At 45.5% G+C, this 127,252-nt stretch overlaps 1 protein-coding gene across 1 annotated transcript; it reads right to left on the bottom strand.

Annotated features, from left to right (window-relative positions):
* Window positions 1–24,509: 24,509 nt before the first annotated feature.
* On the bottom strand, window positions 24,510–67,330 carry LOC142311986 (gastrula zinc finger protein XlCGF66.1-like). The gene is made up of 7 exons (XM_075350862.1): window positions 67,257–67,330; window positions 38,280–38,424; window positions 37,971–38,150; window positions 37,765–37,888; window positions 37,569–37,681; window positions 35,908–35,998; window positions 24,510–26,773 (listed from the first exon to the last, which is right to left on the bottom strand). Exons 2-7 carry the CDS (start codon window positions 38,355–38,357, stop codon window positions 25,866–25,868), a joined length of 1,494 nt encoding a protein of 497 aa, XP_075206977.1. The 5' UTR covers window positions 38,358–38,424; window positions 67,257–67,330; the 3' UTR covers window positions 24,510–25,865.
* Window positions 67,331–127,252: the final 59,922 nt, after the last annotated feature.

The following is a 127,252-nucleotide window of genomic DNA, read 5'->3' as shown; positions in this document are numbered from 1 at the left end:
GTGTACGAGGTGTACGGAGCAGAGCCGTGTGTGTACGAGGTGTACGGAGAGGAGCCGTGAGTGTACGAGATGTACGGAGCGGAGCCGTGTGTGTATGAGGTGTACGGAGAGGAGCCGTGTGTGTACGAGGTGTACGGAGAGGAGCCGCGTGTGTACGAGGTGTACGGAGAAAAGCCGTGTGTGTTCAACAAGTACTGAGTAGAGCAGTGTGCGCATGAGGTGTATGGAGCGATGCTGTGTGTGTACGATGTCTGCGGAGCGGAGATGCATGTGCGAGGTGTACGGAACAAAGCTGTGTGCATACAATGTGTACGCAGCAGAGCTGTGTGTGTACAATGTGTGTGTAGTGGAGGCGCGTGTGTACGAGATGTATGGAGCCAAGGCACATGTGTACGATGTGTGCGGAGCCGTGTGTGTAACGTGTGCAGAAGAGAGGCGTGTGTGTACAAGTGCAGAGTGGAGCAGTGTGTGTACGACGTGTACAGAGCGTAGACGTGTGTGAACTATGTGTACGGAGCCTAGCAGTGTGTGTACAATTTGGATGGAGCGGAGACGTGTGTGTATGAGGTGTACGGAGCGGAGACGTGTATGTACAAAGTGTACAGATTGGAAATGTGTGTGTACGATGTGTATTGTGTCGCCAGGGGTTAAGGGGGTACCCAGGACTGGGCCAAGGGGTCGCTTCTGGAAAGGGGATCACGGTGTCGTGACCCGGTCTGTGCTCCCTGGTTCCACAATAAAAAGGGGGGTTATGTTCGTGACGCCACCCGTGGAATGTGATCAGAGATGACCACCGCTGCTGCAGAACCTCCGGGGGTGATGGAAGGCAGCTTGAGATTGGACGGCTCCCCACGGGTAGAGCCTTTTCCCCGGGGCAGTGTGATAGTCTATGGGGGGAGTGCAGGACACGAGCACAATAAACAGGCAGACTCACGGTTTTGCAGTTTCTTTGTCCTTTACTGATGATGATATGCAGCAGAGTACTGTCCACGGAGTCTGTGAGGGGTTCAGGGTTTCTCCCACCCAGCCGGGCCGTTTTGGCTTCCTTGCCTGCATTGTGTGTCTGTGGCCCTGCTGCTGTGTGAACTATGCAGCCGGCTCTGCTCTGCTTCTAGGTACCGACCTGACAGGCAACTCGAGTCCTAACTTGTATGTTCCTGAACTCTGCGTTTGTTGCTGTGTCTGTGGTACAGATAGAGAATGTGGAATCCTCACTTCTCTGGTGTTAACTGTACAGTATGTAACCTGCAGTCTCGGATCCAGCATCCATTCTGTGTGCTCCACTGGGGTGAGCTCTGCAATGCTCTGCCTCCCAGGAATGTTCCTCTGTGTAATCTGTCTCCTTTCCTCAGACCCTCATCTAGGCCTGGAATTGGTCAGTGGATCCTGAGGTGAGCTAAAGCCAGCTTCCAATCTGCAGATCCTTTCTCCTCAGTTCTCTGCACTGAACTGCACTCTCTGCACAAACAAACAAACTGAAACTACTGACCATTTCCCCTCCCCACCAGAATATACAGGGAAGCAGCTTGGTCTCCCCCTTCTGGCCAGGAGGTCTTGGTGTTGTGTGTGGGGAGTTAACCCTTTGTGTTGTCACTGTGACAACCCTGGGGTGCCACATTCCCCCTTAGTGAAGAACAGTACTCCGGGACTGTGAAAGAAACAAACAAGTTATCAACAACAAGTGTATATATAAATACAGAGTCTCAAAAGGAAAAAAATACAAAAACCTTAAAGTTCAAAAAGAGTCCAAAATGTTCAAGAATATGTAAGTGTTCATACAGGATAGTCTCTGTAGGTACTGGGCTAATGGGTCTTAACGTTGCAATTATATAAACATTTAAACAACCAAACGCTTCTTACAGGTGTCTCTACTCTGGTCGTAAGTGCAGTAGGCCTCACGGCCCTCGGGCCACCAACAATGTGATCAAGTTGTAACTCTCCCTGCTGCCACCTTACACCACTCTTCTCTCACCTTTTCTGTACACTAAACTGTTACGGTTTCTCATATAAACATTATAACATATGTACATTTTATATGCAATTCCACATTAGTCTTTATATCTTGCTGGTATCTGGCCCTGAGTACTACGCTGTGACTTGCGTACTGCTGGTGTACTGGGTGTACTTAGCATAATGGTGTGGGTGGAAGTGTACCTATTTGGTGTTTCTGGTACTTGTGAGAATGGGGGGCTGACTGTAAGACTGGCAAGCTCACTGGGACCAGGAATCTGTTCTTCCTCTACGGTTTCGACTTCCAGTTCTTCTTGTTTTGAGACTTCTTGTGGTACGAGTTCTGATGGTGGTTCCACCACTTGAGGGAAGGCGATCATTGGGACTACTACTGCTCCATAGTAATTTGCCCATGTTTTTGGGAAATCTCCTAAGACTGTATGGAATACATCTTCTTCTTCTTTGACAGGTTGCACCTGTATGGGTAAGGTGACTTTTGGTGTCTTCAGGGTTTCAGGACACGGTTTGAGTTGATCTCTTGACACGACAGCTGATGTCCTTCCTTCATCCTTACTGATTAGACACACTTTGGGATTATCCATACTTGATGGTAAGACTGTATATGGGGTGGCTTCCCACTGATTATCCAATTTGTTCGTCCGTCGCTTCCTCTTGAGAACTTGGTCACCAGGTTGCAGTGGGGTTGCTAGAGCATGCTGGTTAAAGGTTCTCTCCTGTCTTCCCCTAGCTTGTTGGAGACTTTTCTCTACGCACTCTTGTACTTGGCGATACTGTTGCTGACGTAGGGTATCCCAATTGGATTCTTGAACTTCTGCATCTGGCTTCAGAATTCCCATATCTAAATCAATTGGCAGTTTACCGGGCCTTGCACGCATGAGGTAAGCGGGGGTGTAGTTTGTAGAACTCACCGGGACATGATTGTACAAGTCCACCAAGTCTGGCAATTTCTCTGGCCATTGATTTCTTTCTGACTCTGGTAAGGTCTTCAACAGGTCAATCACAATATGGTTCATCTTCTCGCATAAGCCATATGTTTGGGGATGGTATGCTGTTGTGTGGATCTTTTTACAGCCATACATGTTGCAGAATTCTTGGAAGATCTGTGATTGAAAATCTGGACCTTGATCTGCAAGGACTTGTTCTGGGTAACCATGGGGTCTGCAAAAGTAAGTCTGGAATGCTTTAGCTGCTTTAGCTGCTGTTTTAGCTGTAAGGTCTTTCACGGGTACCACCACTAAGAAGCGTGAGTAATGGTCCACGATGGTTAAGGCATAGACATAGGGTTTCTTTCTGTAGGCCGGAGCTTCCTGCTTGCAAAGGCAATAACTTTCTCTTTGCCTTCCTGCTTTTGAGACAATACTGCTCCCAGTCCTATGTTGCTGGCATCCGTGTACAAAATGAAGGGTTGATGGTAATCTGGATATGCCAGGTTCTCTTCTCCTGTCAGCACCCACTTCAACTTCTTAAAGGACTCTTCCCTCTCATCACTCCACTGGAAAGGAGGATTCCGGGCTGCAGACTTCTTTGACTGTCCTACTAGGATGTCTTGTAGGGGTGCTGCTACCTTTGTGAACCCTTTTATGAATCTTCTATAGTAGCCCACCAGTCCCAGGAATTGCCTCACCTCTTTCACGCTGGTGGGTCTCGGCCAATCTCTGATCACGGTAACTTTTTCAGGATCTGGTGCTACCCCTTCTGAGCTCACGACATGTCCCAGGTATTGTACCCTTGGCTTTAGAAGGTGACACTTGGATGGCTTGATTTTCATGCCGTATCCGGATAAGGCTTCAAACACTTCTGCCAGGTTTTGTAGATGCTGTTCATAGGTCTTGGAGTAGACTATGATGTCATCCAGGTACAGGAGGACAGTTTCGAAGTTCTTATGTCCTAGGCAGCACTTCATCAGTCACTGGAAGGTACCAGGCGCGTTGCAGAGTCCAAACGGCATACAATTCAACTCACAGAGGCCCATCGGCGTGCTGAACGCTATCTTCTCCTTGTCAGCCTCTGCCACAGGAACTTCCCAATACCCACTAGTCAGATCTAGGGTGGAAAAGTAAGTAGCGGATTTTAATGCAGCCAATGACTCTTCTATCCTAGGTAATGGGTATGCATCCTTGTGTGTAATGCGGTTGATCTTTCGGTAGTCTACACACATCCTCATGGTCCCATCTTTTTTCTTAACTAGCACTAGTGGGGCTGCCCAGGGGCTACAACTGTCTCTTATTACCCCTGCTTCTTTCATTTCTTTGAGCATGTCTTTGGCGCATTGATAGTGAGCCGGTGGTACTGGTCTATACCTCTCCTTTATGGGTGGATGGTTACCTGTGGGTATAGTGTGCTCTACCCCTTTGATCTGCCCAAAGTCTAATGGGTGTTTGCTGAATATTTGTTCATATTCTTTCACTACCCTGTATACTCCATGCTTTTGATGGGAGGGTGTAGAATCGGTACCAACATGTAGCTTTTGGCACCAATCCTCCAGCTTTCCCTCTGAGCCATTGTCTTCCGCCTGACTTGACGGCTTCAAGGGCTCAACGGTGGTGATGGCGTTGTTATCAACCGTATATAGCTTAGCCATGGTAGCATACTTTGGTAGGGTGACCTAATCTTCCCCGCAATTTAGAAGGCGTATTGGCACTCTTCCCCGATGTACCTCAACTATTCCTCTGGCCATCAGTACAGTGGGCCTACTGTCTGAGTATACGGGTTCTACCAGGGCCTGATAGTCTCGCCCTCTGATGCCTATTGCAGCTCTACACCAGACCAACATTTCCGTTTTGGGAGGAATTACAATGGGTATTGGGTCACTTACCCTTGCACTGCCAATTTCACCTCCTGACATTTCTACCTGCTGCTTCAGCATCAAGGCTTTAATTTCCTTCTGCAGGAGTCTCTGTTGCCCAGGTTTGGCAGTCTCGGCGATCTGCTGCAAGACAGTAATTACCTCTGCAAAACAATTTTCAATTACATTCATTCCTAGCAGCATAGTTGGTTCATGTTCTCGCCGGTCAACATCAACAATGACAATACCCTGATTCTGCAATTCTACTCTCCCAATCTTAATGGTCATTTCTCTGAAACCAACCTGTGGTACTAATTCACCATTGCTAGTCCATATATTCAATGCAACATTAGATGGACCACTGCTAACGTCTGAATCAGCCCAGTACCTCTTATAAAGGACATGCGGAATTGTTGTTATTTGGGAACCAGTGTCCAGCAAGGCGTTGAGCGGAATGTCATCCAGCACGATGGGGATGACTGGACGTCCTCCCACATACTTGTCGTGCCAGGGTGAGGGACCTTGAGAGTTCATTCCTGAGGAGCGGCCCGCCTCCCCAGGGGATCCCCATTTAAAGCACATTCACGGGCAAAGTGACCTGGTTCCTTGCAATGGCGGCAAATGGGCTGTCCATCCGGCTGGTAGTGGTCGCTGGGTCGTCCTCTCGTCGCTTGGTATCTCCTAGGCCTCATCCACGGGACATCCTCCTTGCTGGTCGCCAGCTCAATCTTGGGTGCAGACTTGGATCCACGCAGCTCCTGGACGATTCTAGCCATGGAAGCAACTGTGTCTGTCAGGGCATCAAGCCTTTGATGGAGAGCCTCATTAGTGATCGGCTCCAGGTGGTTAGCAGCAGCCGCTGACATGGCCAATGTCACCGGCACTACTGGCTGCTGGGGTGCCACTGTAAGGTGTTGAACATAGTCTATATCCTGCGGCTCCTCCACCTGCTGGAGGCGGATGGCTCTATCCTTTAGCTGGGCAAATGTTAGTCCTGGATCCTGGATCACCATCATGCTCAGTTGTCCCCGGTGGGAAGGGGATGAGAGTCCATCCAGGAATTGGTCTATCAGCAGCTTATCTGCTCCAGGGGCTAAGGCAGGTTCTGCTAATTTAAGTGCTCTGAGCGCCTCCTGCAAGTTTAAGGCAAAGTCTCTTGCGCTCTCTCTAGGTTTTTGCTTGCATCCAAAGAACCTCATTTTAGCCCGACTGCCAGCAGTGGATTCAAAAGCTGCTTTTAGTCCAGCTATTATATGCTCTACAGTGTCCTTTGCATCGTCCGGCCAGGATGTAGCCTCCCGCTGGGCATTGCCAGTTAACTGTCCCATAAGCATACCAACACGCTGGGCTTCTGTCAGGGGGTACATGCTGTAGTAGATTTTTAGCTTTCCAATAAAGTCATTAAGTGTGTTGGGCTCACCTGAGTACTGCGGCAGCCACACTGCACCCGGGGTGTACAGCATCAGGAACGGCATGATAGGTGCCGCTGCACCGCCGGGTACAACAGGGTCTCCTTGCTGCGACATCTTTGCGCCCCCTTAGTTACTTTAACCAGTCTTCTTGACAGCAAACCTGGGACACTTTTCTGCGTTTTCGTTCGGGTCGCAGCACCGAGCGCACCTCCTCTGCAAGCGGTGGGCGGAGTCTTAGTTTAGGCGCGATGTTTTCCCGCGCGTAGCAGCTAATGGCGCGATTAAAGATGGCGCCTGGAAAATTTTACCAATGATGTTTTTGGATTTTTCCAGGTATCTTTGCAAAGTTTAAAGTCCGTTCTTTGTTGCAACAATTCACAGTGCAAGTCTTTTATGCGATGCAATAAGTCTTTACAGGCACACGTCACCTGGGTTGCAGCCGGGTCCAGTCCGTATCCTGTTCGTGACGCCAAAGTTGTGTCGCCAGGGGTTAAGGGGGTACCCAGAACTGGGCCAAGGGGTCGCTTCTGGAAAGGGGATCACGGTGTCGTGACCCCTGTCTGTGCTCCCTGGTTCCACAATAAAAAGGGGGGTTATGTTCGTGACGCCACCCATGGAATGTGATCAGAGATGACTACCGCTGCTGCAGAACCTCCGGGGGTGATGGAAGGCAGCTTGAGATGGGACGGCTCCCCACGGGTAGAGCCTTTTCCCCGGGGCAGTATGATAGTCTATGGGGGGAGTGCAGGACACGAGCACAATAAACAGGCAGACTCACGGTTTTGCAGTTTCTTTGTCCTTTACTGATTATAATATTCAGCAGAGTACTGTCCACGGAGTCTGTGAGGGGTTCAGGGTTTCTCCCACCCAGCCGGGCCGTTTTGGCTTCCTTGCCTGCACTGTGTGTCTGTGGCCCTGCTGCTGTGTGAACTATGCAGCCGGCTCTGCTCTGCTTCTAGGTACCGACCTGACAGGCAACTCGAGTCCTTCCTAGTATGTTCCTGAACTCTCCTATGTTGCTTGTGTCTGTGGTACAGATAGAGAATGTGGAATCCTCACTTCTCTGGTGTTAACTGTACAGTATGTAACCTGCAGTCTCGGATCCAGCATCCGTTCTGTGTGCTCCACTGGGGTGAGCTCTGCAATGCTCTGCCTCCCAGGAATGTTCCTCTGTGTAATCTGTCTCCTTTCCTCAGACCCTCATCTAGGCCTGGAATTGGTCAGTGGATCCTGAGGTGAGCTAAAGCCAGCTTCCAATCTGCAGATCCTTTCTCCTCAGTTCTCTGCACTGAACTGCACTCTCTGCACAAACAAACAAACTGAAACTACTGACCATTTCCCCTCCCCACCAGAATATACAGGGAAGCAGCTTGGTCTCCCCCTTCTGGCCAGGAGGTCTTGGTGTTGTGTGTGGGGAGTTAACCCTTTGTGTAATCACTGTGGCAACCCTGGGGTGCCACATTATGGAGTGAAGCTGCGTGTGTATTACGTGTGTGGAGCCAAGATGCCTGTGAACTATGTATACAAAACGGGCACTTGTGTACGATGTGTGCGGAGCAGAGACACTTGTGTACGAGAAGTACAGAGTAGTGGTGTGTGTGTACGAGGTGTACGGAGTGGGGCTGTGTGTGTGTATGGGGTGTGCAGAGTGGAGCTGTGTGTGTATGATGTGTTTTGAGCGTAGTTGTTTTTTGTGTCTATGGCCTCACTCCCACTTGCGTATGGCATCGGATGCGATATGCTAATGACCCTCGGCACAGCCTCTGCTGCGAGTGTGAGTGTCATGCAACTGTAATCCGATCCTGTGATCAAATCACAGGTGCGGAGAAGAGGGAGAGAGTAATCTCTCCATCTTCTCTCCTGCCTGTTTGCATATATCGCACTGCACTCAGATGACATCAGTGCAGTCTGATGTTTCACATGAACCCAATAGACTTCTCTGGGTGCCTGGGATGCGAGACTTGCTGCGAAACAGCATGATTCTTCTAAGTGAACATCTTTTGGCCCTTCAACGTGTGACAGAACGACTGGTGGTTACGAGCTCACTAATTGCATCACTACTAGACTCTGGAAGAAACGTGTTCTGTGCAGTGACAGATCGCACTCTTTTTTCTGGTATTTGATGGATGAGTTTGGGTTTGGTGATTCCAGGAGAATGTAACTCACCTGACTGCATTATGCCCACTGTATAGTTCGGTGTAGGAGGGATAACGCTTTGGGCTCATTTTTAAGGAGTAGACCTCGGCCTCTTCATTCCAGTGAAGGGAAATCATAATGCTTCAGCATACAAGACATTTCAGATTATTGCATGCTTTCAGTTTAGTAATGGATGCAAAGAAGTCTTGCAAGTCTACAGGATCAAAGTCGACTTTACTGTGTCTAATAGAGGATCCGATGGTACGATATCTTAGAAAGATATGTATTGGCTAGTTCATTAACTCATTGTAGTAAAAATCAGTTAGATGGATTCACAACTGGCTTAATGATCAGGCACAATCCTAAATGACTACACATTGAACTAGAGGAAAGTCAAAAGCTTGGGCCACAAGGCTCTGTCCTAGACCCAGTACTGTTTATATCTTTAGAAACCAGAGGAGAAAGGAGTAGTTTTCAAAAAAGGTAAAAACAGCTTTATTTATCATACTATTAAAATCAATGACAAAACAGTATACAAATATCCGACATGCAATAAAAGCTGCAAACATGAAATGACATGTGAGGAGAGGTGGAAAAGGCCTGTGCCAGTGCTGGCAATATACCAAGTGAAATGCACCCAAAATAACCTCCTGACAGTGGGGTCAGCCCAAAGGTGGACAATAAATCCCAGCAGGAAGAAGGGAGACAGACCAGGGGTCTGTGGTTACCAACTCCCCAAAGTGACCTCCTAAAAATCAGATCAGCCCAATGGCGAACAGTAAGTTCCAGCAGGAGGGAGGGAGAGAAACCAAGAGGTCTATAATTACCAGTCAGGGGTGGCACTGGAACAGGCAGGCGGTAGGCAAGGGAAACCCCCTAAGGCATCCGACGTACGTTTCGCTATCGTTATACTATATGCTTAATCATGGATGATCAAGCATATAGGAGGTTATTTTGGGTGCATTTCACTTGGTATATTGCCAGCACTGGCACAGGCCTTTTCCACCTCTCCTCACATGTCATTTCATGTTTGCAGCTTTTATTGCATGTCGGATATTTGTATACTGTTTTGTCATTGATTTTAATAGTATGATAAATAAAGCTGTTTTTACCTTTTTTGAAAACTACTCCTTTCTCCTCTGGTTTCTCAATTCAATGGAGTAAACAGTGAGCCTTTGCTCTCATGGTATTGCAGGGCCACTGTCACTTTGCATTATGTGCCATAAGTTTTTCGTTCTATTAACTGTTTATATCTTTATACATGATCTGGACAATGGCATTATTGGGGAAATAAAATTTGCAGATGATACTAAGATAGAAGTAGCCAACACTAGAGAGGAAAGAGAGCGTATTCAAAAGGATCTAGACACACTCGAACAATGGGCCTACATCTGGGTAAAAGAAATTTAAAAAGCATATATAGTATGGGAGGAATAGAACTAGATGATAGCACTTGGGAAAAAGACTTGGGCATAATAGTAGATCCCAGATTCAAGATGAGTCAACAGTGTGATGCTGCAGCTAAAAAGGCCAACACAATTCTGGGATGTATCAAGACAAGTGTCGCGGGGGGCGGAGGAGGGGACGCCGCGCTCTCCCTCTGCTCGGGTCCGGCTGCCGCTGCTGCTGCGGCCTGCTGATGCTCGGTGGCTCGAGCGATGGGCCGGATCCCGGGGACTCGAGCGGTGCTCCTCGCCCGTGAGTGAAAGGGGATTGGGATTTGGGATAGTTTATTGTCCGTGACGCCACCCACGGTTGTGGTGATTTGTTGACACCACCGCTGCTCTGTATGGGCATCCCGGGGACTGATGACAGGGAGCAGCAAAGTTGTTGGTTCTCCCCTCCGTGGGTAGGGGGTGGTTGTCCCGGGGCCCAGTGATGAGGTGGGTGATGCAGGGCTTGGTGGGGTGCAGGGACGCGGGGGCAGCGCTGTGCCTTGCGGCACTGTGGTACTCACTCAGCCTGAGACGATGACACCGTTCTCGGTAAAACACACGGCTGGAAAGACGGTTCCCACGGACGGCTGCACTTGCTTTCCCCAGTAGGTGACGGTGACGGTCCCTCTGTCCTGCACCTATGATGATAATGGTTACGATGGGTTCCCACTGGTAACCCGCTCCCCGGCTTGGATATGGGCCAGAGGAGCCCTACTTTGCCCGCAGGCGCTGGCCCTGAGAAACTGGTGCCCTGGCGGTGGCGGTGTCTCTCCGTTACGGTTGGACTGTTGCCTTCAATCGGGACTTGGTTGTTAGGAGACAGACGTCCCCTTCACTGACGGATTTGGCAAATTGTGGCGACTCCTAGCCTTGCCGGGATCCGAAAGGCCCCTGCCCTGGTGCTGACTGTTCTTCGTATACTGCTCCAGACCGCCGGGCCACTACCCGTCCGCGGTCCTTCCAGCAACCTCCGAGCAGTCCCCCTGCAGACTATCACCGCCGTCTGCTGACCTTGCTGTCACTGTCCGGGCACACAGCCGGACTCACTTCAGGCTTTACTACTCTCACTTTTCTGTTCCTTCAGCTTTTCTCTTGAGCTCCACTACCACTTCCTTCTACTTTCACCTCCTTAACTCATCTCTACTCCTCCACTCACTGCCTGGTTCTCCCGCCTCCAGGGCTGTGTACTCCTCGGTGGGCGGAGCCAACCACCTGGCCCACCCCCTGGTGTGAACATCAGCCCCTGGAGGAAGGCAACAAGGATTTTGGTAGCCTTGGTGTTCCTAACTGGGGTGTAGGGTGTGGTGGTGGTGTGACCTGTGACCCCTGGCTTGCCCAGGGCGGCACACAAGCACTGAATCTAGATCAAGAGAGGTACTTGTTCCCCTATACTCAGCCCTGGTCACACCCCACCTGGAATTCTGTGTACAGTTCTGGGCGCCTCAATTCAAGAAAGACATCGATATATTGGAGCAAGTGCAGAGAAAAGGTTTAGAATCTTAGAGACTTAATAGCCATCTACAAATATCTGAAAGGTAGTCACAGTGCAGAGGGAACCACACTATTCTCATTAGCACAAGGAACTACAAGAAGCAATGGGATGAAAACTAAAAGGAAGGAGATATAGATTAGACATTAGGTAAAACTTTCTGACAGTGAGGGCAATCAGAGTGGAACAGGCTACCACGGGAGATAGTGAGCTCTCCATCAATGGGAATCTTCAAGTGGAAACTGGATGAACATAGCTGGGATGATTTAGGATAACCTGCACTCGCAGGGGCTTGGACCCGATGGCACTTGAGGGTCGTTCCAACTCTACCATTCTAGGATTCTGAGATGATTCCAGTGGTTTCTGTGAAGCTCTAATGAACTCCATGCCCAAGAGAGTTAAGGCAGTGCTTGAAAATAATGGTGGCCACACAAAATATTGACACTTTGGGCACTATTTTACCATTTTTACTTAGGGGTGTGCTCACTTTTTGCCAGCAGTTTTGACGCTAGTAGCTTGATTTATTTAGAGGGAACACCAAATTTACACTGTTATACAACCTGTATACTGTCTACTTTATATTGCATCAAAATGTCTTATCTTCAGTGTTGTCCTATGAAAAAATATAATAAAATACTTACAAAAATGTGAGGGGTGTACTAACTTTTGTGATATACTGTAGCCATAAATATCCCATCTTCATACTGTGTTGCTTTATTAGTGCTCTCCACTTTGGCTTTTAGCACATTTTATTTAGCACATCCTTTCTGTTCCAACATTACTGTTCCCCAGTGCACAATGCAAGGTCTCTAACCCCTTCACGACCTTGGACGTACACGTACATCCAAGGTCGTGTCCCTCCCTTTGATGCGGATTGGCACGCTGAGCCCGAATCCTTCCTTGCACATGTCGGCTAATCTAATGATGTACCTGACACACCCGCACCAGGGCGTTAGGGTGCTCGGAACCGGGCCGGACTAGTCCGGGGATGTCAACGGTGGCGGAGGTCATGCTCCGTGACCCTGGCGGTGTCTTTATAATAAAGGGGGATGATAATTGGAGTTGTAGTTTTTATTAAATAAAGTACGTGACGCCACTTGCAGTGTGCGGCTATGAGAGGGAGCCGCCGCTGCGTAGTATCTAACGGCTGGGGCTGTTCGTATTGAGCAGCTCGAATGTTATGGCCCTCCGCAAGTAGAGCTAAGCCCCAGGGAAGAATGATGATGGTTGTAGTATAGTAAAAGTTAGTGATGCAGAGGTGCAGGAAGAATTCAGATGACGCAAGGGCTGTGGCTCAAGATGTCTTTACTCACAAATTGTTCTTTATGCCCTTGGGGTGCCGGTCTCCACCAAGATGGGCTCCAGACGATCCCAAACTCCTCGGATACCAGTGCCGGTGTTGTGACCTGGTGGCTTTTCCTCCATGAACCTTGATGTAATTGGTGGGTCCCCATAGCCTGAAGTGTCTTGGGGTCCCCTCCTGATCGCACAGTCCTGGCCTGTATGGCAGGAGCTTGAACCTCTTAATGGGTTGGACCTCTGTCCCAATTCCCAGGTTCCCTCTTTGCTGCTGTGCCCCGGACTCTAACTTGGTGAGGAACCTTGATGATCCCCTCATTTAGCAGATTTAACAGGGGAGCCTAAAGCGTCTTCCTGTACTAAAGCGGGCTTTACACGCTACGACATCGCTCAAGCGATCTCGTTGGGGGTCACGGAATTTGTGACGCACATCTGGTCGCTTTAGCGATGCCGTTGTGTGTGACACATATGAGCGATTTTGCATCGTCGCAAAAATTTGCAAAATCGCTCATCGGTGACATGGGGGTCCATTCTCAAATATTGTTACTGCAGCAGTAACGAAGTTGTTCCTCGTTCCTGCGGCAGCACACATCGCTCCGTGTGACACCGCAGGCACGAGGAAGCTCTCCTTACCTGCCTCCCGGCCACAATGCGGAAGGAAGGAGGTGGGCGGGATGTTCGTCCCACTCATCTCCGCCCCTCCGCTTCTATTGGTCGGCGGTTAAGTGAAGCTGCTGTGACGTCGCTGTGACGCTGAACGAACCGCCCCGTTAGAAAGGAGGCGGTTCGCCAGTCACAGCGACGTCGCAGGGCAGTTAAGTAGTGTGATGGGTCTGGGCGATGTTGTGCGACACGGGCAGCGATTTGCCCGTGTCGCACAACCGATGGGGGCGGGTACGCACGCTGGCGATATCAGTCATAATATCACAGCGTGTAAAGTGGCCTTAAGTCTCTTGGAGATGTGAATACCCCTTTAAGAAAACTGACATGAATAATGAATAGTTTAAAAACAAACAGCAACTTCTCCCTAAGATCCAGGGGCAATTTGACTATGGACAATGCTTTTCCAACGTAATGGAGACGATTTCCCAAGGCAAAAGAGATAACTACCGTAAATGATAACTAAATGGCTTAGTGAACAAAACACTGAAATTTTGGGTCCATTGCAAAGAAACTCCCTAGATCTCAAGCCCATTCAGAATCTGTGGTCAGTTCAAAATACAGAAATTGTGATAAATTCCAAGCACTGATTAGGCAAGAATAGGTTGCCATCAGTCAGCATTTCCCTCGGAAGCTGAAATCTAGCATTACAGTATGAATTCAGAAGTCTTTTTAAACTAAGGGACAACATTGTAAATATTGAGTCTTTGCATAAACTTGAAATATTAGTAAATTAAAGTTTAAAATTTGCCCAATACAATATGGTCCACAAATTATAGTTTTAACAAGACCCCTTCTCTTCATTCATATCTTCTGATTCCTTATGTGAAATTAAAACTATTGCAAATATGTAGCCACGTAATTCTTCACTATGTACAGTACTGTGCCAAGGTTTTAGGCAAATGTGATGAAAATCATATAAACTAAGAAGGTTTTCAAAAACAGCAGTGTCACCCCTTCACGACAGAGGACATACCCATACGTCCTAAATCATGAAGGGATAAGCACCGCCGTGAGCCTGTGGCGATCCCCGCATATGTCTGCTGATTTGTACAGCTGACATCTGTGCCTCGCAAGTGCAGATGATCCGCGAACCACCCGAGCCTGTTAAACCCTTAAATTGAGCTGTCAAAATGTGACAGTGCGATTTAAATGCCTGGAGCAGGTAACATGCACTTACCCGCTGCCATTGGAAGCCCCGTGAGCTGATGGTTGCCATGTTAGCACAGGGTTATGTGGTGACTCCTATGCTACTATGACTCCTTTCCTGTTACAGCTGGCAGAGAGCTGGCTGTTACAGGAGACGAGCATTTCTCCTGGTCTGAGCTGTGCAGCTCTGATCAAGAGAAATGAATAAGCAATCAGACTGCTGATTCTTATAATCCCCTAGGGGGACTAGTAAACTAAAAAAAAAAAAAAACTAAAAAAAAAGTAAAGAAAAAAAGTTCAGAAACACCCGATCTATCAAAATATAAAACATAGCATCTGTGCAAAAATGGTATCATTAAAAAAGTCCGCTCGATTAGCAAAAAAGCCATCACTGAGCCCCAGATCCCAAAAAATGAGAATGGTACAGGTCGCGGAAAATGTCGCAAAAAGTGCGCCACTTTTTTTTGGACAAACTTCTGAATTTGTTTTTAACTCCCTTAGATAAAAGCAAACCTATACGTTTGGTGTCTATGAACTCATACCGACCTGAGACATCACACCGACACATGAGTTGTACTATATAGTGAACACGGGGAATGAAATATCCCAAAAACAATCATGCAATCGCACTTTTTTGCAATTTTTCAACCAACAACAGATCTGCAGATTAATAGGATTTTTTCATATGACAGGTTCCCTTAGACTGCTTGTATTTCCCAGCACTGAAGACACTGCTAATCATGAATAAATCCCACAAAATCCAATTGATGAAATGCAGTCCCAAACTTATAAGGAACCTCCACCGCGTTTCATTGGTGCCTGCAAGCACTAATTATTTCACCATTCCACAAATCTTTGTCAACAAACTGCCTCCTGTTTCAGATGTTGCTTCATCAGTCCAAAATGCCTGCTGCTATTTTTCTTTACCCTAATTTCTGTTTCCGTTGATTCACTTGGTCTTTGCTTTTGGTCACAATTCTTCCATGGTGACCACTTCCAGCACATTTACTCCAAATAGTAGATGGGTGGAGCAGGGTCACTCTGTATGTGGTCAGCTCTTAGTTGATGGTGCAGAGCGCTGCCACACCCCAGGCCCTTGGGATACTCAGTTCCGGGTGGTGGATAATTGGGATCACCATCACAGGTGGCCGTGCCCGGTTCCGTTACCTGGGGGCGCTCGGTAACAGGGTTATTTTGTATGTCACTTGTGACGCCACTGGCGGGTTGCGGTAATAAGATGTGCCGCCGCTGCTGTGGTTTTAGGGACAGATGGTATAGCAGCAAGTGTGTTTGCACCCTCCGCCAGTAGGGGCTTAAGTCCCATGTAGGTGTGCTGCGCCTTGTGGTGCGCCAGTAATAAACACGACACAGTTCTTGCAGATTAACTGGTATTTACTCACTGATGTTGCAAGTGCAGTTTGGTACGGCTGGTCAACCGACTTTCCTTTGTCCCGCTGCTGACGTGAGTCCCAGTTGAGCCCTCCGTGCACATGCAGAGCTGATGGTCCCCTTGCCTGAAGCTGTCGGTGACCTGCGGTGCTCCACTCCTTTTCTTTCCGGGCCCAGTATGACAGGCCTCTCGGTCCCTTGTGGGGTAGGCTACTTCTCTGTGCCCTCTCCCGGGTCCTATATATGAGGCTGTGTCCCTGAGCCTATGGGTGGGTGGTGTGGTACCCTGGAAGTCACCACACACGGCTGGATCAGCAGACCGCTTGGAGCTGTTGTCTACTCTGAGGTCCAGTACCCCCTCGTGCGTAGTGCCTGGGATCTATCTACCCTCAGGCTACTACCTCCTAGTCGCCTTTTGGGGGGTCTCCTCACAATCCTCACACCCCTCTCACTCACTTGCTCCTTTCAACTGTCACTCCTTCAACTGTCGTTTTTCATCTCTGCCAACTCTGCCTAGCAGCACCTGTTGCTTCCCCCAAGCCACACCCCTTTCCCAGGCTAACAGCTAAGGGATTGGTTCTCACATATGACCACTGTTAACCCTCTACATGCTGCACCCAGGTCTCAGGGAATGTGCCCCTACCTGTGTGTGAGGTGTGGGTTGTCAGCATAGGGTGTTCCAGAAAGCCTTAGAATCCTGCAGATCACTGGGGTAGCATATCCCAGGGTGCTGCATTCCCCCTTGGTTAAGACCAGCAAGTCCGCGGGCTGCAAAACAAGAAAATCTGCAAAATATATATTATTTTTAAAACAGCAATGAATAACAAATATACATTTGTAACAGGTTAGTACTCTGTACACTTTTCTTCCCACCACCCACAGTCTCTGAGGCCACTATCCGGTGGACCTCTCCCAACGTCCTGGTGACTGTTCCCTGTGGGGACTGTCCTTGGGAGCACATCACCGGTTATGATGGTGATGGGGGTCTCACCCTGCTCCGCTGCAGACCCTCCCTACGACTTCCAGCTCTCCTTTTAGGGTGTTGGGAACAAAAGTTCAGTTCCTGGGTAATCCCAATGAAAAACACCACGTGTGCAACTATATACAAATATTTTTATGCCACGCCAGTCCTGTGGCTTAGGTCCATAAAAACAAAGGATGGGGAAAAACCTGGATTCTTTCCAAAGGGAGGCACAGTTTTTAAACAAACATTACGAACAGTTGTTAGTGACCCAAAAGTCCATACAGGTCAGTCTCTGTAGGGTCAACATGCTTAATATACATTATTTACATTTTACATACAGTTAATATGTATTTAATGACCATCTTTAGTAGTATTCCCACTCGCCTAGTCTGGATGGGGGATGACCAATGTTGCTTCTGTTTGACCTACGCAACTCTGGTGTGTCAATGTTGTCTGTGTTTTGTACTACTCTTGGTACGGTAGGTTGACTTGGTAAGTATCTACGTGTTCTTACCCTTACTGTAGGATTGACAAGGTCAATGTTTGCAGAACGTTCTGGTTCAACTTCCCCTGAGATTTCTTCTGGGTCTTGTACAGGTACAAGTTCTTCTTGTCGTGGTACAGGTTCTTCTGGTACTTCTGGAAAGGTGATACAAGGTATTACTATGGCTCCATTGTATTGCAGCCAATCTTTTGGGAAATCTCCTAATACAGTATGGATCATTTTCTTCTTTGGCTCAGGTTGAGGTAGATTTACAATTCTTTCTGTACTTTCTTTTGGTGCTAACTGTTCTGGGCATTTCTTTAAATGGTCTCTAGAAACAGCTGTTGATGTTTTTCCTTCATCTTTGCTAATAATACAGACTTTTTTGTTGTCAAAGTTAGATGTTTGGACAATGTAAGGTTCTTCTTCCCATTGATCAAGTTTGTGGAGTCTTCTTTTTCTTTTTAGTACCTTTTCTCCAGGTGTCAATGGTACAGCTTTTGCGTTTTTGTTGTAATCTCTTTCTTGTTTTTCCCTACTTTGATCTAAATTCCTTTCAACACATTCTTGAACCTTCTTGTATTGAGCTTGACGAGCTGTATTCCAATCACTTTGTGGATGGTCTTCAGGGTTTAGGACTCCCAGGTCTAAGTCGACAGGTAATCTTCCTGGTCTTGCTCGCATAAGATAAGCTGTGGTGAAGTTTGTAGACCCTACGGGGATGTTGTTATACATATCCACTAGGTCAGGCAATTTTTCTGGCCATTTGTTCCTATCTTCCAGTGGTAGGGTCTTTAACATATCAATGACGATCTGATTCATTTTCTCACACATTCCATTTCCTTGAGGGTGATAGGATGTTGTACGAATCTTTTTACAACCATACATATTACAGAACTCTTGAAAAACTTCTGCTTCAAACGCTGGTCCTTGATCTGCAATTACTTGCTCTGGATAACCATGAGGTCTGCAAAAGTAGGCTTGAAACGCTTTTGCTGCTGCTTGTGCTGTTAGGTCCTTGACTGGTACTACTACAAGGAATCTTGAATAGTGGTCTACAATGGTAAGGGCATAAGTATAACCTTTGGTACTCGGTGTTAACTTCACATGGTCTAAGGCGACTAGTTCTAGAGGTTGTTTGGTAACAATAGGTTGCAGTGGTGCTCTTTGACTATCTCTGTCTTTTCTTCTTAAAGCACATGGACCACAATTTCTACACCAGTTTTCGATAGAAGATCTCATTCCAACCCAGTAGAATCTTTCACGGAGTAATATCTCAAGTTTCTTCCAACCGAAGTGTCCGGCGTCATTGTGGTACGCTTCTAACACTATTGGGATGTCTCTTTTTGGTATTATCACTTGCCACCTTATCTCGTGAGTTTTTGGATTGATGAATCGTCTACAGAGTGTTCCCCGGTGGATAAACAACTTACTTCTGTTCTTCCACAGATGTTGGGCTTCTTGTGGAGCCTCTGGTGCAAGACGAGAATCTGTTTGGCTTACCAGTCTCTTGATTAAGCTGACAGCGGGATCACTGTCCTGTGTCTCTTTCCAACTAAAATGTGATAAGGGTTTCAAGGTTGCCTCTTTTGGTCTAGAACCAGTTTGTTGACATTGGCATGTTCTCTTGCGATGGAAGGCAGGTAACTCTATTTCTTCTAGCTCATCTATGTCTTCTCCCTCTTCTTGCAAATGGGGCATTCTTGACAGCGCATCTACATTTGCGTTCTTACGTCCAGCTCTGTATTTGATGGTAAAGTCATAGTTGGATAACCGAGCTGCCCAGCGTTGTTCTAATGCGCCCAACTTTGCTGTGTCTAGATGGGTAAGAGGATTATTGTCAGTGAAGACTGTAAACTTAGTGGCTGCTAGATAGTGCTTGAACCTCTCAGTGATAGCCCAGACCATGGCCAGCAACTCCAACTTGAAGGAGCTGTAATTTTCCGGATTTCTCTCAGTAGGCCGAAGCTTCCTGGTAGCGTAGGAAATTACTCGTTCTCTCCCATTCTGGACCTGTGACAACACTGCTCCTAATCCCACGTTGCTGGCATCTGTGTACAGCACAAAGGGTAAGTTGTAGTCTGGATAAGCAAGAATTTCTTCCCCCGTCAGAGCCCACTTCATTTGTTTGAAGGAACTTTCTTCTTTTTCACCCCATTCGAATGGAGGATCAGACTTCTTGCCTTTCTTGGGTTGACCAACCAGGAGGTCTTGCAAGGGGGCAGCCATCTTGGTGTAACCTTTGATGAATCTTCGGTAGTATCATATCAGGCCCAGGAACTGACGTACCTCTTTGATAGTAGTTGGTCTTGGCCAGCTCTTGATTACTGTTATCTTGTCTGGATCTGGTGCGACTCCCTCAGCACTGACTACGTGTCCCAGATACTGAACCTTGGGTTTAAGGAGATGGCACTTGGATGGTTTCAGCTTCATGCCGTACTTGGATAGTGCTTCAAACACCGCTGACAGATGTTCCAGATGGTCTTCGTAGGACTTGGAGAACACAATGACGTCATCTAAATAGAGTAGTACAGTTTCAAAGTTCAGATGCCCCAGACAACAGTCCATCAGGCGCTGGAAGGTTCCAGGTGCGTTACAGAGTCCAAACGGCATTCTATTGAACTCGCACAGACCCATCGGGGTGGCAAACGCAGTCTTCTCCCGGTCTTCCTCTGCTACAGAGACCTGCCAATACCCACTAGTAAGGTCTAAGGTGGAAAAGTAGTTAGCAGTCTTGAGTGCAGCTAGTGACTCTTCTATTTGGGGTAATGGGTAAGCATCCTTATGTGTAATGCGATTTATCTGCCTGTAATCTACACACATCCGCATGGTGCCATCTTTTTTTATCACTAAGACTAGTGGAGCTGCCCAAGGGCTACAACTATCTCGGATAACCCCAGCCTCCTTCATGTCATGTAGCATTTCTTTGGCCCTCTGATAGTGTTTTGGTGGTACAGGTCTGTATCGCTCTCTGATGGGAGGATGGTTCCCAGTGGGGATATGGTGTTGTACCCCTTTAATTCTCCCAAAATCCAATGGATGCTTACTGAAGACTGGTTCATATTCCTGCACAACCTGGTATACTCCTTGCTTCTGGTAAGAAGGCGTGGAGTCGGTACCAACATGGAGTTCCTGGCACCAGTTTGCTAATTGCTCATCTCCCAGGTCTGTTGGGGCAAGTGGTTCTGCTGCTTGAATGGCATTTTCAGTGACGGTAAACAATTTACCAATGGTAGCGTACCTGGGCAATTTGGCTTCCTCATCCCCACAATTTAATATACGTACAGGAACTCTCCCTTTGTGTACATTGACTACCCCCCTGGCTGTCAGGATTGTGGACCAGTCCCCTGAGTACACGGGCTCTACCACTGCCTGGTAATCTCGCCCTCTAGGACCTATGGATGCCCGACACCACACCATCATTTCACTTCTTGGAGGTAACACAATGGGGTTAGAATCCATTACCCGCACACTACCCAGTTCTCCACCTGACTGGTTTACCTGTTGTTTTAGCAAGAGGGCTTTAATCTCCTTCTGCAGAACCCTCTGCTGCCTGGCATCGGCAGTCTTGGCGATCTGTTGGAGCAAGAACAATACTTCTCCCAAACAATTTTCAATGACATTGGTACCTAGGATCACATGGGGATTTCTATCATTTGCATCACTTTTAACAACAATCAATCCCTGACCCCTAAGCTCCACCCTCCCCACCTTTATGGTTACTTCTTTAAATCCTATCTGCTCTACCGGTAACCCGTTTACAGCATATATAGTGAGGCTTGGATCAGGTCGGGTGAGTTCTTCATCACACCAGAATCGGCAGTACAGCTCATAGGGAATGGTGGTTACCTGTGAACCGGTGTCCAACAATGCAGAAGTGGGGATCCCGTCCAAGGTAATGGACAGAATCGGACGTCCTCCCACATACCGGGCACGCCATTCCATTGGGCCTTGTCGACTTACACCTGGGGATTGGCCCTTATCCCCAGGGGTTGCATATTTAAAGGACACCTTCTTGCAAGATGGCCTGTTTTACTGCAATGCCGGCAGATGGGTTGTCCTGAAGAACAATAGCGATCGGTGGGTCTTCCTCGCAGTGGGGGACTCCTCCGGTTCCTCATCCACGGGACGTCCTCAGGGCAGTCAGCAAGCAGGATACGGTCTGGTGGCTTGGGCTCTGGACCAAGCTGCATGGCTTTGAGGATCTTTGCTACGTCCTCGCTGAGTCGCTGCACTTGGTAACGCAGGTCCTCTGGTGCACTAGGGGTCGCAACCTGCCCATTGGCCTTTGCTAGAGTAGAGGAGGCAGGTTCCACTTCCAAGAAAGGGACACTGGCAGGTAGCACCGTCAGGGTAGAGTCTGAGGTTGCCAGGGGCTGCAACGCCTTGATAGCCCGATCTTTTAGAGTTGCAAAGTCCGCATCAGCATGTTCAAGGGACAACAGGCGCAGTTACTTGCGGTCCTCTGATGACAACAGGCCCTGTATGAACTGCTCCGTTAGCATCCGGTTTTCCTCTCTGGCACTGAGAGGATCGACATGTTTTAATGTCCTTATTGCTGCTTGGAGTCTCAGGGCATAGTCCCTGATGTTATCCTGCGGTTTCTGCCTGCAGTTGTAGAACTCCATCCGCAGTTCCACCTCAGTGCGGGTCTCAAATGCAAGTTTCATTTGTCAAAGATGGTGGTTACTGACTCGCGTTCAGCATCTGACCAAGTTTCTGCTTCTAGCTCCGCTGCCCCTTTAAGCTGACCCAGTATAATGGACGCCCTTTGCTTGCCGGTTAAGGGATATGTCCATTGAAGTAGTTATTTTCTTTTTGAATCCGGCTAAGGTATCCGATTTGCCATTGTACTGGGGCATCCAGGTCGCGCCTGGGAGGTAGGGTAGCATGAGCGGCATGATCGGTGCCACCGCCACAGCGTCTGCGCTCTGACTCGGTCCGGCAGCGTCTCCGTTCTCTTGTGCCTCCATTTTAGTCCCCCTTGGTTAATTTCAGCAACCTTCTCTATGGGGATCCCGAGCGGCTCAGGAGCTCCTGAAGTCAGGCTACTGCTCGGTGTTTGGCTTCACTGCAGATTCCCTGTGGGGGGGCGGAGCCAGGTTTTCCTGCGCACTTTTTCAAACTTTGCGCTCTTTTACAGCCAGAGTGATGGCGCAGTAGTTTTTACTGAGACAAAATGACGACAAAAGTCTATATACAATTTTAAACGGTTTAAGGCACACTGCACCCAGGGATGCTGGGCCTAGTTTGTATCCTGTTCGTGACGCCAATTTGCAGAGCGCTGCCACACCCCAGGCCCTTGGGATACTCGGTTCCGGGTGGTGGATAATGGGGATCACCGTCACAGGTGGCCGTGCCCGGTTCCGTTACCTGGGGGCGCTCGGTAACAGGGTTATTTTGTATGTTTCTTGTGACGCCACTGGCGGGTTGCGGTAATAAGATGTGCCACCGCTGCTGTGGTTTTAGGAACAGATGGTATAGCAGCAAGTGTGTTCGCACCCTCCCCCAGTAGGGGCTTAAGTCCCATGTAGGTGTGCTGCGCCTTGTGGTGCGCCAGTAATAAACATGACACAGTTCTTGCAGATTAACTGGTATTTACTCACTGATGTTGCAAGTGCAGTTTGGTACGGCTGGTCAACCGACTTTCCTTTGTCCCGCTGCTGACGTGAGTCCCAGTTGAGCCCTCCGTGCACATGCAGAGCTGATGGTCCCCTTGCCTGAAGCTGTCGGTGACCTGCGGTGCTCCGCTCCTTTTCTTTCCGGGCCCAGTATGACAGGCCTCGCGGTCCCTTGTGGGGTAGGCTACTTCTCTGTGCCCTCTCCCGGGTCCTATATATGAGGCTGTGTCCCTGAGCCTATGGGTGGTGTGGTACCCTGGAAGTCACCACACACGGCTGGATCAGCAGACCGCTTGGAGCTGTTGTCTACTCTGGGGTCCAGTACCCCCTCGTGCGTAGTGCCTGGGATCTATCTACCCTCAGGCTACTACCTCCTAGTCGCCTTTTGGGGGTCTCCTCACAATCCTCACACCCCTCTCACTCACTTGCTCCTTTCAACTGCAACTCCTTCAACTGTCGTTTTTCCTCTCTGCCAACTCTGCCTAGCAACACCTGTTGCTTCCCACAAGCCACACCCCTTTCCCAGGCTAACAGCTAAGGGATTGGTTCTCACATATGACCACTGTTAACCCTCTACATGCTGCGCCCAGGTCTCAGGGAATGTGCCTCTACCTGTGTGTGAAGTGTGGGTTGTCAGCATAGGGTGTTCCAGAAAGCCTTAGGATCCTGCAGATCACTGGGGTAGCATATCCCAGGGTGCTGCAATGGCACTACTGGACATCTTCCAATTTAAAAGGAAATATGCAAGATGTGTGTTTCATCTGCCGCACTAAATTTCCTTGACAAACCACTGTATCTACAGTCTTCAACATTGCCCATTTCTAGATGTCCTCACTGCTGAGAAATACAGGTGGATACTCAATCATGCAATAACATCCTGTAAGTGACATGGCCCCACAGAGCCCTGATCTCAACATCATCGAGTCTGTCAGGGATCACATGGACAAAAGGATTTGCCCAACCCTACATCCACGGGAGCTCTGCAGTTAGTTCTCCAACATGTCTGGAACAACTTCCTTTCTGAGTTTCTTTACAAATTGTGAGCAAATTTACCTTTGATGCCGTTTTGAAGACAAAGAAAAGTCACACCAAATATTGATATGATTTAGATTTCTGTTTTAATAATTCACTTTATTTTTATCAATTAACAAACTGCAAATGATTAACAATTCTAATTTTTAAAGCATTTCTTACTTTGCAGCAATTTTTTCATACCTGCCTAAAAAATGTTTGCACAGTACTATAAATACAAAAGTCCAGTTCTTCCCGAGCCTCTGAGGAAATGTCTTAGGGTACCGTCACACTTTAGCGACGCAGCAGCGATCCCACCAGCGATCTGACCTGGTCAGGATCGCTGCTGCGTCGCTGCATGGTCGCTGGTGAGCTGTCAAACAGGCAGATCTCACCAGCGACCAGCCCCCAGCCAGCAGTGACGTGCAAGCGATGCTGCGCTTGTACGGAGCCGGCGTATGGAAGCTGCGGACACTGGTAACTAAGGTAAACATCGGGTATGGTTACCCGATGTTTACCTTAGTTACCAGTGCACACCGCTTAACTTAGCGTGTGCAGGGAGCAGGAGCCGGCACTGGCAGCGTGAGAGCTGCGGAGGCTGGTAACGAAGGTAAATATCGGGTAACCACCTTGGTTACCCGATGTTTACCTTGGTTACAGCTTACCGCAGGCTGTCAGACGCCGGCTCCTGCTCCCTGCACATTCAGGATTGTTGCTCTCTCGCTGTCACACACAGCGATGTGTGCTTATCAGCGGGAGAGCAACAATAAAAAAACGAACCAGGGCTGTGTGTAACGAGCAGCGATCTCACAGCAGGGGCCAGATCGCTGCTCAGTGTCACACACAGCGAGATCGCTAATGAGGTCACTGCTGCGTCACAAAAAACGTGACTCAGCAGCGATCTCAGTAGCGATCTCGCTGTGTGTGCAGTACCCCTTAAAGAAATACAGACTAAACACAAGAGTAAACGTTTTAACAGCAAATAGTTTAACAATGACTGGTAACAAGTGTTAATGACATTGTCAGACCACCACTCCTGTTTGATCTGATATAAAGAGTGGATAAACAATGAAGTATGTGAGCAGGACACTTGCCGAAATGACCATCCGAGTTCCATGTGGTCTCATATAATTAATAGGATATCCTAATCATAAGATTAGACAAACTGGCCATTGGATGGTTGACTGGGCAACTGTTCTAATCAAGTATAGCCATGACAGATGTCTATGACAGATGTAATACTGAGTGGAAGAGAGCAGCAACGGACAATGCTTTTAAGACAGTTAAACTCCATAGAAAATGTAAAATATGTAGAGCTGAGCGGATCTGTTGAAGTTTGGTTTGGCAGGTTCAGCCAAACTTTAGATAAAGTTCTGTTCTGGACCCGAACTTGACCTGAATCTCATTGAAAGTCGATGATTGTGCAGGTCGGGTCTCTGTCAACATACAGTCAGTCATAAACAGAGCACTTCCGGAGGAGGGAAGTGAGATTTTTAATTTTTGTGGAACACACTACATCCGATAACGCTGATTTTACCTCCAGTGCAAGCCATTAAAACACTGCAAGTGGCTCGTACTGGGCTGAGCACTGCGATGCTCACTTGAATGGTTTGTATATGTAAAGCACCGAAACTACGACACTGATTTCTTTGAACATTCTGTGTTCGGTATGAATCCCCGAACTTTAAAGTTCAGGTTTGCTCATCTCTAAAAATATGTTAACATATGACTAATGTATGCGAGTTATTTAGATTGTTTGCTTTCCAATAACATATCTATTGGTAATTGCATAAGTTTCTAAACAATGAGTTGATGCTCTAAATTGAATTCCCTTTCTATTGTATACTATAAGTGCTGTATTTTTTTTTTCTTGTAGAACGTCAATAGCATGATTTAAAAAATAAAATAACTTCACCGCTGTATAATATGATCGTATTTTTATGCGACATGTAATTTTTAACAGGAGTATGGGTTTTCCAGTATGAGTTCTGTGTTGATTTTCAAAATGTGATTTATCTGTAAAAAATTTCCCACAATTTGAACATGAAAATGTTTTCTCCTATGTGTGACTTCTCTGATGTGTAACAAGACTTGATTCCTCTGTCAAACATTTTCCACATTCGGAACATGAAAATTGCTTTTCCTTTTTGTGCGTTCTCTGATGTGCTACAAGATATGCTTTTGCTGTAAAACATTTCCCACATTCTGGACATGAAAATGGCTTTTCTCCTGTGTGAGTTCTCTGATGTGTTGCAAGATGGAATTTCTCTGAAAAACGTTTCCCACACTCTGAACATGTAAATTTCTCCCCTGTGTGAGTCCTTTGATGTTTTGCAAGATTTGATTTCTTATTAAAAGATTTCCCACATTCTGAACATAAAAATGGCCTTTCCCCTGAGTGACTTTGTTGATGCATTACAAGACCTGATTTCCCTGCAAAACATTTTCCACAATCTAAGCACGAAAACGGCTTCTCCTTTGTGTGAGTTCTCTGATGTACAGCAAGGTTTGATTTATCTGTAAAACATTTTTCACATTTGGAACATGAAAACGGCTTCTCCCCTGTGTGAATTCTCATGTGTGTGACAAGATGGTATTTCTGTGTAAAACATTTCTCACATTCTGAACATGAAAATGGCTTTTCCCCTGTGTGGCTTCTCATGTGTGTAACAAGAGTTAATTTCCTTGAAAAGCATTTCCCACATTCTGAACATGAATATGGTTTCTTCACTGTGTGTGCTTTTGGATGTTTACTATCTTTTCTGTTATTTTTCCTTTGCTTAACGGTCTGAGATGAATCAGAAGATATGAGCTCTTGCAAAGAATCAGATGGTAGTTCTTCACTGTGAAGAGCTTGAAGTTTATCTGGAAAAATGTCATGGTCTTCATATGTATCTGGTGTGATACCATGATCATCTGTCAAATCGAAAGATATCAGATGTCCCTCTAAGCTCCTGCTACAGTCATCTGCCAAGAATAAAATTAAATATATAATTTTTCATCAACAAGGCCTTGTAATTATATCTATACAGATTATAACATTTCTATATAAGCATCTTTATGCAGATTGTAGTAAAAGTCAATTATCAACTGATAAAGACAGTAGTGGCAGCAGTAAACGTCAAAGAAGAGACTAATTGAAAATTATGTTAGGCCACTAGGTTCTGCTTTCTTTATTTTTACTTCACCATTGAAGACATGTCCTATCTAACCAAGATTCCTGCTGGTAGAGGCAGATGCCAACTGTATAACAAAGCAAGAAATTGCCATTTGTGGAACAGGCTCTGTTCCTGAGCAGCTTCACACACTCAATCTTCTCCATTATGCAGTTGCAGACACAGACAGAAGAGGGTCCCTGTGGAAGAACAGTATATGGGCCCTTTGCAGTGGAATAAAGACCCCCTTACCTCTTGCCGCCGCACAAGATGCACCAATGATATATCTGCCCTTGTCATAATGTATACATCCATCATGGAGCATGAAGTGGTTAAGGTCAAACAACAGTAGAGATGCATACAATGAAGGTGCAGAAATACAAATACTATGACTATACATAACACTCACAATAAATAACCAGGATATTAGCTGACGTAGATATGTACATATTAAATAGAGCAATCACATATAAAACTACATATAGGCTACACTGTCAAAATATAAAAATGGCGTGAAGATATATTGGATAGGGTAATTGTATGTACACATACACTGGGACATCAGCAGCCAGCTAAAAATGGGATATTGAAATATCCTTAAAAGCTCTATGATATAGTAGAACTTAGCAAAGAGACAAACATAATAGCAATTTGACAAGGATATGTTAGTACTATAGATATCTGGACTGTATTTTAATGCTAAGTCTCAGTAGTCTAGGTATTTAAACATACAGCCTTCATATCTTACACCAAAACATAGCTATAGAGAAGAGTAACAACATTCTCTACTTGAACTTCCCTGGCCCTGCAACTTCATCATTGTTTTATAGTGTGTGGGTATATTATCTCATGTTGGTTTAGCGCAGGGGTCTTCAACCAGTTGCTCGGGAGTCACATGTGGCTCGCAGGCCTGTGATGTGTGGCTCATGGCTGTCTGGCAGCTTGGTGCATAAGCACCTGGTCTGACAAACCAATGAAGATAGGCATAAATAAATCCAGTTTTTCATTTTCATGCAATATTATGCTAACTCCATTATACACCTTAGACTAAGAAATTGTGAGTACTTACACATATGTGGTACAAAAACACTTTATTGTTACAAAAATTTCACACAAAATCACAGATTATTGATTAAAAACACATAAAAGACGAAGTTCTACAGTGTACGATGCTCATAAAGGGAGTGAAGACACTATAAGTTATACATTTGCTATGGCTTGAATGTCATGGAATAGTTGCAGTAATTTTATATACTATCTCTATTCAAATGATTTTTATTAGGTTTTGTAGTTAACAAATCTTGAAATCATGCGTTACAAAATTTAAGGACATATAGATAATAAAGCAAGGTTAAGAAAATGCACATATTTTGACCCTCCAGTTTGTTAGTGTTGATACAGTAAGCAGTATATTTTGTTGGTCAAATCGATTGCTTATGAATTAACTTTTTGCAAAACATAACTAAACAACAAATAAAATTAACAACTTCCTGACACGGATTCCGTAGACAGTCCAGCAAATTTGCGAGATCAGAAACATATAATTCTAGTGAGTTTTGGATCAGGGACATTCAGGCTGACATTCAGGCTGACATATTAGGGTTTGTTCACATGGTATGCTATGACTGAACTTTGAGTAGCTGATCCATTTCCTTTGATTAAACCCAGCTCACTCAGGCTTTAAACTTATGCACGTAATATAAAATAGTTTTGTATGAGTGATAATTAAACGTGCTTATTTAATGTTTTTGCCCTGAGCTAGTTAGGGAATTTAAATACCTAGTGACAGATTTTTATGGCGCTGAATGTGAGCTTCTCCTGAATGATTACACAGAGTAGACATGTTTCAACTTTAGCATTCAGCAATTTTTGACAATTTGTGAGCATGTCGATATATACAAATAAAAAATCTTTTTTCCTTTGGAGGCATTGCTAATGTGGAATCCTTGATTATAGATCGATCTTTTTTCACATAAAGAGATAGTATGTAAAATTACTGCAACTATTCCATGACATTCAAGCCATAGCAAATGTATAACTTATAGTGTCTTCACTCCCTTTATGAGCATCGTACACTGTAGAACTTCGTCTTTTATGTGTTTTTAATCAATAATCTGTAATTTTGTGTGAAATTTTTTTAACAATAAAGTGTTTTTGTACCACATATGTGTAAGTACTCCCAATTTCTTAGTCTAAGGCAAACCAATGAAGAGCAGGTCTCCAGATGGTGACTTTTGTGAGAAGCTCCAAACAGAAGAGTAGATTTGGATGGGAGTAGGTTAGGATCTCCTGGAACTTGGTATATTACCTTAATGTGATTTCTGTGGAGAAGTTTTGGCTGTTATTTTAAAGGTAATGGGGGCTCTGGGTGTCACTAATGTGAGGGGGGTGGGAGCTGGATGTCGCTCGTAATCCTCTCTCAAAGCTGAATGTAGCTCACAAACCTCTCTCAGAGCGGAATTTGGCTCTCAAGGTCATAAAGGTTGGGGACCACTGGTCTAAGGAGAAGTGCTCAGTGCACTTGTCTGATGATGCTTCCCCTTCCTACAAACACAGCAGAGTTATTCTGGAAACATACAAACAAGTAGAGTGCCCTCCAAAAGCCAATTCATCAGGGAGTCAGTCCAACATCTCTATTAAGCTTCCTCCTTTTAAAATATTATAAAGTCAATACAAAATATATAGACTACTCAAAAAATAAAGGAAGACTCACATCAAAGTATGACCCCAATTCAGACAAGCTTCAGGGATATTAATAATTACAGTTAGGAAGCTGAGACGATTGTGAATCAATGTCACCAGCCAAAACGACAATAGGAGCACTGGAGAGGCAAAAGCAAGACAACTCGAAAAATGGAATGGTTTTGCAGGTGGCTGCTACAGACAATTAATCTTGCCTTATCCTTCCCTCCTTATACTTCTATAAAATTGCATTTTGCTATAGTTCTTGTTACCATGATTACCTGAGAATAAAACCTACCCTGAAAATAAGCCCTAGCAGAATTTTTTGGCCTTTTTGGAGTATGCTTCAAATATATGCCCTACTCCAAAAATATGCCCTAATTGCAGTTCATCGTACTAATAGTATCCTGAAATAGAGCTTGTGCAGCCCTTTTAGGATATGGATCTTTTATTGCTGTACGTTGCCCTGTTGTTTTACTGTAAGTCCCAGAAAATGTATAGTCAAGCACCCGCTGTTAATACAAAATTAATATTCACCCCTTCCTCCACCCACCCCTGCATCAGTGATTGGTGCAGTAAGACTGCTGTATTCACCTGCTGCTAATACAAAATTAATACTCACCCCTTCCTCTTCCCATCCTTCCATACCGGCATCAGTGAGTCAGTCAAACTGTTGTATTTCTTGCCTGATGATCAAATCACAATTTTCGGACTAGCCAGCGGCTCTTTTGACCTGAGAGTAACAGCATGTATTTCTATGCAGCTGTCACACTAAGATCAGGAGAGCCACTTGCTTGGCCGAGGATTGCGATGTGATTGTCTAGCAAGGAATACAATATTCTGACTGTCACAGGGTGGCAGGGGATAACAGGGGACTGGGGCTCCTAAACTAGCCCTCAGGCCACATCACATTTGAAGTCACTTTGAGAGGTCTAAGTGACAGAAAATGACCAAAAGTGACATTCTAAAAACTGCACCCCTCAAATTGCTGAAAATCACAATGTCGAAAGGAAAAAATGAAAATGTTACTTTTTCCTATAAAAATCTTACTTTAGCCCTAAATTTTGCATTTTCACAACGGTAACAAGAGAAAATGCACCATAAAATATCTTGTGCAATTTTTCCTGAGTATGCCAATACTCCATATGTGAGGGAAAACTACTATTTGGTTGCACGGCAAGGCTCAGAAGGGAAGGGAAGGGAGCGCTATTTGACCTTTGGAATGTAAAAATGGCTGGAATCTTTAGTGGATGCCATGTTGCGTTTTGAACTCCTTAGGTGCTGAAACAGTGGAGCTCCGCCATAAGTGACCGCATCTTGGAAACTAGACTTCTCAAGGGATTTATCTAGATGTGTGGTGAGCACCTTGAACCTCCAGGTGATTAACACAATTTTATAACATTGAGTCAAGTAAATGAAAAGTCATATTCTTCCGACAAAAAATTTGTTTAGCATTTTCACAATGGTAACAGGAGACAAAGCACCATATAATTTGTTGCACAATTTCTCCTGAGTATGAGTATGCCGATATCCCATATGTGGTGTAAAACTTTGGGCGCAAGGCAGAGTTTAGAAGGGAAGGAGCACTATTGGGATATTATAATTTTTCCCACTAAAATGTTGCTTTGGCTTAATGTTCAAAAAGGGTAAAGGCGTAAATGGAACATACAATTTGTTGCACTATTTTTTCCTGGTTCGCCAATACCCCATATATAATCTAAAACTACTTTTCATTGGAATGGTTTGGGGGTGCCATTTCATACTGGCAGAGCCCCTGATGTGCCAGAAAAGCAGAACCCCATAAGTGAGGTAATTTAACAAAAACAACCACAGTTACCTTGCAGAATTTCATACAATTGGGCAGTGAAGAATAATTACATCTTTTTCCCAAAAGTGTTGTTTTGGCCCCAAGTTTTTAATTATAATAAGGGCTAATAAAAGACTATGTACCATACAGTTTGTTGTGTAATTTTTAGTGAGTATGCCAATATCATAATTGCAAAGCCCATGAGGGTCCAGAACTGCAGAGATCCCCCACAAGTGACCCCGTTTTGCAAACTGCATCCCTCAGTGAATTCACCCAGAGGTGCAGTGAGCATATTGACTCTACAGGTGTGTCCCAAAATGTTCTACTATTGGGTGGTGAAGAAAACATAATTAAATGTTTACCACTAAAATGTTGTTTTAACCCGAGATTTCCAATTTTGAGAAGGGAATACATAAAGAAAAGGCCCCATAATGTGTCACACAGTTTCTCCTGAATGTGGCAATACCCGCAGGGCTCGGAAAGGAAGGAGCATCATTCCACTTTTGGAGCACAGATGTTTGCAGAATAGTTTGCAGAAACCCCCTCAAGTGACTACATTTTAGAAATTACACCCCATTTTGACTTATCTTGATGAAATTAATGCAAACTGATTCCACAAGTGAGACAAATTGGAATCCAGCTCTCAATTGGCTGAGGATTATAATTTCTATTCATCGTTGAAAAGTCATTTTGTTCTCAACTAATTAGTGAAATTATGTCAGTAAAGACTTGAATCTTCAATCCCCCTAATTTTTTTTTTCCCTTAGCTTTTCTGAGCAGTATCAATCCCAATCCTTATTATTATTATAGCATCCAATAAAACTCTGCAGAAATTGTAACACCAATTATCATCACTGTCACTATAGTTGAGGTTGTTAGGCCTCTATGTAGGATCAGACGATGAGAACTATACGAGTATAAACGCTACTAAAAGGACTTGTAAATGGCTTGTTTTTTGTACAAAAAAATGATAATTAAGAATCTCACATTTTTTCATATGTAGCATCAGTGGAGCTTATGTATTCATTAAATTCTATAAGTGCTGGCATTGTCCATATTTTGGGGAAAAGACAATGTAAAGTAATCCAAACATGTAATGACAAAGGAGAAAGAATAATAACACACACATTAAAACTTAATGACTTGGAAATTTTCTATAAATGGATTTTTAAAGGATTTTTTTTTCCTTCCCTGGCATGGTTTTCCGTGCTATTCCCCCTACTTTAATTTTCACTTAAGGGCACTTTACACACTGCGACATCGCTAGCGATCTCATTAGCTATGTGAAATTCTAGATCGCAAGTGCGATCGTTCGAGATCGCACATGCGTAAAATGACCTATGTGCGATCACGAAAGATCGCACTTGCGATCTAGAATTTCACATAGCTAATGAGATCGCTAGCGATGTCACAGCGTGTAAAGTACCCTTTACACTCTTATCTTGCAGACAAGAATGTTAAAACACATGCTGTATCCCTTTCTTTTGACTCTATCGACCAGGCTACGGACCCTCAGCTTGTCACCATCCCCAATCATATTTTATCATTGTCACATGGCCATTGGGATGTGAACCCTGTGACGTGACAAGCAGGGTGTAGTTTCATTAATGATGTTGTATATTCTCCCAGTCACATGACCTTTCGGTATGGATTTTAATTGGTAGGAAACTTTCACGGTGTAGGTGGAAAGCAGGAGACAGGGGCTCCTAGAATGGCTCTCAGGCTAGGGGAAGCCTGTCTGTGTAACCCAGAAGCACCAAATGAGGCATAGTGTGGTGTGTCAGATTGTGCAGTGTGGGCAGCATCAGATGCCGCCATGACACGTGTCGAGTTTATAAACACCATGTGACAGAGACTTGGATTTATATGGATCCATGCTGGGATGATGCCACCCACAGAAGAAGGCGTTGTGTTGAAATATACGTCGGGGATGCCATCATGCCAACAGGAGAGGACTAATGGATATATGTATACTAACACATTTGTTCATTACTACTGATTAGAATTTTCTTTGTTAACCCCATCACTGCCCTTGTAAATTACTTTATGATCAGTTTATGCTTCACTAAATGTCATCTCTGATTGCGTTGGATGCCTTTTATATTGCTGTATTCATATTTTTACCTAATAAAGTTTCATTTGTCATACCTTTTACTGTTATGTGTTCATACTATCTTTTCTTTCCATTTTATTGTTTGCCTTTTGGTTTGCCCTATATTTAGCCCCAAACTACTATACCCATAACTTATTAATTCCTGATTATCTCTCATACAGTCTACATAATTCTCCTCAGAATATTTTCTCCAGTGATTTTGATTGTTCAATCATATTTTACCAGAGGCTTTGCATATCTGTAAAATCCCTCCTAGAAAGGTCTTCATTTAACATAGCGAAAGAAGATTATATATTGAGGACATTTCTGCAAGTTGGCAATACAGAAGTGTGAGTTCTTCCCAAAATCCCACCTACTGTAAGGGGGGAATGTACTGATGGGCTAGGGGTTCCTAAACTGGCCCTAAAACCCAGGACCCTGTCCCTCTTCTCGGAGGTAAGCTTGATGATAGCCAGGTCCGAGTTCCCAACGTGACCCTGTCTCCTGTCCGAGCCATGATCTTACTCCCCCACCCAGGTAGCGGGCTGGAAACCCAGAAACAAAACCCCACAGAAAAGACACAGACAAGGAAGAATGAAACCTCGTACACAAAGAACCCAAACACAAAGGAGAGAAAATATGTGAAATAAAGAAAATGGTAGTAAGAAACTCACAACAGGGAATCATTTACATGGCGCAGGAAAGCAACTGTTGTTCACCATGAACTGACAACCACTGAGACTGGGATCGCTGATGTTATATTCGGCAGTGTTCCACTACAATCACCAGCCTTAAATAGGAATGGAGCAGCTGTGAATCATAATCAGCAACCTGGCTCTCAGAAGAGGTGCCCACTGCTCCAAAAAAGGATTAACTCCTGAATGGCTGGGAACAGTGAAACAACTCAGCCGACACCCAGGAGAGCTGAGCACTAAAGAGAGACCAGGTTGCCTATCGGACTCTGTAATGTGAACAGAGTTCGATGCAGTAGTAGTAATCCGTGTGTACAGATCTGGAAAGCGCACGACACTGACCTATTGATTCTTTTACCTTTTCCTAGTTTGCAATGGACCCATATAATTATATAATTGAGGACAAGTGATGGTCGGACTCTCAGATAACCAGATTCAGCTGGTGTAACCGGATTAAAACAAAAACCCAGCTATCTGGCGTACGCTGATCACCATACAAGTCTATGGGGGCCAGAATCCGGACCTTAAAAATGGTGATAGGAGGGATAGAGGCATTGAAGCAAGCGCATTATACTTACCAAGTCTCTTGCGTGGCTGTATGCTGCTTCCGGGGCCACTCATTATCGCTCATCCATATGCCCTGCTCTCTCCACATGAGGTTCCTTTTATTTTGATTCACAGCCAAGATAAGTGCATGGCTGGGGGCTGCACCCTGTAGCTGTATGCTTTATCTGTGCTGGGTGTTATAATATGAGGGGACCCTATGAATATTTTTATTACTTATTTAGTTTTACACCACGATAGGGACTCACAGACAGGGTCTGTGATTGCAAGGAGTCAGACATGCTGTCACACAGCGTGGGGGCGTGTCTGACTGCAACCAATCACAGACGCCAGGACTGCCTGTGAGTGGGGAAAGCAATGCATATGGATGCACAATAATGAGCAGCACCGGAAGTAGAGTGAGCGGCCCCGGAAGCAGTGAACAGCCACTCAGGAAATTCAGTAAGTATAACGAGCTTGCTTTATTCTTATTATCTTTATTTGTCCTTTATTTTTTTTTAATTTCCCAAGTTTCCAGATCATTACCCGGAGTTCCCTGAGAATTACAGGCCCAGGTGTGGCATTCGGGTACGTTTGAAACCACGGGGATCCGGACTTTTACTGTCTGGATCAACCCATCACTATTGAGGACTATACAACAGATTTACCCAGCTCATTTGACTGTACAGTTCCTTGGTGATTGTGAAGCAATTCCCCAAAATTATACACGTTTTTTTACGAGGTCTTCCTATATTTGCTTACTTTTCCTCGATCCCCATATGCTCTTATTTCAATGCTGCTCAACTCCTACACCAAATGACTTACATCCTCTTCTTATCAGATACATTTGTGACCTCTGCAGCCAGTCACTGATCTCAGAGTTTACCAATTAGTTTTTGCTGTGGCAAGTAGTTGGCTGCAGTAATCGTGTTTTTTACATTCTTCTGTGTAAAAAGTTCAATTTCAGCTTAATTCCAGTTTCGCTAATTAAAATTTTTCCATTTACACATCAAAATTTCCTGCCAGAAAAATTCACATAAAACTCCTCTCAAAAAAGTCACCATGAAACTTTAGCAGTTAGCAACTGAGTAGAATATATGACTTCTCTGCATTTAGTAGTTACTACTCACCTGTATAGTTATCTGTAGGAATCTCCTCTTTACACCAATCCTCATCCCTCACATATCTCCCTGTAGCATTAATATAGATCAGATCTTCACCCTGAAACGAATATTGGAAAAGTCACAGGGAGATGGAGAAGTCGTAATAAATTATTTTGAAAAACACAAAAGATGATAAATTAAAATGATGACAAAGTAAAAACCATGACAGCAGTAGATATCACAGAGCTGCTGGTCTAATCCAACCTTTCGGCTCCTAAATGTAATCAGCAGTCTCCATAACCAGAATATTATGAAGATTCAGACATCTAATGTCGATGATCAGCTTTATCCTGTCATCTCCACCAAGTATAAACTATACACTGAATGGCCACAGTATTAGAGACACCCATCTAGTAGCATGAAGAATATCCTTTAACCTTCAGAACATCAGAAATTTCTCGCGTCATACATTTCACAAAGATTTGAAGTAGTTTTGCAGGAATATTGGCCCATGCCAACATCTAATTTATGGCAACTTCTTCTTGCAGTTGCCAAAAATTAGATGTTCTGAACATGTCATTCTACCATTACACTATGCAATGAAATCGTTCCACAGAATGGGACAATTAGGTGAAGCATAAAAAACTCATTGTCACGTTTCAGGAATTAGTCCATGACAATAAGGCCCTTGAGCTGCCATGAGGTGATGGTCTTGTTTGCCTCCAATGCTTAGGTAAGCCCTTATGTCTAAACATCCATACACAGGTATAAAAGGACCCAGGATGTGCCAATAAAACATTCTTCACACCATTAGGCTATGTGCGCACGTTGACGTTTTTGCAATTCACAAAAACGCACCAGCGGTAAAAACGCACCGTGTTTTACCGCGTTTTGTGCGGTTTTGGCTGCGTTTTTGTTTACTGCGTTTTGCTGTGTTTTTCCAATGCATTGCATGGGTGGAAAAACGCAGAAAAATGGAGAAAAGAATTGACATGAGCATTTTTTTTTCCACCAGCCTGACATGTTGACACCTACAGGAAAGATATATGGATTCATGCTGCTTGTGCCGAATTCTGACCATCCCATCAGAATGGGTCAACAGAAATCTGGACTTATGTGACTGGACAATGTTTTTCCAGTGATCATTAATATAATTCTATAGTCTTTTGCCCAATAAAGTTTTTCCTTTTTGTTTCTCTTAGACATCAATGTTGCTAGAACTGGTTATTTGCTGTTATAGCCCATCTGTGCTAAGGAACGGCAAGTGTATTTGGACATGTTCGTTGGACACTAAGTTGCATGACTGCACCAAACATTCTTCAAAACAATTCTTGATATCTTCCTAGACAAGTTGTTTATGTCCACAGCATTCATTGTGTTTCATATAAAGACCTCATGAGTTAGGCAGATTCTAAAATATTGGCCCTAGCTAATCTACCACTGATGACCTTGTCACATTTGAAGTTATTAAAAGCACTACATTTTCCCATTTTAATGTGGCTTCACACTATAGCTGATCCATGGAAAACTGATCATGCTGATTACATGCTGCACTCTGCAGTCACAATTCCAATTTTCCATATGATGAAGCTCCAATCATAAAAGAGCTTATGTCTCCAATAATTTTGATAAAACAAGACTAAATATAAGACAGCCGTCTACACATCATAAAGGAGATCTCATGATACCTCATCTCCATTTACTGGATGATCCTGAGGAACATCGGGATTTTCTTCTGAACTGTCATGTGGAAGAAGAGGACGGGGACATCTCTCTGGTGTTGTCTTCTTACTGGATGGAACTGAAGTAAACACATACAGGGACTGAATTCATTCTTTACATACAGATAATTATCGGCCATGTGTATTTAGTCCTGTCTATTACCTGGTGATGTGAGGGGCTGGGGATCCTCCATCATGACTTCCTTGTACAAATCTTTGTGTCCTTCTAAATACTCCCACTCCTCCATGGACAAATAGACTGTGACGTCCTGACACCTTATAGGAACCTGACACATACAATGATACCATCATCCCCCGATCCCTTCATAGCGTTACTGTATAATGTCCCAGCATTACCAGCAGTGTCACCTCTCCAGTCAGCAGCTCAATCATCTTGTAGGTGAGTTCTAAGATCTTCTGGTCATTGATGTCCTCATGTATCGGGGGGTGAGGTGGAGGCCCCGTGATTGGGCTCAGGGGTCTTCCCCATTCCTCAGACACAGGGTCCTGACAGCGCTCACTAGAGGTCTTCTTCACTACTGTGTAATCCTGGTTATGGAGAGACACATTAATAAATCTCACTACAGACATTTCCAGAGTCCTCACCTCTCCAGTTCTGTCCATCTGTTATTCCCATAGATAAGAATGATGTAATGTGACGTCATCAGAATCTCTCACCTCTCCAGTAAGCCGGAAGAGGATCTCTAGGGTGAGGTGTAATATCCTCTCCGCAATCTTGTCCCGGTCCTTATCCATCCTTGAAGGGTCAATCAGGAAAATTCTCTTATATAGAAGATCTGAGAGGATCCGATATTTTAGGGACCTGAATGGGGAGAAGATGAGCCAATTTAACAGCTTAAGGATCCCATGTAAACATTACTGGTGATAATAAAGAAAAACATATGAAAAGATATAATGTATAAATGTCGCATCCTCCCTTCTCTGGAACTGCGTAGGCCATGTGCTTATGTCGCGGGCGGAGGAGGGGACGCTGCGCTCTCCCACTGCTCGGGTCCGGCTGCCGCTGCTGCTGCGGCCTGCTGCTGCTCGGTGGCTTGAGCGATGGGCCGGATCCCGGGGACTCGAGCGGCGCTCCTCGCCCGTGAGTGAAAGGGGTTTGGTTTTTGGGATAGTTTATTGTCCGTGACGCCACCCACGGTTGTGGTGATTGTATGGACACCACCGCTGCTCTGTATGGGGATCCCGGGAGCGGTGACAGGGAGCAGCAAAGTTGTTAGTTCTCCCCTCCGTGGGTAGGGGGTGGTTGTCCCGGGGCCCAGTGATGAGGTGGGGGATGCTGAATGGCAGGGCCGGTGCAGGGCTTGGTGGGGTGCAGGGACGCGGGGGCAGCGCTGTGCCTCACGGCACTGTGGTACTCACTCAGCCTGAGACGGTGACACAGTTCTCGGTAAAACACACGGCTGGAAAGACGGTTCCCACGGACGGCTGCTGTTGCTTTTCCCCAGTAGTTGACGGTGACGGTCTCTGTCCCTGCACCTAATGAAATGTTGGTAGCGATGGGTTCCCACCGGTAACCCGCTCCCCGGCTTGGATATGTGCCAGAGGAGCCCCTCTTTGTCCGCAGGCGCTGGCCCTGAGAAACTGGTGCCTTGGCGGTGGCGGTGTCTCTCTCTAACGGTTGGACTGTTGCCTTCAATCGGGACTTGGTTGTTGGGAGACCCAGAGGTCCCCTTCACTGACGGATTTGGCAAATTCACGGCGACTCCTAGCCTTGCCGGGATCCGAAAGGCCCCTGCCAATGGTGCTGGCTTCTCTTCGTATACCGCTCCGGTACCGCCGGGCCACCACCCGTCCACGGTCCTTACGGCAACCTCCGAGCAGCCTCTCCTGCAGACGGTCACCGCCGTCTGCTAACCTTGCTGTTCTCAGTCCGGGGCACACACCCGGACCAACTTCAGGCTTTCTCAACTGTCACTTTCTCTTCCACTTTTACTCCTCTCTCTTGCTCCTCTACCACTTCACTCTTTACTCTCACTCTCCCTAGACTGATCTGCCTGGTTTTCCCGCCTCCAGGGCTGTGAACTCCTCGGTGGGCGGAGCCAACCGCCTGGCCCACCCCCTGGTGTGGACATCAGCCCCTGGAGGAAGGCAACAAGGATTTTTGTGTAGCTTTGGTGTACCTATCCGGGGTGTAGGGTGTGATGGTGTTATGACTTGTGACCCCTGGCTTGCCCAGGGCGTCACATTCCCCCTTAGCAAAATGCAGACCGTCCGCGGGCTGCCCGTCCAACACCGGTTTTATTTTTCTGAAAAGATATAAAAATATGACATACAAGTAAAATAACTTCATCCCACATCGGGAGGTGCTTTGCTTAAACGTTACAAACGGTTTTAAACGGTTGCGGCTGCCGCTCTCTCCCACCCAAGTAACCTGGCCCTGATGCTGCCCCTAAAACCCAGGCAGCACCCCTTGACCCCAGTCCTGCACCAAGTTACCCGAGCGGGATCTGTCCTTCCCCTCCAGAGGGTAGCCACCAGTTCCTGTGGTGGCTGGGCCCCAGCCTGCTCCACTGCGGGCCCTCCCTCCAACCTGCCTCTCCGGAGGCGGTAACGGTGGCTGCAACAACAACATTTTTATTTACAAGCCACTAATGTTTGTGGTTGCCCTGCAAGTTCTCGGGCCTGTTCATAGAGAGTTCCCTATGCAACTTTTGAAGGGTCCCTACGGGGACAACAATGCCGGCAACGGCCGGTTCCAATCACGGTTGACAATCAGCTGAGGCTTCGGTTGCTTACTTTCATTTTATCTCAAAACTTTTCAAAACTTTCAACACACACAGACTTCCTCCCCCCTTTTAAAGGACGGTTTCCCTGTACCTAAGTGGGGGTCTACCTAGGTTGGGACGGGTGGACCTCCGGTGTCCAGTGTAAGTAGGGCTAGGCAGTGGGGCAGAGGGAACAATCAGTTCCTCCTCCCTGCTCTCGTGTGGGGCAGGCGGAGGCATAGGGGAGCTGGGTACAGGTTCATCCCTGGGCACTGGCACTGACTCACGGTTGACCGCCTCCATCACTTCTTCATCCATGGGTTGTGGGAACAGTATCACTGGAAGAATTACCGCGCCGTTCTGTGTAGGCCAGTCCGCTGGGAAGTCTCTCATCGCAGTGTGGATCACCTCTTTTGCCTTCCCTGCTGGTGGGGGAACCGGTACTTCAGCCGCCGCTCTTAAGGCTGGTGGGCACCTTTTCAGATGGTCCCGGGAAACCGTGGCCAAAGTGCCCCCTTGGTCACGACTGATTTGGTAGGCCTTCCCATCTTCCCATCCTGTGGGCTGTATGACGTACGGGGTTTGTTCCCATTGATCATCCAGCTTGTGGGTTCTCCTCTTCCGCTTCAGTACGACATCTCCGGGCTGAAAAGGGCCAGCAGACGCCTTTTGATTGAAGCGCTGCTCCTGCAGTTCCCGACTCCGACTCAAGTTCTTCTCAACATATTCTTGAATCTGCCGGTATAGTACCCTCCGCCGAGTTTCCCATTCAGCTGTCGAAGGGAGTGCTTCCGGGGCCTCCAATCCCATTTCCAGGTCCACCGGCAGTCGGCCGGGGCGAGCCCTCATCAGATATGCTGGGGTGCACTTCGTTGAGCTGGACGGGATGTTGTTGTACATATCGACCAAGTCGGGTAGCTTCTCTGGCCACAGGTTCCGCTCTTCCAGCGGTAACGTCTTGAGGAGTCCCAGTACCAAGTGGTTCATTTTCTCACACATGCCGTTGGTCTGGGCATGGTAAGGGGTGGTCCGGATCTTCTTGCAGCCGTACAACTGGCAGAACTCATGGAACACCTCTGCTTCAAAAGCCGGGCCTTGGTCAGTAAGCACTTTGTCTGGGTATCCATGTGGCCGGCAGAAATAAGCCTGGAACGCTCTAGCGGCAGTACGACCAGTTAGGTCCTTGACTGGGACAACCACCATGAACCTCGAATAGTGGTCTACTATGGTCAACGCGTATGCGTACCCACTTCGGCTGGGGGTGAGCTTGACATCGTCCAGGGCGACCAGCTCCAGCGGCTGATGTGTAATGATCGGGTGTAGGGGCGCCTTCTGGCTGGCCTCGTCCTTCCTCCTCAGTGTGCAAGGACCGCACTCTCGGCACCAGGCCTCTACAGACTCCCGCATTCCACTCCAATAGAACCGCTCTCTCAACAGCATCTCCAGCTTCTTCCATCCGAAGTGTCCGGCACCATCATGGTATGCCTGCAAAACAGTGGGCACATCAGCTTGGGGAATAACCAACTGGCGGATTTTCTCATGAGTCATCGGGTTGATCAGCTCACGGTACAGCTTCCCTTGATGTAGATACAGCCGGTTCCGTTCCTTCCACAAGCGTTGGGCTTCAGCTGGGGCGGCAGGGTCCATCCCAACAGCGCCTCGTTCCACTAGGGTCTTGACTAGGCGGACAGCGGGCGCCTGGTCTTGAGCTTCCTGCCACTCCTGACTGGGCAGTGGATCCAGGTTCACCCGTTGTTGGTGGACATGTACCTTCTCAGTTGGTGGCTGGTGAAATGCAGGCAACTCGATCTCTTCGAGGTCGTCATCCTCGCACCCTTCTTCTGACAAGTGGGGCATCCGAGAGAGTGCATCAGCATTAATGTTGACACGACCAGCCCTGTATTTGATTGTGAAGTCATAGTTGGCTAGCCTGGCCACCCACCGCTGCTCCAACGCGCCCAACTTGGCCGTGTCCAGGTCAGTCAACGGATTGTTATCCATGAAAGCGGTGAATTTTGCTGCGGCCAAGTAGTGGCGGAACCGCTCGGTGATAGCCCATACCAGTGCCAGGAGCTCGAGCTTGAAGGAGCTGTAGTTCTCAGGGTTCCTTTCCGTTGGCCGGGAGCTTTCGGCTAGCATAAGCAATCACTTTTTCCTTCCCGTCCTGGACCTGGGACAGGACTGCCCCCAATCCCACATTGCTGGCATCTGTGTAGAGGATGAATGGGCAGCCGTAGTCAGGGTACGCTAGGACCTCTTCTCCGGTCAAGGCCGCTTTCAGCTGGCGGAAGGATTCCTCATGCCTTTCTTCCCACACCAGTGGGGCTCCGATGGGTCTACCACCTTTGGTCTGCCCCACGAGATGTTGCATGGGGGCAGCCATCTTCGTGTACCCCTTGATAAAGCGTCGGTAGTACCCCACCAGACCCAGAAACTGCCTTACTTCCCTCATTGTGGTTGGTCTTGGCCAGCCTTGGATGGCAGTGATCTTCTCAGGGTCGGGGGCGACACCTTCTGCACTCACTACATGCCCCAGGTACTGCACTCTGGGTTTCAGCAGGTGACACTTAGAGGGCTTCAACTTCATCCCGTATTTGGCAAGGGACGTGAACACCTCGGCCAGGTGCTCCAGATGGGCTTCATACGTCTGAGAGTACACAATCACATCATCCAAGTATAACAGGACGGTCTCGAAGTTTAGATGTCCCAGACAGCACTCCATCAGCCGTTGGAAGGTTCCAGGGGCGTTGCACAGCCCGAACGGCATACTATTGAATTCACAGAGCCCCATTGGGGTGGTGAAGGCGGTTTTCTCCCGGTCCTCCGGTGCCACTGCCACTTGCCAGTATCCACTGGTGAGGTCAAGGGTAGAGAAGTAATTTGCAGTTCTCAGTGCGGCCAAAGACTCTTCGATACAGGGCAGTGGATAAGCATCTTTATGCGTTATCTGGTTAATCTTCCACGCACATCCGCATGGTGCCATCCTTCTTTGACCAGCACCAACGGGGCGGCCCAGGGACTACAGCTGTCCCGAATAACCCCTGCCTCTTTCCTGTTCCTCAACATATCTTTGGCGCATTGGTAATGCGCAGGGGGAATAGGCCTGTACCTCTCTTTGATAGGGGGGTGCTCACAGGTGGGGATGTGGTGTTGGACCCCTTTGATCTGCCCAACGTCTAATGGATGTTTGCTGAAGACTTGCTCATACTCCCGCACCACCCTGTACACCCCTTCTTTGTGATGTGTAGGGGTATCGTCAGTGCCCACGTGTAACTGTTGGTGCCACTCATTTAACTCCCCTTGGGGCGGGTGAGTGCTGGTAGTAGGTGGGGAGACTGGGGGAGCTGCCTCGTGGATAGTGTGGGGATCCAGGGTGAGCAGCTTGGCAAGGGTGGCATACCGGGAAAGCCTGACTTCTTCCTCCCCACAGTTCAGCACCCTCACGGGCACTCTCCCCTTCTTTACATCTACCACCCCTCGGGCGGCCATTACGGTGGGCCAGTGTTCGGAGGGCATGGGCTCTATCATGGCAGGGTAGTCACGCCCCTGAGGCCCTACTGCCGCTCTACACCAAATCATCATCTCGCTCCTAGGGGGTACAATCAACGGAGCAGCATCCATCACTCTCACTCCACCAATCTCTCCCCCTGTTGAGTTTACATGCTGGCAGTACATCAAGGCTCGGATCTCACGCTGCACAGCTCTCTGTCGGCTCCCCGCCGCCGTGGCGGCCAGCTGCTGCAGTAGGGCCAACACATCACCCATACAGTGCTCCATCACATTGGTTCCTAGCACTATCTTCGGGTTATGGTCACTGGGTTCATTCATGATCACAATCATACCCTGGTGTTGCAGTTCAGCTCGCCCCACTGTCATAGCCACTTGTTTATACCCCACTTGGGTCAATGGGAGTCCATCAGCAGCAATCAGTGTTATACTAGTATCTGGGGGTGCCAGCTCGTCTGTCCCCCAATACCGCTGGTATAATGTGTATGGTATGGTGGTTACCTGTGATCCAGTGTCCAAGAGAGCCATCACCGGTATGCCGTCCACAGCCACGGGGATGATGGGCCGGGCCCCGATATACCGGTCCCGCCAGTCTGGGGGGCCACGGGGTTCTACTCCTGAGGATTGGCCTGTGGCCCCAGGGGTTGCTCGTTTAACGGGCACTGTCGGAAGTAATGGCCAGGCTTGCTGCACTTGTAGCAGGTTGGAGGTCTGTTCCGTGAGTTGTTAGCACTTCTCCGCTGCATCCAGGGAACATCCTCAGGGCTGTCGGCGAGCTGTATTCTGGTCGGAGGCTGGGATCTGGTCAAAGGTTGGAGTGCAGCGAGAATCTTGGCGAGGTCTCCGTCCATGCGGCGGACCTGGGCTGCCAGATCTTCCATTGTGCTGCTGGGAGCTGTAGGCATTGGAGAGGCTGGCGGGGCAGGGGCCACCACGACGGGGGCCGTCTCAATTGGCCACGGGGCTGGCTCCGAGATTTCTGAAGCTGGGGGTTGCAGTGCTTTAATGGCCCGTTCCTTTAACACAGCAAAGTCCACATCAGGGTGTTCCAGGGCCCACAGCCGGAGCTGTTTGCGATCCTCAGAGGACCTCATCCCCTGCACAAATTGCTCTACTAACATCTTGTTGCTGTCCGCCTCATTGATAGTGTCTACCCGCTTTAGGGTGCGAAGGGCGGTTTGCAGACGTAAAGCGTAGTCCCGAATGCTATCCACAGACCGTTGCCGGCACTGGTAAAACTGCATCCTCAGCTCAGCTTCGGTACGGGTCTCAAAGGCAGTCTGTAGCTTCTCAAAGATGGTGGCTACAGAGAACCGGTCCCCCTCGGCCCAGGTCTCCGCTTCCTGCTCAGCCGCGCCGGTTAGCTGGCCCAGCACTACCGCTGCACGTTGCTTATCAGTTAGGGGGTACAATTCCAAAAGCGGATTAAGCTTTTGCCGGAAAACCTGTAAAGCATCAGGTTTCCCGTCATACTGCGGTAGCCAGGTAGCTCCGGGCACATAGGGCAAGGAAAACGGCATCACCTGAGCGAGAGTGGGGGCCGCGGCACCTCCCGCCAGCACGGCCGGGACCTGGGCAGGCCCATTCCCATCCACGGGTGCCACTGCGGCTGCGACCACCGCTCCTCCAGCGGCTCCGTCGGGCGCAGACATCTTGTTTCCGTCTCCCCTTGCCTCTTTCCGGCCCCTCCTCTGTCGGGGCGGGGTTTTGGTCTTTGCGCCTCTGCTACTCGAGAAGACGCTCGAGCGGGAACTCTTCGCGCCAAAGATGGCGGCTTCTGAAATTTTCCGGCCGGACACCTCCGGCGGTCACAAGGCGCACCTCTACCCAACGGCAGAGCGGTAAGATCCTGTTCGTGACGCCAAGTTGTCGCGGGCGGAGGAGGGGACGCTGCGCTCTCCCACTGCTCGGGTCCGGCTGCCGCTGCTGCTGCGGCCTGCTGCTGCTCGGTGGCTCGAGCGATGGGCCGGATCCCGGGGACTCGAGCGGCGCTCCTCGCCCGTGAGTGAAAGGGGTTTGGTTTTTGGGATAGTTTATTGTCCGTGACGCCACCCACGGTTGTGGTAATTGTATGGACACCACCGCTGCTCTGTATGGGGATCCCGGGAGCGGTGACAGGGAGCAGCAAAGTTGTTAGTTCTCCCCTCCGTGGTTAGGGGGTGGTTGTCCCGGGGCCCAGTGATGAGGTGGGGGATGCTGGATGGCAGGGCCGGTGCAGGGCTTGGTGGGGTGCAGGGACGCGGGGGCAGCGCTGTGCCTCACGGCACTGTGGTACTCACTCAGCCTGAGATGGTGACACAGTTCTCGGTAAAACACACGGCTGGAAAGACGGTTCCCACGGACGGCTGCTGTTGCTTTTCCCCGGTAGTTGACGGTGACGGTCTCTGTCCCTGCACCTAATGAAATGTTGGTAGCGATGGGTTCCCACCGGTAACCCGCTCCCCGGCTTGGATATGTGCCAGAGGAGCCCCTCTTTGCCCGCAGGCGCTGGCCCTGAGAAACTGGTGCCTTGGCGGTGGCGGTGTCTCTCTCTAACAGTTGGACTGTTGCCTTCAATCGGGACTTGGTTGTTGGGAGACCCAGAGGTCCCCTTCACTGACGGATTTGGCAAATTCACGGCGACTTCTAGCCTTGCCGGGATCCGAAAGGCCCCTGCCAATGGTGCTGGCTTCTCTTCGTATACCGCTCCGGTACCGCCGGGCCACCACCCGTCCACGGTCCTTTCGGCAACCTCCGAGCAGCCTCTCCTGCAGACGGTCACCGCCGTCTGCTAACCTTGCTGTTCTCAGTCCGGGGCACACACCCAGACCAACTTCAGGCTTTCTCAACTGTCACTTTCTCTTCCACTTTTACTCCTCTCTCTTGCTCCTCTACCACTTCACTCTTTACTCTCACTCTCCCTAGACTGATCTGCCTGGTTTTCCCGCCTCCAGGGCTGTGAACTCCTCGGTGGGCGGAGCCAACCGCCTGGCCCACCCCCTGGTGTGGACATCAGCCCCTGGAGGAAGGCAACAAGGATTTTTGTGTAGCTTTGGTGTACCTATCCGGGGTGTAGGGTGTGATGGTGTTATGACCTGTGACCCCTGGCTTGCCTAGGGCATCACACTTACATGTTCAAACAAGCCCAGGATCCAGAATCTGCAGCTAAATACATTTCTTATAGATTAATCTTTAAAAAAAAACAAAAACATTTACCAGTATGTCACTTACACTGAAGTGTCCATAAGAACCCATAATATTAAATGATCTTGTTATATATACTGCATAGTTAATGACATAAAAAAGTGAAATAATATATAAATTGACTTGTTTGTTCATTGTTCTTTAAAGGGGTATTCCTATCTCCATAATAATAATAAATATATTATAGAGCTCCTGTTATAGCCATGTCTCTTACCTCATGTGCAGGGCATTGCAGCGTAGGTATCCATGGTTATGATCACAACCAACTAACTAACTCACTCTATGACTGGATGTAACCATGGATACCTAAGCTGCAATGCTCTGCACATGAGGTAAGAGACATGGCTATATTAGGAGAACTGGATTACATTTCTAATATGAGGTATTTGTTAATATTAGTATTATTATTAAACCTACTACATATTGGGATAGGATCTTGGAGATGGGAATAACCCTTTAAGTCTCACTGTTGAGCTGCCAGAATATAGGAGACTGAACAGACAGGCTGAAAATTACATTCTCCAGCACAGAGCCTGGTTACCAGCAGACCGTATGTGACTGCTATCCTGTCAGAAACATTTAATGCAGGGAAAGATTCTTATATCTATACTGTAGGGGTGGGCAATTTATTTTTCCGAGGGGCAACCTAAGAGACTGTGACTGGTATGCAGGGCCGAAACAATAGACTGAAATTAATTCTACTCAATATTATTATTAACACCTTCCCGTCGTGGCCATTTTCTGTTTCTGTGCTTTCGTTTTTGCGCCCCCCCCTTCTTCCAAGAGCGTTAACTTTTTTGTCTTTTGGCAGCACGAGTTGTACTTTTGAATGACACCATTCATTCTGCCACATAGTAAATTAATAAACAGGGAAAAATTTCCAAGTAAAGTGAGATTGAGAAAAAGAAGTTCAATTTCACAATGTTTGTTTTTATTTATTAAAGGGAACCTGTCAGGTCAAAAAAGCATTCTGACCTACAAGCAGGAGCCTGTGTGAGTTGCTCACGCCTTCCTACCCATCCATGTGTTGTTATATTGTGTAATATGAAAGTAATAAAATAACATTTTATTACTTTCATATGTCCTATGTAAATGACAGGGTCTCTAGCCCCATGGGCGTCTATTGCCCCGTGGGCGTCTAAATGCTTTCCATGGTATCACGCCCCTGTGACCGTCGCTAATTCAGAATCTTGCGCATGCGCGCTTACAATTCTCGCCGCATCATCCTGATCTTTGTGTGTTGGAGTCTGACGCGCACTGCGCATGCTCAGAAGAAGCCTGCGGTTCTGGTCATGCGCAGTGCGCGTCAGAAGCCGAGAAGCAAGCGAAAGGATGAGAACGGGCCGATAATGGTAAGCGCTCGCACGCGAGATTCTGAAGCTGCAGAAATGACGTCGCTCATGTAAATCCATGGAATTACGCCCCTGTGGGCGTGATACAATGGATTTACATCAGCGACGTGACCGTCGCTAATTCAGAATCTTGAACGTGCGCACGCCTACCATTCTCGCCGCCTCATCCTGGTCTTTGCGTCTTGGTTTCCGACGCGCACTGCGCATGCTCAGAAGACGCCAGCGGTTCTGGTCATGCACAGTGCGCGTCAAAAGCCGAGAAGCAACCGCCAGGATGAGAACTGGACGAGAATAGTAAGTGCATGCACGCGAGATTCTGAAGCAGAAGAAGTGACGTTGCTCATGTAAATCCATGGTATCACATCCACAGGGGCAGGATACCATGGAAAGCATGTGGACGCCCACAGGGCGATGAGACGTCCATGGGGCTAGAGACCTATGCTATTTACATAGGACATATGAAAGTAATAAAACGTATTTTATTACTTTCATATTATACAATAGAACAACACAGGGATGGGTAGCAGCTCACGCAGGCTCCTGCTTGTGGGGGGAGAACGCTTTTTTGACCTGACAGGTTCCCTTTAATAGTAATTGTATCACTTAATAATGAGCAGACTTAAGTATGCTGATATATTCCCCTGTATACAGTATGAGCACAACCACAGTATTCCCTATGTAAAGTATAAGCCTCAACATAACCGTCTATATACAGTCTGAGCCCGCACACAGCACTTCTGTATACATTATGAGCCTCCACGTAGCCTTGTATATAAGCTATGAGCCCCCATAGCCTAAATACAGTATGAACCCCACATAGTCTCCTATATACAATATGAGACCTCACACAGCCTCCAACATACATGGAAAACTTCCCATAAACATGCAAAAAAAACCTCCACATACTTCCCCTACCGCTCTGCTCATGTCTCTGATGCACTGACCTACTGCAGATCACACGCGATGATGTGACGTCCACCAATGTGTTCATTGCTGTCTGCATCCTGAGGATGCAAATAACGGTGAAGAGGGCGGGGGCGGAGGAAACGGTTTGGCCTGTGGGCCAGTAATGTCAGCCCTTTGGCTTTCTTGGTCCGTGGGTCAGACTGGAACAGCCAGAGGGCTGGATGTGGCCTACGGGTGGCATGTTGCCAAAACCTGCCCTATTGTATATAATCCTGCATGAGGAAAGATCGACATCTCTCATCATTACCTGGGAGAGAGACAGGAACTGTGAGGAGCAAGAGAAGTGAGAAAAGAGAAAGCTGTATCCATGTCAGAAAGATAGACTCCTCTATACTATTCTGATGCAATGTCCTCTGTTTATCTGAGGAAGAGAGCAAGAACATACACCTTTTTTTCTGAGGCACAGTGACAGCCTCCTCCATTATATCTGAGGTAACTGACAGAGACAGAACATCCTCCATTATATCTGAGGTCACTGACAGAGACAGAGCCTCCTGCATTATATCTGAGGTCACTGACAGAACCTCCTCCATTATATCTGAGGTAACTGACAAAAACTGAGCCTCCTCCATTATATCTGAGGTAACTGACAGAGATAGAGCCTCCTGCAGTATATCTGAGGTCACTGACAGAGACAGAGCCTCCTCCATTATATCTGAGGTAACTGACAGAGACGGAGCCTCCTCCATTATACATGAGGTCACTGACAGAGACGGAGCCTCCTCCATTATATCTGAGGTCAGTGACAAAGACGCAGCCTCCTCCATTATATCTGAGGTAACTGACAGAGACAGAGCCTCCTCCATTATATCTGAGGTCAGTGACAAAGACGTAGCCTCCTCCATTATAACTGAGGTAACTGACAGAGACAGAGCCTCCTCCATTATATCTGAGGTAACTGACAGAGAAGGCGCCTCCTCCATTATATCTGAGGTCACTGACAGAGACAGAGCCTCATTCATTATATCTGATGTAACTAACAGAGGCAGAGCTGCTCCATCTACCGATAGCGGCCGTAGCCGGATACTGCCCATCCGCCTCCTATTGAATTGAATGGGAAGCGGATGTGCAGTTTTCACCTATGGCCGCTATTAGTTGACGAAGCATCTCTGGAACTGAGCATTTCTGGTTGCATGCTCCCGGAACTGAGAACAGCTAAACGGTAGGGGAGCGGGGTGTTGGACTACGGCCGATCAGACGTTGATGACCTATCCTAAGGATAGGCCATCAATGTTAAAGTAGTGGACAACCCCTTTAAGAGCTTACTCATTGTCTAGACGGTGAGTGCGTCAGTCTTAGAGGGCGGGCAGTTGTTTATATAAGACCATAGTCCGTGCCGCAGTGTGTGGCTCATAGTGTGGCGTGGCCATCATTGTCCCCATCAGAAACTGGTACCAGTTTTATTAATAACTACACTGTCTCCTTATGTGCACACCCATCACAGGGTGAGTGAAATGTGTAGGGACAATTGATAGGCAAAGGCTTTCCTTCATCACATTATTCCTATTGTGAACTAGTAGTTACATCAGAATATCCCACAGTTATGTTACTTGTCGCGGGCGGAGGAGGGGACGCTGTGCTCTCCCACTGCTCGGGTCCGGCTACTGCTGCTCAGTGGTGGCTCGAGCGGTGGGCCGGATCCCGGGGACTCGAGCGGTGTTCCTCGCCCGTGAGTGAAAAGGGGTTTGGTTTTGGGGATTTATTGTCCGTGACGCCACCCACGGTTGTGGTGAGATTGGTGACACCACCGCTGCTCTGGACGGGGATCCCGGGAGCGATGACAGGGAGCAGCTTGGATGTTGGTTCTCCCCTCCGTGGGTAGGGGGTTGGTTGTCCCGGGGCCCGGTGATGGGGTAGGGATGGATGGCAGGCGGGTTACGGGGCCTGGTGAGGTGCAGGGTCGCGGGGGCAGCGCTGTGCCGCACGGCACGGTGGTACTCACTCAGCCAATCATGAACACAAAGTCTCCGGTAAAACAAACGGCTGGATGGACGGGTCCTACAGACGGCTGCGGTGTTTCTCCTCCCGGCAGGTTGATGGTGACTGCCTTTCCCTGCACCTGTGTAGTGTAGACGGCTCCAATGGGTTCCCACCGGTAACCCGCTCCCCAGCTTGGATATGTGCTGAAGGAGCCCCTTTTGCCCACAGGCTCTGGCCCTGGGAACTGTAGCCTTGGCGGTGACTGTGTTTCCCTCTAACAGTTGGACTGTTGCCTTCTATCGGGACTTGGCTGCTGGGAAACCCCGGAGGTTCCCTTTGCTAACGGATTTGACAATATCAGCGGCGACTCCTAGCCTTGTCGGGGTCCGTAAGCCCTGCCGGTTGGTGCTGGCTTCTCTTTGCGCACCGGTCCGGTACCGCCGGGCCACCACCCGTCCACGGTCCTTACGGCTAGCTCCAATAGGCCTCTCCTGCAGACGGTCACCACCGTCTGCCAACCTTGCTGTTCCGTCCGGGCCACACACCCGGACCAACTTCAGACTGCTCTTTTACCACCTCACTTCTCCGCTTCCAAACTAATCTGCTCTGCTTTTCCCGCCTCCAGGACTGTGACCTCCTCGGTGGGCGGGACCAACCGCCTGGCCCACCCCCTGGTGTGAACATCAGCCCCTGGAGGGAGGCAACAAGGATTTTTGTTTGACTTAGGTGTGCCTGACCGGGGTGTGGGGTGTGTTGGTGTAGTACCTGTGACGTCCTGGCTTGTCCAGGGCGCCACATTACATTACAAGGAAATTCCCTTTATTATTTAAAATGAGACAGAGTGACAGGCAGGACAAGCATGTGATCAGTGTGGTGAAATCATTGGTTCATGAGCATATATCCGGAAATTGGGCAATGGTTGTACCCCAAAGAAATCCCTTTGACAATGGGAAATGAATCAATTATAATTAAGAAAGTGTCATGATGTGACTGCAGGATAGCGAGGGACAGGGGACTCTTATAATGTCACTCACACTAGGGGACCCTTGGCTATTTCTAACCTCAGGGATACCCCTAATGGTGCAGATGCCTAATTCCTGTGCCTGGCTTTTCTCCTGACCAGATCTAATCTGTTACTCCCCCCTCCCACCCCCCCAGGGAAGGAAGGGGCAGGTGCGTGATGGTAACACAGATTATGACGGACAGGGAAAAACCAAAACACAGACACACCGCAAACTCACAGGAACAAACAGTAAGAGACTAAGAAGAAAAACAAGAGCAGGAAGGTAGCAACAAAAAGAAAACAAGGGTTAACACCCCAACCTGCCCAAAGCAATAATGCACAACAACCAACAGTAAGGGATACTTTGCTTGTTGCAACATTGCTACTGCGATCTCGTCAGTGTCAAATCGAAAGTGACGCACATCCGGCGCCGGTAACGACGTAGCAACGTGTAAAGCCTAAAAGCACCGATAAACGATCGCAAAAGCGTAGAAAATCGGTGATCTGTGTAGTGTCGGTCATTTCCATAATTTCGCTGCAGCAACAGGTACGATGTTCTTCCTCCTTCCTGCGGCAGAACACATCGCTGTGTATGAAACCGCAGGAGCGAGGAATGTGGCGCCCTGGCCTAGCCAGGTCATCACAGATAACACTCACACACCCTACCCCCACTAGACAGGGACACCAGCCAAACACAAAACCCTTGTTGCCTCCCTCCAGTGTCTGATGTCCACACCAGGTGGGGCGGGGCTAAGCGGTTGGCTCCACCCACCGAGGAGTTCACAGGCTTGGAGGCGGGAAAAGTGACAGAACAGTTGAGGAGTTTGAAGGGAGTAAACACTTGGGTGTCTGGGTTTGTGGCCCAGGCACTGACAGCAAGGTTGGCAGACGGTGGTGGCCGTCTACAGGAGTGGTGGAGTGACGCGGAACCGTAGGACCGGGGTCGGGCGACGGCCCGCCGGTACCGACCGGGGAGCGAAGTGAAGCCAACACACACAGGCAGGGCCATCGGACACAGACCAGGCTTGGAGCCGCCGACAATAGTCAGATCCAAATGTGACTGGAACCCCAGGGGTTTCACAACAGCAAAAGTCCTGATTGAAGGCAACCGCCCACACCGTGAGGGTATACAGCTACCGCCTAAGGCTAGGGACCCAAGGGCCAGCGCCTGCGGGCAAACGGGCTCCTCCGGTACCCATTCACCGGAAAGCGGACTACCGTTGGGAATCCATAGTAGTCAGAAGAACATCAAGGTGCAGGGAAAGACAGCCGCCATCACCTGTCCGGGGAGAGACACTGCAGCCGGCTGCGGGACCCGTCCATCCAGCCGTTTGGTTTACCGAGGACTTTGTACCTTTCTTGCTGAGTGAGTACACCCGTGCCATCCGGCACCGCGCCGTGCTGTCCCTACAACCCTGCACCTTACCGACCCTGCCTCCCCGTCTCACCATCGGGCCCCGGGACCACCGACCCCTACCCACGGAGGGGGAAAACAACATCGCAGCTGCTCCCCACCATCACTCCCGGGATCCCCGTAACCAGCAGCGTTGGTGCCCATCTTCACCACAACCCGTGGGTGGCAACACGGACTAAAACCCCCAAACCAATCACCCCTTTCACTCACGGGCGAGGAGCGCCGCTCGAATTCCCGGATCTGGCCCACCTCTCGAGCCACCGAGCAGCCGCAGCAGCGCAGGACCCGAGCGAGAGCGCAGCAGCGACGGCGTCCTCCCCGCCCGCGACAAGGAACATCTCCTTACCTGCGTCCCGCCTGCAATGCGGAAGGAAGGAGGTGGGCGGGATGTTTACGTCCCGCTCATCTCCGCCCCTCCGCTTCTATTGACCGCCTGCCGTGTGACGTCACTGTGAAGAGCATTACCCGCCCCCTTACGAAGGGGCGGGTCGCCGGCCAGAGCAACGTCGCAGGGCAGGTAAGGGCGTGTGAAGCTGCCGTAGCGATAATGTTCGCTGCGGCAGCTATCACAAGAGATCGCATCTACGACGGGGGCGGGGACTATCGCGCTCGGCGTCGCTACAATCGGCTAGCGATGTCGCAGCGTGCAAAGTACCCCTAAGTCTGGATCACAACACCTCTCCAGCCCAGTATAGATAAACTATAGCTGGCATTAATAAAATAGTCCATCCAGCAAAAAAATAGGAGGAAAGTAAATGTGATTTGCTCCCCCATAGCACGTCATCAAGGAGACTAACAAGCAGCCCAACAGAGATTAACTCTTGCTAGCGTGCCTAAACCTGTGGATTGACACCCGAGCCTCCCTGCGCTGATCACAGACCTTAGAGAAGTTATCAGACTGAGTGCCAGAATCTATAGTTTCCACAGATCCTGACGCCGCCGTGACAGTTGGCGATGCCTGCAAAAATCTCCTTGTGACAGCAAGGAAATCAAGTATTTGATTACAAGGTCGTGTTATATTATATGATAGCAGATGTATGATATATATGATATGATGTATTCCATTGTTTATTTTAGAGAAGAGCCACAAGTTCATCTCTTTGTTTAAATTGAAAATAAGAGAAGCTCAGAAATGTTACGTGTTAAAGCTGGGTGCAAAGGATACTAAAGGCCCCGTTACACGCAACGACATCGTTAACGAGATGTCTTTGGCGTCACGGAATTAGTGACGCACATCCGTCCTCGTTAGCGACTTCGTTGCGTGTGGCACGTACGAACGACAGCTAACAATCAAAAATACTCACCTTATCGTTGATCGTTGACACGTCGTTCAAATCCCAAATATCGTTGATGGTGCTGGACGCAGGTTGTTGTTCGTTCCTGAGGCAGCACACATTGCTACATGTGACATCCCAGGAACGATGGACAACACAGTAGCTGCGTCCTCCGGCAACGAGGTGGGCGTCACTTTCCTGCGGCTGCTCTCCACCCCTCCGCTTCAATTGGACGGGTGCCGTGCAACGTCGCTGTGATGCCCCACAAACCGCCCCCTTAGAAAAGAGGCAGTTCGCCGGCCACAACAACGTCGTTAGGCAGGTAAGTACGTGTGATGGGGCCTAGAGATATTGTGCGCCACGGGCAGCAATTTGCCCGTGACGCACAAACGACGGGGGCGGGTGCTTTCACGAGCGTATAAAGCCCCCTTAACACTCAACCAATGGTATATATATATATATATATATATATATATAAATATATATTCTACTATTCATATGTGAGGCCGTATGGCACATTTTATAAAAATATTTTAGTGTAGGACTGCCTCAAATGAGATTTGCCGTGACGTGGCGAGGTAGCTCAAGAAATTGCAATTTTTTGCCAAAAATCTCAAAATTTTTATAATAAGTACAGTTTGGAATTTTTAGTGCTGAAGTGCACATTTAGTGCTGGCTTTTTGTTTTTTCTTCATTGAATTGGTCGGTGGCTGACCCCCACCTTGCTATGCACCCCAATTTGGGATGTATTCCATCTGTCTGGATTTTGGCGGTTGGTGACTGTTCACATTGAGTCATCAGGCCTTGTCCACAGGCTATTTACTTCATGCAGCATTTGCTTGGACCTGTCCCGCCCACAGCCATGACTCAGTCATGGGTACGGGATTGAAATAGACCAGGTGAATGCTGCTAAGAGCAGTTCTACTATTCATATGTGAGGCCGTATGGCACCTTTTATAAAAATATTTTAGTGTAGGACTGCCTCAAATGAGATTTGCCGTGACGTGGCGAGGTAGCTCAAGAAATTGCAATTTTTTGCCAAAAATCTCAAAATTTTCATAAGTACAGTTTGGAATTTTTAGTGCTGAAGTGCACATTTAGTGCTGGCTTTTTGTTTTTTCTTCATATATATATATATATATATATATATATATATTGTGAGGTAGCGTGGTCGGCTGCGCGGCAGAAGACACGGGATCCAGGCACCAATGGTCACAGCACACGGTTTATTGCACAAACCAAAAGTCCAAAACAGCACACATGTCTTTCTCTGGCAGAAACTCAGGGAGTTGTGTTCACTCCCTCACACTAGGGACCCACGCCCATGTTCCTGTTTCCTTTTAACCCTCCTTTCAGCCTGCAGGGAAACAGCATTAACCCTGGAGTGGAGTTGCTTTCTATACATGGAGGGAGCACAACCGGGGCGAGACGTACCGGCCGTCATAGACCACCCCGGTCACAGTCTCACAATATATATATATATATATATATATATATATATATATATATATATATATATATATATATATATATATATATATATATATATATATGTGTGTGTGTGTCAATACCAGCACTATGTAAGAGATAAGCTGAGCCAATTAGGATGCCACAATGTCTAAGAAATGCCTATATAACTGTGACGATGGGGTAATAAAAGCACTTGATGCATTACTGTTTCAGTGTGGCTTTCCAAGAGCTTTGGCATGCAAGTCTATTTGTCTGTTTGTAATTAGTGATGGGCGATCCCGATAAAGATTGGGGATCCCACATAGTGGGAAGCTCATGTTACAGATCGGGTCCAGGGGCTGTATAATAACCAGCACATTATTAAAAAACATTGTCATTATACTTACAGGTCCCGCAACACGTCCTGCAGACTCTGTCTCCCGGCCGCTTCTGCTTGATCATTGCTGTGCCCCCAGGTTAATGGACCTTCCGTGACATCATGAACTTGTGACCAGTCAGGTGTGAATGTTGTATTATATCATTGGTTACAGACTGGTCACATAACTATGACGTCATCAAAGGTCCTGCTGTTAACTGGAGTGTCGCATTGCTAGTTTTACCTGACTGGCGATCAAAATACAGCGAGAGCCCATGCATTTTTTTAAATAATTAAAAAAAAACAAAAAAAAAATTAAAGTCTTCCCTATATTTTGATTGCCCGCCAAGGTAATGCAAGGCAGATGGGGGTGGTAGCCCCCAGCCATCTGCTTTATCTGCGCTGAGAATCAAAAATACTGCGGAGCGATATGCCATTTTTTTTAATGATTTGTTTATTTTTACAGTACTGTGATGTCAAGCAATCACAGACCCGGCACAGAGAATGGGCGTCTGTGATTGTCTGTTGGAGTAACCTGAAAAGAGAAAACTTAAGAATAATAAAGACAAAAATCAGAAAACTAAAAATTTTGCACAATATATAGTTGTATAAAAATAAATAATTAAAAAAAATGATGTAATGCTCCGCTGTATTTTTGATTCTCAGCGCAGAAAAAGCGGATGGCTGCGGGTTGTCACCCTCATCTGCCTGGCTTTACCTTGGCTGGCAATCAAAATACAGGGAAGTCCATTAATTATTTATTTTTTAATTATTTAAAAAAATAATTAAAAAAAAATGTGTGGGCTCCCGCTGTATTTTGATCGCTTGTCAGGTAAAACTAGGCAGCTGGGGGCTGGAATTCTCGTCAGCCCGCAGCATCCCCTGGAAACGGCACATTGTGCTTTACTCGTCCGACTCGTCCAGTGACCCTGGTGGCAGTGGCATGCTGGGTAATAAAGGGGTTAATACCAGCTTTGTATTCTCAGGTGGTACTAAGCCCGAAATTCATGGTGTCACACTAAATTAGACATAGACACCATGAATTTCTAGTAAACAATAAAAAAAAACAGAGATTTTTTTTATTAATAATAAAACAAAAAATATTTAGAGACTCCATATTTATTATAAAAAAAATCCTTAGTCTGTCCACAGGGACACTCAGCTGTGCTTCATCACTGTGTACAGACAGTCTATACAAAGTGAGAAGCAGAGAGAGCCTTCTCAGCTCTGCTACATCGCTCTGTACAGAACGAGAAGCAGGCTGCAGGGTATGCACTGCATCACCCCGAAAAGCCTGATGCTGTCAGGACAGGAGTGCCTCAACTGCATGGAAATACATGCAGCTGACCCGCTCCTGTTGGGAGAGTGTGCGCTGTGATGCAATGTGACACTCCACAGTGATAACCAAAGTTCAATTAACAGCAGGACCTTTGATGACATCATAAGTCACATGACTACAGTCATGGCCAAAAGTTTTGAGAATGCTACAAATATTAATTTTTACAAAGTCTACTGATTAAGTTTTTCTAATGGCAATTTGCATATACTCCAGAATGTCATAAAGAGTGATCAGCTTAACAGCAATTACTTGCAAAGTCAATATTGGCTAAGAAAATGAACTTTAACCCCCAAGACACATTTCAACAGCATTGCATTCCTGCCTTAAAAGGAGCAGCTAACATTGTTTTAGTGATTTTTCCATTAACACAGGTGTGGGTGTTGATGAGGACTGGGCTGGCGATCAATCAGTCATGATTAAGTAAGAATTACACCACTGGAAACTTTAAAAGGAGGCTGGTGCTTGGTATCATTGTTTCTCGTCAGTTAACCATGGTTATCTCTAAAGAAACACGTGCAGCCATCATTGCTCTGCACAAAAATGGCCTAACAGGGAAGAGTATCGCAGCTACAAAAGATTGCACCTCAGTCAACAATCTATCGCATCATCAAGAACTTCAAGGAGAGAGCTTCCATTGTTGCCAAAAAGGCTCCAGGGCGCCCAAGAAGGACCAGCAAATGCCAGGACCGTATCTTAAAACTGTTTCAGCTGTGGGATTGGACTACCAGCAGTGCCGAGCTAGCTCAGCAATGGCAGCAGGCTGGTGTGAGTGCTTCTGCACGCACTGTGAGGCGGAGACTCTTTGAGCAAGGCCTGGTTTCAAGGAGGGCAGCAAAGAAGCCACTTCTCTCCAGAAAAAACATCAGGGACCGACTGATATTCTGCAAAAGGTACAGGGAGTGGACTGCTGAAGACTGGGGTAAAGTCATTTTCTCAGATGAATCCCCTTTTCGATTGTTTGGGACATCTGGAAAACAGCTTATTAGGAGAAGAAGAGGTGAGCGCTACCACCAGTCTTGTCTCATGCCAACTGTTAAGCATCCTGAAACGATTCATTTGTGGGGTTGCTTCTCAGCCAAGGGAATCGGCTCACTCACAGTCTTGCCTAAAAACACAGCCATGAATAAAGAATGGTACCAGAATGTCCTCCAAGAGCAACTTCTCCCAACTGTCCAAGAGCAGTTTGGCGCCCAACAATGCCTTTCCAGCATGATGGAGCACCTTGCCATAAAGCAAAGGTGATCACTAAATGGCTCATGGAACAAAACATAGAGATTTTGGGTCCATGGCCTGGAAACTCCCCAGATCTTAATCCCATTGAGAACTTGTGGGCAATCATCAAGAGACGGGTGGACAAACAAAAACCAACAAATTCTGGCAAAATGCAAGCATTGCTTATGCAAGAATGGACAGCTATCAGTCAGGATTTGGTCCAGAAGTTGATTGAGAGCATGCCAGGTGAGAATTGCAGAGGTCCTGAAGAAGAAGGGTCAACACTGCAAATATTGACTTGCTGCATTAACTCATTCTGTCAATATAACCTTTTGGAACTCATAATATGATTGCAATTATATTTCTGTATGTGATGTAAACATCAGACAAACACAATTAAAAACCAGAGGGCAACAGATCATGTGAAAAAATAATTTTGGTGTCATTCTCAAAACTTTTGGCCATGACTGTAGTCTGTAACCAATGAGGTAATACAACATTCACACCTGACTGGTCACATGGCCATGATGTCACGGAAGGTCCTTTAACCTGGGGGCACAGCAATGATCAAGCAGAAGCGGTCGGGAGACAGATAGAGTAAGGGGCACTTTGCACACTGCGACATCGCAGACCAATGCTGCGATGCCGAGTGCGATAGTCCCCGCCCCCGTCACAGCAGCGATATGTGGTGATAGCTGCCGTAGCGAAAATTATCGCTACGCCAGCTTCACACACACACTGACCTGCCGTGCGACGTCCCTGTGGCCGGCGACCCGCCTCCTTGTTAAGGGGGCGGGTCATGCGGCGTCATAGCGACGTCACACGGCAGGCGGCCAATCGGAGCGGAGGGGCAGAGATGAGCAGGATGTAAACATCCTGCCCACCTCCTTCCTTCCGCATATCCTACGGAAGCCGCAGTGACGCCGGTAGGAGATGTTCCTCGCTCCTGCGGCTTCACACACAGCGATGTGTGCTGCCGCAGGAGCGAGGAACAACATCGGACCGTCGCGTCAGCGTAATTATGAATTACGCCGACGCTGCACCGATGATACGATTACGACGCTTTTGCGCTCGTTAATCGTATCATCTAGGCTTTACACACTACGACGTCGCATGCGATGCCGGATGTGCGTCATTTTCAATTTGACCCCACCGACATCGCACCTGCGATGTCGTAGTGTGCAAAGCCCGCCTAAGTATAATGACAATGTTTATTATTAACTATATTCTTTATTTTACAGCTCCCCCCGCCCCATCCCATAACTGTAAAGCCCGGATGCAAGATGGTGCTATCCTGATCTTTACAAAACGATCGGGAGAGGCTCACGATCCCGACCATCGGGGGGATTACCCATCACTATTTGTAATGTATATGTATTATGTCCATTTCACTGACCATGCTTCCAAAACCTTCCCTCCCCCATCAGCCACAGGTGTTTTTATCCTTTAATAGCGAGTTTCTTTTTGCCCATATACTGTATGTAGGTTTTAAAACACAGAGAGAAGCAGCAGTACCCAGTAGAGTAAAGGTACCTTCACACATAACGACTTACCTGCGATCCCGAAAACGATGCGACCTGATAGGGATCGCAGGTAAGTCGCTGGGAGGTCGCAGGTGAGATGTCACACAGTGAGATCTTACCAGCGATGCCGGAACAATACAGGTCGCAGTAGCGACCTGTATAACGATCTCAGCAGTCACTGTGACCCTGTCCCACAGTGTCACACACAGCGATGTGTCCTGCCCAGCAGGACATCGCCTTTGAAGAAAATGGCCTGGACCATTCTGCAACGACTAGAGATCTCACAGCAGGGGCCTGATCGCTGGTGTCACACATAACGAGATCGCTAACGGGATCGCTACTGCGTCACCAAAACTGTGACTCAGCTGCGATCTCGCTAGCGATCTCGTTATGTGTGACGGTACCTTAAGACCTAGTATAATGAGATTGCTGTGATGTGACTACTGGGCAGGCATGAAAATGGTCATTTTGATATGCAAAACATTTTTTTTTCTTTCCTAGTAGTTGCAAGCTTTGGCATGTACCGTATTTTTCGCTTTATAAGACGCACTTTTGTACCCCCAAATTTTGGGGGACAGTAGGGGGTGCGTCTTATAAGCCGAATATACGGGGGGGGTATATATATATATATATATATATGTACACTGCAGGGTCCAGGGGAGGTGGGGGCAGCAGCTCTGGAGCGCAGGGGAACGCTGTGGGCTGCAGCCTTTGATCTCCTGCTCCCGCTCATATAATATGCACAGCCGCTGTCCATCTCCAATGGTGCTGAAATCGTACGCAGTGAGGGGCTGGGGCAGCGGTGCATATTATATGAGCCTGCGCCCCCCTGTGATGGCACATGCCGCCCCCCCCCCCCCTGTGTTAGATTTGGCCCCCAGGCTGCTGCTCATTCTAAAATAAAAAAGCTTTACTTAGGCTACTTTCACACATCCGGTTTGAGCACTGCAAAAACACCGCATCCTTTGCATAAGTTTTTACATGCGGCCCGTCCATTTTTTTCCGGTTGCGGCACGCTACTGAGCATGCGCAGTGAAAAAAACTGCATGCGGCGACCAGATGCGTTTTTTCCCGCATCGCGCCGCATCCGGCGTCCATAGGCATGCATTGAAAAATGCGCCGCGGCGCGATGCGGTTTTTTTTTGCCAGAGCAAAAAACGTTGCAGCGAACGTTCTATCCGGCCGCGGCATCGGCTACATCTGCCGCATGCGGCAAAAACCGGACCGAACGCAAGCCCCTGCGGCACAATACGCCACTAATGTAAGTCTATGCAAAAAAACCCGCAACCGGCGTCAAAAAAACCGGTTGCGTTTTTTCTGCAGAACGCCGTATTGTGCCGCAGAGCAAAAACCGGATGTGTGAAAGTAGCCTTACCCCCTCCAGCGTTTCTCCCCGGTGTCCCTGCTTCCACTGTGATCAGGCAGGCAAAGATCTCAGTCTGCTGTGCCGATCACATGACCGCACTGAGAACCAGGAAGTAAGAAAGAAAGAAAGAGAAGCACGGAGGGAGACAGGAGAGAGATAAACGCTGGAGGAGGTAAGGAAAGAGTGTTTTATTTTACTATGGGCAGCAGCCTGGGGGCGATATCTAACACAGGGGGACTTGTGCGATCTATATAGGGGCCATGGGCAGCAGCCTGGGGGCGATATCTAACACAGGGGGACTTGTGCGATCTATATAGGGGCCATGGGCAGCACTATGGGGGCGATATCTAACACAGGGGGACTTGTGCGATCTATATAGGGGCCATGGGCAGCACTATGGGGGCGATATCTAACACAGGGGGACTTGTGCGATCTATAGGGGCCATGGGCAGCAGCATGGGGGCGTTATCTAACACAGGGGAACGTGTGCAATCCATAGGGGACCATAGGCAGCACAGGGGAATGTATGCAATCCATAGGGGGCCATAGGCAGCACAGGGGAACGTGTGCAATCCATAGGGGACCATAGGCAGCACAGGGGAATGTATGCAATCCATAGGGGGCCATAGGCAGCACAGGGGAACGTGTGCCATCACAAGGGGGCTATATTCAATATAAGGGGGCCATATCCAGATTAAGGGGGCTAATTTTAGAATAGGGGGCTATGAGGGACATATACCCTATATGATTTGTTAGAGGGACACTGGTATTATAAGATGGACCCCATTTAACATTAAAAAAAAAATTCTCTTTTCCTTCACCAAATTTGGGGGTGCGTCTTATAATCAGGTGCGTCTTATAAAGCGAAAAATACGGTAAGTCTTTTTGTCCGTTTCTAATAACGTACGTAGTTCCTGTGATTCAATCAGGAGCAGAGACAAAGTCTTAGGCTGTGTTCACACACTGCGTTTTTTACCTGCGTTTTTGGTCCGTTTTTGGTCCGTTTTTGCTGCAGAAATTTCTTGAGAAATTCTTGTAACCTTTCTGCAGACATTCCCCAGCAAAACCTATGGCAAAAAAAATTAGCTGTGCACACACTGCGTTTTTTTCTTAAGAAAATTCTTTCAGTAGATTTTCTTAAGAAAAAGAATGAGCATGTCACTTCTTTTCTGCAGCTAACTGCGTTTTTTGCCATAGATAATTGGCACAATAACGCAGGGAGCAACCAGCGGTAAAAACGCACCAAAAACGGACCTAAAACGGACCTAAAACGGACCTAAAACGCACCGAAAACGCGGCAAAAACGCAGGTGCGTTTTTGGTGCGTTTTTTAACACAGGTGCACTCTTAAGAAATTTCTTAAGAAATTTCTTAAGAAAAATCATTTTTCTAGTGTGAACATAGCCTTATACGTCCCATGCTATACGTGCCCAAATCCTGTTCATGGGTACGTACCCTTAGGCTATGTTCACACTAGAAAAATGATTTTTCTTAAGAAATTTCTTAAGAAATTTCTTAAGAGTGCACCTGTGTTAAAAAACGCACCAAAAACGCACCTGCGTTTTAGGTCCGTTTTAGGTCCGTTTTAGGTCCGTTTTAGGTCCGTTTTAGGTCCGTTTTTACCGCTGGTTGCTCCCTGCGTTATTGTGCCAATTATCTATGGCAAAAAACGCAGTTAGCTGCAGAAAAGAAGTGACATGCTCATTCTTTTTCTTAAGAAAATCTACTGAAAGAATTTTCTTAAGAAAAAAACGCAGTGTGTGCACAGCTAATTTTTTTTGCCATAGGTTTTGCTGGGGAATGTCTGCAGAAAGGTTACAAGAATTTCTCAAGAAATTTCTGCAGCAAAAACGGACCCAAAACGGACCCAAAACGCAGGTAAAAAACGCAGTGTGTGAACATAGCCTTAGCGTCCTACAATGTGTTTTAATGGTTTGCCATGATATCCAGGGGCCTAATAAAATACTACAGAATTGCTCCATTAAAACATGACTCAAAGCAACAACAAAAAAACAAGCTAAATGCATAGACATCAACAACAAATATATACAGTTCTATCTTCTGGAATTAGAAGAATCCAAAATGCCGCCATCATTAGAACAGAGGCTGGTCCCTCATACATCCACCATGCATCCAGGGGGACTTTTTTTTTTTTAGACGTGTTAACTGTCAGGAGGTCGGAGCTACGCCCTGATATCATCTGTATCTGCTTCTTCCACCTGTTCTCCCTGCATCATCTGAGGTTGGGGTAGTGACGTCACCATATCACCCCAGGTGCCCGATCCATACAGAGCGGAACCACCTGTAGATCTGCTGAATAGTCAGTGACTATATGTTACGTCACCACCGGAGTCCGCTCTAGCGACTTCTGCTCCGATCGCCAGGCGACGCTGTGGATGGTGCTGGTGATGGGAGAGGAGTCGATGCCAGCGGCACCGGTGGGCGCAGGCTCCGATCATCCACTGGGCTGGGTTATCTTGGGATCTGCAGTACCACTGGCTGACTGTGGGTGGCGTGTGTCTTCCAGCTGAAGTTGCCAGCGTTCAGCTACAGCCAATGGGAAGACACCACACCTTTCTTAGTTCCCCTCCTGTCTGCTGACCTCTGCCAGAGATAGTTCTGATTTCCTGGCTCCTGATCCGTCCTATTCTGTTTTGTGATTCCTGTGTGCTGACTTCTGCGTGTTTTCTGACTACCCTTCTGCCTGCTGTTTTTGTACCTCGCTGCCCGATCCGGATTTGACCTCTGCTACATTTTCTGATTACGTCATTGCCTGCCGATTCTGTCCCTGTTCTGCTATTCCTGGTTTGACCCTGCCTGACGACTACTCTCATCGGACTGCGGCCTTCCACAGGCAGTGATCTCCAGGGCCCTGTGTAATTCCAAATCCTGTATAGGGGTTAAAAGGGTTTCAGGGTTCTGTGGGTCCTGCTTGGTGAGTGGCTTCCCTCTAGCCTGTCCATTACATACCATCTGAGTCTGTTGATCCAGGCAGGTGTTACACTATAGTGGGGGGCCTGGCACTGCACTGTGTATGGTGGGGGGTATTCTGTGGGGGGAGGGGCACTGCAGTGTGTTGGGGGAGGAGTACTGTGCTGTGTATAGGGGGTGCTCTGTGTGGTCAGAGGCACGGCAATGTGTGGGGGCATTGCACTGTGTATGGAGGAGTGCTCTGTGGGGGGAGGGGCACTGTACTGTGTATGGGGGAGGGGCACTACATTGTGTATGGGGTAGGGCTACTGCACTATGTATGGAGGGGTGCTCTGTGGGGGAGGAGCAATGCACTGTGTATGGTAGTGATGGGCAGTCCGACTCTTTTTGGTGATCCGGTTCCCATGACCGCTCACCAAAAAGCGCCGGCTCATTCGGATCGTTCTTGGCTCCCTATTAAATATGTGTTCACCGCAGTGGCGAAAAGAGCCGTTTAGAAAATTTACTGGCTCTCACTGGGAATCCGGCTCCTGTCAGTCACAGCAGGGAGCCGGATCTTTGTGTCGGATCACTGGCGACTGAAACATCACTAGTGTATGGGGGAGGGGCATTTCACTGTGCAGGGCCGGCGTCAGCACCCGGCAAACCCGGGCAAATGCCGGGGCCCTGGAGAGCCGGGGGGGCCCACTCGGCCTCGTCAGTTCTCCTGTCCCTTGGCCGGGGCCCACTCGCCTTTACAGTTCTGCGGTCCCCGGCCGAGTTCCGGGGACCGCAGTCCTCGGCAGCAATCTGCGGCGCCGTCACTTTAAGGCGCGCAGACATCCTCGTTTGAATTTCATCTGTGGGCGGAGCTACCGCCTTCTCAGTCCCACAGATGAAGGAGGCGAGCTTCTGTCCGGCGCTGTGTGGGCCCCCTCTCCACCGTGACCTAATCGGGTAAGTGCCCTCCCCGCCTCCCCATTATAGGCCCCGGTGAGCTGCTTCTACCCCCTGGATGTATGCCCTGGCCCCTGCCAATGCCCCCACCCGCCGATTCCGCGGGTGTGGGCCCCGCCGAGCCGCGGGTGCTGCCAGTGCCGCTGGTGCTGTCCCCGCCAAGCCGCGGGTGTGGGCCCCACAGAGCAGCAGAGTTGTGTGCATTTGTCTGAATGTAGCAGAGTTGTATGTGTTTGTCTGAATGTAGCAGAGTTGTATGTGTTTGTATGTAGCAGAGTTGTATGTGTTTGTCTGTATGTAGCAGAGTTGTATGTGTTTGTATGTAGCAGAGTTGTATGTGTTTGTCTGTATGTAGCAGAGTTGTGTTTGTCTGAATGTAGCAGAGTTGTGTGCATTTGTCTGAATGTAGCAGAGTTGTATGTGTTTGTATGTAGCAGAGTTGTATGTGTTTGTCTGTATGTAGCAGAGTTGTATGTGTTTGTCTGTATGTAGCAGAGTTGTATGTGTTTGTCTGTATGTAGCAGAGTTGTATGTGTTTGTCTGTATGTAGCAGAGTTGTATGTGTTTGTCTGTATGTAGCAGAGTTGTATGTGTTTGTTTGTATGTAGCAGAGTTGTATGTGTTTGTCTGTATGTAGCAGACTTGTATGTGTTTGTCTGTATGTAGCAGACTTGTATGTGTTTGTCTGTATGTAGCAGAGTTGTATGTGTTTGTCTGTATGTAGCAGAGTTGTATGTGTTTGTCTGTATGTAGCAGAGTTTGTGTGTGTGTTTGTCTGTATGTAGCAGAGCTGTATGTGTTTGTATGTAGCAGAGTTGTATGTGTTTGTCTGTATGTAGCAGAGTTGTGTGTGTGTGTGTCTGTCTGTATGCAGCAGACTTGTGTGTGTGTGTCTGTAAGTGTATATGACTGTATATATTTGTCTGTTTATATGTATTTTTGTGAGTTTGTCTTTAAATATGTATATGTTCGTATCGGTGTCTGTGTGTGGATGGGGCCCACTGGGACTCTTCCGCCCGGGGCCCACAAAAACCTGGAGCCGGCCCTGTCACTGTGTATGGGGGGTGTTCTGTTGGGCATCTTACTATGTGAGGGCAATATGTGTCCTGTGTTACATTGTTGGGAGGAAATGAAAAATAAAAAAGTTATAGATAATAGAATGAAGCAATGAAAATATACCTAATGGGATCAGCACTGAGGGAGTTAGTGCCACCTGCGCCAAGTAATGGGGAATCTCCACATACCTCCTCCTCCAAAGCCGCACACTGGATATGTGGCTGCTCTGTGCTGACAGGACCTGTGTGATGTCACATGGAGGGGAGGAGTCAGGGGTCACATGATCAGATTCTCAGTGTCTGCAGGACTCTGCACCCTCACAGACCCCAGACACCACAGAACAGTCATATATGCTGTGTGCTGCTCTGCAGGTGGAGTCATTTTTACCCGTCTGTATTGTTTTGTCATAGGTGACAGTTTAGGGAATTAGCTGAAAGGATCGACGTCCCCTGGAACAAATGGCGCTTCTGGCTCTCTATGGATATAGTCCGCACCATTAACGTCTGCAGTAATGGGGACATTTCTATTGTTCTCTTAGGATGGATGGAAGTTAGAGTAGAGGAAGTGAGACAGAAGGGGTAAATGAGGATTGGGGGGGCTGGGACTTGCAAGAAAAGTAGGGAGGTGAAGATAGTATTAAATGTCTACTGGCAAATGGAAGAAGTCTTGTAAACAAAATGACTCCTGTCAATCATGGATTATGATGTGGTGGGCATTACGGAAACCTGGCTGGATGAAAGCAATGGCTGGGTGACAAACGTTGAGGGATACACCACATTCAGAAAGGACAGGAAAGACAAAGAGAGGTGGAGGGGTGTGTATATTTATCAAATCTAACTGAAGACCTGTCCTCATTGATGACATTAGGGGATGCTGTAACAATGTAGAGTCAGTATGGGTAAATGTACACGGGGAGAGGAATAATGGAAAGCTGCTAATTGGAGCTTGCTACAGTACTGGCCAAAAGTATTGGCACCCCTGCAATTCTGTCAGAGAATACTCAGTTTATTCTTGAAACTGATTGCAATCACAAATTCTTTGGTATTATTAATTCATTTTTTTTATTTCAATGAAAAAACACAAAAGAGAATGAAACAAAAATCAAATCATTGATCATTTCACACAAAACTCCAAAAATGGGCCAGACAAAAGTATTGGCACCCTTAGCCTAATACTTGGTTGCACAACCTTTAGCCAAAATAACTGTGAACAACCGCTTCCGGTAACCATCAATGAGTTTCTTACAATGCTCTGCTGGAATTTTAGATCATTCTACTTTTGCAAACTGCTCCAGGTCCCTGAGATTTGAAGGGTGCCTTCTCCAAACTGGCATTCTGAGATCTCTCCACAGCTGTTCTATGGGGTTCAGGTCTGGACTCATTGCTGGCAACTTTAGTAGTCTCCAGTGCTTTTTCTCAAACCATTTTTTAGTGCTTTTTAAAGTGTGTTTTGGGTCATTGTCCTGCTGGAAGACCCCTGACCCCTGAGGGAGACCCAACTTTCTCACACTGGGCCCTACATTATGCTGCAAAATTTGTTGGTAGTCTTCAGACTTCATAATGCCCTGCACATGGTCAAGCAGTCCAGTGCCAGAGGCAGCAAAGCAACCCCAAAACATCAGGGAACCTCCGCCATGTTTGACTGTAGGGACCGTGTTCTTTTCTTTGAATGCCTCTTTTTTTTTACTGTAAACTCCATGTTGATGGCTTTTCCCAAAAAGCTCTACTTTTCTCTCATCTGACCAAAGAACATTCTTCCAAAACGTTTTCAACTTTCTCAGGAAAGTTTTGGCAAACTCCAGCCTGGCTTTTTTATGTCTCGGGGTAAGAAGTCGGGTCTTCCTGGGTATCGTACCATACAGTCCCTTTTCATTCAGACGCCGACGGATAGTACGGGTTGACACTGTGTTAGGGGCACTTTGCACACAACGACATCGCAAGCCGATGCTTGTCCCTGCCCCCGTCGCAGCAGCGAATCCTGTGATAGCAGCCGTAGCGAACATTATCGCTACGGAAGCTTCACATGGACTCACCTGCCTTGCGACGTCGATATGGCCGGCGACCCGCCTCCTTATTAAGGGGGCGGGTCGTGCAGCGTCATAGCGACGTCACACGGCATGCGGCCAATAGAAGCGGAGGGGCGGAGATGAGCGGGACGTAAACATCCCACCCACCTCTGTCAATCCGCATAGCCGGCGTGAGCTGCAGGACGCAGGTAGGAGATGTTCCTCGCTCCTGCGGCTTCACACACAGCGATGTGTGCTGCTGCAGGAACGAGGAACAACATCGTACCTGTCGCAGTCGCGTAATTATGGAATTCCCAGACACTACACCGATGATACGATTACGACGATTTTGCGCTTGTTAATCGCATCATCTAGGATTTACACACTACGATGTCGAGTGCGACGCCGGAAGTGCGTCACTTTCGACATGACCCCTCCAACATCGCACCGGCGATGTTGTAGTGTGCAAAGTGCCCCTTACTCTCGGACTGCACCATCCGCACAATCTTGTGTTGAAATCTCTCGTCAATTTTTCTTTTCCTACCACATCTAGGGAGGTTAGCCACAGTGCCATGGGCTTTAAACTTCTTGATGACACTGTGCACTGTAGACACAGGAACTTTCAGGTCTTTGGAGATGGAATTGTTGCCTTGAGACTGCTCATGCTTCCTCACAATTTGGATTCTCAAGTCTTCAGACAGTTCTTTGGTCTTCTTTCTTTTCTCCATGCTCAATGTGGTGCACACAAGGACACAGGACAGAGGTTGAGTCAACTTTAATCCCTGTTAACTGGCTGCAAGTGTGATTTAGTTATTGCCAACACCTGTTAGGTGCCACAGGTAAGTTACAGGTGCTGTTAATTACACAAATTAGAGAAGCATCACATGATTTTTCAAACAGTACCAATACTTTTGCCCACCCCCTTTTTTATGTTTGCTGTGCAATTATATCCAATTTGGCTTTATGACAATTTTTTTTCATTGAAGACAAATTAAATGAAGATAATAATACCAAAGAATTTGTGATTGCAATAATTTTCAAGAATAAACTGAGTATTTGACAGAATTGCAGGGGTGCCAATACTTTTGGCCAACACTGTATAAGCCTCCTAACATACATGAACAGGTAGAGGATGAAATGCTGCAACAAACTGAAAAGGCAGCAAATAATAATATTAATAATAATAATAATCAGGTCCTTATTAGGCGGCACGGTGGCTCAGTGGTTAGCACTGCAGCCTTGCAGCGCTGCGGTCCTGGGTTCAAATCCCACCAAGGACACTATCTGCAACGAGTTTGTATGTTCTCCCCGTGTTTGCGTGGGTTTTCTCCGGGTACTCCAGTTTCCTCCCACACTCCAAAGACATACAGATAGGGACTCTAGATTGTGAGCCCCAATGGGGACAGTGTTGCCAATGTATGTAAAGCGCTGTGGAATTAATAGCGCTATATAAATGAATAAAATTATAATTATTATTATTATTATTATTAATCCAGACATTCGGTGGGACATAGAATCTTTGGGTTGTGCTAAAATCTGTAAGTTCTTATCTACAATTCAAGACAATTATCCCTTTAACAACCCTTGAAAGGCGTTAAAAAAGAAATATAAAAAATCCCGAATTGCTGTTTCTTCTTGATTTTGCCTCACTAAAGCGGAATAGAAAAAGTTCAAAAAATATTGTGGCCAAAAATGGTATCAATAAAAACTCCAACTCATCTGTCAAAAAACAAGCCCTCACATGACTCTGTCGACAAAAAAAATGAAAAAAGCTTCAAATTACCATGATGCAAAAATGCATTTTTTATTGTGATAGTAGCCAAACCTAAGTAAAACCTGTAGAAATATGATATCGCTGTAATCATACTGACTTGAGGAATAAAAGCTTCCCTGACACTTAAACCACAAGGCGCCGCGATGAGGATTTGGAAGGATAAAAACTTGACGATAAAAAAAATGGATTTATTCATATGGCAAAAATAATGAAAATAAAATAGTTATTTGTACAGGAAAATAATGTTTGTTAGTGAAAGATAAATATATATAGTCAAAGAGTCTTGCATCTTACATAGCTTGTTCCTTGGAAGTTACAGCAATGGTAGGAAGGTTCCTCTCGTCCTTTGGAATCCTTGGTTGTACCAGTCTCAGGAGAATACTTGGAGATTCTTTGGAGATCCTCCTTCCTATCTACCTCTAGCTGTCTTAAATACTAAATTTTCTACTGACTAGCATGAAAGATATTAAGTTGCTTGTGACTATACATGGTGATCATGGTAGTTGAAGTTCAACTTTTGTCTATCCATGAGTATTACTGGAGTCTAAAACCGTTAGGCTGAGCTGATGTAACAAGACATATTTTTTGGTTACCAATACATGTTATTGGTTTCCATGGAAATATAGATCTTTTACTTAATCTACAATTTTCCTTTGACTTCCGTGGCTATTGGGTCTCCTAGCTAGGAAGTAATGCGGGCTTTACACGAGACGACCGATCGTGCGATACATCGTCGGGGTCACGGTTTTCGTGACGCACATCCGGCATCGTACACGATGTCGTCTCGTGTGACACCTCCTAGCGACGCAGTATCGCTCACAAATCGTGAGTCGTGTACTCGTCGCTAGGTTTCATAAAATTGTTTAATTAAAATGGCGCCGGTTGTTCATCGTACCCGGGGCAGCACACGTTGCTCCGTGTGACACCACGGGAACGATGAACACAGCTTACCTGCGTCCCGCGGCACCCGTCAGCTATGTGGAAGGAAGGAGGTGGGCGGGATGTTTTCATCCCGCTCATCTCCGCCCCTCCGCTTCTATTAGCCGGCGGCTGTGTGACGTCGCTGTGACGCCGAACGTCCCTCCCACTTCAGGAAGTGGACGTTCGTCGCCCACAGCGAGGTCGTTCGGAAGGTAAGTGCGTGTGACGAGAGTTAAGGCCCTGTCACACACAGAGATAAATCTGCGGCAGATCTGTGGTAGATCTGTGGCTGCAGTGAAATTGTGGACAATCAGTGCCAGGTTTGTGGCTGTGTACAAATAGAACAATATGTCCATGATTTCACTGCAACCACAGATCTGCCAAAGATTTATCTCTGTGTGTGACGGGGCCTTTAAACGAGTTTGTGCGCCATGGGCAGCGATTTGCCCGTGAAGCAAAAACGACGGGTACGATCGCTCGTGCTATTGCACAATAGATCGACTCGTGTAAAGCAGGCTTAAGTCATTAAGATGACATGTTGAATGATTTCAAGACAGATGTACCGTATTCAACCAAAGTTTCAAAATACCCATTCATACTCTGCACTGAGCTGTCTTAGAGGAAAAATCCATTATAACTTATGGTTACAATGAGGCTATGAATGAATAAAATTATTCATAAAAAGTAACTACTTACCGGTAACAGTCTCCCTGATTATGATTTGAGAAATGATCCTTACCAATACCCTAAACCAGTGATTTTTTTTTTTAATCCAATTAGTTTTTATTGAAAACACGACAGATACAAAATCATACATGGTAATTTAAGAGAACAATTGTCAACTGCCCGCACATGAGGGCTCCATACATTAATATACTCCGAGACAATCCAGTTACAATTCCTCTGCCTTACACTTTAACCACACAACAACATGGGGAGGGAGGAGAGGGGAGGAAAGATGGGGACTTCATTCAAGTAAGGGGGAACAAGAACAAAGGAGGAGGGGAAGAAGGTAGGGTTGGGGGGGAAGTGGGGGGGGGGTTAGTAGGGGTACAGGGTTAGATGCCTGCCTGCATTACCAACCCCAGTCCACCAGCCGGGGCCATCAACTCCTCCTAGATTTCTCTCATAAACTGCTGCCTCAGTCAGGGTCTCAATGCTTTAGCCCCCTGGCTAGCCGAGCCAGGGCTATAATTCCATCGGCTCTATCTCAACTAGGTGCTCTTTGCCCGGGGAATAGTTGTGTAATAGGTGTTGCATGGCTGGATGACAGCCAGGGTTCCCATATTGTAAGAATTCTAGTTTTTTGTTTTAGGGAGTGGGCAAGGCAGTATTCATATTGGCATTGTTGGTCGATCCTACTATATAACTCGGCTCCAGAGGGAGCTTCAGTGGCCTTCCACGAATGGCTCAGACACTGTCTGGCAGCTATTAGAATTTGCACAATCAGTCCCCTAAAATTCTGCGGGTACGAGTCTATGCCCAAATTCAGAACTGCCAGCCCTGGGTTGGGGTTGGTGTGCACACCTGTTATTTCACTAATGAGTCTGAAAACTGCTATCCAAAAAGGTTGGACCCTCGGACAGTGCCACCAACAGTGTCCAAGTGATCCCCTCTGGAGGCAGCCCTTCCAACAGAGCGGTGAGTAGTTGGGAATGTAATGCACCAATTTTGCCGGCGTATGGTACCAACGTAGATGCACCTTTTTCAGCTGTTCCAAATGGTTAATGCATTTTGAGGATCTTTGCACCCACTGCGTCGCAGTATGCCACGCCGAGGGGGAGGTGTTAATGCCTAAATCTGATTCCCATTTAGTCATGTATGGGAGCTTTTGCTCGTCAGAGGGGTTGTTCAACCATTTGTAGGTTAAAGAGATTCCCGGTTGCCTCATTAGTTTTTTAAACAATAGTGCCTTAACAGTGGGTAAGGTCGGGTTTGATCCCGGGGGGAATTTTGTGCTTAGAAAATGGCGAATCTGCAGGTGTTGATAAAAACACCCCTTTAGGGAGGGGTGCTCCCGAAGTATATCGTTGAAGGGCCTAATCTCTGCACCATCGTAAAAGTCTGCCAAAACTCCAAAACCCGCTGCTTCCCATCTACTCAAATTTGTATATGGAATGTGGGATTCTATTGCTCTGAGCAAAATTTCTGACAGCGGGACCTGGATCTTAGGGATCATCTCACTGCGCCATATGGCTATCGATGCTGTCATAGTAGGGAGACACAGGGTGGACCTAGTACGTTTTAGATATTCCACCTCCATCAGTTTCCTCGTCGAACCCTGGTCTGTCAGAGAGTTCTCAAGTTGAACCCACCTATGGGAGCTCTCCGTGTTCCACCATTCTTTGAGTGATTCTATAAGAGAAGCTTTATAATAGGCCATCACATTAGGCGTACCCAGACCTCCCATTCCATATGGCAGATGCATAATCTTACTAGCAACTCTAGCTCTTTTATTACCCCAAATAAACTTATTGGTCATCGACTGCAGTTTTATCAAATATCTATATGGAATTTTAAGAGGCAGACACCTAAACATATACAGCAGCTTAGGAAGGAACGTCATCTTAAAGGATTGAATTCTCGCCATCCAAGATAGCGACAACTTCTCATACCTGCCTAGAGCCTGACCCAAGTTTTTGAGTAGGTGATCGAGATTGGATCTGATGAGGGAATGGGTTGGTGTCAAACGGATACCTAGATAAGGGATACTGTCTTCGCACCACTGGAAAGGAAAGGCTGCCTCCAAAATCCTTCTGGACCTTGCGGGTACATTAAATGGTAGTACTAAGGACTTAGTGGCATTCAATTTGTAATAAGACACCTCAGAAAAGGTCGACAGGGTGGACATCACTGCTGGAAAGGAATATTCAAGGTTAGTACATGATATTATTACATCATCCGCATATAGACCCAATTTATGTTCATGCTCCCCTACCCTTATACCAGTTATGTTCGGGCTCACCCTAATTGCCTCCGCCAGAGGTTCCACCACCAGAGCAAAAACAATAGGGGACAGCGGGCACCCCTGGCGGGTGCCATTGGTTATAGAAAATTTTAATGAGCGAAAACCCGAGGCTAGAACTGAAGCATTTGGGTGAGAGTACAAGGCCAAAACAGATGACTTAATTCTTCCTTCAAAACCAAATTTCATAAGCACTCTTTCCAGATATCCCCAGTGCACCCTATCAAAGGCCTTTTCGGCGTCGAGTGACAAGAATACACCAGGGACACCCGACTTCTCCATCACCCCAATTAAATCCAGCATCCGCCTGGTGCCATCTTTGGATTGCCTGCCCGCCACAAAACCCACCTGATCTGGGGCTACCAAGGAGGGGATTATTTTATGGAGTCTGGTGGCTACCATTTTTGAGTAAATTTTTAAATCACAGTTGAGCAATGAAATTGGTCTGAAATTCCCAGGGGTATCTGCCGTTTTCCCCGGTTTGGGTAGTGTAGTGATAACTGCTTCTAGGTTCTCTGAGGAAATAGTCCCGGCCATTTGCCACAAATTAAAGGTCTTTAGTAAAAAAGGGGCTAGAATAGAGGCAAATTGCTGATAATATTCATAGGGAAGCCCATCCGGGCCTGGGGCTGAGTTTCGTTTAGAAGCTCTAATGGTGTCCAAAATTTCCTGTATAGTAAAGGGAAGATTTAAAGATTCTAATTGCCGGTCTGAGACCCGAGGCAATTCCAGACCGTCCAAAAACTCCTGAATTTTTTCCGGTGTTGGCTGAGGGGTTTGCGGGTCATCCCTTAAATTGTACAGGGCAGCATAATACTTGGCAAAGGCGTCTGCTATCCCATTAGGGTGCCTCATAAGTGATCCGTCGGGGCCCTTCAAAAATTCAATTTTAGATTTAATTTCCCGTTTTTTTGTTCTTCTAGCTAGTAAGGTGCTGGCTCTATCCCCCATCGCATAAAAAGTTGATTTACTCTTTTTAAGATTATGTTCATATCTATACAACAGGAGGGATCGCAGTTGAAACCTGCAAGTAAGAATTTCCTTGGACAGTGTAGACGACGGGGAGGCCTTGTTAATAGTTTCTAAGTGTTGAATATGGGCTATAATTTCTTTAATTTCTGCTTCTCTTTGCTTTTTCAAGAATGATGCAGTTTTTAAAAACTGCCCTCTAATAACTGATTTGTGTGCAGCCCATAAGGTCTCGTCAGAGACCTCCCCATTGTCATTATGTCCAAAGTATTCCAACAGGCCTGCCACAACCTCCTCCTGAACGTTCTTTTGGTTCAGTAAACTAGTATTAAGTCTCCACTGAGGCACCATAAATCCACTAGTAGAGTCCTGTACAACCAAAGTTATCGGAGCATGATCCGACCATGTTATCAGACCCACTTCAGCACCCGTACACTTGTGAACAGTCTTACTATCCGTCAGGAAGAAGTCGATCCTGCTGTACGACCGATGCCTTGGTGAAAAGAAAGTATAGTCCCTTTCCGATGCATGAAGGTATCTCCATATGTCATGTAGATGAAACTCCGCGACCAACTGTTTCAGTTCCTTTCCTGACTTAGCGGACCCCGCCGAGCAGTCCATAGATCGGAAAACTGGAGTGTTAAAGTCACCGCAGATTATCTCTGCGGTGCTCCTAAACATCTGGAAAAATTTCCGGGCAAATGTTAGTTGAGATGAGTTTGGAGCGTAAATCGATGCCAAGGTATACAAAAGCCCATTCAGGAGGCACTTTAGAATAATATATCTCCCGTCTGCACCATAGGTTACATGAATCATTTTGAAAGCCACAGAGTTTTTAATCAGGATAGCCACTCCTCCTTTTTTTTTTTTTAGAGTCATTTGCAAAGAACATATGTGGAAATCTTGGATGTAGTAGCCTTTTATTGTCATCAGTAAGAAGGTGAGTTTCTTGAATACATGCTATATCACATTTGGATGCTATAACTTCTCTCCACAGCATGGATCTTTTTGCAGGAGAATTGAGACCCTTCACATTGAGAGACAGAAACTTAATACTCATGGTGGATCCCAGAAAGGACGATGTTTCCAGGCAGGCCGACTGAGAGGCATAGGGCAGGCAGAGGCAGGCAAGGAGGACCAGATAGGGACGGTGCACGGGTGGAGGGAAAAAACAACAAAAACAAAAAAACTTGAATACTTCAGCTTCATCCTTACCGGACAGCTGGGAAGTACTTGCTCGCCATAGGCGAGAACAACAGAGGGCTTAAGTGACATCACAGGTCACATGAGAGCTACACACGCCTGCGGCTGGCGAGACTCCCACTCAGGATTGATCTTTTTCTTCTGAGCATCCCCCTGCTCCCGGCGTGAGTCTGAGTGCATTGTAAGGGGTAATCCCCAGGACTCAAGTAGTTTGCTCAGTTGAGGAGGGGACTGGCATACATGTGTTTTAGAATCCCTGAAGATAATCAGTTTCACCGGGAATCCCCATTTATAGTGTATGTCATGCTCCCTCAGGATTCTGGAGAACTGGGAAAATTCTCTTCTTTTTGCCAGAGTTGCAGCAGACAGGTCCGGGAACACCTTTAAATCATTAAATTCATCTGGGAGGATAGGGTTATCCCTCAGTATCTGGAGCACTGCTTCCTTTGTTTTATAAAAATGCAGTCGTGCCAGCGTGTCCCTGGGCAGAGTGGGGTCGATACCTTTAGGTTTAGGGATTCTATGTATTCTATCCACTATGAGATCTCTTTCTGTGTGTTCTGGGAGCAGTAGTTGGAGAAACTTGTGAAAGAAATCTGGCAGCTCTTTATCAGCTACTGACACAGGAATGCCGCTAATTTTAAAGGGAACCTGTCATCAGAAATTTCGCCCAAAAGCTAAAAGATTCCCCCTCTGCAGCTCCTGGGCTGCATTCTAGGAAGGTCCCTGTTATTATTGTGCCCCATGTGAGACCAAAATAAAGCCTTTATAAAGTTCTACCTTTTTGTATGCAGCTTCTGTAAATCTGTCACGGGGGCGGGCTCTCTGCCGTCCGTTATTCTGCCTCCTGGTCCTGTATGCCGCCCCCATCGCTCCTTTCCATATCTGATGCACCGCCCACTGCTCCAGCCATCCCCGCGCATGCCCAGTGCCAGTCTCACAGGACTGAGCAGTGTGACCGCTGGTGACGTGTGCGCAGGCAAGTGATTATGGGCAGGGCTGTGATTGTTATCAGCAAGTACCCGGCCATAATCTCGTGAGCGCGCAAACCTCTCCAGCATTCACACTGAGCTCAGTGTAGATGCTAGACTGTATGGGCTGTAGTGATGGGTAGTTCGTGAGTGAGTAGTTCAAAATGAACTAATCTTCAGAGTGAACTAGTTCATCTAGTTCACCATCCTGACAGAGATTAGTTCATTATGAACTAGAGTGGGAGGAGACAGAGTGATCCTCATACAGCTCCAGGAGATCCTGCTCTCACACTTGAAGGTAGTAAAACACTAGCACACATCAAATACAAATATAATAGTAATAATAATATTAATAAAAACTGAAATTGCACAGTAGACAGACACAGCTCATGTGTGTATGAGAGAGAGTTTTTCGGTGTGTGGTTTATGCCCCTCGCCTGTCTGTGTGATAAGATCAGCCTCCTGTAGAGGATCAGCCTCCTGTAGTCTAGAAGATCAGTCTTGCTAAAAACTTTAGCACTGGCTCCTGTTCTGTTCTCAAAATGGTGAATGCTGAACTGCTCCTCAGCTCCCTCATACACATTCATTATGGGTCAGTACTCTACACTCTACACAGGGGGCGCTGCTGGGCTCAGTGAGATGCATCAGATTGAACTAGACCAGTCATGGCGAACCTTTTACAGGCCGAGTGCCCAAACTGTAGTTCTAAACCCATTTTTTTTTCCGAAGTGCCAACCAATCCTATTATATAAAGAATTGATTTTAACCTTACCTTTGCAGTCTTCTCTTCTCTCCAGCAGGGGGCATCACGCTCATGCATGCTTACCACACATGGAAGCTGAGCCCCTGCCCTTTCCAGACACAGCAGTTGGATTGATCTTTCTGGAAATAAAATTGCAGCATACTAGACAGAGATTTTAGCCTGGAATGCAATCAGAGGTCACCTTGTAATCCACATCTACATTTCAATGTCTGAACATCTTGAAATCCCATAAAGACGTACGAGTTGCCCCCCTCCCCTTTCATTGTGTAGTTATGACCCCTTCCTGGCCACTTCCTGGTAAACATGTCCCCCATCCTGATATATATTTCCTACATTCTGGTATATTTGTCCACATCATGGCCCCATCCTGGTAAATGTACCCCATCCTGGTAAATGTACCCCATTCCTGGTAAATGTACCCCATCCTGGTAAATGTACCCCATCATTGTAAATGTATCCCATCCTGGCATGTTCCCCCATGCTGTTAAATGACCCCATCCTGGTAAATGTACCTCATCCAGGCATGTTCCCTTATCCAGGTAAATGTACCCCATCCTGATAAATGTCACCCTTCCTGATAAATGTTCCCCATCCTGGCATTTTTCCTCATCCTGGCATGTTCATGTACCCCCATCCTGGCATGTTTCCCCCCATTCTGGTAAATGTATCCCCCTTACTGGTAAATGTATCCCCCATACTGGTAAATGTACCCCTTCCTGGCATGTTTACCTTCCTGCTAAATGTACCCCATCCTGGCATGATTTCCCCCATCCTTGCAGTCATGTTTACCCCCATCCTTGCAGCCATGTTTCCCCCATCTTTGCAGCCATGTTTCCCCCATCTTTGCAGCCATGTTTCCCCCATCTTTGCAGCCATGTATCCCCCATCTTTGCAGCCATGTATCCCCCATCTTTGCAGCCATGTATCCCCCATCTTTGCAGCCATGTATCCCCCATCTTTGCAGCCATGTATCCCCCATCTTTGCACGTTTCTCTCCATCTTTGCAGCCATGTTTTCCCCGTGCTCAGTTTTCCCCGTGCTCAGTTTTCCCCGTGCTCAGTGTTCCCCGTGCTCAGTGTTCCCCGTGCTCAGTGTTCCCCGTGCTCAGTGTTCCCCGTGCTCTGTTTGTATATGCCCCATGCTCCCATGTTCCCCCCGTGCTAGCTCTGTTTCCCGTGCTCCCATGTTTGCCCTGTGCTCCCCATGTTTCCCCCATGCTGGCTCTGTCCCCCGTGCTTCCCATGTTTCCCCGTGCTGGCTCTGTCCCCGTGCGCTCCATGTTTCCCCTGTGCTGGCTCTGTCCCCAGTGCGCTGCATGTTTCCCCCGTGCTGGCTCTGTCCCCAGTGCGCTGCATGTTTCCCCCGTGCTGGCTCTGTCCCCGTGCGCTGCATGTTTCCCCCGTGCTGGCTCTGTCCCCGTGCGCTGCATGTTTCCCCCGTGCTGGCTCTGTCCCCGTGCGCTGCATGTTTCCCCCGTGCTGGCTCTGTCCCCGTGCGCTGCATGTTTCCCCCATGCTGGCTCTGTCCCCGTGCGCTGCATGTTTCCCCCGTGCTGGCTCTGTCCCCGTGCGCTCCATGTGTCCCCCGTGCGCTCCATGTGTCCCCCGTGCGCTGCATGTTTCCCCCGTGCTGGCTCTGTCCCCATGCGCTCCATGTGTCCCCCGTGCGCTCCATGTGTCCCCCGTGCGCTGCATGTTTCCCCTGTGCTGGCTCTGTCCCCAGTGCGCTGCATGTTTCCCCCGTGCTGGCTCTGTCCCCGTGCGCTGCATGTTTCCCCTGTGCTGGCTCTGTCCCCAGTGCGCTGTATGTTTCCCCCGTGCTGGCTCTGTCCCCGTGCGCTGCATGTTTCCCCTGTGCTGGCTCTGTCCCCGTGCGCTGCATGTTTCCCCCGTGCTGGCTCTGTCCCCGTGCGCTGCATGTTTCCCCCGTGCTGGCTCTGTCCCCGTGCGCTGCATGTTTCCCCTGTGCTGGCTCTGTCCCCGTGCGCTGCATGTTTCCCCCGTGCAGGCTCTGTCCCCATGCGCTCCATGTGTCACCCGTGCGCTGCATGTTTCCCCCGTGCAGGCTCTGTCCCCGTGCGCTGCATGTGTCACCCGTGCGCTGCATGTTTCCCCCGTGTTGGCTCTGTCCCCGTGCGCTGCATGTTTCCCCCGTGTTGGCTCTGTCCCCGTGCGCTGCATGTTTCCCCCGTGCAGGCTCTGTCCCCGTGCGCTCCATGTGTCACCTGTGCGCTGCATGTTTCCCCCGTGCAGGCTCTGTCCCCGTGCGCTCCATGTGTCACCTGTGCGCTGCATGTTTCCCCTGTGCAGGCTCTGTCCCCGTGCGCTCCATGTGTCCCCCGTGCGCTGCATGTTTCCCCCGTGCAGGCTCTGTCCACCCCACATCTTGGCACAGCCGCACAGAGGCTAAAAAATAAAAAAAAAAACTCACCTTCTGGCCCCCACTCCTCCACTGCTGCGTCCTCAGTCACTTCAGTTCCCGCGCGGCCACAAGACACCGGCGCCGCCTACTGACACTCCTCCGTCTCCTAGGCAACAGGCCTGCAGCCCAGGAGAGGAGGCGTGTCAGAGCGAGGAGAAATGTCTCCTCTGCTAAACACCAGTTTGAGCTGCTGGCGCGACCACACCAGCAGATCAAACTGGCGCAGTGTGGCGACAGCGCGTGCCAGCACAAACGGCTCTGCGTGCCCTGTCTGGCACGCGTGCCATAGGTTCGCCATCACTGAACTAGACTGTCCTGAGTCATTCTCAGTAGAACATTTAGTTCAGCAGCTCATATAGTTCATTTAGTTCACAGGTCACATGATGCATTTCCTGTCAGCTCATAGGACAGGGTGGAGAGAAATACTGAACTAAACAGCAGTGTGAGGAGACAGAGAGTGATTCCTCTACAGCTCCATGAGGCTCCTGCTCTCACACTGGCTCGTTATAGCCCCTGATGCTGGAAAAGGAGGTAGTAACACTATACCACACATCAAATACAAATATAATAGTAATAATAATATTAATAAAAACTGAAATTGCACAGTAGACAGACACAGCTCATGTGTGTATGAGAGAGAAAGTTTGTGTGTGTGGTTCATGCCCCTCTCCCATCTGTGTGATAGGATCACCCTCCTGTAGAGGATCACCCTCCTGTAGCCTAGATCAGTCTTGCTAAAATCTTTACCACTGGCTCCTGTTCTGTTCTCAAAATGGTGGCTGCTGAACTGCTTCTCAGCTCCCTCATACACATTCATTATGAGTCAGTACTCTACACTACCACAGGGGGCGCTGCTGGGCTCAGTGAGATGCATCAGACTGAACTAGGCTGTCCTGATTCATTCTCAGTAGAACATTCAGTTCAGCAGCTCATATAGTTCATTTAGTTCACAGGTCACATGATGCATTTCCTGTCAGCTCATAGGACAGGGTGGAGAGAAATACTGAACTAGATGAACTAAATGAGCTAATCTTTTGAACTAATCTTTTCAGTGAACTAGTTCATGGTGAACTAATCACCAAAATGAACTAGATTTCCCATCACTAATGGGCTGCTTCCAGGGATGACGTCCCTTTGTCATGTGATAGGGGCGTGTTCGAAATACTATCACATGACAAAGGGACGTCATCCCTGGAAGCAGCCCATACAGTCTAGCATCTACACTGAGCTCAGTGTGAATGCTGGAGAGGTTTGCGCGCTCAAGAGATTATGGCCGGGTACTTGCTGATAACAGTCACAGTCCCGTCCATAATCACTTGCCTGCGCACACGTCACCAGCGGTCACACTGCTCAGTCCTGTGAGACTGGCACTGGGCATGCGCGGGGATGGCTGGAGCAGTGGGCGGTGCATCAGATATGGAAAGGAGCGATGGGGGCGGCATACAGGACCAGGAGGCAGAATAACGGACGGCAGAGAGCCCGCCCCCGTGACAGATTTACAGAAGCTGCATACAAAAAGGTAGAACTTTATAAAGGCTTTATTTTGGTCTCACATGGGGCACAATAATAACAGGGACCTTCCTAGAATGCAGCCCAGGAGCTGCAGAGGGGGAATCTTTTAGCTTTTGGGCGAAATTTCTGATGACAGGTTCCCTTTAAGATTGTTCCTTCTGGATCTGTCTTCCAGATCCCCAAGCTTGTTTTTCAGTATTCCCACCTCCTCCTCTAGTGCTGTGTTAGCATCAATCAGATCATTGTGTGACTGAGCAAGTTCGGCCATTTTAGACTCCACATGGTCTGTACGGTCCCCCAGTGATTTGATTTCCTCCTTAACTTCTTTAATCATGTTCTTAAGATCCCTGAAATCCTCCTGCAGTGATGACTTCAGAGAACTGAGCATGGCTTGCAGCCTTTCCTCTGTGAGAGGAGTGCCTGTGACACTGCTTCCCAACCCTGTCTCTTCCTGGTGTAAGGGAGACACTGCAGCAGCAGACATCTTCTGAGGAGAGGGGGATCCCCTATCCCTGGGATAAAAGTCAGTAAGCTTGGCTGGGGGGCCAGATTTCCGGGGTCTACCCTTTGGCGTACTGTGCAGGGGGGATTACTCACTGTTTCAGAGGAGAGTTCTCAGCGATTTGAAGCAGCTTTGAGCCAGTTTGTACAGCCACAGCACAGAGCTTCCCTCTTAAGCAGCCATTGCCTTCAGCATGCAGGCCACACCCCCTACCCTAAACCAGTGATGGCGAACCTATGGCACGCGTGCCACCAGGGGCACGCAGAGCCCATTCTGCTGGCACGCGTGCTGTGTCCTCATCCTGCCGCTTTGATCTGCTGGTGCAGTCGCGCCGGCAGATCAAAGCTGTGTTGGAGCAGAGGAGATATTTCTCCTTGCTCTGACACTCCTCCTCCCCCAGGCTGCAGGTTTCTTGCCTAGGAGACGGAGGAGCGTCAGTGAGCGGCGCCGGCGTAATGAGGTCTTCTGGCCGCGGAGCGTGTGCTGGGAGGTGAGTTGTATGTTGTATTTTTGTTTTTTTTATAACTCGTGTGCGGCTGTGCCAAGGTGTGGATGGGGGCCCAGTGCCAGCGCCAGCATGGGTTGGGGGAGATCACATATGCCAGCATGGGGTGGGGGGAACACATATGCACGCATGGGATGGGGGAGGGAGAACACATATGCCAGCATGGGGTGGGGGAGAATGCACATGCCAGCATGGGGGGGGAGAACACACATGCCAGCAAGAGGGGGGGAGAACACACATGCCAGCATGGGGGGGGAACACACATGCCAGCATGGGGTGGGGGAGAAACACACATGCCAGCATGGGGGGGGGGGCACACATACCAGCATGGGGGGGGAAACATGCATGCCAGCATGAGGGGGGGACATGCATGCCAGCATGGGGGGGGACATACATGTCAGCATGGGGGGGAAACATACATGCCAGGATGGGGAACAATGCATGCCAGGATAGGGAAAATATACATGCCAGGATGGGGAAAACATACATGCCAAGATGGAGGAAATTTGCATGGCAGAATGGGGAAAATATACATGCCAAGATGGAGGAAACATATATGCCAGGATGGAGGAAACATGCATGCCAGGATGGGGAAAACATGCATGCCAGGATGGGGAAAACATGCATGCCAGGATGGAGGAAACATGCATGGCAGAATCAGGGTGGATTGATTTAAATCACGCCGATTTAAATCATGATTTAAATCACGATTTAAATCAAAAGATTTTTTTCTATTTAAATCGGATCGATTTAAATCATGATTTTAATCATGATTTAAATCACTGATTTAAATCAAAAGGTTTTTTTTAATATAAATCACGATTAAAATGAGAAGTGAGAGCAGTGTGCATGTGCGCCCATAGTTACACGGACGAAACTAGGGGCAACGATCTAACGCCAGGGTGAGGGGGGGACCCCAAAGTAAGTAAAAATCTTTTTTGTTTTACTATATGGCAATAGGTAGGTGTTTAAAAGCAGCATGTCTTAATTGTATAAACTATTAATAGCCTCCACATTTTGTTCATACTGCCCCTTTAATTCCACACTTCTAGCTTGGTTTCAGTTTTGGTTTAGTTTCTTTTTCCCTGCATTCAGTTGACATGCCCAAACTTGTTGGATAGTCAGCAGTACTTGGCTCAGGCTGTAGTAACATCAGCAGTGCTTGGCTCAGGCTGTAGTAACAATCAAACTTCATAAGTGATCTGTGTAAGCCTGCCATGGCAGCAGGTCGTAAGAGAGACCCTATTTGGGTTCATTTTGTTGAGATGCCAGCAGCAGATCTTGGAAAGAAAGGTGCAAGAGCAAAGTGCAAATACTGTCAAAAGGATATCCAAGGACTTGTTTGCCGTTTGAAATCACATTATGAAAACTGCAACCAGAAGGGAAATGAAGATGTTGATAGTGATACAACTAATGTCAATGAACCCCCACAGCTTCTTATGCACCAGGAGCCTAGTACTAGTGGTAAGCTACTCAGCTACTGACTGCATCGGCTTCATCCGCAGGAGTAGAGAGATTGTTTTCTTCATTTGGTTTTGTGCACACAACAGTCCAAAACCGCTTAGGAACTGCTAAAGCAGGACAACTGGTTTTCCTATTAAAAGTCCTAAATAAACAGTAGGCTTAAAGGACTGATGTATTCACTGAAGATGTTTGCTTACTTCAAACGTTAGAGATAGGCTATTGTTAAAAAGTACTTACTCTCTGTAGTTCAATTCTGAGTGTTTAATAGTGCAAATAAAAATTATTAGGTTTCATAATCAACTGTTTTAATATTTTTATTTGTGTAAAACAATTAGATTTGCAAAAAGACAAAGTTTTGCTTGTGTACAACTTGATTAAAAAATCTGATTTAAATCAAATGATTTAAATCAAAAAAATCTGATTTAAATCAAAAAAATCTGATTTTTTTGATTTTTTTAAAAAAATCAAGATTTTTATCCACCCTGGGCAGAATGTTGAAACATACATGCCAAGATGGAGGAAACATGCATGGCAGGATGGGGAAAACATGCATGCCAGGATGGGGAAATATGCATGCCAGGATGGAGGAAACATGCATGCCAGGATGGAGGAAACATGCATGGCGGGATGGGGAAAACATACATGCCAGGATGGGGAAACATGCATGCCAGGATGGAGGAAACATACATGCCAGGATGGAGGAAACATGCATGCCAGGATGGGGAAACATGCATGCCAAATGGAGGAAACATGCATGGCAGGATGGGGAAAACATGCATGCCAGGATGGAGGAAACATGCATGCCAGGATGGGCAAAACATACATGTCAAGATGGAGGAAACATGCATGCCAGGATGGGCAAAACATACATGCCAAGATGGAGGAAACATGCATGCCAGGATGGAGGAAACATACATGCCAGGATGGAGGAAACATGCATGCCAGGATGGAGGAAACATACATGCCAGGATGGAGGAAACATGCATGCTAGGATGGGGAAAACATACATGCCAGGATGGAGGAAACATGCATGCCAGGATGGAGGAAACATGCATGCCAGGATGGAGGAAACATGAATGGCAGGATGGAGGAAACATGAATGGCAGGATGGGGAGACATGCATGCCAGGATGGAGGAAACATGCATGCCAGGATGGAGGAAACATGAATGGCAAGATGGGGAGACATGCATGCCAGGATGGAGGAAACATGCATGCCAGGATGGAGGAAACATGCATGGCAGGATGGGGAAAACATGCATGCCAGGATAGGGAAACATCCATGCCAGGATGGGGAAACATGAATGCCAAGATGGAGGAAACATGCATGCCAGGATGGAGGAAACATACATGCCAGGATGGAGGAAAACATGCATGCCAGGATGGGGAAACATGCATGCCAAGATGGAGGAAACATGCATGCCAGGATGGAGGAAACATACATGCCAGGATGAAGGAAACATGCATGCCAGGATGGAGGAAACATACATGCCAGGATGGAGGAAACATGCATGCCAGGATGGGGAAAACATAAATGCCAGGATGGAGGAAACATAAATGCCAGGATGGAGGAAACATGCATGCCAGGATGGAGGAAACATGCATGGCAGGATGGGGAAACATGCATGCCAGGATGGAGGAAACATGCATGGCAGGATGGGGAAAACATGCATGCCAGGATGGGGAAACATGCATGGCAGGATGGGGAAAACATGCATGCCAGGATGGGGAAACATGCATGCCAGGATGGGCAAAACATACATGCCAAGATGGAGGGAACATGCATGCCAGAATGGAGGAAACATACATGCCAGGATGGAGGAAACATGCATGCCAGGATGGAGGAAACATGCATGCCAGGATGGGGAAAACATACATGCCAGGATGGAGGAAACATGCATGCCAGGATGGAGGAAACATACATGCCAGGATGGCGGAAACATGCATGCCAGGATGGAGGAAACATACATGCCAGGATGGGGAAAACATACATGCCAGGATGGAGGAAATATTCCACGATAGAGTACATTTACCAGGAAAGGAAACATTTACCAGGAAGGGGAACATTTACCAGGAAGGGGAACATTTACCAGGAAGGGGAACATTTACCAGGAAGGGGAACATGCCAGGAAGGTGGACATATACCAGGATGGGTGTACATGCTAGGAAGGGGGACATTTACCTGGATGGGGGTACATTTACCTGGATGGGGGTAAATTAACCAGGATTGGGAACATTTACCAGGATGGAGGACATTTACCAAGAATGGGGTATATTTACCAGGATGGGGCCATGATGGGGGCAAATATACCAGAATGTAGGAAATATATATCAGGATGGGGGACATGTTTACCAAGAAGTGGCCCAGGAAGGGGGGACATAATTACACAATGAAAGGGGAGGGTAGCAACTCATACGTCTTTATGGGATTTTTAAGATGTTCAGACTTTGAAATGTAGATGTGGATTTAAGGGTGACATCTGATTGCATTCCAGGCTAAAATGTCTGTCTAATATGCTGCAATTTTTTCCAGAAAGATCAACTGTTGTTTCTGGAAAGGGCTCAGCTTCAATGTGTGGTAAGCATGCATGAGCGTGATGCCCCCTGCTGAAGAGAAGACTGCAAAGGTAAGATTAAAATCAATTATTTATATAATAGGATTGGTTGGCACTTCGGAAAAAAAATTGGGTTTAGGGCTACAGTTTGGGCACTCGGCCTGTAAAAGGTTTGCTATGACTGCCCTAAACTCATCCTCTCACCATTCATATCACATTCATTTTGTATTTTGAAGACTTTGCATCAACACCTGAATTGAACAATATTCTAAATTCTTGAAATGAATATTTTGTCAGAGTTATGTTTTTCCGTTTTAACATTCTTCTAAGAATATCATCTTCTTTCCTCATTTCTATTTTTATATTCTTAAATATCTTCTTAATTTTACACATAATACAAATTTGATATATTATATACATCAACACTAAAATAAATATGATTATTATAGGACTAAATAAAATATTTCCTACTGCTATCTTAACAGAAGTCTGAGACCAACTTTCCCAAAATGTTTCCACCAAGTTGTACCTGACATACATTTCCATTCATGTTCGATATCATCTAGTTCACCTTGTTCATGCCAGAAATATAATTTCTGCTTCTTTTAATTGTTTAGCTAATAAATGTAACAATCCCTTATCTTTCTTTATCTCACTTTTCCACATATCCCAAGGGAAATCATTAAATTGTGACAAATTAAATTGTATTGGGGAGATTTCTAAATTTCTCTTTTCTATGTAGGTGATATTAACATTTCTGTTACGAACCGGCGCTGCCATAGCCGCAAGCAGCCTGCTGCGGTTCCTGTTGTGCCCAGGCGCCGGCTCCCGTTCTTGGCTGTGCCTTGGGTCGTCCAGTTGGCTGCTCCTTCCACCACGTCTAAGTGTGGAGAGGCGGCTAGTGCGCATGCGCATGCCGATTCACCCCAGCCAAAGCTTAAGTCGGGTGTTTTGCCTAGTGAGCATGATCAGCTTGTGTCATTTCTGGGACTAAGTCCTCAGTGCGGGCTACTGACCATGCTCCCACAATTAATCCTAACAGCCTCTTTGCACTGGTACTTGGACTTCGTACTGTGTCTAAGTTCTGGGATGTGCCTACTGAGCATGCCCATGCAGATATTCTGATTGCTGAGTCTGTTGTTAAGGCTACTGAGCATGCTCAGGCATTTAATGTGTCACGGAGGAGGGGACGCTGCGCTCACCCACTGCTCGGGTCCGGCTGCTACTGCTGCTGCTCGGTGGTGGCTCGAGCGGTGGGCCGGATCCCGGGGACTCGAGCGGCGTTCCTCGCCCGTGAGGGAAAAGGGGGGATATTGTCCATGACGCCACCCACGGTTGTGGTGAGGTTGTGACACCACCGCTGCTCTGGACGGGGATCCCGGGAGCGATGACAGGGAGCAGCTTGGATGTTGTTTCTCCCCTCCGTGGGTAGGGGGGGTTGGTTGTCCCGGGGCCCCGGTGAGGGTTAGGGATGGCAGGCGGGTTACGGGGCCTGGTGAGGTGCAGGGTCGCGGGGGCAGCGCGGTGCCGCACGGCACAGTGGTACTCACTCAGCCAATGAATAATGCAGAGTCTCCGGTAAAACAAACGGCTAGATGGACGGGTGCCACAGGCGGCTGCAGTGTTTCTCCTCCCAGTAGGTTGATGGTGACTGCCTTTCCCTGCACCTGCGTTGTGTTTATGGTTCCAATGGCTTCCCACCGGTAACCTGCTCCCCAGCTTGGGTGGATGCCGAGGGAGCCCCTTTTGCCCGCAGGCTCTGGCCCTGGGAACTGTAGCCTTGGCGGTGACTGTGTTTCCCTCTACGGTGCGAGCTGTTGCCTTCAATCGGGTCTTGACTGCTGGGAAACCCCGGAGGTTCCCTTCGCTAAAGGATTTGACCAGTTTTACGGCGACTCCTAACCTGGTCGGGGTAACCTGCCGGATGGTGCTGGCTTTTCTTCTCTCCCCGATCCGGTACCGGTGGGCCACCGCCCGTCCCCAGTCCTTACGGTTCACTCAAATCAGCCTCTCCTGCAGACGGTCACCACCGTCTGCCAACCTTGCTGTACGTGCCCGGGCCACACACCCGGACACAGTCAGTCTCCTCTACTCCCACTTCACTTCTCCAACTCCCTAACTGAACTCAATCTTTTTCCCGTCTCCAGGACTGTGAACTCCTCGGTGGGCGGGGCCAACCACCTGGCCCACCCCCTGGTGTGGACATCAGCCCCTGGAGGGAGGCAACAAGGATTTGTGTTTGGCTTCGGTGTGCCTAGTCGGGGTGTGGGGTGTGTTGTTGTAGTAACGGTGACGTCCTGGCTTGTCCAGGGCGCCACATTCCCCCTTAGTAAAATGCAGACCGTCCGCGGGCTGCCCGTCCATCACCGGTTTTATTTTTGTTAACTGTAAAAAAGGGGTAAAATACATACAAACATTAAAGCACAAGTATTTGCATCAATCTTCCCATAACGGGAGGTACGGTACTTAAACGTTGCAAACGGTAACGGCTTCCGCTCTTCTCCCACCCAAACAACCTGGCCCTGATGCTGCCTCTAAGAAGTGGGCAGCACCCCTTGACCATCACCAGGCTGCCCGAGCGGGTTCTGTCTCTTTCAGGGGACCCGCGTCTATGGGGACCCCTGAACCCCTGGAGGATCGCCACCGGTTACGAAAATGGCGGGCCTGAGCCATCCGTTTCCTCCAGGCCCATCCTCCCAAATCAGCCTCTCCGGAGGCGGTAACGGTATCAAGCCAAAACATTTTTATTTACATCCCACTAAGTTTGTGGTTGCCCTGCAAGTTCTCGGGCTTGTCCGTAAGCAGTTCCTTACGCAAGGATTGCAGACAGTCCCTACGGGGACAACAGTTGCCAGCAACGGCCGGTTCAATCAAAACCTCAATCAGGTTACTTCTTCAGTTGATTTGCTCTTATCATTTAAAAACTTTCAAACTGGTGGTCCCAACGGGGGCAACTTCTAACAACGGTGGAGCGCTGACTTAGTCCTGATCCACGGTGTCGGCCAGGGGAGGGGGCTGGGCGGATACTCGGGCCTCTTGACTGCCCCTCAGCTTCGCATCCAGCGCAAACCAACCCCTCTCCCCGCAGTGCCTGGTGTATTGGACCAAGTCCCCCGGCATCAGGTTGCGGCCTGGATGGTCCTCGGGTAGGTGGGCATTGACGTCCCGACGGGCCGCAAAGATTTCGGCCTCCAGGCCCGGTTCGTATATGAACCCGTACCCCCGACGGACGTCAAACCTCCTCACTTGTCCCTCATAGAACGGGCCCCGTACCCGGAAGGTGGCCTGACGAAGGCTTTCCAGTGGAGTTTTCGCGCCTCCACTGCTCGAGGAGACGCTCGAGCGGGGACTTTTCGCGCCCAAAAATGGCGGCTTCTCAAAATTTTCGGCCGGACGCCTCCGGCGGTCACAAGGCGCACCTTTACCAGACGGCAGAGCGGTGAGATCCTGTTCGTGACGCCAAGTTGTCGCGGGCGGAGGAGGGGACGCTGCGCTCACCCACTGCTCGGGTCCGGCTGCTACTGCTGCTGCTCAGTGGTGGCTCAAGCGGTGGACCGGATCCCGGGGACTCGAGCGGCGTTCCTCGCCCGTGAGTGAAAAGGGGGGGTGGTGTGGTTTGGGGATATTGTCCGTGATGCCACCCACGGTTGTGGTGAGGTTGTGACACCACCGCTGCTCTGGACGGGGATCCCGGTCGGCGTCTGGTGAGTATGATCGGGGGTCTTCTTTCTTCTGTCTTCTCCCTTCTGGGGGGTGCCCGCTGCCTATAATCAAGTGTCTTGCAGTGTCTTTAACTCTTTCACCGCTGCATGACACTTCATTATTGACTGCAGCGTATGCTGGCTCCCTGCACATGTGTACCGGGAGCCGGTGTTCGCTGGTAACCATGATACACATCGGGTAACTAAGGGAAGCGCTTCCTATAGTTACGCAATGTTTATCATGGTTACCAGCGTACACCGGCTCCGTCACGATCCCAGCATCGCAAGGTTATGTCTGGGCTGGGGGAGTCGGGGCTTTGTTTGAATTCGGGGGAAGAGGCGTGGCCGAGCGGTCGATGCGTGCGGAGGGTCGGGGCGAGCGGCCAATCCTTGGGGGGGCGGGGCCAGGCCGAGCCCAGCGGCCAAACCGACAGTTGTCACTCTAACGACACTGTCACGGTGACACAATTTTGGAGCAAGACAGACAGACAGACAGAATAAGGCAATTATATATATGGATATATATATTTATAAGTACTTGGCCGTGAAGGGGTTAAGGCTTAAATAAGTTAGGGACCAATTGAGAGGCTCATTGTGACGTGGGAGTGGGCTTCATACAGTCTGATCAGCTTGTAAAACTAAGACCCTCATGTTCACTTGTATAGATTTTTGCCTAGTGGCATTAGATCAACGTATAATTTTTTGATGTGTAGTCCATAACTTTTTCTACAGCTGTGGTCTGCTGTATCGCTTGCTGTGGACTGTATTTTCAGTGAGATGGAAGTGCCTGTCTGTCCGAGAAGACATTGATCCTATACGAGGGGCTGCTGATAAGTCTTTGGCTTTGTGATCTTTTTTCGTTTCTATGGTAACGAATGTTACATCACATGAAAGCCTTTATGTGTCTAATATATGTTTTCAAAATTTTGTGTGCGTTGCCTATGGCAACAGTGTTCTATGCATGTCAGAAAACAAAATGGCGGAGTCTAATGCGATATTCACAGCAACTGAGAGCAGGGGAGTGATGAAATTCTTGTTTTTGAAAGGAAAGTCCGCTAAGGATATTCATGGTGATATGTCGCAGACATTGGGGGATCAATGCCCCATATTCCACATTTAAGAACTGGGTTGCCAAATTTAAAACGTGCCCCTTCAACACCAATGTTGAGGAACGTCTTAGACGACCGAGAGTGGTTGTTGTTCCGGAGAGAGTCGATGCTGTGTGTACCGCCCTGCGCTCGGCTGCAGCCGAGCCGCTCGGATCCGGGCTCATTGGTGGGTGGCTCGAGCGCCTCCGGACCCGGGGTCACTTCGCTCTGAAAGGATGCTGGCGCTACGTAGGGGGTTGGTAGGTAGGTGTACGGCCGGAGCCGTGTTTGAGTTCATGACGCCACCCACGGGATGTGGTGAAGGTGTAGACATCACCGCTGCAGTTACGGGGCACCCGGGGGAGATGGTTATGCAGCAAGATGTTAACCCCTTTGTGGGCAGGGATGATGGCCCTGGGACCCGTTGGGGAGAAGTAGGGCGGTGCAGGGCGATGCGCGGCCGGAGGGCACTGTGGTACTCACTGTTATTGACACACACAAGTCTCTGGTAAACTAAGTTGATGGTGGTCGGTGCCCGCAGCCAGCTGCGTCTGGTCCCCCACCCGGTTCGGTGGTCTTTGACTTTCTCCTGCACCGTGTAGTGTGTATGTAGACTGCCTGCGCTTCAGTGACGGTAGTCCACTCCCCGGCGGTATGTGTGTCGGGAAAGCCCGTTTGCCCGCAGACGCTGGCCCGTGGGATCTCTCTGCCTGTGCGGTGGATTTCTATCCCCCTCGGTGGGCTGTTGTCTTCAGTCGGGACTTGGGTGGGAAAGGACCTATAGTCCAGACCTCAATCAGTAAATTAACTCAGTCCAGTGGCTTCTGGACCTCGTTTCATGGTCTGAGTACCCCCCTGTGTGCTCCGGTTTCCAGTCGGTTCCCCGGGTCAGTACCAGCGAGTCACTACCCTGTCCCGGTCCACCACGGTTCCACCTGACCGTCTTCTCGGCTCCTGCAGGCTAAGGCCACCATCTGCCTCCTAGCCAAGGTGTGCGGGCTACGACCCTCACACCTGTCAGTCTCCTGCAGACCTGCTACACAGGCCTGCTTCCACTCCACTCCTGTCACTGACTTGACTCAACTCCTGAACTTGACTGACAACTCACTTGCACTTCCTGCCTCAGGCCCCCTGAACTCCTCGGTGGGCGTACCAACCGCCTGGCTCCACCCCCCTGGTGTGTACATTAAGCACTGAGGGAGGTGACTAGGGTTTATGTGTTTGGCTGGTGTTACCTGTGTGGGACTGGTGTTGTGCGGGGAGCTATTGTGACTACCTGGCTAGTCCAGGGCGTCACACTGTGCACATCCTCATACTGGAGAATCAACAAATTTCAGCTAAAGCAATAGCAGACATCATGGGGATTTCCCGTGAACGTGTTGGTGTCATTATCCATGAACATTTAGACATGAGGAAGCTATCTGCAAAGTGGGTCCCCAAATGATTGACAATAAATCAGTGAAGCATGCAAGTGAAAACGTCCATTTGTCAGCATTTCCGGACTGATAAGAACTTCCTGGATCGACTGGTCACTATGGATGAGACCTGGATTTATTTCTATGACCCTGAAAACAAGGAGCAGTCAAAAGAGTGGAGGCACAGTGGTTCTCCTCATCCAAAGAAGTTCAAGGTGCAAAAATCAGCCACTAAGGTGATGGCATCTGTGTTCTGGGATAAGGAGGGCGTGCTGCTACTGGACTACATTCAAAAGGGTTCCACCATCGATGCAAGGTATTACATTGAACTTTTGGACCAATTGAAGGCAGATCTGAAGGCCAAAAGGCACGGCAAGCTGTCCAAAGGAATATTGTTCCTGCCACACAATGCCTCCGCTCACACTGCACAAGCGACCACGGCAAAACTGGCAGAGCTGGGCTTCCAGCTGGTTGACTACCCACTTTATTCACCAGATCTAGCTCCCTCCGACTATCATGTTTCCAAACCTGAAGAAACACCTCAAGCGTACCAAATTTCACACCATTTCTGATGCCATGGCTACTACGGATGCCTGGTTTGAGGCACAACCAAAATACTTCTTTTTGCTAGGCTTACAGAACTTGGAATATCGATGTAATAAGTGTGTTGACATCAGTGGAGAGTATGTGGAATAAATGTAAAGTTTCATCATCCTATATCGTTTCTTTCTGGGTAAAGCCAAAGACTTATCAGCAGCCCCTCGTATGAGAATCCCGTAACCTGTCACACATGGTATAGAGACACAGGCGGGAACACATTTTGGGGACATACTAAAAAGAATGATGAAAAGGAATAAATAAAAAGAATGAGGATAATAACTTATTAGGTGTATATTATGTAGATGTGTAAAAGGTTTCTTGGGCAAGTTAGACATGGAATGATCAGGAAATATCTGTAGATAATAGGAGAATGAACGCATATGGCATATAACCAGGTGTATATTATGTTACCTGAGCATTATAGGTGTGGAATGATCAGGAAATATCTGTAGACAATAGGAGAATGAACACATATGGCATATAACCAGGTGTATATTATGTTACCTGAGCATTATAGGTGTGGAATGATCATGAAATATCTGTAGATAATAGGAGAATGAATGTATATGGCATATAACCAGGTGTATATTATGTTACCTGAGCATTATAGGTGTGGAATGATCATGAAATATCTGTAGATAATAGGAGAATGAACACATATGGCATATAACCAGGTGTATATTATGTTACCTGAGCATTTTAGGTGTGGAATGATCAAGAAATATCTGTAGATAATAGGAGAATGAACGTATATGGCATATAACCGGGTGTATATTATGTTACCTGAGCATTATAGGTGTGGAATGATCAAGAAATATCTGTAGATAATAGGAGAATGAAGGCATATGCCATATAACCAGGTGTATATTATGTTACCTGAGCATTATAGGTGTGGAATGATCATGAAATATCTGTAGATAATAGGAGAATGAACGCATATGGCATATAACCAGGTGTATATTATGTTACCTGAGCATTATAGGTGTGGAATGATCATGAAATATCTGTAGATAATAGGAGAATGAACACATATGGCATATAACCAGGTGTATATTATGTTACCTGAGCATTATAGGTGTGGAATGATCAGGAAATATCTGTAGACAATAGGAGAATGAACACGTATGGCATATAACCAGGGGTATATTACGTTACCTGAGCATTATAGGTGTGGAATCATCAGGAAATATCTGTAGATAATATGAGAATGAATGCATATGGCATATAACCAGGGGTATATTATGTTACCTGAGCATTATAGGTGTGGAATGATCAGGAAATATCTGTAGATAATAGGATAATGAACACATATGGCATATAACTAGGTGTATATTATGTTACCTGAGCATTATAGGTGTGGAATGATCATGAAATATCTGTAGATAATATTAGAATGAACACATATGGCATATAACCAGGTGTATATTATGTTACCTGAGCATTATAGGTGTGGAATGATCAGGAAATATCTGTAGATAATAGGAGAATGAATGCATATGGCATATAACCAGGTGTATATTATGTTACCTGAGCATTATAGGTGTGGAATGATCATGAAATATCTGTAGATAATAGGAGAATGAACACATATGGCATATAACCAGGTGTATATTATGTTACCTGAGCAGTATAGGTGTGGAATGATCAGGAAATATCTGTAGATAATAGGAGAATGAACACATATGGCATATAACCAGGTGTATATTATGTTACCTGAGCATTATAGGTGTGGAATGATCATGAAATATCTGTAGATAATATTAGAATGAACACATATGGCATATAACCAGGTGTATATTATGTTACCTGAGCATTATAGGTGTGGAATGATCAGGAAATATCTGTAGATAATAGGAGAATGAATGCATATGGCATATAACCAGGTGTATATTATGTTACATGAGCATTATAGGTGTGGAATGATCAGGAAATATCTGTAGACAATAGGAGAATGAACACTTATGGCATATAACCAGGTGTATATTATGTTACCTGAGCATTATAGGTGTGGAATGATCAGGAAATATCTGTAGACAATAGGAGAATGAACACGTATGGCATATAACCAGGGGTATATTACGTTACCTGAGCATTATAGCTGTGGAATGATCAGGAAATATCTGTAGATAATAGGAGAATGAACACGTATGGCATATAACCAGGTGTATATTATGTTACCTGAGCATTATAGGTGTGGAATGATCAGGAAATATCTGTAGATAATAGGAGAATGAATGCATATGGCATATAACCAGGTGTATATTATGTTACATGAGCATTATAGGTGTGGAATGATGATGAAATGCGTTCATGTGACTGATCAGCTGATCAGGTAGCCCTGCCAGGTCCTTAAGCTCGGAATAGATGAAGGGCATCGCGGGACACACGCCGGAGAGGTGAGGATTTTTTTTTTATTTTTAACACTTGCTTCACTCCTGCAATGTGGGAGTTAAAGTGCCCCGCTTGCCTGTGCTTTGCAGGCTCGGCCTTTCTGTGTTCCGATCCGTGAAAATCACGAACACGGATACAGAAATGGAATGTGGAGGTCACATGTGATGGTGTCCTTTCCTGTCCATGGGGCCCTGCAAAATATAGCATCCCCACATACAGGAAAAAATTGTGATGGGAAACCAGCCTTAGGTAATCTAAACTACCTGATAGGTTCCCTTTAAGCTTCCATCTCACAGGCAGAAAGGGTGCAACATTGTTTCAATATAGCAGAGCTCTGTGAGATGCAAAAAGTGTGTTTGCAAGAACTTAAATTTAAGTTCTCTTGTTCTGTGTCAGTTAGGCTAGTTTCACACTTGCGTTCAGCGGAGTCCGTCACTATGGAGAATAGCGCAGTCCGTTAACGCACTGCGCTATTTTCCATAGACTTGTATGGATGACGCACTGTAACGCAACTGTCAGCGTTGCATCCGCCGGACGACGCAGTGTCGTTATTTTGACGCTGCGTCGGGCGGAAGGAACGCAGCATGTAACTTTTTTTGAGCAGCGGAATCCTTTAGACTTCACTGCGCATGCGCTCTCTGGCTCCCTCCACCTGTAACCAGGGTACACATCGGGTAACCAAGGAACCCGACACTTCCCTGCTCGGCTCCACCCCCTCCCCGCACTCGTATGTATGTATACACACACACAATAGCACGCACGCACACACACACACACAATCGCACGCGCACACACACACACACACACACACACACACACACTCTCACACTCACTCACCTGTCCCCCAGCGATGCAGTCCCCGCGGCACTGACGTCCTCAGCCATGGCCCTGCTCGGCTCCACCCACCGCACTCCGCCTCCCACTCCTGCCCCCCGCACACATTGTCGGCGACCGAACAATCAGCTGATCACCTGGCGGCCGGCTACTGTGACTGATCGGCTGATCACCCGGCGGCCGGCTACTGTGAGTGAGCGGCTGATCACCCGGCAGCCGGCTACTGTGAGTGATCGGCTGATCACCCGGTGGCCGGCTACTGTGAGTGATCGGCTGATTACCCGGTGGCCGGCTACTGTGAGTGATCGGCTGATCACCCGGTGGCCGGCTACTGTTAGTGATCAGCTGATCACCCGGCGGCGGACTACTGTTAGCGATCAGCTGATCGTTCACAATAGTCTGCCGACGGTAAAACTGTAAAAATAAAAAAAAACGAATTGCGTTGTTTTTCAGCATCCGTTGCATCCGTTGTGCCACTATATGCAACACATCCGTTGCATCCGTCACACAACGCAACGGATGCCGTTCAACGCAAGTGTGAAACTAGCCTTACTTGTCTCACGCTGGTAACTCCTTCCTCCTTTAAAACAAACTCTGGAGGCAGCCATCTTCCAGGCAACATCCACCCCATGGTTGGAAACGGCTAATCTATGTGAAGTGATAAAAGATGATTTCTCCACTACAAGGCATCTGATAAGAGGTCGACAGGTATGATTCTTTTCAGTAGATCAATAACATGTATTGCCATATGAATACTTTACAAAGGTCAAAATGGTGACATATTCCCTTTCATTTTAGGAGTTCTGATTGTAGTGAGATGATTATAGACCGACTCACTGTTGCTGGCTGAGGTAGATCGTTCAGAAAAATCTGAAAAATGTCACCTACAATCACCCCATATATGATCGGGGTGCATGAGCCATTAGCATTTGATGAAGTTTTCAAACTTCTTAGTAAGATCGAACTAAATGAAGCAAAAGTTATTTCAATGCCGCCTGCATTGCCTAAAGGAGGAGAAGTATATGTGTACTGCTCACAATCACCGGAAAGAGGCTATCAAATGGATTTCAAGTATGATCAGTACAGGTGGATTTGCAAAGGTTCTAATGTGAATTCACAGATTAAACATTTGCCGGTAGTTATAAAACAATACTACTACCTTAAAGACCCAAATGGTATGAGAAAACAAACATTGTCTGGCTTCAAGAAACATGTATACTTTCTCAGGGTATCATCAGAGCTGAACCAAATGTATGTCATTCATTTTCTCGGTGATGAAAATCTACATAGAGCCTCAGCTCATGGTAATCAAAAGCTGTCAAACCGACCTTTTATTCCTTCTATGAAAAAAGTGTTTACGGATGCTACAAATGATATTCTCAAGTCAAAGAACTGTAAGAAAGCCTACAGCAGTTTGTTGACCAATATGTTACAGTCTGAGGCCTAAAACACACTTCCGCAAAAAAAACGTCCGTGTGACACGGTCCGTTTTTCGGGTCCGTGTTCCGTTTTTTTTGGGGCGTTTCTCCGGTACGTATGGCATTTGTGTGATGGCGTATGCAAGCCGTGTGTACGAGTAAAATGTCCGTGTTTGTGTGTAAAATGCCCGTGTATATGTACGTGGAATGTCCGTGTGGAATGTCCGTTTGTGTGTTGCACAATGTCGTTGATACATGTCGGCTGACAGCAGACAGAGTTGCGCGATGAGAATGAACTCGGGTGAACTTCACCCGACTTCATTGTCATGCCGCGGCTCTGTCTGTGTGCCGCGTACTGATTAGCGGTCACCTGTGAAGGATTCACCAGTGACCGCTAATCCCCCGAGTGACTGAAGTGAGCAGCCCTCTCTCATACTTACCGCTCCCCGATCACCAGCGCGGCGAGGAACAGCTGTACAGAGAATACGTGGCAACAATTAATTTGAATATGCCGGCCGCTCATTAATCAATCTCGTATTCCCTGCTTTCCCCGCCCACAGGCGCCTGTGATTGGTTGCAGTCACACACGCCCACCACGCTGAGTGACAGCTGTCTCACTGCACCCAGGCGTCTGACATGATTAATCTAGGATTTAGTGGCAGCTATGGGCTGCCATTAACTCCTTATTACTCCGATTTGCCAACGCACCAGGGTAAATCGGGAAGAGCCGGGTACAGTCCCAGAACTGTCGCATTTAATGTATCCGGCAATTCTGGGCGGCTGCTGACTGATATTGTTAGGCTGGGGGGCTCCCCATAACGTGGGGCTCCCCATCCTGAGAATACCAGTCTTCAGCCATATGGCTTTTTCTGGCTGGTATTAAAATAGGGGGGGGACCGCACGCCATTTTTTTTAATTATTTATTTATTTTACTGCACAGTATAGAAACGCCCACCGGCGGCTGTGATTGGGTGCAGTGACACAGCTGTCACTCAGCGTGGTGGGCGTGTGTGACTGCAACCAATCACAGGCGCCTGTGGGCAGTGAAAGCAAGGAATACGAGATTGTTTAATGAGCGTCCGGCATTTTCAAAATAGTAAAAGCCGCCGGAGCTTTTATAACAGCAGTGCAGCACCGCGCCGGAGATCGGGGAACGGTAAGTATGAGAGAGGGGGGGAACTGACCGACAGACAGCGAGAGGGACAGATAAGACAGAGAGACCGACCGACAGACATAGAGAGAGACCGACCGACCGACGGACTGAGGGAGAGAACGAAACAGAAAAAGAAAAAATACCGACATCACATGAAAAAAGCACAAAACGTACAGGGAACAAACAGAGATGCGACCGTGTCACTCGGACGTGCGCACAGATCCATTGACTTTCATTGGGCCCGTGCTGCGTGCTGAAAACGGACATGCTTCCGTGCAAAACGGAGACACAAACGTAGCACGCACACGGACACACGGACCTTAATGAAAAACGCACATGTGTCCTCAAACATTAAATAACATTGGTGCACGTTTGGCCGTGTCTCCGGTATATACGGAAACGGACCAAACACGCACGTTTTATACGGATGTGTGTTGCAGGCCTAACATGTATGAAATACCGCGCTACAATCAATGGGATGGACCTGACAAAAGGACAAAGATTTCAAACTTAAAAACAGACTGTCACAGACTTGATTGCATCCAAAAATTAGCTAAATAAAAACATAAGTCTGTGTATATTTAGGTTTGTATTTAGCTAAGTCTGTGACATGAACAGTCTGTGTTTAACTTGGAAATCTTTGTCCTTTTGTCAGGTCCATCCCATTGATTGTAGCGCAGTATTTCATACTTGTGTTAGGTTTAGATTTTTACTTCTAATAAGCCAACATCCATGGTTAATTGAAATTACCAGCAGCAATCCAAATACAAGAAAGAGGTGTATTTTATTTGTCTTTATTTTATCTTTCACCTTCTTCTTTGATCCTACCATTTTGTTGTAATTCATTTATTTATTGTTAAGAAATAAATAATTTTCAACCTTGATATTAACAATAACATTTCAATCTTTGACAATTTAGCTTCTTCTGATGATATGTTGTTAGAATTAATACACTATCTTCTCAACCTTTAATTAATAAAGGTTATACATCACCAAACCTGGAATGTTAGAGTTTTATATATTTCTACTGACCGTCATGATTTTGGCAGGATAAGTTGGGAGGTTTCATTGATACCATTTTGGGCCACATAATATTTTTTTCTATTTCACTTTTTGTGAGGCAGAATATAGAAGGACCAGAAATTCAGGGTTTTTGCTTACGCTGTTCACCACGTCATAAAAGTGATAACACAACTTTATTATTCGGGTCACTGCGATTAAAGTGATACCACTATTACATATATTATATATTTTTTTATTTGGAGCTTTAACAACTTTAAAACAATTTTATAGGGAAAAGGAATTGTTTATGCATTGTTGTGTTCTGAGTGCTGTAGCCTTCTACATTTTTCACTGATGGAACTATGTGACAGCTTGTATTTTTGCAGAATAAGATGATGTTTCCGCAGATAAAATTTTTATTTACATGTAACAATGTTTCGATCACGTTTGATTACACTTTTTTTTGGTGATATGATGAATAAAGCATATTGTTTTTCCAGTTTTTAATTTTTACTGTGTTCACTGAAGGGGTAAACTAGTGTGACAGTTGTAAACAGTGAGTCGTTACAAATGTGGCGATAACAAAAATGTGTACATTTATTGTTTAATTATTTTTTTACTTAAAAATATGTATTAATTGGTATTATATTTTTGGAAATTTTATTAGCTCTTTATTTTTTATTTTATTTTTTTTACTTTTTTACTTACTCCCTTTATGAGACATCACCTTTTATTAGTTTGACTGCTGATATAATCCATTGCAATTTACCAGCATTGCAATGGATTATATGTCAGAGCTGCACTTGCAGCTGACACTTTGCCTCACATAACATGCATTTAGCATGGTATACCAGGCATTCTCCAGCTGAGTGACTGAGAAGTTGTCATGATTGGTCATCATGGCAGCGGTCGCATCCACCTAAATGCCGAGAATGCTATTTATTACAGCATTTAGGGGGTTATTCCCCTCACCCCCTGGCGATTTTTGCTTTGAATTTTCGTTTTTCGGTCACCTTCTTCAATGATTTTTTTATTTTTTATGTCAATATAGATATATAAGGCTTCTTTTTTTGTGGGATAAGTTGTACTTTTAAATGAATTATTCATTTTACCATATACTATACAGGAAAATGGGGTAGAAAATCCAAGTTCAATGAAATTGCAAACACAAGTGCAATTTCAAAATTGACTTTGGGTGTTTTATTAACCATGTTCACTACATGGTAAAATTGACATGGCAGTATGATGCCTCAGGTAAGAACCAATTTTTAGATAACAAACATGTATACTTTTATTTAAGCAGTGTAAAACAAGAGAATTGGACTCTTTTCGCCATTTGTCGCATCCCGTAGCCAGGGCTGGGACTCGCCCGGTTCCCCGCAGTTCGATGGAGCCGGTTGTTAAAACAGCAGCCTGCTCCCGCAACTGGGAAGATCAAGAGCTGCAAACTGTCAGCCTTAGGCCCTGTGCGCACTGGAAAACGTAATTTTTTTAAGAAAATTCCACAGGGTCTGAAAGATTACCGCACCCGCGGTAAAAAACCTATAATGCTCAGGTAACTTAATATACACCTGGTTATATGCCATATGCGTTCATTCTCCTAATATCTACAGATATTTCATGATCATTCCACACCTATAATGCTCAGGTAACATAATATACACCTGGTTATATGCCATATGCGTTCATTCTCCTATTATCTACATATATTTCATGATCATTCCACACCTATAATGCTCAGGTAACATAATATACACCTTGTTATATGCCATATGCGTTTATTCTCCTATTATCTACAGATATTTCATGATCATTCCACACCTATAATGCTCAGGTAACGTAATATACACCTGGTTATATGCCATATGCGTTCATTCTCCTATTATCTACAGATATTTCATAATCATTCCACACCTATAATGCTCAGGTAACATAATATACACCTGGTTATATGCCATATGTGTTCATTCTCCTATTATCTACAGATATTTCATAATCATTCCACACCTATAATGCTCAGGTAACATAATATACACCTGGTTATATGCCATATGCGTTCATTCTCCTATTATCTACAGATATTTCATAATCATTCCACACCTATAATGCTCAGGTAACATAATATACACCTGGTTATATGCCATATGCGTTCATTCTCCTATTATCTACAGATATTTCATAATCATTCCACACCTATAATGCTCAGGTAACATAATATACACCTGGTTATATGCCATATGTGTTCATTTTCCTATTATCTACAGATATTTCATGATCATTCCACACCTATAATGCTCAGGTAACGTAATATACACCTGGTTATATGCCATATGTGTTCATTCTCCTATTATCTACAGATATTTCATGATCATTCCACACCTATAATGCTCAGGTAACATAATATACACCTGGTTATATGCCATATGCGTTCATTCTCCTATTATCTACAGATATTTCATGATCATTCCACACCTATAATGCTCAGGTAACATAATATACACCTGGTTATATGCCATATGTGTTCATTCTCCTATTATCTACAGATATTTCATGATCATTCCACACCTATAATGCTCAGGTAACATAATATACACCTGGTTATATGCCATATGCGTTCATTCTCCTATTATCTACAGATATTTCCTGATCATTCCACACCTATAATGATCAGGTAACATAATATACACCTGGTTATATGCCATATACGTTCATTCTCCTGTAATCTACAGATATTTCATGATCATTCCACACCTATAATGCTCAGGTAACATAATATACACCTTGTTATATGCCATATGCGTTTATTCTCCTATTATCTACAGATATTTCATGATCATTCCACACCTATAATGCTCAGGTAACGTAATATACACCTGGTTATATGCCATATGCGTTCATTCTCCTATTATCTACAGATATTTCATAATCATTCCACACCTATAATGCTCAGGTAACATAATATACACCTGGTTATATGCCATATGTGTTCATTTTCCTATAATCTACAGATATTTCATGATCATTCCACACCTATAATGCTCAGGTAACATAATATACACCTTGTTATATGCCATATGCGTTTATTCTCCTATTATCTACAGATATTTCATGATCATTCCACACCTATAATGCTCAGGTAACATAATATACACCTTGTTATATGCCATATGCGTTCATTCTCCTATTATCTACAGATATTTCATAATCATTCCACACCTATAATGCTCAGGTAACATAATATACACCTGGTTATATGCCATATGTGTTCATTTTCCTATTATCTACAGATATTTCATGATCATTCCACACCTATAATGCTCAGGTAACGTAATATACACCTGGTTATATGCCATATGTGTTCATTCTCCTATTATCTACAGATATTTCATGATCATTCCACACCTATAATGCTCAGGTAACATAATATACACCTGGTTATATGCCATATGCGTTCATTCTCCTATTATCTACAGATATTTCATGATCATTCCACACCTATAATGCTCAGGTAACATAATATACACCTGGTTATATGCCATATGCGTTCATTCTCCTATTATCTACAGATATTTCATGATCATTCCACACCTATAATGCTCAGGTAACATAATATACACCTGGTTATATGCCATATGCGTTCATTCTCCTATTATCTACAGATATTTCCTGATCATTCCACACCTATAATGATCAGGTAACATAATATACACCTGGTTATATGCCATATACGTTCATTCTCCTGTAATCTACAGATATTTCATGATCATTCCACACCTATAATGCTCAGGTAACGTAATATACACCTGGTTATATGCCATATGCGTTCATTCTCCTATTATCTACAGATATTTCATGATCATTCCACACCTATAATGCTCAGGTAACATAATATACACCTGGTTATATGCCATACATGTTCATTCTCCTATTATCTACAGATATTTCATGATCATTCCACACCTATAATGCCCAGGTAACGTAATATACACCTGGTTATATGCCATATGCGTTCATTCTCCTGTAATCTACAGATATTTCATGATCATTCCACACCTATAATGCTCAGGTAACATAATATACACCTGGTTATATGCCATATGTGTTCATTCTCCTATTATCTACAGATATTTCATGATCATTCCACACCTATAATGCCCAGGTAACGTAATATACACCTGGTTATATGCCATATGCGTTCATTCTCCTATTATCTACAGATATTTCATGATCATTCCACACCTATAATGATCAGGTAACATAATATACACCTGGTTATATGCCATATACGTTCATTCTCCTGTAATCTACAGATATTTCATGATCATTCCACACCTATAATGCTCAGGTAACGTAATATACACCTGGTTATATGCCATATGTGTTCATTCTCCTATTATCTACAGATATTTCCTGATCATTCCACACCTATAATGCTCAGGTAACGTAATATACACCTGGTTATATGCCATATGCATTCATTCTCCTATTATCTACAGATATTTCATGATCATTCCACACCTATAATGCTCAGGTAACGTAATATACACCTGGTTATATGCCATATGCGTTCATTCTCCTATTATCTACAGATATTTCATGATCATTCCACACCTATAATGCTCAGGTAACATAATATACACCTGGTTATATGCCATACATGTTCATTCTCCTATTATCTACAGATATTTCATGATCATTCCACACCTATAATGCCCAGGTAACGTAATATACACCTGGTTATATGCCATATGCGTTCATTCTCCTGTAATCTACAGATATTTCATGATCATTCCACACCTATAATGCTCAGGTAACATAATATACACCTGGTTATATGCCATATGTGTTCATTCTCCTATTATCTACAGATATTTCATGATCATTCTACACCTATAATGCCCAGGTAACGTAATATACACCTGGTTATATGCCATATGCGTTCATTCTCCTATTATCTACAGATATTTCATGATCATTCCACACCTATAATGCCCAGGTAACGTAATATACACCTGGTTATATGCCATATGCGTTTATTCTTCTGTAATCTACAGATATTTCATGATCATTCCACACCTATAATGCTCAGGTAATGTAATATACACCTGGTTATATGCCATATGTGTTCATTCTATTATCTACAGATATTTCTTGATCATTCCACACCTATAATGCTCAGGTAACATAATATACACCTGGTTATATGCCATATGTGTTCATTCTCCTATTATCTACAGATATTTCATGATCATTCCACACCTATAATGCTCAGGTAACATAATATACACCTGGTTATATGCCATATGCATTTATTCTCCTATTATCTACAGATATTTCATGATCATTCCACACCTATAATGCTCAGGTAACGTAATATACACCTGGTTATATGCCATATGCGTTCATTCTCCTATTATCTACAGATATTTCATGATCATTCCACACCTATAATGCTCAGGTAACATAATATACACCTGGTTATATGCCATATGCGTTCATTCTCCTATTATCTACAGATATTTCATGATCATTCCACACCTATAATGCTCAGGTAACATAATATACACCTGGTTATATGCCATATGCGTTCATTCTCCTATTATCTACAGATATTTCATGATCATTCCACACCTATAATGCTCAGGTAACGTAATATACACCTGGTTATATGCCATATGTGTTCATTCTCCTATTATCTACAGATATTTCATGATCATTCCACACCTATAATGCTCAGGTAACGTAATATACACCTGGTTATATGCCATATGCGTTCATTCTCCTATTATCTACAGATATTTCATGATCATTCCACACCTATAATGCTCAGGCAACATAATATACACCTGGTTATATGCCATATGTGTTCATTCTCCTATTATCTACAGATATTTCATGATCATTCCACACCTATAATGCTCAGGTAACGTAATATACACCTGGTTATATGCCATATGCGTTCATTCTACTATTATCTACAGATAGTTCACGATCATTCCACACCTATAATGCTCAGGTAACATAATATACACCGGGTTATATGCCATATGCGTTTATTCTTCTGTAATCTACAGATATTTCATGATCATTCCACACCTATAATGCTCAGGTAACATAATATACACCTGGTTATATGCCATATACGTTCATTCTCCTATTATCTACAGATATTTCATGATCATTCCACACCTATAATGCTCAGGTAACATAATATACACCTGGTTATATGCCATATGCGTTCATTCTCCTATTATCTACAGATATTTCATGATCATTCCACACCTATAATGCTCAGGTAACATAATATACACCTGGTTATATGCCATATGCGTTCATTCTCCTATTATCTACAGATATTTCATGATCATTCCACACCTATAATGCTCAGGTAACGTAATATACACCTGGTTATATGCCATATGTGTTCATTCTCCTATTATCTACAGATATTTCTTGATCATTCCACACCTATAATGCTCAGGGAACATAATATACACCTGGTTATATGCCATATGCGTTTATTCTCCTATTATCTACAGATTTTTCATGATCATTCCACACCTATAATGCTCAGGTAACGTAATATACACCTGGTTATATGCCATATGTGTTCATTCTCCTATTATCTACAGATTTTTCCTGATCATTCCACACCTATAATGCTCAGGTAACATAATATACACCTGGTTATATGCCATATGCGTTCATTCTTCTATTATCTACAGATATTTCATGATCATTCCACACCTATAATGCTCAGGTAATGTAATATACACCTGGTTATATGCCATATGTGTTCATTCTCCTATTATCTACATATATTTCATGATCATTCCACACCTATAATGCTCAGGTAACATAATATACACCTGGTTATATGCCATTTGTGTTTATTCTTCTGTAATCTACAGATATTTCATGATCATTCCACACCTATAATGCTCAGGTAACATAATATACACCTGGTTATATGCCATATGCGTTCATTTTCCTATCATCTACATATATTTCATGATCATTCCACACCTATAATGCTCAGGTAACGTAATATACACCTGGTTATATGCCATATGCGTTCATTTTCCTATTATCTACATATATTTCATGATCATTCCACACCTATAATGCTCAGGTAACATAATATACACCTGGTTATATGCCATATGTGTTTATTCTTCTGTAATCTACAGATATTTCATGATCATTCCACACCTATAATGCTCAGGTAACGTAGTATACACCTGGTTATATGCCATATGCGTTCATTCTCCTATTATCTACAGATATTTCATGATCATTCCACACCTATAATGCTCAGGTAACGTAATATACACCTGGTTATATGCCATATGCGTTCATTCTCCTATTATCTACAGATATTTCATGATCATTCCACACCTATAATGCTCAGGTAACATAATATACACCTGGTTATATGCCATATGCGTTCATTTTCCTATTATCTACAGATATTTCCTGATCATTCCACACCTATAATGCTCAGGTAATGTAATATACACCTGGTTATATGCCATATGCGTTCATTCTCTTATTATCTACAGATATTTCATGACCATTCCACACCTATAATGCTCAGGTAACATAATATACACCTGGTTATATGGCATATGCATTCATTCTCCTATTATCTACAGATGTTTTATGTTCATTCCACACCTATAATGCTCAGGTAACATAATATACACCTGGTTATATGCCATATGCGTTCATTCTCCTATTATCTACAGATATTTCATGATCATTCCACACCTATAATGCTCAGGTAACGTAATATACACCTGGTTATATGCCATATGTGTTCATTCTCCTATTATCTACAGATATTTCATGATCATTCCACACCTATAATGCTCAGGTAACGTAATATACACCTGGTTATATGCCATATGCATTCATTCTCCTATTATCTACAGATATTTCATGATCATTCCACACCTATAATGCTCAGGTAACATAATATACACCTGGTTATATGCCATATGCGTTCATTCTCCTATTATCTACAGATATTTCATGATCATTCCACACCTATAATGCTCAGGTAACGTAATATACACCTGGTTATATGCCATATGCGTTCATTCTCTTATTATCTACAGATATTTCATGATCATTCCACACCTATAATGCTCAGGTAACGTAATATACACCTGGTTATATGCCATATGCGTTCATTCTCCTATTATCTACAGATATTTCATGATCATTCCACACCTATAATGCTCAGGTAACGTAATATACACCTGGTTATATGCCATATGCGTTCATTCTCCTATTATCTACAGATATTTCATGATCATTCCACACCTATAATGCTCAGGTAACATAATATACACCTGGTTATATGCCATATGCGTTCATTTTCCTATTATCTACAGATATTTCCTGATCATTCCACACCTATAATGCTCAGGTAACGTAATATACACCTGGTTATATGCCATATGCGTTCATTCTCTTATTATCTACAGATATTTCATGACCATTCCACACCTATAATGCTCAGGTAACATAATATACACCTGGTTATATGGCATATGCATTCATTCTCCTATTATCTACAGATGTTTTATGTTCATTCCACACCTATAATGCTCAGGTAACGTAATATACACCTGGTTATATGCCATATGCATTCATTCTCCTATTATCTACAGATATTTCATGATCATTCCACACCTATAATGCTCAGGTAACGTAATATACACCTGGTTATATGCCATATGCATTCATTCTCCTATTATCTACAGATATTTCATGATCATTCCACACCTATAATGCTCAGGTAACATAATATACACCTGGTTATATGCCATATGTGTTCATTCTCCTATTATCTACAGATATTTCATGATCATTCCACACCTATAATGCTCAGGTAACGTAATATACACCTGGTTATATGCCATATGTGTTCATTCTCCTATTATCTACAGATTTTTCCTGATCATTCCACACCTATAATGCTCAGGTAACATAATATACACCTGGTTATATGCCATATGCGTTCATTCTTCTATTATCTACAGATATTTCATGATCATTCCACACCTATAATGCTCAGGTAATGTAATATACACCTGGTTATATGCCATATGTGTTCATTCTCCTATTATCTACATATATTTCATGATCATTCCACACCTATAATGCTCAGGTAACATAATATACACCTGGTTATATGCCATTTGTGTTTATTCTTCTGTAATCTACAGATATTTCATGATCATTCCACACCTATAATGCTCAGGTAACATAATATACACCTGGTTATATGCCATATGCGTTCATTTTCCTATCATCTACATATATTTCATGATCATTCCACACCTATAATGCTCAGGTAACGTAATATACACCTGGTTATATGCCATATGCGTTCATTTTCCTATTATCTACATATATTTCATGATCATTCCACACCTATAATGCTCAGGTAACATAATATACACCTGGTTATATGCCATATGTGTTTATTCTTCTGTAATCTACAGATATTTCATGATCATTCCACACCTATAATGCTCAGGTAACGTAGTATACACCTGGTTATATGCCATATGCGTTCATTCTCCTATTATCTACAGATATTTCATGATCATTCCACACCTATAATGCTCAGGTAACGTAATATACACCTGGTTATATGCCATATGCGTTCATTCTCCTATTATCTACAGATATTTCATGATCATTCCACACCTATAATGCTCAGGTAACATAATATACACCTGGTTATATGCCATATGCGTTCATTTTCCTATTATCTACAGATATTTCCTGATCATTCCACACCTATAATGCTCAGGTAATGTAATATACACCTGGTTATATGCCATATGCGTTCATTCTCTTATTATCTACAGATATTTCATGACCATTCCACACCTATAATGCTCAGGTAACATAATATACACCTGGTTATATGGCATATGCATTCATTCTCCTATTATCTACAGATGTTTTATGTTCATTCCACACCTATAATGCTCAGGTAACATAATATACACCTGGTTATATGCCATATGCGTTCATTCTCCTATTATCTACAGATATTTCATGATCATTCCACACCTATAATGCTCAGGTAACGTAATATACACCTGGTTATATGCCATATGTGTTCATTCTCCTATTATCTACAGATATTTCATGATCATTCCACACCTATAATGCTCAGGTAACGTAATATACACCTGGTTATATGCCATATGCATTCATTCTCCTATTATCTACAGATATTTCATGATCATTCCACACCTATAATGCTCAGGTAACATAATATACACCTGGTTATATGCCATATGCGTTCATTCTCCTATTATCTACAGATATTTCATGATCATTCCACACCTATAATGCTCAGGTAATGTAATATACACCTGGTTATATGCCATATGTGTTCATTCTATTATCTACAGATATTTCTTGATCATTCCACACCTATAATGCTCAGGTAACATAATATACACCTGGTTATATGCCATATGTGTTCATTCTCCTATTATCTACAGATATTTCATGATCATTCCACACCTATAATGCTCAGGTAACATAATATACACCTGGTTATATGCCATATGCATTTATTCTCCTATTATCTACAGATATTTCATGATCATTCCACACCTATAATGCTCAGGTAACGTAATATACACCTGGTTATATGCCATATGCGTTCATTCTCCTATTATCTACAGATATTTCATGATCATTCCACACCTATAATGCTCAGGTAACATAATATACACCTGGTTATATGCCATATGCGTTCATTCTCCTATTATCTACAGATATTTCATGATCATTCCACACCTATAATGCTCAGGTAACATAATATACACCTGGTTATATGCCATATGCGTTCATTCTCCTATTATCTACAGATATTTCATGATCATTCCACACCTATAATGCTCAGGTAACGTAATATACACCTGGTTATATGCCATATGTGTTCATTCTCCTATTATCTACAGATATTTCATGATCATTCCACACCTATAATGCTCAGGTAACGTAATATACACCTGGTTATATGCCATATGCGTTCATTCTCCTATTATCTACAGATATTTCATGATCATTCCACACCTATAATGCTCAGGCAACATAATATACACCTGGTTATATGCCATATGTGTTCATTCTCCTATTATCTACAGATATTTCATGATCATTCCACACCTATAATGCTCAGGTAACGTAATATACACCTGGTTATATGCCATATGCGTTCATTCTACTATTATCTACAGATAGTTCATGATCATTCCACACCTATAATGCTCAGGTAACATAATATACACCGGGTTATATGCCATATGCGTTTATTCTTCTGTAATCTACAGATATTTCATGATCATTCCACACCTATAATGCTCAGGTAACATAATATACACCTGGTTATATGCCATATACGTTCATTCTCCTATTATCTACAGATATTTCATGATCATTCCACACCTATAATGCTCAGGTAACATAATATACACCTGGTTATATGCCATATGCGTTCATTCTCCTATTATCTACAGATATTTCATGATCATTCCACACCTATAATGCTCAGGTAACATAATATACACCTGGTTATATGCCATATGCGTTCATTCTCCTATTATCTACAGATATTTCATGATCATTCCACACCTATAATGCTCAGGTAACGTAATATACACCTGGTTATATGCCATATGTGTTCATTCTCCTATTATCTACAGATATTTCTTGATCATTCCACACCTATAATGCTCAGGGAACATAATATACACCTGGTTATATGCCATATGCGTTTATTCTCCTATTATCTACAGATTTTTCATGATCATTCCACACCTATAATGCTCAGGTAACGTAATATACACCTGGTTATATGCCATATGTGTTCATTCTCCTATTATCTACAGATTTTTCCTGATCATTCCACACCTATAATGCTCAGGTAACATAATATACACCTGGTTATATGCCATATGCGTTCATTCTTCTATTATCTACAGATATTTCATGATCATTCCACACCTATAATGCTCAGGTAATGTAATATACACCTGGTTATATGCCATATGTGTTCATTCTCCTATTATCTACATATATTTCATGATCATTCCACACCTATAATGCTCAGGTAACATAATATACACCTGGTTATATGCCATTTGTGTTTATTCTTCTGTAATCTACAGATATTTCATGATCATTCCACACCTATAATGCTCAGGTAACATAATATACACCTGGTTATATGCCATATGCGTTCATTTTCCTATCATCTACATATATTTCATGATCATTCCACACCTATAATGCTCAGGTAACGTAATATACACCTGGTTATATGCCATATGCGTTCATTTTCCTATTATCTACATATATTTCATGATCATTCCACACCTATAATGCTCAGGTAACATAATATACACCTGGTTATATGCCATATGTGTTTATTCTTCTGTAATCTACAGATATTTCATGATCATTCCACACCTATAATGCTCAGGTAACGTAGTATACACCTGGTTATATGCCATATGCGTTCATTCTCCTATTATCTACAGATATTTCATGATCATTCCACACCTATAATGCTCAGGTAACGTAATATACACCTGGTTATATGCCATATGCGTTCATTCTCCTATTATCTACAGATATTTCATGATCATTCCACACCTATAATGCTCAGGTAACATAATATACACCTGGTTATATGCCATATGCGTTCATTTTCCTATTATCTACAGATATTTCCTGATCATTCCACACCTATAATGCTCAGGTAATGTAATATACACCTGGTTATATGCCATATGCGTTCATTCTCTTATTATCTACAGATATTTCATGACCATTCCACACCTATAATGCTCAGGTAACATAATATACACCTGGTTATATGGCATATGCATTCATTCTCCTATTATCTACAGATGTTTTATGTTCATTCCACACCTATAATGCTCAGGTAACATAATATACACCTGGTTATATGCCATATGCGTTCATTCTCCTATTATCTACAGATATTTCATGATCATTCCACACCTATAATGCTCAGGTAACGTAATATACACCTGGTTATATGCCATATGTGTTCATTCTCCTATTATCTACAGATATTTCATGATCATTCCACACCTATAATGCTCAGGTAACGTAATATACACCTGGTTATATGCCATATGCATTCATTCTCCTATTATCTACAGATATTTCATGATCATTCCACACCTATAATGCTCAGGTAACATAATATACACCTGGTTATATGCCATATGCGTTCATTCTCCTATTATCTACAGATATTTCATGATCATTCCACACCTATAATGCTCAGGTAACGTAATATACACCTGGTTATATGCCATATGCGTTCATTCTCTTATTATCTACAGATATTTCATGATCATTCCACACCTATAATGCTCAGGTAACGTAATATACACCTGGTTATATGCCATATGCGTTCATTCTCCTATTATCTACAGATATTTCATGATCATTCCACACCTATAATGCTCAGGTAACGTAATATACACCTGGTTATATGCCATATGCGTTCATTCTCCTATTATCTACAGATATTTCATGATCATTCCACACCTATAATGCTCAGGTAACATAATATACACCTGGTTATATGCCATATGCGTTCATTTTCCTATTATCTACAGATATTTCCTGATCATTCCACACCTATAATGCTCAGGTAACGTAATATACACCTGGTTATATGCCATATGCGTTCATTCTCTTATTATCTACAGATATTTCATGACCATTCCACACCTATAATGCTCAGGTAACATAATATACACCTGGTTATATGGCATATGCATTCATTCTCCTATTATCTACAGATGTTTTATGTTCATTCCACACCTATAATGCTCAGGTAACGTAATATACACCTGGTTATATGCCATATGCATTCATTCTCCTATTATCTACAGATATTTCATGATCATTCCACACCTATAATGCTCAGGTAACGTAATATACACCTGGTTATATGCCATATGCATTCATTCTCCTATTATCTACAGATATTTCATGATCATTCCACACCTATAATGCTCAGGTAACATAATATACACCTGGTTATATGCCATATGTGTTCATTCTCCTATTATCTACAGATATTTCATGATCATTCCACACCTATAATGCTCAGGTAACGTAATATACACCTGGTTATATGCCATATGTGTTCATTCTCCTATTATCTACAGATTTTTCCTGATCATTCCACACCTATAATGCTCAGGTAACATAATATACACCTGGTTATATGCCATATGCGTTCATTCTTCTATTATCTACAGATATTTCATGATCATTCCACACCTATAATGCTCAGGTAATGTAATATACACCTGGTTATATGCCATATGTGTTCATTCTCCTATTATCTACATATATTTCATGATCATTCCACACCTATAATGCTCAGGTAACATAATATACACCTGGTTATATGCCATTTGTGTTTATTCTTCTGTAATCTACAGATATTTCATGATCATTCCACACCTATAATGCTCAGGTAACATAATATACACCTGGTTATATGCCATATGCGTTCATTTTCCTATCATCTACATATATTTCATGATCATTCCACACCTATAATGCTCAGGTAACGTAATATACACCTGGTTATATGCCATATGCGTTCATTTTCCTATTATCTACATATATTTCATGATCATTCCACACCTATAATGCTCAGGTAACATAATATACACCTGGTTATATGCCATATGTGTTTATTCTTCTGTAATCTACAGATATTTCATGATCATTCCACACCTATAATGCTCAGGTAACGTAGTATACACCTGGTTATATGCCATATGCGTTCATTCTCCTATTATCTACAGATATTTCATGATCATTCCACACCTATAATGCTCAGGTAACGTAATATACACCTGGTTATATGCCATATGCGTTCATTCTCCTATTATCTACAGATATTTCATGATCATTCCACACCTATAATGCTCAGGTAACATAATATACACCTGGTTATATGCCATATGCGTTCATTTTCCTATTATCTACAGATATTTCCTGATCATTCCACACCTATAATGCTCAGGTAATGTAATATACACCTGGTTATATGCCATATGCGTTCATTCTCTTATTATCTACAGATATTTCATGACCATTCCACACCTATAATGCTCAGGTAACATAATATACACCTGGTTATATGGCATATGCATTCATTCTCCTATTATCTACAGATGTTTTATGTTCATTCCACACCTATAATGCTCAGGTAACATAATATACACCTGGTTATATGCCATATGCGTTCATTCTCCTATTATCTACAGATATTTCATGATCATTCCACACCTATAATGCTCAGGTAACGTAATATACACCTGGTTATATGCCATATGTGTTCATTCTCCTATTATCTACAGATATTTCATGATCATTCCACACCTATAATGCTCAGGTAACGTAATATACACCTGGTTATATGCCATATGCATTCATTCTCCTATTATCTACAGATATTTCATGATCATTCCACACCTATAATGCTCAGGTAACATAATATACACCTGGTTATATGCCATATGCGTTCATTCTCCTATTATCTACAGATATTTCATGATCATTCCACACCTATAATGCTCAGGTAACGTAATATACACCTGGTTATATGCCATATGCGTTCATTCTCTTATTATCTACAGATATTTCATGATCATTCCACACCTATAATGCTCAGGTAACGTAATATACACCTGGTTATATGCCATATGCGTTCATTCTCCTATTATCTACAGATATTTCATGATCATTCCACACCTATAATGCTCAGGTAACGTAATATACACCTGGTTATATGCCATATGCGTTCATTCTCCTATTATCTACAGATATTTCATGATCATTCCACACCTATAATGCTCAGGTAACATAATATACACCTGGTTATATGCCATATGCGTTCATTTTCCTATTATCTACAGATATTTCCTGATCATTCCACACCTATAATGCTCAGGTAACGTAATATACACCTGGTTATATGCCATATGCGTTCATTCTCTTATTATCTACAGATATTTCATGACCATTCCACACCTATAATGCTCAGGTAACATAATATACACCTGGTTATATGGCATATGCATTCATTCTCCTATTATCTACAGATGTTTTATGTTCATTCCACACCTATAATGCTCAGGTAACATAATATACACCTGGTTATATGCCATATGCGTTCATTCTCCTATTATCTACAGATATTTCATGATCATTCCACACCTATAATGCTCAGGTAACGTAATATACACCTGGTTATATGCCATATGTGTTCATTCTCCTATTATCTACAGATATTTCATGATCATTCCACACCTATAATGCTCAGGTAACGTAATATACACCTGGTTATATGCCATATGCATTCATTCTCCTATTATCTACAGATATTTCATGATCATTCCACACCTATAATGCTCAGGTAACATAATATACACCTGGTTATATGCCATATGTGTTCATTCTCCTATTATCTACAGATATTTCATGATCATTCCACACCTATAATGCTCAGGTAACATAATATACACCTGGTTATATGCCATATGCATTCATTCTCCTATTATCTACAGATATTTCATGATCATTCCACACCTATAATGCTCAGGTAACATAATATACACCTGGTTATATGCCATATGCGTTCATTTTCCTATTATCTACAGATATTTCATGATCATTCCACACCTATAATGCTCAGGTAACATAATTTACACCTGGTTATATGCCATATGCATTCATTCTCCTATTATCTACAGATATTTCATGATCATTCCACACCTATAATGCTCAGGTAACATAATATACACCTGGTTATATGGCATATGCATTCATTCTCCTATTATCTACAGATATTTCATGATCATTCCACACCTATAATGCTCAGGTAACATAATATACACCTGGTTATATGCCATATGCATTCATTCTCCTATTATCTACAGATATTTCATGATCATTCCACACCTATAATGCTCAGGTAACATAATTTACACCTGGTTATATGCCATATGCATTCATTCTCCTATTATCTACAGATATTTCATGATCATTCCACACCTATAATGCTCAGGTAACATAATATACACCTGGTTATATGCCATATGCATTCATTCTCCTATTATCTACAGATATTTCATGATCATTCCACACCTATAATGCTCAGGTAACATAATATACACCTGGTTATATGCCACATGCATTCATTCTCCTATTATCTACAGATATTTCATGATCATTCCACACCTATAATGCTCAGGTAACATAATATACACCTGGTTATATGCCATATGCGTTCATTCTCCTATTATCTACAGATATTTCATGATCATTCCACACCTATAATGCTCAGGTAACGTAATATACACCTGGTTATATGGGATATGAGTTTATTCTATTATTATCTACAGATATTTCATGTTCATTCCATGTCTAACTTGCCCAAGAAACCTTTTATACATCTACACAATATACACCTAATAAGTTATTATCTTCATTCTTCTTATTTATTCCTTTTCATCATTCTTTTTAGTATGTCCCCACATTTTGTCTCCTGGAGCGTGATGGGGAATCTCCACATACCTCCTCCTGCAGAGCCGCACACTGGATATATGGCTGTGACTAAATCCTAGTGGGTGAAAGCTCCGCTCCCTCTGCCCACCAGGTTTTGCTCCTGTTCCCCTTTGTCACACACCGACTGTTCCCGCTCGCTCTCTCACTCTCTGCAGATTCTTCTCTTTTGCAGCGGCTGACTACAAGGGAAAACACTTCATTTCCTGCAAACTATAGAATGGCTCCTCCCCCCATGTGACTGTGACATCATGACAGGTCCTGTCAGCACAGAGCAGCCATATATCCAGTGTGGGTTGAGCCTAGAATGTACAGGCTGCAGTCATGATCTGGAAGGAGCCCGTACATTCTAGCTGACTCACTACTGAAGAAGCTAGAATGTACGGGCTCCTTCCTGGGCCTGACTGTAGCCTGTATATTCTAGCTGTTTCACTACTGAAGACACTAGAACGTACGGGCTCCTTCCAGGTGTATATTACTGAGGATTTCAGATATACAGGCTCCTTCCCGGACCTGACTGCAGCCCGTACATTGCAATACACTCTTTACTGAAAAAACTAAAGTGTACAGGCTCCTTCCAGGTGTATATTATTATTATTTATTATTATAGCACCATTCATTCCATGGCCATTTACACGTGGAAAGGGTATACATAAAAACAAGCACAATAATCATGAACAATACAAGACACAGACAGGTACAGGAGGAGAGAGCACCCTGCCTGCGAGGGCTCACAGTCTAATTACTGAGGATTTCAGATATACGGGCTCCTTCCAGGTCCTAACTGCAGCCTGTACATTCTAGCTGACTCACTACTGAAGAAGCTAGAATGTACAGGCTCCTTCCAGGTGTATATTACTGAGAATTTCAGATATATGGGCTCCTTCCAGGTCCTAACTGCAGCCTGTACATTCTAGCTGACTCACTACTGAAGACGCTAGAATGTACAGGCTCCTTCCAGGTGTATATTACTGAGAATTTCAGATATATGGGCTCCTTCCAGGTCCTGACTGCAGCCCGTACATTCTAGCTGACTCACTACTGAAGACGCTAGAATGTACAGGCTCCTTCCAGGTGTATATTACTGAGAATTTCAGATATACGGGCTCCTTCCAGGTCCTAACTGCAGCCTGTACATTCTAGCTGACTCACTACTGAAGAAGCTAGAATGTACAGGCTCCTTCCAGGTGTATATTACTGAGAATTTCAGATATATGGGCTCCTTCCAGGTCCTAACTGCAGCCTGTACATTCTAGCTGACTCACTACTGAAGATGCTAGAATGTACAGGCTCCTTCCAGGTGTATATTACTGAGAATTTCAGATATATGGGCTCCTTCCAGGTCCTGACTGCAGCCCGTACATTCTAGCTGACTCACTACTGAAGAAGCTAGAATGTACGGGCTCCTTCCTGGCCCTGACTGTAGCCTGTATATTCTAGCTGTTTCACTACTGAAGACACTAGAACGTACGGGCTCCTTCCAGGTGTATATTACTGAGGATTTCAGATATACAGGCTCCTTCCCGGACCTGACTGCAGCCCGTACATTGCAATACACTCTTTACTGAAGAAACTAGAATGTACAGGCTCCTTCCAGGTGTATATTACTGAGTATTTCAGATATACAGGCTCCTTCCAGGACCTGACTGCAGCCCGTACATTGCAATACACTCTTTACTGAAAAAACTAAAGTGTACAGGCTCCTTCCAGGTGTATATTATTATTATTTATTATTATAGCACCATTCATTCCATGGCCATTTACACGTGGAAAGGGTATACATAAAAACAAGCACTATAATCATGAACATTACAAGACACAGACAGGTACAGGAGGAGAGAGCACCCTGCCTGCGAGGGCTCACAGTCTAATTACTGAGGATTTCAGATATACGGGCTCCTTCCAGGTCCTAACTGCAGCCTGTACATTCTAGCTGACTCACTACTGAAGAAGCTAGAATGTACAGGCTCCTTCCAGGTGTATATTACTGAGAATTTCAGATATATGGGCTCCTTCCAGGTCCTAACTGCAGCCTGTACATTCTAGCTGACTCACTACTGAAGACGCTAGAATGTACAGGCTCCTTCCAGGTGTATATTACTGAGAATTTCAGATATATGGGCTCCTTCCAGGTCCTGACTGCAGCCCGTACATTCTAGCTGACTCACTACTGAAGACGCTAGAATGTACAGGCTCCTTCCAGGTGTATATTACTGAGAATTTCAGATATACGGGCTCCTTCCAGGTCCTAACTGCAGCCTGTACATTCTAGCTGACTCACTACTGAAGAAGCTAGAATGTACAGGCTCCTTCCAGGTGTATATTACTGAGAATTTCAGATATATGGGCTCCTTCCAGGTCCTAACTGCAGCCTGTACATTCTAGCTGACTCACTACTGAAGACGCTAGAATGTACAGGCTCCTTCCAGGTGTATATTACTGAGAATTTCAGTTATATGGGCTCCTTCCAGGTCCTGACTGCAGCCCGTACATTCTAGCTGACTCAATACTGAAGACGCTAGAATGTACAGGCTCCTTCCAGGTGTATATTACTGAGAATTTCAGATATACGGGCTCCTTCCAGGTCCTAACTGCAGCCTGTACATTCTAGCTGACTCACTACTGAAGATGCTAGAATGTACAGGCTCCTTCCAGGTGTATATTACTGAGAATTTCAGATATATGGGCTCCTTCCAGGTCCTGACTGCAGCCCGTACAGTCTAGCTGACTCACTACTGAAGAAGCTAAAATGTACGGGCTCCTTCCTGGCCCTGACTGTAGCCTGTATATTCTAGCTGTTTCACTACTGAAGACACTAGAACGTACGGGCTCCTTCCAGGTGTATATTACTGAGGATTTCAGATATACAGGCTCCTTCCCGGACCTGACTGCAGCCCGTACATTGCAATACACTCTTTACTGAAGAAACTAGAATGTACAGGCTCCTTCCAGGTGTATATTACTGAGTATTTCAGATATACAGGCTCCTTCCAGGACCTGACTGCAGCCCGTACATTGCAATACACTCTTTACTGAAAAAACTAAAGTGTACAGGCTCCTTCCAGGTGTATATTATTATTATTTATTATTATAGCACCATTCATTCCATGGCCATTTACACGTGGAAAGGGTATACATAAAAACAAGCACAATAATCATGAACAATACAAGACACAGACAGGTACAGGAGGAGAGAGCACCCTGCCTGCGAGGGCTCACAGTCTAATTACTGAGGATTTCAGATATACGGGCTCCTTCCAGGTCCTAACTGCAGCCTGTACATTCTAGCTGACTCACTACTGAAGAAGCTAGAATGTACAGGCTCCTTCCAGGTGTATATTACTGAGAATTTCAGATATATGGGCTCCTTCCAGGTCCTGACTGCAGCCTGTACATTCTAGCTGACTCACTACTGAAGACGCTAGAATGTACAGGCTCCTTCCAGGTGTATATTACTGAGAATTTCAGATATATGGGCTCCTTCCAGGTCCTGACTGCAGCCCGTACATTCTAGCTGACTCACTACTGAAGACGCTAGAATGTACAGGCTCCTTCCAGGTGTATATTACTGAGAATTTCAGATATACGGGCTCCTTCCAGGTCCTGACTGCAGCCTGTACATTCTAGCTGACTCACTACTGAAGATGCTAGAATGTACAGGCTCCTTCCAGGTGTATATTACTGAGAATTTCAGATATATGGGCTCCTTCCAGGTCCTGACTGCAGCCCGTACATTCTAGCTGACTCACTACTGAAGAAGCTAGAATGTACGGGCTCCTTCCTGGCCCTGACTGTAGCCTGTATATTCTAGCTGTTTCACTACTGAAGACACTAGAATGTACGGGCTCCTTCCAGGTGTATATTACTGAGGATTTCAGATATACAGGCTCCTTCCCGGACCTGACTGCAGCCCGTACATTGCAATACACTCTTTACTGAAGAAACTAGAATGTACAGGCTCCTTCCAGGTGTATATTACTGAGTATTTCAGATATACAGGCTCCTTCCAGGACCTGACTGCAGCCCGTACATTGCAATACACTCTTTACTGAAAAAACTAAAGTGTACAGGCTCCTTCCAGGTGTATATTATTATTATTTATTATTATAGCACCATTCATTCCATGGCCATTTACACGTGGAAAGGGTATACATAAAAACAAGCACAATAATCATGAACAATACAAGACACAGACAGGTACAGGAGGAGAGAGCACCCTGCCTGCGAGGGCTCACAGTCTAATTACTGAGGATTTCAGATATACGGGCTCCTTCCAGGTCCTAACTGCAGCCTGTACATTCTAGCTGACTCACTACTGAAGAAGCTAGAATGTACAGGCTCCTTCCAGGTGTATATTACTGAGAATTTCAGATATATGGGCTCCTTCCAGGTCCTGACTGCAGCCTGTACATTCCAGCTAATTCACTACTGAATACACTAGAATGTATGTGCTCCTTCCAGGTACAGTTGTGCTCAAAATAATAATGTGTTTAAAAACATGAGTTAAGGCCAAAATTGTTATAATAGTTTTTATTTCCATGCATTGGGAATGTTGCACACTGTTTTCTAAATGAAAACATGCCGAGAAATTTATAGATTGTTTAACTACTTTACAGAAAATATAAAAAAATGAACATTGGCTGTTAAAAAAAAATACCAGTGTGTTAAAATATATCCCTTAAATATATTTTTCTTCAAATACGTGATAAGGCGCATGAAAGACAAACTTAAAAAAATGTAAAAATAAATAGATGTATTTTATAATTAGTAAAAGGTTTGCCAAAAAAATAAAGTTACAGTTCAGTTACAGAAAGGAAAAAAAATAGTATTCTTTCTTAGCTTACGTAAAGAGTTGAATAATAGTCCAATTCTTACAAAATCAATAGAAATCTTCATTCATGTCTCTTTGGTTCTTGAATGGTTAGGGCAAGCCTTAGATACTGTAGGCCTGACAGCATGTGTTACATCATCTTGCATGGGCTGGATAGATTCTGGCTCAGCTTCGACATGTGCAAGAGTGACCCCCCCCCCCTCCTCCCATGTGTCATGTTATATATGCAGCTGTCCAAACCATATAGGGTTATCCTGCTGAGTGCATGAGGTCACTCACTAGCAGCTTCCAAAGAGCCTATATCTAATATATAAAGCTGAATGTGTATATGTTTGTGTGTATGTATGTATGTCCGGGATTGGCATCCGCACCGTCGCAGCTACAGCCACAAAATTTTCCACACTCACACTTCTGGACCCCGAGAGCGTCATAGGCTATGTTTTGAGGGGAAATTTTAACCCCGCTCTTTACAGTTATTCACCAAAAAACCTGCCTCCATTAAAGCGAATGGAGCTGGGAGCCACAGTGCAGCCAGAACTTCAGAAGAATGCGCAGCCACGCCTTTATTTGGAATGTTGGCATGTCACAATGCAGCCAGGGAAAGAGACAGACACAGACAGGGAAAGAGGCAGACACAGACAGGGTAAGAAACAGACATAGACAGGGTAAGAGACAGACACAAAGAGACAGACACAGACAAAGAGACAGACTGACAGGGAAAGAGACAGAGAAAGAGAAAGACAGGTTCAGAGACAGACAGACAGGTAAAGAGACAGACACAGACAAATAGACAGACAGACACAGGGAAACAGACAGACAGGGAAAGAGACAGACAGGGAAAGAGACAGACAGGAAAAGTGACAGAGATAGATAGACAGACAAGGAAAGAGATAGATAGACAGACAGGGACAGAGATTGAGACAGACGGAGAAAGAGACAGAGACAGACAGGGAAAGAGACAGACAGACAAAGAGATATAGAGAGAGAGACAGAGAGATATATCAGAGGGGGAGACAGACAGAGAACGGGTGAGAAACAGAGAGACAGTTACTATCCCGGGCGTTAATATATTCTATTTATACATTCTATCCCGGGAATGTTAATACATTCTATTTTGTTAACAGCAGTTATTAACCCGGGCATTTACTGTGAATCACTAACGTAATATTTAGCTACATGACCATTTTTTTAGAACTGCTTCACATCTAAGTTGCATAGTCACCAAATTCTGATGTGGCGCCCCTGCGGCTTCAGGCACCACAGTGTACTGCACTTCACTTAAGGTCCAGTGTTCATAATGGATACGGAGGAGTTCGTCACCAGTAACAACCACCATCACATTCAACCAACACATATACACGGGAGTACTGCCACTGGGACCGGACTATGGTAGGTGCTGGGGTAGCCATAGCGAGGTATGGGACCTCATGCCCACTAGTTCTGGGACCCGGGAGTCAAGGCAACCACAGGGGAAGCGAGGAGCCATCCAACACACAATAGGCAGTCAGCACCAGACACTGTCCGTGTGAGGTCACACTCAGAAGCAGACAAGCCGGGAAGCAAAGACACGAACAGACAGGGGCCCGTGGTCTGGAGCTAGAGGCTCAACCTGGGTTCTTAGGAAAGAAAGGGAATTCCAGGGTATGCGGGGAGTGCGGAAGGCACCCGTGACCCATTCCACGGCCCAGGAGCTGGGGTGGAGGGAAAACATCTAAAGGTGACGCACAGAAGGAAACACCGGCCTCGTCCTCCGAAGTATCTGGGATCGGCGAAGCCCATCACAGCGTAGCCCGGTGCTCCAAAGGCGGTGTGCTACTAGAGAGAAAAGACCTTGAACTGCATCATCTGTGTCATCCATTTTCTGCTGGAACTTCCAGTATCGCGCTCCTGCATCAACAGAGACTACTACCGCCACCATCCTCCCTGGGGCATAGCTCTGCCTGTGGAGAGCTGTACCATCTGAGCTGCGTAGTCATCCACCTCAGAAGAGAGAAGCAATCCCGCAGCGGTGGCTAATAACTGTCCTCACACCACAGGTGGCTTCAAAAACTACTACTCCCATAATCCCCACCCCAAAGCTTTATTGACACCGCTGGGCGAGGCCACCGTGGCGTCCCAGGAGAAGAACCGTGGCATGGTGACGAGTAAGCACCTAACCCCATGGGTGCGTCACTGGCACCTGTCAACTCTTTTTCCAGCCCAGAATGCTTTGACTACATCCCATAATTTATTTCCATTTGTTGGCTTTGCCTCAGAAACACCATTTTTGATGTCACCCCACAAGTGTTCTATTGGATCATGGGCTCATTCAGACGACCATTCCGTTTGTCCTGCTCAGTTCCTTTTTTTGCCGACCTACTGACAAGACCATCTTTTCAATGTGTTTTGTGTAGGATCGAATGCCATATAGAAGTACTTCTGTGTGCCATCAGTTCGATAAAAATACACATTGTTGTCCGTATGTCCATTCCATTACTATGGAATATGTCCAATTCTGTTCCGCAAATGCAGACCGTGACACAACACAAGTCAAGGGGTCTGCAAAATCCCCGTAAGATACATGGACGTACTTCCGTGTGGCTTCCGTCTATCGGTGCCCCTGCAGTCTGTTTCACACTACCCCGCCAGCCCCGCAACGGCTCACAGCAGTGTGTAAGCAGTTGAGGGGATGATAAGCGCTGCCGTCTCAAGGTTAGCAAAGTTCATTACCTGTACTGATGAAGTCCGTTGAACTCGTGACGTCAGCGCTCATCACTGAGTTCCATGCTTGCAGCCATATCACCTCAAGTCTCATGAGCAGCCCGAGGCTGTGAGTACCGGTGAGATCACAGGCTGCTCGCCATACTTTGCATGCCCATGCTGTGGACATTGAACTCAGTTACGAGCTCTAACATCAGAGGTTCAGCGCAGTTCATTACTGCAGCTAATTAACTGAGCTAACCTCATGACGTCGGCGCTTGCCATGCCCTGCCGTGACCTGCCTGACCTATTGATGTTAGCTCAGGTCAATACACTGCTCTCCCAGTCAATGGGGAACATTCTGTTCTTCACTGACTGTGACAGTGAGTATGGATCGTCGTAGGAGACTCTTATTGGATTGCTAGAAACACACAAAGTCCAAAAACCTGTCACAATAGCCTTCAAAGAAGCAGTTATATTACAAAAAGTACCCTTAGGTAAACTACCTGGGTATTTTGAAGCAACGCTGAGAAATAATGCAAATATCATAGAATAAATTCAAATATTTTTATTTTATCATTTTTTATTCAAACACAAACCACACCACAAAGGAGATCATGTTACATCCAAAACTGCCTCAGGTTAGAAAAGTTCGGCAAAACATGTCCTAGTGAGCAATACCATCAATTTTTTAATTTTATATTAATTCATACGGTTCAACGGCTCATCATACTGACAAAAAATACACTCATCCATATAACAATATAGTGGTATAGTAAATACTAATCATCCTCAAACTTTGATTTCGT

This window comes from Anomaloglossus baeobatrachus, chromosome 5, assembly GCF_048569485.1.
Source record: "Anomaloglossus baeobatrachus isolate aAnoBae1 chromosome 5, aAnoBae1.hap1, whole genome shotgun sequence".
Taxonomy (NCBI): Eukaryota; Metazoa; Chordata; class Amphibia; order Anura; family Aromobatidae; genus Anomaloglossus; species Anomaloglossus baeobatrachus.
The sequence above is the reverse complement of the archived record's forward strand: the minus strand, read 5'-3'. Positions and strand labels throughout refer to the sequence as shown.

Coding starts and splice junctions, on each gene's coding strand:
- LOC142311986 (XM_075350862.1), bottom strand. CDS start 38,357: ATGGATAAGGACCGGGACAAGATTGCGGAGAGGATATTACACCTCACC. Junction 38,151..38,279: donor TCTTCCGGCTTACTGGAGAG/GTGAGAGATTCT, acceptor CTCCATAACCAG/GATTACACAGTAGTGAAGAA. Junction 35,999..37,568: donor ATCCAGTAAATGGAGATGAG/GTATCATGAGAT, acceptor TATTCGTTTCAG/GGTGAAGATCTGATCTATAT.